Below are 144,179 nucleotides of genomic sequence, written 5' to 3'. Positions count from 1 at the left end.
TACGTCTGCATGATGGTATTTCACTTATCACGCAATGCATGACATGTAGAGGCAAAACAAAGATTTTGACCAGTAACGTCTATTTAAATGCATTTGGAAGTGAATCATTGAACGTCCTGCCATACTTTTCAACAGAGCCATGATGAAACAGCATTGTAGCATTAATTGTAAATATTTTTCCTGTAGGAAATCTGTGCATGATCACGTTCCCTGACCCCTATCTCTTGTGTAGATTTTTTTTCTAATAAAATTAATATTGTAATTTGTGGTTACACCTATTAATCATAAAAAAAAATTGGGTGGGATTAAAAATATTGTCAATATTTTTCCTATGTTTTCTGGTATTTATTAATATTTTTAGCTGGAAATCCATGATTTTTATCATTTAGAAATCCGATATAATTATTTTGTCGCATAGCGACATTTAGCGAGTATATTTTCGTCGCAAATCCAAAAAACGGGTCGCATTTCGATCGATTTTGTATATAACTACCATAGCAACGTTTTATGTCACGATTTTCATCGCTAACGCGAATAATTTTGTCGCTAAGTCGGAATTTTTTGCAGCAAACACAGGAAGTGGTGTATTACTGCTTCCTGTCACATGGGTGTGGTTTTTACTTTCACGTTCTCTTTTCAGCACATTGCTGGTGCATGGGCTGAGTGGAGGAGGTGTATGGTGGTTGCTGTGTTGGAAGTTGGTTTTGGAGAGTGGTGCTGCGTGCTGTGTCCTGTCTGAAGTGTCTGTTTGTACTTTTTGTTGTATTTTATACAGTTTGTGTGTCTACTGTCCTCTGGTTTGTCTGCAGTGTCTGTTAGTTGTATTTGTTGTATTTTACACAGTTTGTGTGTCTAGTGTCCTCTGTTTTGTAGAGTTTATTTAGGGGTTAGTTTGTATTTTTATATAGATAGTTAGTTAAGTGGGTTATTATTTATTAGTTTTAAGTGGGTTACGGGGGTCAGGGAGATGCCTGCTGTTGGGAGGTCAGGGAGGATGAGTGAGGAGGCATTGGGGGGTTTTTATGGCTGATTACATTTTATCTGCCAAATATGATGGAGGTGGGGGGGCGGATCCTGCAGGGGTATGCTGTGGGGGCACGGAATGTGCGCTGGGAGCGTGTGAGGCTCCAAATGGAGCACTACTTTAAGATTGTACGCTCCGTGCACCAGTGGAAGCACCGCTGGCAGGACATGACTGCGTGGGAGGCCGACCTCCTGGATTACACCGGAGTGATGCCAGGCATACAGGATGGTAAGTCCAAAAGCCATTATTTCACTTTAATGTTCAAATGTAATGTAAGTGAGTTACGTGTGTGACATGTGTGTATGGCATGTACATGCTGACTCGTTACTGTGATACTGTGACAAAGTGTTGATGACAATGTCATTTCCCTATGGGCCATATGTATCAAGGCAAAATTAGTTTGCTAATGCAGACATTCGCTGATTTGCGGCGTCAGCTAACCCTTTTTCGCTAAATGGTATTTATGAGACATTTTTTGTGCAAAGTAAGGAATTGCTAAACTTTCCTTTCCTTATTTAGCGATTGCATTTGAGGAATAGCTACTTTAGCAATTCCTTAAATGCAATGTATCAAGGCAAATAACATTCCAAATTGCCATTAAGGATTCACAAATTACCACCTACTTCTAGTTGGTGGTAAGTAGCGAAATATTTGAAATAAGCTTTTTTTAAACATCAAAAGGTGCCATGTGACGCTCATACATGCCCTTAGGGCATGTATGAGCCAATTTGCTAATCGCCGCCTTCCTTGAATCCAACAATTCACTCGACCCCTCACAGTCCGGCTTTCGAGCCAAACACAGCACCGAAACCGCTGCTACAGATGACATCCGAACGCTACTGGACAACGGAGAAACAGTTGCCCTCATCCTACTTGACCTCTCCGCCGCCTTCGACACAGTCTGTCATAACACCCTCATACAACGCCTCAACAATGTCGGAATTCAAGGAAAAGCGTTGGACTGGATCTCCTCGTTCCTCGCAGGAAGAAACCAGAGAGTCTGACTCCCCCCATTCAAATCAGAGGCAACCGAAGTCATCTGCGGCGTACCACAAGGATCATCACTCAGTCCCACCCTCTTGAACGTGTACATGAGTCCCCTCGCAAACATCGCGCGACAACACAACCTCAACATCATCTCCTACGCTGACGACACCCAACTAATCCTCTCCCTCACCAAAAACCCCAACACCGCCAAAACCAATCTACACGAAGGAATGAAAGAAGTATCCGTATGGATGAAGAACAGCCGTTTAAAACTAAACTCGGACAAAACGGAAGTCCTCATCTTAGGATCGTCCCCCTCTGCATGGGACGACTCATGGTGGCCACCAGCACTGGGCACAGCACCCATACCTACAGATCACGCACGGAACCTGGGCGTCATCCTAGACTCCTCCCTCTCGATGACCAAACAAGTCAACGCCGTTTCATCATCATGCTTCAACATCCTACGCATGCTCAAAAAAATCTTCCGCTGGATCCCCACCGAAACAAGAAAGACTGTCACCCACGCACTAGTCACGAGCCGACTAGATTATGGAAACACCCTTTACGCCGGAACCACAGCCAAACTACAGAAAAAACTCAAACGCATCCAAAACGCCTCAGCCAGACTCATACTGGACATCCCCCGTCAAGCTCACATTTCCGGTCACCTGAAAGATCTCCACTGGCTTCCCGTCAACAAGAGAATAACGTTCCGTCTCCTCACCCATGCACACAAGGCCCTCTACGACCTCGGACCCGAATGCCTCAACAAACGACTGTCCTTCTACACACCCACCCGCCAACTTCGTTCATCCAATCAAGCCCTCGCCGCAGTTCCGCGCATCAATAGAGTCACCATGGGAGGAAGATCCTTCTCCTACTTAGCGGCCAAAACCTGGAACTCTCTCCCCACTCACCTCCGCCTTACACAGAACCACCTCTCCTTCAGAAAACAGCTTAAAACCTGGCTATTTGATAAATAATATACCCTCCCTCCCCCAAGCGCCTTGAGACCCTCTGGGTGAGTAGTGCGCTATACAAATTACTGAACTTGAACTTGAACTTATGTGCGCCATATGCGCACACATGTCATTTTCACGGGTGCAGCAGGGTGTTCTTGTGACACCCCTGCACCCTAGAAAATATTCTCAGTTTGCGATTAGCAAATTGCTAATCGCAAATTTCCCATTAATTCCTATGGGCCTCCTGGCACATAGAAATGAATGGGAAGTTTGAGATTAGCAATTTGCTAATCGCAATTTAGGAATGTTAATGGATCGCTAACAATAAGCGATTTCCTACATACTTACCATTTTGCGATTTCAAATTAGCGAATCCTTCTAAATCGCTATTTAGTAATCGCAAAACGGAATGTTGATACATATGTCCCTATGTGATTTGCACATGATTCGCATCAGTTAAGATTAATTTGGACTCCCACTGCCAGGCACATTTTAACAGATTTACAAGCCACTTGGGGTTCTTTAGCGGCGCAGTTGCATTACTTATGTGACAAAGCGGCAGAGCGAAAGTAGCGCCATGGTGCAGGGTATGTACAATATCACAATTCTGGGAGAATCGTCACATTCTAAAGCTATGCACCTTTAGGGTGCGTTCTGGCGCCGGGGAGGGCATTCATACACAGGAACACCTCTGTAAAGTGACAGAGTGAAATATATCAAGTTTCAGTCATTCACTTTCATGGCAATGCTGCATCTTAACTCTGGGCCTGCCTGAAGCAGGCATGAGGATTGACGCAGCATTGACAAGATAGGGCCAACAAGAGCATTGCTGGAGCTGCGCCGCACATGCTTCACAACTCCTGCAATGCACTGCATTTACAACACAGATGCCTGATGCATATGTGCCATTTTAGCAGCATGGTGCGCAGCATGGGAAATGCAGCTCACCATGTGAGTTGCGCCATGGTGCACATTTACTCTTGCCTCCATGCTGATTTGGTGGGATGCACCATTACCTGTAATACTGTCCCTTGGTGTGCTACAGTAGAGTAGGTGTGTGAGTAGTCAATGCTAATGTCCCTATTTGTATAGCTCCATGATTTGACAGTTGGAGTGAGTAGTCACGTTATCATTGAGGTGTGAACACATATTTGCAGTATGCAGACCAGATGTGGGACTGAGGTTTTCTGTGTGTCACTTGCATTCGCATTACTATGTGATGGTGAATGACCACATGCCAGTAAGGGTGGCAAGGCACAGAGGATGTTAGCATTTATGAGCCCATCACGGCTGTAGTCAGTCAAAGAGATGTGAGCAGCGACTGTGTGCAGGATGATGTGTGTGTGTCCAGTATGTGTAACTGTACATATCTGAGCAGTGCCAGTGTGTATGTGACCTATGTGCAGGACAGTACACAGTGTGACAGATGCTCAAATCCATGAGCAGCAGGACTGTATCTACACAGCCCCTGTACATGGGTCATGTGTAGATATATCCTTGCCAGGTGATTATGCTATGTGTGAGTTTGATAGCTCCAGAGTGTTTTACATCCCAAAGGACTGTGTATCAGCCTCTTACTAAATGCATAGTTACCATCATATGCAGTACAACTTACAAATGATGCCTGTGTGGACATGGTGCTTAGAAATGGCATAACCCAACTGTTATGTGCATGTATGACTGTGGTAATGTTATGTTTGGCCACCACTGCATTAGCAAGCCCATGTGTGCATGTTATGTTATGTTATGTTAAATGCGATTTATAAAGCGCACTGACACCGAAGCTTCCTGGCGCTGATAGACAGAACAGAAGAGAGGGGAGCATAGGAGACAGAGTTCTAACCAAGGATGGGGAAAAGGTGGGTTTTTAACATTTTTCTGAAATTCAGGAGGGAAGGGGAGGATTTAATTGGATGGGGAAGGAGGTTCCAAAGCACGGGGGCTAGATAAGAGAGACGACGGCCGCCAAATCTCTTAGTTTTACTCTTGGGAGTAACTAGCAGATCACGGTGAGCTGAGCGGAGATTGCGTGTAGGACAGTGAGGGCGAATGAGGGATTTGAGAAAGGCGGGGCCAGGGCAGTGAAGTGCTTTGAAGGTAAGGCATGCCACCTTAAAGGCGGCCCTTCGATCGACTGGAAACCAATGGAGACTGATGAGCAGGGGCTTGGCTGATTGCCATCTGGGGGTTCCATGAATCAAGCGGGCTGCTTGATTCTGGACAACTTGGAGACGTTGTATCAGGAATAATGGGAGACCGTGATAGATGGCATTGGAAAAATCCAAACGGGAAAGTACCAGTGAAATAACAATTTGGGTAAGTGCTGCCGGGGGGAGAAGGTGACGAACTTTGCGGATCCTCCGAAGTTGGTACATACAGGAGGAGACCTCCGCTCCAACTTGAGCCTTGAGAGAGAGCTCAGTGTCAATGATGACACCCAGACTCTTTACTGTTTTTACTGGGGTAGGGGGGGAGCCAAACTCTGGAGGCCAGAACTGCGGGCCCCAATAGATGTGACTAAGTCCAGGGAGAAGGAGCTCGGTTTTACCGGGGTTCAACTTCAATTGGTTCTGGTTCATCCAGAGTTGGATGTGAATCATGGCTCCATGGAAGGTTTTGATGGCATGTGGTGAGTTGAGGGAGAAGATGATTTGTAAGTCGTCAGCGTAAATATACGTGACGATGTCCCATTTCGAAAGTGACTGAATAAGTGGCCGGAGATATAGATTAAAAAGGAGCGGGGAAAGGGATGAACCTTGGGGAACACCACAAGACGTGGGGATTTTTTTGGCAGTATAGGGACCCAGGCGGACCGCCTGTGTTCTTCCCGTGAGGAAGGATTTGACCCACTCAAGTGCAGCGCCCTGGATGCCTGCCTGCCCGACACGGTGGAGAAGGATGTTATGATCCACCGTGTCGAATGCGGCAGACAAATCCATTAAGACGAGGGCCTGGGGGATCCCCGCGTCCACGTTACTCCTGAGTGTGTCAAGAACTGCCAGGATGACGGCCTCTGTCGAGTGGGCAGGTCTAAAGCCAGCCTGGGTCGGCTCAAGATAGCAGGAAGATTCTATAAAGCTTGACAGGCATCGGGTGACATGAGCCTCCATAAGTTTGGAAAAGTAAGGGAGGAGGGAAATGGGGCGATAATTCGATGGCTCCGCCATATCAGCGCCAGGTTTTTTTAAAAGAGGTACCAGAATAGCCTCCTTGAAGGAGATAGGACAGATGCCGCTGCGGAGAGATCTATTGATTAAGTGTAAGATACTATCTGGTGTGTTAAGACATATGCTCCGCAGTACAGACGGTGGACAGCAGTCGTTTTGGGGAGCCAGATTTCACGCGAGTGGCTAGTTCCGCCAAAGAGGTGGAATCTAGAGCAGGGAAGGAGGTGAAGGTCAAGGGGTTAATAAAGGAATTGTCCAGTGATAACGGTTGGGGGAGTGGGGGAATGGATTTTTTAATTATTAAGATTTTTTCTTGGAAGAAGGAGTTAAAGGTGTCACAGGCTTCCTGAGTGGGAGTCTGAGCTGGGAGGGTTCTGTCGTCTATAGTTAGCTCATTCATGACTCTGAACACTTTCTTAGATTTATCGTCTGCCGAGGAGATCCTGTTGGAAAAGTGTTCCATTTTAGCTGAGCGGATGGCTGCTTTAAAGTCATTGCGTGCGGCCAGATAGTACTGTTTGGCTGAGTCAGAGTAGTCGTGTCTCCAGGTGCGTTCTAGCTGACGTATTTTCAGTTTCCGAGCTTTGAGATCGTCGGAAAACCACCTATGGTAGTTCCGGTGTCTAGTGCAGGGGAATTTGACTAGGGGGGCAAACTGGTCACTGGCCGACTCTAGCCAGGAGGCAATATCTTGTTCTAATCCATCGATGTCATTGGAATCATGAGTAACTGGACAAGAGTCAGCCAGGGCGGTGAGGAAGCCCAGGGAGTCGTATGAGCTCCATTTTCGGGAGAGGCCACCAGCCATCAGGGGGGCAGGAATTTGACCGGCAATTGTGATGGTGGTGTCCACCAAGTGGTGGTCGGACCAGGCACACGGAAGTATGTCTGGTGGGGACAGTGACAAATTGCAGGTCCAGATCTGATCCAAAATATGTCCCTTGATATGAGTGGATTGAGAGACATGTTGAGCGAGATTCAGATTTTTTAGAGTCTCGAAAAACTCGGTGGCATGGGGGCCGGCATTTGTATCGTCGTGCATGCCAATCAAAGTGCACAGAATCATTAGTACAATGTGTGAATCCCCTACAAAGTGATGTAGCATTTCCTGTGACTGAAAAGTTGTTCCTCATGTTTATGTAACGTTTCTAGATGCCATGCAATGACACATATTTTATTTGGTTCACTCACACATGGTTGTCGACCCATCACACAGGGTGACGTGGATCGTTTCAGGGACCCAAAAGCAACTGGTGAGTAATTGTAATTTAAATTGCCATGTGTGATGTAATGGATGTCATTAACTAATGCAACACACAGTAGTTTTGCAATGCTGGTGTGTTCCGCATGTCACTGGGCCACAAGGTGCAGAGTATTGTTATGTTATTATTCAGACAATATGTATAAGAGTGTGGTTAGACGCATATCTATCTAAGTTGTGACTTTGTCCATGAAGGGACAATGCAACAGCTCTGATTTCCTGTGCATGACATCCAGCACAGATTATAGCTAAATAGCCAATGATCCAGGGATCATGCAGGCATTACACTACAGGATTTTCACACATGGCTACATATTATCAAGACCAGCCAGAAGATGTATCCACGCTTCATCTGCAGTACACTGCCACTGAAGCGGACATTGAGGTTTACTAATATGCCCTGGGACATTCCCATATCATGCCAGGTTAAGGTCATGTCATGTGTAAGGTATGAATAGATCACATATCATCCACACAAGGTTTGAAGGTCCTTTTGCAGTGTAAATCAGATGAAACTGTGCCATAGAGGTTCCAGGCAATGTTGCACCACATATTGGGAACAGGCAAGTTTACCAACTTTCACAAGAGAGTTTGTGTTGATAGATGGATAATGGGTGAGGGGGCAGTTCATTACACCGCCAAGGGGCAAGAGAAGTTACCTAGCGTAGCCATGTTGAGAGGGACTAACACAAGACTGGGTCATGAATGTTTTATACCAGGATCTAAGTGGTCTATTTTGCCCATCCCAGTTCTTCTCCTTTATGAGGTCTTTAGGTCCAGGGTTAAACAGGATGTCATGCATGCAACTCTGATTGTTAAACTGCCTTTTCTGCCGCATGATGAGCCTGTGGTGTATTTTCTATGTAGGTGTGGAAGGGGTTATAGGCAACAGGTCGTGAGTCAGTGTGGCTGCCAGATTCTGCAGGGTCTGCTGTTTGACACAACTTTTTAAATGTAGTAATTAAATCTGAGGATTGCTGTAATCGGTGTGGCTGATGGGCAGGCCCTGCAGCAAAGGGTTCCTTGCTTCAATAGGATGGCATTTGAAGTTATTCCATATTTTACACATGACCCGTAGCAGGTGACAATTACCTGGCTGACGAGCTTTGTCCAGGACAGGGCATGTTGTTTTGTTAGTCGTAGGTCTAAGATCACATGTTTGCAAGGGGGACAGGAGCACAGTTCCAGCTGCCACCTTTCATGTGACCAAGATACCTCAGGGCTGCCAAACTGAATGATGTCTGTTTTACTGCTGTTTAGTTTGAGTTTGTTGATGCTCTTCTAGTTACTCATGTAAAACATGCTGTTTGTACAACAGAGACGTGTGTCAGTGTAGCTTGTCCCACACGTACTCAGTTACTGGTTATTGTCGGCATACAATACGCTTAAATGAGCCGTACAATTTCCCGACGTTGCCCAGCAGGCTCAAGTATAGATTGAACAGCATTGGACTTAGGATAGATCCTTAACCCCATGACCAGGACAGCTATGTGATTTTTCAGGTGCATATTGTCAAGGCCTTTATAGCGGGTTTTGCAGCTGTTTCCTGCCGATGTACGCAGCAATATTGTGGAGAACTTTCTTGATATTCTTGACACCTGTTGTTGGTAGGGGTGTCCCGGTCTTCTTCCCATGCATGTAGGCTGAGCTTACATTGAGTTTCCATTGACATATACATACAGCCACACTGGCAACCATGTAAAAGAGTGGCTGTCTTGTCAGTGACTACATGACCTGTACACATTTTCAGATAGACACACATGTCTGCACATGTGCATCGTACAGCAGTAGCAGCAGTGTGTCAAAGGGTCAGATGAGGGTGGTGCTGCCCATGGAGGGGTAGTGCCACACTACTAATGTTAATTGGACTACTTGCACACTCTCAGGATGCACAATGGTGACATGTTATCACTGTCTCATTTGGTGTCTAATTTGTCAGTACATCACACCTGCCATGTACTGTCATGTCACGTTCCAGGGCCTGTATTGTGGAAAGTAGGTCTTGTCAATTATGTGGTCAGGTCACTTTGAGATGTTACAGGATGTCACATGTGTGTTGCCTCCCATGTGGTATGTGATTTGTGCCAAATAATATGATGATAGGCAAATGACCCAGTGTCCTTGTTTTGGGATTATGTAAATACAAGCTCTAGGAAACCCAGGGCTGCTAGTCGCACTGCAATTGGGCAAAAAGCCTCTATAATTTAAACAATATTTTTCACAAGTATTCAAGTTTCAAGTTGACATTTATTTTTCAAAGAAAAGTTATCTTTCTCTTTCATATTATGCGTCAAAATACATTTGTGTGTTTACTTGTTTCACTAAATATTCATAGTCGAAAAACATGAAGCACTTGAAAATATTAACACAACATATTTCCAATGCAGGTGAAATTGTTATAATGGCGGTTCAACAATAATTAAAAATTCAAAAGAACAAAACCCAATGCATTTCGGGTGCTTAATGCACCCTTCTTCAGGGGATTTAGATAATTACAAACAAAATTCAATGGTCCTTGAGTGACTGGTCTCTCAGATTACGGGTTCAACAGGATCTAAAAAGCAACCAACCAAACTCTGGTAAGTGTTTTCATATGTACAAGTTACATTTCACAAAAACGGACTGGAGAGAACACTGAGAAAAGGCAATTTAAAGTCCACGCCACCATAAAACACCCGTGTGTCGTACAACCATCATTGAGTACAAAGTGTGCAAGTCCGAGCAACTTATAGAAGAAAAAGAGTTTGAAAAGAAATATTTACGCTCACAGAAGTTTAGGAGCATGCTCGTGGCAGTGTCATCCTATCAAAGCATACTACGAGTGATTACACCAAGGTTACTATTCTGGTCGTTTTATACCCTTTAGTCCCAGAGATTACCTAAAGAAACATGACAAAAGCAAAAGCGTACGTACGGTCTTGTAAACCAGTTTCCTGCTCCTAGTTACGTATCCAACGAGAAAAACCTCTCTGTCCCAACACCTACATAATGAATAAATACCGATGTATTATTACTGTCTTCCAACCTGCTTTCAGTAAATCACTGCTTTACTCCAACCAAGTGCCCTCTCTTACCGCCACTCGTACATGCCAGTCCACACGCTGTTCGGAAGAATCGCCCTGCTGCTCTCTGAATTCAAATAAGAAATGCCGTGTGAAAATTTTTGTTATGCGGGAGCCACCCTTCCCCAAGTCTTAGATAGTCTCCTCACGCAAACACAAACCTTGTGCCTCCAAAAGCGGCGTCCTGAATGATTTTCCGGTGCGAGTCCGCCCATCCGATCACGTGGTGCGGAACTCGCCCGGTTTTTACTATATTACTAGATACAAACAAGGGACTATCTGAGCGTTTTGGGATTGACATTTCCATTTTTTTTCAGACAACATGAATGCAGAGGAGACACATGCATTCAATGTGGCTAAGGAACGGTGGGTTCACATCCGCAGGGTTAAGAAGGGGTACAGGAACATGAAATGAAAATACGCGGCTGCTCGGAAGGATGGGACCTGGCACTCGATGCCAGAGGCTGTAGGACACACAGACAAAGCTAAGAGCTTCAAGGCTGCTGGCAAGGCTGGCCGAGTCAAGAAATCAAAGACAGTGGTCTCACCTGTTGTTCCCATCCCAACCACTGCAGCAATTCCAAGTACCAGCAGCCAGGGGCCGGCTCAAGCTGCACCCAGCCAGGGAGAAGCCCAGACCACAACACCCCAGGATCTGGGGGCACCCACCACAACGCCGCCAATGGCTGAGACCCAAAACAAGATACTCATTGAGCTGGCCAGGAACAATAACTTGCTCCTCGATCTAAAAAATTAAATGATTACCCTGAACCGGCGGGTGAATGACATTGCAGTGAAACTTTGCATTCCGTAAACCTGGACTTCTTCTGCCCCACACCCCTCTTCTGCCTTCCCTCCTTGTCATTAGTTATTTTGTTGTAGATAGTTGTATAATAGGATTTAGATGTAGATTAGTTTTAGATTAGGTATAGTTAGTTTAGTGTAGTGAGATATTGTTAGGTTAAGATAGTGTTGGGGCTAAGTTTCTTTTCTCTTTGGGTGGGGGGTTGATGTCCTTTTTTAGTTTGTGTAGTAGGGTTTAGTTAGTATTACATGTGTAGTTTAGTTTAATATGTGTGTAGGGATTTTAGATATAGTGTTAGTTTTAGTGTTTAGTGTAGTTTTAGATAGGTTATATTTCATACAATAAATACTTTTGAATTTGTTACTACTTGCATTGGTGTCAGGTAGGTTGCAGAGTGTGGGTCTTCACACATTGTATGCTTCTCAGGTCATCAGAGGTGTGATCCCTGTATGTGTGACTTTGGATGCAACCTGTTACTGGGATGCATGTATAGTGTTAAGTAAACCTTAGCTGTGGTATCTGTTGACTTGCATGGTTGACAGATTACATTGGATTTATTGTGTATGGGCAAAATCTGCTACTTTGTGTTCTGCTATTTTGCACTAAATGGCAAGACAGTCCACAAGTTTGCAAATTTGCTGGCGTACTTGTGGATTTTGTAGCAATTTGAACAAATATGTGCCCACATGTGCCTGTCACTTTGCCAGCACACCATAATGCAACGAGGTCCCTTGAGTGAACTGGCCGTTATAGTGGGGACGGCCGAGAAGATGTTTCATACTGCTAGTGTGTGGTGGAGGTTGCCAAACAGGGAGAGCTTCTATGGGAGTTCACATGCATCTTGTTTAGAAGGGGTCAGAGACCAAGCAGAGCAGCAGGTGAGGAGAATGCAGGCACCTTGTCACAGGAGCTTCACAGGGATGCCGCTTGGGAAAGTAATGGATGCTAATATACATTTGGCTCTGGACCCCAGAATCCTTCAGATGTCCAAGATTGCTCTGCTGCGCGTGTTGGTACATAGCCATTCAGATCCTGCTCAGTGTGTTCATGCGCATGCAGCTGCTGCTGATGGACAATGTCCCATCTCTTACTTAAATGTCCCATACAGGACTATGCTGGCGCTGGGCAGTAGGGTGCAGTGGCATGCAGGTGCTGCACGCTTGGTACATGCACATACCTGTGCCAAGGGGGACAGATGTTTATTGGTGCTGTGTAGGTAGTTATGACTTTACATTTTGACTGCACTGACGGTGGTACCACCTACACAGATATGGAGCATCCAGGCACAAGACTTCATGGTGCAAGAGCATGATCGTGCTGTGCGTTACGGGTATATATGTACTGGGGGCAGGGGGTAACTTGGCACAATATGTGCTCACACCCTGAGGGCCCACAGGCAATTGTGCTAAATAATATATTCACACTGGGAGGGCTCAGGGGCAGTTCTGCAGCACGGGGCTCAGACACACAGGTCTCCCAGGAAGTTTAGCTGCGCCACCCTCTGGTTCCTCACAGCACCCTCTGGTTCACACCTGGCACCATTTTGTTCTTCACACCACCCTCTGGTTCACCTGTGCCACACTCTGGTTCACCACTGCCACCCTCTGGTTCACCACTGCCACCCTCAAGCTCACCACCAACGCAGATTAATTCCTCAACACTGCCAGACATCTCCACTTCCAGATCCACACGGACCCCAACACCACCCTCAGAGGTACACTCATCTCCAGCCCCCCCAGACCACATTGTCAGTTCAGCAAATCCCTCGCCCACCTCGCCTGCAACCATGCACTCACCTCCACAGACTACATCCTCCTCTTGGAGCTGACATTCCAGCTCAGGAACAAGAACAACACCAACTCCAGAACCCTGTCGGCCACACTAGCCAACCTCAGCCTCAGCCAACTCGTCACCCCGCCCACCCACCCACCCTCCCTCCCACGCCGCTGGTCACACGTTGAACACCACCTTCTACACAGGCACCCACGTTACTTTAGTACACAACACCTGTTTCCACAGGACTGTACCGTGCTGCATCCATTCCCCCTTCAATGTACAGTCCACAGACCACCGCACACAACGGGTAACTCACCACTGCTGGAGGAGAGTGACTGTAGACCAGCTAATCACCACCCTTACCCACAGGCCACACAACAACTCCACCAACTCCAACGCTGCAGGCCGCCACCTCAGGCAGTGTATGTACAACTGTGACAACACACTTGTGCCAATCAAGGAACCCTGTAAAACCCACACCAGCAGGCCAGCCGCCACGTTCACCAATGTGCTGGTGTGTATCCTGAGTTGGATGCCGGAAACAGGAGTGGATATTGGTCACTATATGCACTCCAGACAACCACGCAGACCACAAGGATGCCATACACATACATCTTCACCTCTTGTGATTGGCCAAGGGTTGCTCCTTCAAAGCCTAACTGGATGACAACACACACGGGAGCAAGGGTCTCTTCTGCATCGTAAGGGAACTCTCGGACTCCAGCGCCAACACCAACAACATGACTCCCTGAGTAGAACTGTGCAACTCACTAGCCATCTTCTTCCACTGCTAGCTCGCTGATATCCATGACAGCTTCAACACAACACCCACCCAAACTATGCCAGGGCCCGCCTCCCCTGTGTACACCAGCAGCGCATGCCACCTGACCTCCCGGTCCAATGTCAACAGCAACAAGATACACAAGGTTATGTACTCCATCCACTCATGCTCCCTGTCACACCTATTCCCACACCACGTATATAACATGGCAGATGCTGCTATCTGAGCTGACTACAGTACAGCAACATTTCCATGGAGCTTGGAACACAACTAAATCTACACCCTCCTCAACTAGCCGAAGCCAGGCCACAAGGACCTCAAGTGCTTCCCGCATTTCTCCCTGCTCCTGTTTCCAGGGCGGATCACTGGGAATTGCTCAACATGCAACTGGCCCACCACCTGGTAGACAACAACATCCTGTACCCATCCCAGGCCTGAATCATACAAGTCCTCAGCACCCTGCCAGAACTCATGTCCCCCACTGACGACATCATGAGCCAACTGTGCAACAGCAAAACTTCTGCCCTCATCCTCCTGGTGTTGTGTCCCTATGCCAGCATGACCAGGGCTCTCCAGGACTTGTTGTACAGTACTTGAGGGTATGCAATGTAATGACTTGCATGGTACATGAGTGCCACTGTGCCCATCCACCCACTTCCACCTGTTCCTGTTTGACACTCACCCTGGTGTTGTTATGTGACTTCTAGTACAGCAGTATCCTGGCCTGTGACTCCTACAACAGTCTCCTCACTGATGACATTCGCCACCTGCTCCTCCAGCTCATCCAGCTCCTCCTGTGGAGCTGGTCCACCGCCTCCCGTCGCACTTGCTGCCCTTAGGTTCGCTCCAAGTTTCTTTTTTGTTTTGCTCTTCGTATCGTGCCACCGTTTCTTACACTCGTCCACTGTCCTCTTGCGCTCCCCCACGGCATTGACCTTGGTCATGATGTCCTGCCATATATCCCTTTTCCTCGCCATGGTGGCGGTGGAACTCACAAAAAGTTCCTGCTGGTGTCGCGTCACCTCTTAAACCAGTACCTGGTTCTCATCCGGAGTGAACTTTGGGTTCCTCTTCCTCTTGGCCTTTCTCTGGGTCTCAGCCTGGCCTTCCTGGGTGTTGTTTCTGCCCTCTGCACTTGTCCCTGGCAGCTCACCATCATTTTCAGTATTTTCCATAGTTAGCAACGATTTTCGGTTTAGCGGGCATTTTTTCGTCCCGCTAAAGCGTTATATGGTAGCCTTGGGCCTATTGGTTTAGCGATAATTATCGCTGATAGGCCCAACGTGCTTTTTTTCACGTTAGCGTGCGACGGGTTAGCGTCATCACGCTACTTCTATCGCATGCTTTTATCGCATTTCCGGGGAATTATCGCCACCCAGCGGAGTATTGCTAATACCTCGCTACGGCGGCGATATTCCCTTGCGATGTTAGGCGATAAACTTTTTCCCGCTAAATATCGGTTGCGATATTTTTCGCATGTCATTGGTAATACGCCCCTAAGTTATTTCGGAGTTTGAAGTTTCGAACAGGCAGGGCTGCCATCTCGCTCTGCTCTCTGTTCTCAGCTCAAGAGTACAGCAACTTTGCTAGGACGTATGGCTGGCAGATGGTGAAATTCAACTGCAGGGATGTCAGCCTGGGCTCTGCACAAACAATCCAGTGTTGGTGTCAACAACTCAAATTATAGATAGTGGAAACTTCATCCTGGAAACCACATCGCCCCTCCCAACTATCCAAACCATCATCATTTGCATCATCTTTTTTAGGAGTGGGCTGATAAATAATTTGTGGTCATGCAATTGAAACTCCAGGATGTAAATTCTTTATAGTTAAGAGGATTTATTTGGGAAAACCAAACCATCAGTGCACACTTTCACCACACACAAACACCATCACTCATCAGTACACGCTTTCACCACACACAAACAGCACCAGCCATCAGTGCACGCTTTCACCGGACACAGACACCACCAGCTGTCAGTGCAGGCTTCCACCAGGCACACACCAACAGACATAGTACACACTTTCACCAGCCGTCACTGCACGCTTTCAACAGGCAAACACACACCACCAGCCGTCAGTGCACAATTTCACCATTTACACACACACCACCAGACGTCAGTGCACGCTTATAACTATCGCCTTCACTATATCTATCTCCCTAACTCTATCTATCTATCTATTGCCCTCCCTCTATCTATAGCCCTCCCTATATCGCATCACCACGGCATCACTCAGCACCACCACAGCATCACTCAGGGGCACCACAACATCACTATGCTCTACCACAGCATCACTGAACGCCACAGCACCACTTGTCGCCACCACAACATCACTCAGCGCCACCACACCATCAATCTGTACAACCATTCAACAACAACAACTGGTTCAAATATGTTCTCTCAATGTTTCAAGCTTTATTACAAATGTCACAAAAAGATGTTAATATTTCACTTCCTGTTCTTGTATTTTCGTCACAATAAAATACACTGAACATAATCTTCACAAAAGTTATTTACAAAAGTTTAAGCTATTGCCATTATAAATTATAATAACTTTTAAGTATTAAATATTTAAACAAAATAAAAGCCATTGTTATTTGTAATATCAATACATCTAAGTCACGTAAATACAACACATATTGCATTACAAATGCTATAGGTGTCACATTTGCGAAAGTTAAAACTATTGGCATTGTAAATAACAAAGCTATTAATTTCGCTATTTTCAAAACCAACACATAAATAAAAAAAATTGTCATTTACAATACCAATAGCTCAAACTTTCCTAATGCGAGACCTATTGCTTTGCAAATGCTTGTTCACATTGCGTTCTGTGCTGGCATTCTGCATGTGCATGAGATGGCCAGGTACTGTGTCCATCCTCATACCTGCATGCATTTCTATGCAATTATCTGATGCTAATGTACTACATGTCATCTGTATGGCCAATGCTAAACATATCTGTAGAGCTGTGCTGAGTTTGTGCATGCTCCTGTACTGAGTCACAGTGGTACATAACCTAGTGTCACTGAAACTTCGTCTTCTTGTCTCCCATGCCTGCAGCTTAAAGTCCGCCTGCTTAACGCCTTATGGAGGGCAATTGTATGCAAGGTGCGGGCTCTGGGTGTCTCCAACCGACGGCACACAGACTGTCACAAGAGGTGGGACGACATCTGCAGCCTGAGCAAAAACGTGGCAGAGATGATGCTGGGGCTGCTCATTCGGACTGGAAGGTTGGCGCGCAGGAGCATGACATCACTAATGGCCCGCTTCATGGCAGTGACACAGCCGGAGCTGGATGGACGTTTGAGGGCTCATCAGCAGCAAGCTGGGGGTGAGTATTCTGCGAAAGGTGACTTTGGGTGTGAGTGACTGAATGTATCCCAACCCTGAGCCAGTGCAGAGCTCTGTGATGTTTCTAGTGTGATGCAATGGCTTGTAAGTGGCCTCTGTGTTGAGTGCAGCTGTCATGCATTTTCGCTACATGTACTTTCTCATGTGTTTTAATATAATGGCCCTTGACATTGCAAGATGAGATGTGGCCTTATGACATCTGCTGCATTATGGGTGTCACCGGGAAGTGAACAGCAGTGTGCCTCATCTTAGTGTGCTTTCGTCGATGTGTGCAGTGCCTGACTTCGAAATTGTGAGAACTACACATCTGACATCAATGTGCAACGGTCGTTGTGCTTCAAAGCAGAACATGGTCGACATCAGTAGCTCATGGCCATAGTATAACGACATTCTGGAGTCAGTATCTGTGTTGTCCCCTTAAAATGACTCCATATGTACTGAGACAACATGTTGAGATGTACATCTATCTCACCTATAGGCACATATGTATGCTTACAGAAATCAGTATTATGCACACAAATGATGGACGGGAATTCTGGGTATTACCCTTCATTGGCCAGGCTAGCTTGAATCCAGTGGCACAGGGAGCAAGGGGCCCACATCTGGGTATACCCATCCCACTTAGGATAAAAAGTGCTTTGCAAACAAATGGTAGACGGAATGCCGAATAATTCATACATTCCCCCCAGTCAAGAGATATGGGTTCATTCCATCATTCTTTTGGTCACCATGCCACCCCAGTTTAGACCCAGCCATATGCAAATCAGTCTTGACCCTGTGCCTCATGGGAACAGTTCAGACCAAACTGCCAAGCGAGGTCCTCCTTGGACCGGAAAAAGCATCCTGGGACCAGTTTCCAGGTATTACCCTTCATCAGCCAGGCTAGCATGAATCCAGTAGCACAGTGAGCAAGGGACCCACATCTGGGCATACCCACCCCACTTAAAGTGAAATTGTTCTTTTTGCATTTGTCACCCCGAGTGGGACGGGTATGCCCAGACTTGGGTCCCGTGCTCTCCATGCCACTGTAGTCAAGCTATTCTTGCTGATGAGGGCTGAAAGCCCGAAACCGGTCCTAGGATGCTTGTTTCCAGTCCAGTGAGGACCTTGCCTGGCAGTTCCGGCTGGACTGTTCCCATTGGGCTCAGGGTCAAGACTGATTTGCATATGGCTGGGTCCAAACTGGAATGGCATGGTGAGAAAAAAAACAATGGATTTAGGCCCAGATCTCTGTACTGGGGTGAATGTATGACACTGTTCTGCATTCTGTCCGTCAATTGTTCTTTTTACAGAAATCAGTAAGTCAGGTTACAAGGAGGCACAGGCAAGCTATTTGGCTGTGTGAATGTCACATGGGTCATTAATGCCAACTATGCATGTTTCCATGCATCTTCTGAGTTGTGCATTAAGGTTGCACATGCAGACTGCACACAGTGGTGTGCAACATGGGGGTATCATATTCTAGTTGTGTGCTTTGCTGGCATATGATGTTTGTGAGTATAGCACTATACTGAACCTATATCTCTGTCTATTGCAGCACCTACTGAGGGCACAGAAGCACAGGGGACGGACACCAGTGGTGAGGCATCTGGCACGACTGCTACACATGAGCTCACTGACACTGATATGACCAGCGCCTCGGAGAGAGACAGCATTGCCCTTGAAGAATCACGCCCAGAAACACCAACCTTAACATCATCTGACTTCAGCGGTGACTCTTCAATGTTGGCGGGCATAGGGAGGGGGAAATTTGCCTCTTCTTCCATCACACATCCTACAGTGCCCCCCTTCTGGCTACTACCACTAGTGCTGCCCGTGCCCGCAGCACTAAGAAGGGTAGAGTGTCTTTTCCCCCAGGCACCGCTGCCTCTGCCCGTCTCCCCTGCTGCCATCAGTGTTGAGGCGGTGAACCTTTTGTGCCAGCTGTGTGTGGGTCAGACTGCTCTCCTGAAAGCCTTCCAGGATAATGACAAGAAGTTGGTACAGGTAGTTGCCTTCATGGAGGGCATTCATTCTGATGTGGGTGGGCTACACAGAACTGTGTCGTCTGTGTCCTTCACAGTGACAGCAACCATTCAGCTGTCACAGGCTCAGAGTTCAGCCTCAGTCCCTTCAGCAACCACCCTACCAGTGGCTACATCTGACGAGAGTGACCACACACCAACGCCCTCAGGCTCCAAGTACTCAACAAGCAGCACACAACAGCAGCACTCCAAGTGGTCCAGAGCACAGACACCATCCCCAAAACACAAAACAGGCATACAGGAGCACAAAGACAAAAGCCCTTCAGGTGACACTCACGGCCATCAGACCAAGAAGCAGGCCTCAGGCTCATATGCGTCCACCTGCTCTCGAAGACAAACAAACAGTTGCCCTACCTGCTGTGAAGCTGGTGTGTGCAAAGAGTCCACACAAACAGCTCTCTAAGGAAGATTCACCCACAACCTCAACACCCACCCACACCCCTGTAAAGCTAAGACAGGAGTGCAATGTGGAGAGTTCACCTGTTCAACAGGGGATGGAGGGAAAAAGGCAAGGCCAGCCCAAGCATACCACCAGAACCAGCAAATCCCCACAGGGAGAGCCACCTGCACCTGATGCACATTTGGTGGAGAGTGAGGCTGTTGTGCCTGCCCCACTTTCCACTCCTACCAAGACAATTCTTACATATCGAATCCCCAGGAAGTGGAGTGGTAGCCCTTCACATTCATCCTCACACACTGTGTCTCACAGCAGAATGTCTCCGCCTCCTCGTGCCACCACACCACCAGGTCCAAGCAGCCCTCGGGCTCCCAGAGCCACTGATGCCTCCACCTCAGCTGGTCCTCTCTCTCCCAGGTCCACTCCTCCAACTGGCCCGACAATCACCCACCTCCCAGTTCAACTGACAGCCAAGTCTGAGGCAAAGTCCCCCTCCCAAACCCATCTCTCCCACAGCGGTGCCTGGATTGCCCATTTGTATCCTGCGAGCAGTGGTGATTCCCATGGCAGTGTACGGTGTTACCCATTCCCTGTGTAGGTTCTCATGCACACATGTACATACTTTGAACTATGGGCTGGCCAATGGCCTTGCTGTTTGTCACTTTGGATGCCCATTTCCTGTGCAGGTTCTCATGCACACATGTACATACTTTGAACTAGGGACTGGCCAATGGCCTTGCTGTTGTCACTTTGGATGCCCATTCCCTGTGCAGGTTCTCATGCACACATGTACAAACTTTGAACTAGGGACTGGCTAATGGCCTTGCTGTTTTCTACTTTTGATGCCTATCTGGGTAATATGTAATAAAGACAGTTACTCCTGTTGTTTGCTTTGTCAGTGTTATTGCTAAATAAAATGTTTTCTGTATGGGTATGGATGCATGTGACACATGCTCTGTATGCCACTTTAACATTGCCAATTGATTGTTTTACTTTTTCAGAGTTTGCCAGAGGTGACAGGCACTTTAGTTCTTGTTGACTCTGATGCTTCAGGGTGCAATGATGGTTGTTTGTGATGATCTACTGTTATCCTAATCATTCTATGGTTATATTTGCTAAATTTTACCCATGTCATGTTATGAAGCAATACCACAACGGAGGTGACTTCTATCCACAGGATTACTTGCGGGTTGGCCAGAGTCCATCATATCTGTATGATCTTTCTTGATGTGTATACAGCAGTGTTGATGTGTGGTCATCTTGTGTAGGCTTGTCATCCTAGTCACATGGGTACATTTGAAAATGTGAACTTGAGTGGTCATACAGTGTGAATGGGCTGTCATTGTCAGTAGTCTTGATGTGTGTGTGTGCCCCTGCAATTCCCACTGCACACATGTGTGATCAAGGTAATGAGTGCCTGTTTGTTTCAATTGTCTGTCATGTGTTTCAGATTGTGGGCACATGTAGGAGTTGTAGGTTGGGCACTGTGCAGTGTGTCAGTGTGTCCATGCACTCCTGGGGTAGATCTACTTGTTGTTGCTGCCAGTTGTGAGTATGCTAAGTGTGTGACTGCCAAGTCTGTTGTGTTTTGTTGATTTGCCATGTGTCTTGTTACTGTTTGTGCTCAATGTGCAAACCTGCTCAGCAACACTGACATTATTTGTGAGTTTTCTCATGCATTGCTGTCACTTGACCCATTTTTGGCTCCAGTATGGTATGTGGTATGTGGAGTCATGCCATCCCTTACAGGTGCTTCTGATGTCGTCCTCTCCGCGCAGCGGGAACTCGCAGTGGGACGTCGTCGCTTTGCCGGAGTCGTGCCAGAGTCCTGCCCGTCTGCGCCCGTCCGCGCTACGGACGTGCAGGACTCGGCCTAGGCACTGCCAGTCTGGTGTGTGGCTGCCTTCTCAGCCATGTTGGTGTACTCTAACGAAACCCTGCGGGACTTGGGACGACGGACTGTAAGTTGCAGCCTTCCCCCTTTACATCCATTAGCTGGCCCCCACCATTGTGCCGGCTGCCGATGGACTCTGGAATGTTCCACCTCCATTGTATCCATGCACCAGGAGGCGGACGCTTGTAGCAACCACCCTGAGCATGCCCTCCGCATCTTCAGTTTCAAGGCCAGGTCTCTGGTGCTTCACTATCAGGCCGTGTATGACCTGTTACAGGAAGAAAGCCCGGACATCGTGGCTATCACTGAGACTTGGCTGAAAGATGACGATGCGGCCACTATCAATCTGGCATTTCCCTCTGACTTTACGGTCTTTACCCTCAATCGACCAACTAGGGGAGGGGGAATCGCTCTTGCCATTCGATCCAGCTTCACTTGCAGCTGGTCGCCCCTGACCATTGCGGGGTGTGAAAGTGCGGTGTTCAAGATTCTTGTCACCCCACATTTCTCACTCTCAGGGATGGTGGTTTATCGTCCCCTTGGGAGCGAAGCGGCGTTTCGCGCTGCTTTTCCCGATGTGGTTAGCTCCTTGGTGGTAGGTTGTCCCAATTTTTCTATCCTGGGGGACCTTAACCTTCATTTCGATAAACCTAACATCCCCCTGGTTAATGGCATTCTCGCGGATCTGGAGGCCATTCAGCTGACCAACTGGTTCAACAGTCCACTCACATCGGTGGCCACACGCTAGATCCTTTCTTTACCAACTTGCCAGATGCTTCAGTCACCGCCGTCTCACCCCTTTGCTGGACAGACCACTCTTTGGTCGCCATCAGTACCCCCCTGCCGGGAAGGATCACTATCCCCCCTGAAAAACTGGTCGTAAGGCGGCATTGGAGTAAATTACGGTTGGAGGACTTTCACCGTGTCCTTGCTGCAGAGCCATTAGATCCTTTTGTAACTGTTGATTCAGGTTACAATGGGTTCTGCGCTTGGATCTCTAAGGCGCTTGACGCGCTTATCCCTCTTACCGCCTGTAAGATCAGTTCTAGGGATTCTAGTCCGTGGTACGACGGCGCCCTTCGTGCACTCAAGGGTAATTGCAGGCGAGCAGAGAGGGCTTGGCGGAAGGCGTACGATATGGGGAAAAAAGCTATCTATCTCGCCTCCGTCAAATTTTACCATCGGGCTGTTTGCCGAGCTCGGGCAACTTACTATACTGCCGAAGTTGGCAACAGCTCCAATCCCTCAAAAACCATCTTTAAACTGATGAAGGATCTATTAGCTAAACGCCCCGGTGCTCCGACGACTGGCTCCACCGCCCACCGTGAGGCCCTTGCTGTGTTCTTTCAGGACAAGGTCCAAAACATCTATATGACCTTTCCATCTACAGTGCCCCCAGGGGGGTCCCCGACCAACATCTATGGAGATATCGCTTTGCACATGCTCCCCCGTTGACATCTGAAGGGTTTGACATCTTGGCGAAGCAGGTCAAATCTGGGTACCCCGCTGACCCGCTTAGTTCGACTCTTTTCAGAGATCAGTCGTTCGTGGGTCGGACCGTGGTGCACTCCTTGATCAACATCTCGTTGGAGTCTGGCACGGTTCCCCTTAGCTGGAAGCGGGCGGTGGTTTCTCCCATCTTAAAGAAACCCTCACTGGACCCGGATAAGCCCGAAAATTATCGGCCTATCTCTTTGCTCCCTTGGCCTACCAAAGTCCTGGAGGCCCATTTCAACAAAGTTCTTTCGGCCCACCTTACCCAGGCTAACATCTTGGACCCCACCCAGAACGGCTTCCGTTCTGGCCACAGTACGGAGACCGCCCTTCTCTCCATGGCGGAACATCTCCGCACAGTGATGGGTGCGGGGCAGACAGCGGCGCTCGTTTTATTAGATCTGAGCGCCGCGTTTGATACTGTGTCCCATCCCATCCTGTTACATCGCCTGGAGGAGATTGGGCTGGGTGGCACTGCCCTCCAGTGGTTTCGCTCCTTCCTGGACGATCGTTTCTTTAGCGTTGCTTTGCCACCGTTCCAGTCCCAATTCCATCCTCTGAGACAGGGAGTCCCGCAAGGCTCCTCGCTGAGCCCCACGCTGTTTAATCTGTACGTGAGACCGCTGGCTGAGGTCGTCAAGCAATGGGACATGACTATGGTCTCATATGCTGACGACACTCAGCTAGCGGTTACGATCAGCGGGGATGCGGACCGGGACGCCCCTAGGTTTCAGAGTGGCCTTAGGGCGGTGGCAAGCTGGATGAAGAACAACTGTCTCCAGCTCAACACAAAGAAAACAGAGATCATGATCGGTGGCAGGAGGGCGGAACTTTGGGGGGACAAGTGGTGGCCCGATGAACTGGGGCCAGTTCCCCGCCCGGTCACGGAACTAAAGAATTTGGGAGTATGGATGGACCCTGTTCTCAGCTATGTGGGCCATTCGAAGAAAATCGCGGCCTGCTGTTTCGGTATCTTGCGGTCGCTGCGTCCCATTCTGAAGTTCTTTGACCGTGGTACCAGGCAGCTGATAGTCCAGGCCACTGTGCTATCTCGCCTGGACTATGCAAGCTCTCTCCTGGTAGGGACCAACGTGTGTAGAACGCCGCGACGAGAGCCATTGTTGGCTTACCTCGAACGAGCTCCGTCTCTGGCACTCTGAGATCGCTGCACTGGCTGCCCATCAAGTCACGTATTCAGTTTAAAGTGCTTTGTCTGGTGTTTAAGATCTTGAGGGGAGGAGGTCCCCAAATTCTTGAAGATCTATTGTCTTGGTACGTCCCTACCCGTTCTCTGAGATCGGGGGGCCAAGCTCTTGTCGTGATCCCTCGATACAGGCTGTGTCGGGTTGGCGGCCGGTCCTTCCGGGTCAGGGCAGCCGAGCTTTGGAACTCCCTCCCAGTTGAGCTGCGGCTAACAGACAACCTGTTAGCGTTTCGCAAAGCCTTGAAAACCTTTCTTTTTTAAAAAAAATTCCCTTTTGCTTTTATCTGTTGTGTTCTTGGTATTTGTTGCACATTTGCCTGCCATGCACCAGGACGCCCCTTAGCTGGGGCAGCTGTGCGCAATACAAATGTGTGTAACATAACATAACATAACATAACATGTCTACACATTGTGAGTAACTCCTCTATGTGTTTGTGTACTGTACACTCCTCACCTGCCCACTAATGACATACATACCACTTCAATCTCATGTCTTTCACCCCATGGCTTGCCAGTGTTTGAGCCTCTCCACCACTTCATAGTGTGACACTATGCTGTGTGAGGTTGAACTGTGTACGGGACCAATGTGCCACTCAGGACAGTTTCCCAATTAGTTATGTGTTACTTTCTTCTACTGTTGTGCTGTCATGGTTGCTCATGTGCAGTGCATATGTTTGAGCAGCACAGTCCTCTAGTCATGTTGTTTGGCCCTGAGTTTCCCGTAGTTGTGCATCTGTGGGTGATGGTTAAGCAGTATGTGAGTTTGCTGAGGTACTGCTACCCTTCCTGAGTGTGGTGTGGATTTGTGTTGTGGGAGTTCATGGCGTGGCACTCAGATGTGTGTGCTACTGGTTTGGTTGGTGTGCACACACTGCTTTGTGCGGATGCAGTGCTGTCAGTGTATGTTGCCTTGTACTTGCCTGATGTGCTTCCCCCTGATGTCCAACTGAGCTTGCAATGTGATTGATTGGTCTGTGCATCTGTTGTGTTTTTGTTGTGGATGTATGCAGTGTTTGGCATGTGTTGGCTCTTTCTACTGACAGATGCTATGTGTGTGTGATGTTCTATTTGCATGACGTTGTCAGCGAGTAGTTGTTACTGTGTGATATATTCAGATGTGTGTTGCAAGTGTAGTGTGCATTACTTGTGTGTCTGTCACATGCAGCAAGGTGAATTCTTGTTACTGGGGTTGTTTTGAGTGCACATTGGTGGTTTGTCCTATTATTTTTGACCTGTCAATTGTTAGGATTGTGCATGTGCATGCTTGTGGTACACTATGACACCATGTTCAGTTGATGAGTGGTGTGGTGTCTCTGTCTATGTTAGCTGATTGTCCCATTGATCCTAGTTTAGTGTTCATGATTGATTTTTGATGATGCAATTCATGTTTGTGTTGGGGTACGGTGTCTGTGCATTGGCCCTGAGTGACAATATTGTGTGCTCCTGTTCTGTCTAGGGTCATATAGAATTTCCACTGTTTGGCTGCACATGTGTGGGCTTGTGGTACTTCTGTGGATGTTGTTTGTGAGCTTTGTGTTTGGCTATTGTTTTTTTGTCAGCATTGGTTCAGGCATCCCTGAGTGTGAGGTTTGTGGATGGACCACAGGGAGTGTGATTGGTTGTCATTGAACTCACAGGACATCATTTTGACCATTATGAGTGTTTCCCACAGGTGTTCAGTGTTGCAGGTGTGAGGTGGCTAGAGGAGGGGTATGTGTTAAGGTCCTACTTGTGTTGGACAGTCAAGGAGTGTGACAATGGGCCATATGTGTTGTACTGATGACATACACATGTCAATTAAGTTGACACAGATGTGTGAATGGTCACTGTATGACTTCAGACACTTCCTATCATTCCTGTGCCTATGCATGGTTTGCCTTGATGTCTCCCTGAGTTTTGCACAGAGGTCACTTTGGTTTGATTTCACTCACTGTGCCACCCATGTCTGATTTGATGGCCTAAGGGTGGTGTGATATGTTCCTTCTCTTACATGTGATGTACAAATGGTATGTGGCTTGCTCCATGGTTTTCCAGCACTGTCCACTTCACGTTTGGCTAGCCCATTCATTGTCTTCCATTGCTGCTGACCTATGGTATGAGTTTGTGGCTGTGTGTCAGTGTTGGGTGTTTGTGAGTGACTTGACAGGCAGTGTGAACAGTTCAGTGGATGTTCATAGGCAGTGTGAGTCTTCATTTTGTAATCATACTCAGTTTGCTTCACAAATGGAAGATTGGTGTGAGGAGGAGGGTTGTCCAGCCCCTGAGCTTCTGTGCAGGGTGTTCCTCTTCACCCCCACCTTCCCAGTCAATCTCCCTTGTCCTTTGATGTGTGAGGTGCAAGTTCTGGCTACACCTAGCAGATTAATTGTGCAGGGGGAACACACAGCATGTTCCCAAATGGGTGTGGGAAGCATAGTTGGGAAGGGTGAAGGTGGAGCCCTGTGAATCTTGGCAGACTGCACATGCCTGGCGCAGGCCCTGCCTACTACATTGTGCGCAGGTTTTTCCGCGTCTTCACCACTGCGGTGACTTGACCGGGAGATTCTCGTGATTTCACGGTTGATGGGTGACCCGGATGCCGAGGAATGATTTGCTGACAGGTAAGACATGTGTGGGTACACTGGGGGATATGTTCCTGTCCCCACCAGAGTGTCTGATGTGGACAGGAACCGTATGTCAGCACAGGAGTTGTGTGTTTTGGTTGTGTGCTGAGTTGTATATTTGCATACCTGCGGCGTTTTCCGCGACGGTGCATTATTTGCTGGTTGTGGATGAGGTACAGCAGGGGAAAGGCTTGAAGAGCTGGATCCATTGTGTTCAGGACCAGGTGGAGGGGACCAGGAGTCTGGTTTCATGCTCCACTGTCGTGCTTCCGTCTTGTCTGGGTGGGTCGATTCTCCGCTGTGGGGTTATGGGCTGTTTGTGGCATTGTGATTGGTACGGCGGACGGGACGTCATTCTGCGTGGCGGTGTGTCTCTATTGGCTCCCTCCGCCGCTGTGGCGGGCGCAGATTTCTGGCAATTCACGTAACTCCGCGCGGACGGAAAATGGGCTATGTTTGCCCATTGTAATATGGTGGGCGCGAGGACTGCTGCTGTAGTGCGGAAAACCACATTTTCCGCCACCGTCAGCACGTCTGTTGTGCCTCGGTTGTGCCTCCGCCCACCATCCTAATGAGCCCCTATGTTCGAATAACCTTATTCACAATGACAGTATTGTTATGAAATATGTGAAAGAAAAGGCCAGGTCTACATCAAGCTCTGTTAAAACAGAATACGTGTTTGTCAAAAGTGTAAGTTCGTTTAACACCAGTATGTGTAATGATGACTGTCTAAAATAAAATAATTTAAATGTGAATATAGACTCAGCATTTTTTATTCTAACAAAAAGACACACATTTAAAATGTCTTTTAAAAAGATGACAGAAGCAGGTTGAAAAGTTAAAGGTGTTTATTATAAACATTTTTTTAGTATTATGTTGATAGACTTACTAAAGAATAAAAAGAAGAAAACAAATCTGTCAAAAAGTTATCCATTGCAAAACTATGCACACAAACATTGGAACACATATACAGCGATCAAAATTTAGAAGAAACATCAGGCAGTAAGTCATATGTGCGCTTTGGACAGGTTTTAGATTCCGTATGGTGTGCTCCATGAGGGGGATAGCTGGGGAAAGAAAAATGCTGTCTGCGACTGGGGATGGGGACTTTCAAACTTTCAAGCATTCATCTGTGGTCGGCATTACCGACGATCGTCGAAGGAGTGTTGAGTTCCGCTGAAGTGCACAGAAACTGTTCCTAACCTCTAGGGTCGTTCTGAAGGGATGGTGTTTTGGAGTGCGTGAGACCTTTGACTAGGTCGTTAATGTGGGACCTAACAACCGGCTGACCTTTGTAGAGGAATTCACCCCGCTCATTCCACGAGGTCAGGTCTTTAGAAGCTGATATTTTACTTAGTAACATTTGCGCGTCCACTCTATGGGCCCGATGTAGGTAAATCTTTTTTACCACTTCTTAAATACCGATTCATACCGAATCGGTATTTAAGAAGTGGTAAAAAAGAGGAGGGCAGATGTAGGTAATTTAATTTTAATAATTACCGAATCGGAAGGAATCGGTATTTACCGATTCGGTAAATACCGAATCGGTAATGCCCATTGATTCCTATGGGCATTGAAGCCCATAGGAATCAATGGGCATTACCGAATCGGTATTTACCAAATCGGTAAATACCGAATTTTGCAAGGGTGCAGGGGGTGTCACTTTGACACCCTCTGCCACCCCAATTACAGGCATGTGTGCCATGTGGCACACATACATGCCCTAAGGGCATGTCTGTGTGTCACATGGCACAAGTGTGCATGCACAGATGTGCATGCACACCTGGATTCTGTATGTTACCACCCAATAGGATTGGGTGGTAAAATACCGAATCTGGAAGGCCTGTGGCACTGTTTGCAGTGCCACCTAGATGTGAGATTTACCGAATCGGTAAAATTACCGATTCGGTATTTTACAGAATCGGTAAATTTACCGATTAGGTAAATTTACCAATTCTGTAAAAAAGGTCCCCTACATCTCAATGACCCATTTACCGGTCGGTAACGGCCGAATTCGGCCGTTACCGACCGGTAATGGCCACCTACATCGGGCCCTATATCTTTGACTTATATTTTTTTTAAGTTCTTCAACAAAGACATCTGAGGATGGTGATGGTGACTGTAGTGGTGGTTGTTGATCTTGGCGCGTTGCAGGAGCTATTGGAGGCAGTTAAGAGTCAAGTGCATATAGAGTCTGCTTGTTGTTTTCAGTATTCCACTGCTTGTAATATTTTGAAAAGCTTTGAAGAGTGCTAGAGTAAAGACCCGCTTGGTCATGAGGTTTTGAATCAGTACAATTCAAAATGTCTTTAATTTTGGCATCTAGGAGTGTCTCATTATTACGTATATCCCAGGTGTTGCCTGTAGACGGGCCAAACTGCTCCAGCTGCTTGTATGGCACTAAGTACATCTTTTGGGTGTGATCCATTAGTTCCCTCCTGTCACGACTTGCTCCCTGCGTTGTCTTGTCCACCACCAGAGGGTTCAACTGTGGGACTCTCCAGTGTTCTAATAAGCTTCCAGCGTGCCCCCTTCCTGTACATACTGACTTCCAGCCATTTGGACTCTACTTGGAAATGGCCATCCTTTTTTTTTTTTTTTTGACAAGCAAGTCAAGGAAATCAACATATCGAATACATAATTTGAAAAAAATTAATCGAATTCAATTTGATGCAGATACATATTAGAAAAATAAAAACACAAAAAAGTAATAGAAGTAGTTCCTACTCAGGACAAATTGCTAATAATTAATAATATCATAAACAAAGGAGAAAAAAAAAAAAACACATACATGGTTCAAATCATTGCCGACATAGCAAAAAAATTACCCCACGTTTTAATAAACTTAATTTTGGCTTTAGTTCCTCTATTCCTGGCAATAGCTTCTTCCATAGTATGAATTTCATAAACCAATGACCACCATTCAGTTGTATGAGGAGGATTCTGAGAAATCCAGGCCCTTGCTACCACCAGTCTTGCACCAGCCAATGTAATATTTAGCAAATCTTTATAAATAGGACTAACCGGGTATATAGCCAAAAGTACCGCAGCGGCATTTAACGAAAAATTGATCAGTTGATTATGGGTTAAAACATTTTCTATGTCCAACCAAAATTTTGCTAATAATGGGCACAAATAAATCATATGTATAAGGTCAGCTGCCACCAGACCACATTTAGGACATTTAGTACGATCATTGTTGGAATTATTTTGCGCCCATTTTGAAATTTTTAATGGAGTGTAGTACAGTTGACTAATCGTCCTATAAGATTGGAGTTTCAAACTGGAAGACTGGACGGCTTTACTGATATTGACTAAGGCAGCGGAGATATTCTGGGTTGTCACGTTAGATCCTAAGCTGGTAGTCCATTTTAGTGCCAATCTAGGGGCTTCGTCAGAGTTATTTTGGCTGAGACATTTATATTCCAAGCTAATTAGTGATTTTCTATGCACAGAATAGAAACATGTCCATATATCTGAGCTAGTAATTTCTACCAGATTCATTTTGCGTATTAAATAGTCCTTAACTTGAATGTATTTGTATCTAATTTTTTCGGGCAATTTATATAAAAGTTGTAATGTTGGAAATTGTAGAAACCCATCCGTACCATAGAGATCACCTAGTGTCTCAATACCATAATTTGCCCATTCTCGGCCAGTTTTATCTCTAAAAATATCTGGAAGCCCAGGATTATCCCATATTGGCAGCTCTTTGTGAAAAAACGAAGTATTGCACTTAGTCAACATCTGTTTCCATATAAATACTGCATCTCTCGCGGTCTTAAATTTAACCCGTTTGAAATAATTTGGGTCTTGTACTTTGGCCAGGAATTGTTTTGAATAGCCACCTAGCATAAATTGGTGAAAAAAATATTGGTTATTAGTGACAAATAAACTACAAAGCCGGCCTAGAAGAGAAGCAATAAAATAAGCTTTGAAATCCGGGAAGTTTAAACCTCCCTTCTCAGGTGGGAGTTTTAATATTATCATAGACCTACGAGCCTTCTTATAGCCCCAAATGAAACTACTTAAAATGCCGTCTAATTTTTTAAAGAATAAGTTATTAACGCGACAAGGTATAGAACGGAAAAGATATAAAAACTTCGGCAGTATGTTCATTTTGATCAAATTCATACGACCTATGAGATTTAATGGAATCTTGTGCCATTTTTTCAGAAGATTAGTCACTTCTTTTAATAAAGGATCATAATTTAATGAGTTTATATCAGCAATATTAGATGATATCTTTACCCCTAGATATACTGCAAATTGACAAAGTCCTTGCACTGGTAAATTGGCCTTATAGTTCATAATGACTTGTGTTTTATTTATATTTAATTTGTAGCCAGAGATAGATCCAAAGTTTTTAGCTTCTGTCGTGATCCCTGATAGTGCATCCACGACGTTGGTGGTGTAAATAGCTAAGTCATCTGCATATGCAGTAATATTAAGAGATTTACCTTCATGGAAGATCGGGGCAATCTTAGTTTGAGCTTCCAGGGCATTAATAAATGGCTCCATGGAGAGAGCGAAGAGCAGGGGTGATAGCGGACATCCCTGCCGCGTCCCTCGTAGGATTGGAAAAGCTGATGAGAGAGCCCCAGCATAGCTGATTTTGCCATTAGGATCCTTATACAACGCCTGTATGCTTCTCACAAAACGCCCTCTAAAACCAAATTGCCTTAAGACGCCCCACAAATAATCCCACCCCACTCGGTCGAACGCCTTCTCCGCGTCTAAAAGTATCATACCGAGTGGGGTACGATCAGTTGTAGCAACGTCAAGGCAGTAATAGCCATATTAATATGTATAGTGGTGTCTCGCCCAACAACAAAACCATGTTGTTGATCATTTACCAAATGGGGCATAAGGGGAGCTAATCGCATTGCTAAAAGTTTAGAAATGGCCATCCATTACCAATCCTTGCAGTGTTTTGTGGAAACCAGTCTGCTCATGCTGGAAACTCCATTACCTAGAATACCCTGCTCACTGCTTCGTCTCCACCCCTGCAGGCCAAGGATGAGTAGAGGAATTAAGCTCACCTGTGGCTGGCGACTGCTAGCCTGCTCACACCTGATGAATGTGATTACTGTGAGCTCTTTTAAACCCCAGCTCCCTTCAGGCCAAGGTTGGTCATTGTAGCTGTGTTCCAGTGAGACGGATCTAGGTTTCCTGAGCTTTTGAAATTCCTTGATTTCTGAGCTATAGTTAATCCTTATTCTTTGGTTCATGGGCTATAGCCATTCCAGTGCTACCTTGTTTCTTGAACTATAGTTAGTCTTTGCTTTTGTTCCTGGGCTTCAGCTATTTCTTGTTCCTGATTTGCACTGCTTGCATTGCTCTCTTGACTCCTTGTTTCCTGAGCTGTCACTATTCCCTGTTTGCTTGATCTAGCACTGCCTGCAGTGCTACCTTGACTCCTGAAGCTTTAGCTATTATCTGTTCCTGAACGAGCACTGCCTGCAGTGCTACCTTGACTCCTGAGCCTTAGCTCAATTCTTGTTCCTGCCCCTCTACTGCCTTCTTTTTGTCACCATGAACCCCAGTGTGACCCACTGTGTTTGATGTGCGTTCAGGTCGGTTGGCTCCCATATGTTCAGTAAGCACCTGCGCGCCTCCAATAGTAGAGGCACTCCCATGACCGTTCCCACCACTCCATGTATCTCCCTCCAGTAAAACTGGATGAGAGGGCATTCCCAGAAGATATGCAGGAACGTGCCCAGCTGATCACATCGCCTACGACAGTCCCCAATACCTGCCCTTCCCATTTGCACTAGTCTAGGCCCCTTCATGTATATCCTATGCAGGATTTTAAGTTGAACCAGTCGCAGTCTTGCTGGAATGGCTACTACTCTGGGGGATGATACAGCCTCCTGCCAGTCTTAGTCATCCAATTCAATACCGTCTGCTTCCCATTTTTGTTGTAGCAGTGTAAGAGGGTTGTCCATATTATGAATTAATTTGTTATAAATCAGGGAAATAGTCTTTTCTGGGAGGTGCCCATTTAATATCCTACTTTCCAGTGGTGAGGACTCGGGGAGGAGGAACCCGCGCAAGGCATGTCGTATTTGCATGTAGCGGAAATGTTCCGTGTGGGCCAGTTCATGTTGATCCTGGAGAAATGCGAAAGTTTTTATGTCACCCTTCTCCCAAAGGTCTTGAACGCAAGAGTACCAATCATATCCCACTTGTTGAATCCTTTTCTCTGCCATAAGTTTCCAAGCCATGCGGAATCCCATAAGAGGGTGGCCACCGTCAGTTTACACGCCCATCCCAGGGATCTGTTGGCAGCATGCCAGACGGTTATCGAGTGCCCGGTGGGTCAGTCAATGGAGGCTGAGCCGGTCTGGAGTACAATGCCCTATTGTAGTTCTCTCCCGAGAGAAGCCACCTGTCAATTCAATAGACTGGATCATCAGGGGCACCAGAGGTGCCCTGGTTAATGGCCACCAGGTGAGCAGCCCAATAATACTTTTTAATGTAAGGTAGAGCGATGCCTCCATCATACCATTTCAGGGTTAGTTTGCTGAGAGCTATACAGGGAGGTCCATTCCATAATAGCCCTCTCTGGAGTTGGTCAATTTATTTAAAGTAAGTAATGGGGACAACATCAAGTGAGTTTTGCAAAGTGTAGAGGAAGTGGGGGAGAGACATCATTTTAAAAAGTGCGGCCCTCCCGAGGAGGGACAACGGGAGAGTTCTCCAGCTGGCTATGTCTCATTTTAAGCGCTGGAGTGGGGGAAGAAGATTGTTGTTGTACCGGAGCGTGGGGTCTTAGGAGACTTATAACACTACATATTTGAACCCCGATGTACTGACTTGGATTGGGCAGTTACGGGGCAATGCTGGTATTTCCCCCATGGAGGGGATATAGATGGGACTTTGTCCAGTTAATCTTGAACCGGGAATATCTCCCAAACACAGCTAAGATGGCCTGTAAAACAGTTAAAGATTTTTGGGGGTCTGTGAGATAGAGTAATATGTCGTCGGCGTAGAGTGATATCCGGTCTTCCCAGTCTGATGACCTGTGAAATCCACGGATCATCAGATCCCGCCGGATCCAGGCCACCAATGGTTCCAGTGCCAAGGCAAATAAAAGAGGGCAAAGCGGGCAACCCTGATGGGTGCCCCGACTCAAAATGAAGGTGTCCGATTGTTTGTTGTGCCGCATATAAGAGGCCGACCCATCTGACAAAATCAGTGCCAAACCCCAGCTTCTGGAGCAGTGAGAAGAGATAAGGCCATTCGAATATGTCGAACACCATAGTTGCATAAAGGAAGACCAAGACTGCTGGCTCACGTGTGTTGTCCGCCCTGCCAAGAACCCCATGAACGCGGCGCAGGTTCAATGCTGTATTTCGATGTGGGATAAAGCCAGACTGATCAGGGTGAACAAGACTTGGTATGATTTTAACTACGCGGTTGGCTACGACCTTCACAAGGATTTTGGGTTCGGCATTGAGAAGAGAAATAGGTCATTACGAGGTTCAGGCCATTTTAGGTTTGCCGTCTTTGTGAATGAGAACAATGTTAGCTATGAGCTGATTCAGCGGTAATTCCCCTGACTCCCTGCTCTCCTCAAACATGGCTTTAAGGTGGACTGCCATTTGATCCGGGTAGAGTTTGTAGAGCCCTATAGGGATACCATTAGGGCCGGAGGCCTTACCCGATTGGAGTGATCGAATTGCCTGAGCTATTTCATCTTTAGTGAGAAGACTATCCAGTAGTTGCTTATCATTCGAGGAGAGGGTGGGCAGAACAGAGTCTCTCAACAGTTCAGCTGTGTCTTCTTCAGTATAAGATGCCCCCGTGGTATACACTGCCTTAAAATGGGTGGTGAATTGATGAGCTATGTCTTGGGGGTCCACTATGTCAGTATTAGTAGCATCCTGAAGGACTGGGACCGGTCTACTTGCCCATTCCCGTTTATCCAGCCAAGCTAACAGTTTTCCAGCCTTGTCACCCATATCATAAATTCTCATTATTCGTGCTGTCTCTGTAACTAGCATCTTATATTTGTCTTGTTTAAGTCGCAATAGGTGGAGTGTCTTAGGAGTATCCTGCCCCTCCAGTTCCCTCTCAAGTCTATAAATGTCATCTTCAAGGTCGGAAACCGCTTTACGCTGCTCCCGTTTATGACCTGATATTAGGGATAAGGCTACCCCCTGATCATCGTTTTAAAGGCTTCCCAGCTGTCTGTTGCGGCTAGAATACCTTTATGTATTTTGGGGTTACGGAAGTACCAGGGGTTAAGAGGAGCAATTCTGCCCACGCGATTGTGATCCAGAAGTATATGTACCCATAACTGTGAGTGGTTGGAGATGCCCCTCAACAAGTGCTGGACCTCGTGAATGTGTGAGATGTGGGAGCTGGGGACCAAGTTGTAATCGAGGTGGGAGAAGCTGTGGTGGGCTCCAGAATGGAATGTGTAATACTGTGTATCAGGGTTGAACGTACGCCAGGTATCTATTATCCCCATAGCCTCACGGAAGTCAGGTAACCAGCGAGAAGCGGATCCCAAATCAGAAGGGGGAAGTCGGTCCAGCCTCCCAGAGCCTACAGAGTTAAAGTCGCCCCCCAGCACCAAATGCCCCTCTCGAAGAGAGAGAAGGGTAGTACGGAGGTCTTGATACGTGGTGGTTTGGAGGCCCGGTGGAACATAAACAGATAGCAGTGTGAGGACCCGTCCCTCCCAGGACCCAGTGATGCCAACGATAGAGCAAGGTTTCACATATGCAGAAACTTGCTTGTATTCAGCCCTCTCTAAATAACCTTTAACTTATTAATCAACATGTTTTATTTACTAATATTTGCATTATATAGGGAAAGCTTACCTATGTGCTGCAGAAAACGCTGAAACTGTACTACGTATGTGTCCGCCACATTTACGTGGTGTGACGTATTTCTGCTTTGAAGGGAAATCTTTGCGTCTGCGCACTAGTGCCAGAAATGGGCACTTTAAATCTCACATGCTAACGCTTATGTTGCTGCTTGTACTAAGGTTGTTCGTTCTACTTAACTATTAATGCAAAAGTTAAAAATAAAGTAATGGGGTTAGAGTAGAGATAGGTGGTATACAGTGCATTCATTTATTTTTGTATTCTAATGTCTTTCTTTGACTTTGTTACTAGCTCGTATTAGGGGCCTTAAATGAGACGAAAACTCCCTATTGAATAAGCCACGCCTGCGCAACAAATCCCTGAAAGTCATGCAGTCATTGGCATTGAATGGCTGCCAACACCCTTCTTACCTATGATGTTCCTGGGAACCTGCTCTACTGACCTCTAAAGAGGAAGCAAGAAGACTCAAACAAATACAATGTATATGATTTGTATGCCGATATTGTTGGGCGGAATAAAGTCATGGGAAAATACCTTGTGGGTGGAGACTTAATCAATACAAGTCAATTGAAATGATCTCATCTTAGTATGGTGTGATGACCTCTCCTCGTCTTTCCAACCAATCACTGAAGGGGAACGCATAGATTTGCAACATTTAGGGGTGGTACATTGCCCTCAAAATGGTATAACTAAGGTTTAGATAGAGAAATTGTCTGACTTGTCCGAATAGCTGACCTGTCACTGACCCAATGCATGCTATAGGAGATCGAGAGCAGAGGTGCTTATGGAGCACTCCGTCAGAAGAATCGAGGTATTGAGGGAAATTATCGATTACCCAGTCGGAGTACAAATAGGCTTGCTGAGAGATAGGGGTGTGACGCTGGTGTTGCACTTAGAGGAGGTCACATGCCCTGATCTGCACCTGTCTTGTCCCGTGGGCACCTGATTAGTCGGGAGCCTGGCCCTGTTCTTTTTGCCCCAGCTTGTGACCAGAATTGGTCATTGCACCATTCTAGCTAAATATAATCCATGTGGTACGTCCTTGTGCTATTTCCCCTTCTCACCCTTCCCAGGTACCGATGTTTAAAGGTGTTACTGTGATTTCTTACAAACTTTATGTCTTACTGATTATATTCCTGTCTGTAAAATGTATGGTCACGGTATTGTGGCCTTTTCATTTTGAAATCTTTCATAGATAAAGCTTTTAAAACGTTCCCCGAGTCTGTGGTTATTACAGAAAAAAGTAAATGTTTTTAAATATTGCCTGTTTATTCTAACTCCCTTTTCGATCCCTAGGACATATAGCAAAGGTGACAAGGATTGGTAAGTCATGGTTTACAGGTATAAGTCCTAAAAGGACTCAAAGTACTGATAGGTGAATAGATAGCAAAAATCACAGGCAGGACTGCTAGTTCAAAGTGTGAATGTTTTATGGGCCCAGGTGAGTATGGTAAACTGACCTAGTTGTCCTCCGCGCTCTATCAGTATACTTTTCTGGTAGCAGTAGTATGGTTATAGATTAGTTAAAAATAGGTAGTTAGTTGTGCATGGATTGTTGATTATTGATTGTGGATTTTATGTACTAACCAAAATCCACTTGTGTTGTTAAATGTTGTCTGAAATATCCCGGAATAAGGGAAGCAGGTGGTAAATAGAAGCCACGCTGCTGTGAGGTTACTTGCCTTGAGGAATAGCTGCGTAAAGTTAGGTAACACTTAAAGCACTAGTTAAGGTTTAATTTTCTAGTATAAAAGTAAGAGTGATTGGTAGCAAAAGAGTTCACTGGTGAATCTTTGGTCTTATATCACCTAGAAAGGGTAATTCTGAAGGAATAGCAGGTTCTTTTTGCTTAAGTGAAGAGTAAACGGAAGGTTGTTTTACTCGCAGTGCATGAAGAGTGGGCGGAAAAAGGTTTTACTTGTGAACAAAATTATCTTTTCTTTTTAGTCAATCAGGCACAGTCACGAATTTTTCCAAGTTGTCAATTAATGAAATGTATAAATGAATTTTGAAAGAAATTGAATTATCGTATTACCTTGAGAAGTAGGGAGTCAGTTGCGGGGCTGCACTGACGCCATAAAGAGCCGCGCTGGGATTGGTAGAAACAGCGGGTGTGTAGCAGTGAGAAAATTGTAAAAGAGGGGTGAGTGCAGAGAGTGAGATTCACGTCACAGAAAAGCCGCCCAAACATTGGTTAACGCCGCTTGTAAGTATAAACCGCATTGGTCATTAAGAATAAAAGACGCGCTGGTACTAGAGAAATATTTCTGCAAAGTAAACAAACCAAATTAATGGAATTAAATTGACATTTCGTGCAAATTAAATAGCGGTATATGTGGCATTTAGATCCAGCATTTATAGGAAATCGTCCTGATAGAAAATATTTAGGATTTGCTAAAGAACAACAGAATAGAGGAAGACCTTATATCATGTACGAAGAAAAAAGAAAGATGTCGCTTTTCAACAGAATAAATAATTATTTTAAAAAGGACAACGTTATTAAAACCAGAGAAGGAAATATTATTTCACCACCTAATATGCCCCCATCAAACATGATGGTAGAAAGGGGCTACCACAAATGTGTGTGGTTGGAAAACTGTATGGAGTACACTAAGGAAGATGGTATGTTGGCATTTCCAGAACATGGCACCTTTAATGGTCGAATTTTGTATAACTTAAGAAATCGTATGAATAAATTAGATCCCAGACCAAGGTTAACGCAATATGAAGCGCCAGAAGAGTGGGAGACAGAGGCGTTTGAATGAGACAGGTCCAGAAGTGACAGAAATTGGAGCAAATTTTATCCTAGATTTCCGTAAGAAACAAGAGATAAGCAAATGAAAAGATGGAGACAATCTATGCTAGTAGAAGGGTTATATCCTGTTTTTATTACAGAAGAACTGTCAGGAAGTAAAAGTACAGAGAAAACGAGAAATTTAATGACTAGTGATGATTCGGATGATGATTGTTTACATGATTTATTAATGAAAAATCTGTCACCTTACCAAGAAGAAACTCAGAGAGTTACACCTAGTGCTCCGTTCTTGCAACCACCTTTAGTTCCGCAGGTTATACATGAAGCCTCATTAGAAAAAGTACTTCAAGAAAGAGAAAAGGAAGCTTTGAATAAACAGTGTAGTGAATTAATTCAGAAAATCTCTCAGTTAAATACAAGTCTAGAAGCCCTGACAATACCCGTAACAATAGGTCCTATAGTTCCTTTATATGGAGATAAGCAAGCTAATCCTAAAGCTCCCGTTCTGACTTCACCCATAGTACAGCCAAGAAAAGAAACCCTAACAGTTGATGATCAAGCAAGTGAATGCGAGTCAGTAATTTCCTTAATGGATTTACCTATACGAGAACTAGTAAATGACTTGATCAGAAAAATTACTCCTCGATGTTCAAAAGAAGTACTGATTGAGACATCCTCAGGAACTAGACATGCAACTGTGGTAAGTCCAGAAGAATTAGATAGATGGAACCCGAAACATAGAGAAGCCGAAAGCACAGTCAAAGGTATTGGATATATTCAATTTGAGGGTGGAATTAGAAGAAATGGTAGCAGGAAATGTTGGATTGGACAGACTGAACACATTTGATGAAGATGAATTATTGTTTATATGCAGAAGTATTACTCGAAATACGAAAATATACCATGAAAAATTAATGAATTTGGCCTTGGAAATGGGAATTGACATTGGCAAATCAAAGGTGTTACAGAAACCATATAAAGCTGAATTTTCTGACAAAGATTTAGAAAACATGAATGTATCAGGACGTAAATTACAGGTAAAGGAATTGTTGTCATTGCAAAAATGGGGAGATTTAGGCAAATGGAAAGCTAGATGGACAAAGAAGGAGGAAGAGGCACAGGCAAATAAAACCACTTCTGAATATTTACTAACAGAAACTGAAAAAGTTGAAAGGTTGTGTCCGATGAGAGAAGTTCCAGGAGGAGGTTATGTACATGTCCCATGGTCCCGACAGGATATTTTATCAGTTACTAATGATTTCCCAAAGCTCAGAGAAAAACCTGTAGAATGGTACCGACAAGTTGAAAGGTTTGTGAAAGTGTTGAAAGTTCTGTTAAAAGATTTAGATGGTTTATTTGACATTGTTGTTCCAGCTGATTTGCGGAACAAGTGTAAAATTACAGTAGATTGGCCAAATGATGAATACCCTAGGAACCCTAAAACAGGAGCACCATCAGACGATGTCATGAAGAAGTACAATCAGGTGATAACTTACTTAAAGGGGAAAATTCCTCCAAAAGAAACCGATTGGACTAAAATAGACAGAACTACTCAAAATAAAGATGAGTCTGTACATGCATATTATGAACGCCTCTTGCAGGTATTTAAACAGTACATTGGTTTAGAAAACATTGACAATAAGGACATGACACATTTTATTTATCGTTTTTTGACCGGACTAAAACCTGAAATCTCCCAAACGATTAAAGAGCATAAACTGTGTTGGCAAGCAAAGCCTGTGGACCAAATTCTCAAGTATGCAAAATACTGTGAGGATGAAATTGATAATAAGTTAAAGAAGTTATAAGAAAAGGTAATGTGGGCTCAAGTAAAAATGGCAGGACAACAAGAGCTTCAATTAAGTCAGCAGGCAAATAATCAGAAAAGAGGGGAAGGCCAAAGTGAAGGAAGTGGGGGCAAACCAAGACGGAAAATGAGTAAAGAAGAGGCGAAGAAAAAGTTTCCTTGTCAAGGGTGGGGAAAATTGGGGCATAGGAGAAACGATTGTAAATTAATACAGAATAATAATGTCCAAAATCAAAATTTAAATCCACAAACGCAGAATGAGGTGTCAATGATACAGCTGCAACAGGTAATACAGAATCAGTTGCCTCAAGCCCCTATGCCAAATTTTGTGAGTCAACCCAAATACAGTGTGGACATCGGATTTCGGGAGGGAAGTGGTAAGAAAAATACGGTAACACCACAGTTTCTTTTACAGGACACATTTTTTGAAGATGACACATATTGACGGTGCCTGAGAGGGGGGAAGAGGATTGCGTACTTGGCGCATCCTTACCGGTAGATCAGTCAGGTCCTTACATTGAAGGAAAAGTGGAGGGAAATGATGTTACCTTTTTCTTGGACACTGGTGCCACCCGTTCTACTGTAACAACAGCAGACATCCCAAACCTACACCTCTTGGGAGAAGCAATGTAAGTAGTGGGCGTTTCTAATATACAAATTAGGACCCCTGTTACAGAACCTATAGAAGTCTGTATTGGTAACTTTCGAAAAATGCACAAATTCGTAGTATGAGATTCTAGCCCTGTAAACTTGCTAGGAAGGGATCTACTGTGCAAGAGGAACTGCACAATCTTTTGTACACCAAATGGTGTTGAAATTCAGACTCCAGAAGAGGACGGAGTGTACAAAATTATATTAGCCAGACAAGAAGCAGAAGTTAAAAAGATGTGCATAGAAGATTTACCAGGAGAACTGAAAACGTTCGTAAATCCTGATGTATGGGATTTTTCAGGAAAGGAAGTAGGCCTATGGGCAGATGTCGATCCCATAAAAGTCACAGTAAAGGAAGGTGCAGTTTACCCAATATTCGACAGTACAAAATGAGTCCCGAAATAAAAGCAGGTGTTGCTCAAGAAATAGGGTGTTTGGTTGAACAAGGCATTCTAGAGGAAATAATTAAGTATGGGCGAAATTCGCGTGAAATCGAATTCGCAATCCGCCAAATTTAGTTTTTTTGCGTGTTCGCGGGGTTTTTTGCGTGTTCGCGGGGCTTTTTGCGTGTTCGCGGGCCGCTTGCTTGGCGAAGTTACCCATGCGGTCGTGTATGGGCACAGCACCCTCTGGTTCACCACTGCCACCCTCTGGTTCATCACTGCCGCCCTCTGGTTCGCCACTGCCACCCTCTGGTTCACCCCTGACACCCTCTGGTTCACCCCTGCCACCCTCTGGTTCACCACTGCCACCCTCTGGTTCAGCACTGCCACTCTCTGGTTCACCCCTGCCACCCTCTGGTTCAGCACTGTCACCCTCTGGTTCACCACTGCCACCCTCTGGTTCACGACTTCCACCATCTGGTTCATCACAGCATCTCTGGTTCACCGCTGCCACCCTCTGGTTAATCACTGTCACCCTCTGGTTCAGCACTGCCACCCTCTGGTTCACCACTGCCACCCTCTGGTTCACCCCTGCCACCCTATGGTTCACCACTGCCACCCTCTGGTTCATAACAGCACCCTCTGGTTCACCCCTGCCACCCTCTGGTTCACCACTGCCACCCTCTGGTTCATCACAGCACCCTCTGGTTCACCCCTGCCACCCTCTGGTACAGCACTTTTACCCTCTGGTTCACCACTGCCACCCTCTGGTTCATCACAGCATCTCTGGTTAACCACTGCCACCCTCTGGTTCACTACTGTCACCCTCTGGTTCAGCACTGCCACCCTCTGGTTCACCATTGCCACCCTATGGTTCACCACTGCCACCCTCTGGTTCATCACAGCACCCTCTGGTTCACCCCTGCCACCCTCTGGTACAGCACTGTCACCCTCTGGTTCACCACTGCCACCCTCTGGTTCACGACTGCTACCCTCTGGTTCATCACAGCACCTCTGGTTCAGCACTGCCACCCTCTGGTTCACCACTGCCACTCTCTAGTTCAGCACTGCCACCCTCTGGTTCACCCATGCCTCCCTCTGGTTCACCACTGCCACCCTCTGGTTCACCCCTGCCACCATCTGGTTCATCACTGCCACCCTCTGGTTCACCCCTGCCACCCTCTGGTTCAGCACTGCCACCCTCTGGTTCAGCACTGTGATGCAGCGGCAGCACAAAAGATGCGCCATGGTGCTGGGTATAAACAACGGGACGCATCTGAGAGATGCCTCACGTTGTAAAGCCCTGCGCCATAAGGAGGCGTTCCGGCGCAGGGGAGGGCGTTCCTGCGCAGGAACGCCTCCTAAAAGTGGCTGAGTCAAATCTACAAGATTTCACCTAGTCACTTTTAGGCCAATGCTGCGTCAAAACCCTGCGCCTGCTTGAAGCAGGCGCACGGCTTGATGCAGCATTGGGGAGATAGGGCCCCCCAGAGCATTGCTGGAGCTGCTCCAGCAATGCGCTGCTTTTACGGCACAGATGCGTGACGCATCTGTGCCGTTTTTGCCACATGGTGCGCCGCATTGTAAATGCGGCGCACCATGGGTAGCGGAGCTGCGGCGCACAATAACTGGCGCATCCCTGGGGATGCACCAGTTATTGTAAATCTGCCCCTATACATTTAGCCAACGAGGGAGCACTTACTGATTAGACAGTAGAAAGTACTCCAGTTGAGTAGAGGTATTGCACAAAAAGGTGGCATCTTCGTAGACAAACACGCAGGGCGGGATTCATTCTGCCCCCTGTTAGACTCGTTTTTTGTGCCCTTCTGCCCTCTGTTAGACTCATTTTTCCCTTGTTTTTCTGCCCTTCTGCCCTCTGTTAGACTCGTTTTTCCCTTGTTTTTCTGCCCTTCTGCCCCCTGTTAGAATCGTTTTCTGTGCCCTTCTGTCCTCTGTTAGACTCATTTTTCCCTTGTTTTTCTGGCCTTCTGCCCTCTGTTAGACTCGTTTTGTGTGCCCTTCTGCCCTCTGTTATGCCCTTGTTTTTGTGCCCTTCTGCCCTCTGTTAGACTCGTTTTTGTGCCCTTCTGCCCTCTGTTAGACTCGTTTTTGTGCCTTTCTGGCCCGTTAGACTAGTTTTTTGTGCCCTTCTGCCCTCTGTTAGACTCGTTTTTCCCTTGTTTTTATGCCCTTCTGTCCTCTGTTAGACTGTTTTTTTGTGCGCTTCTGCCCTCTGTTAGACTCATTTTTCCCTTGTTTTTCTGCCCTTCTGCCCTTTGTTAGACTGCTTTTTGTGCCTTTCTGCCCTCTGCATCACCACATCATCACTCAGCGCTACCCCAGCATCACTCAGCACCACCACATTATCACTCAGCACCACCACAGCACCACTCAGCGCCACTACAGCATCACTCAGCGCCACCACAGCATCACTCAGCACCACCAAATTATCACTCAGCACCACCACAGCACCACTCAGCACCACCACAGCATCACTCAGCACCACCACAGCATCACTCAGCACCACCACAGCACCAATCAGCACTACCACAGCACCACTCAGCGCCACCACAGCATCACTCAGCACCACCACAGCACCACTCAGTGCCACCACAGCATCACTCAGCACCACCACAGCATCACTCAGCACCACCACATTATCACTCAGCACCACCACAGCACCACTCAGCACCACCACAGCATCACTCAGCACCATCACAGCATCACTCAGCACCACCACAGCATCACTCAGCACCACCCAAGCATCACTCAGCACCATCCCAGTATCACTCAGCACCACCACAGCATCACTCAGCACCACCACAGCACCAATCAGCACCATCACAGCACCACTCAGCGCCAACACAGCATCACTCAGCACCACCACAGCACCACTCAGCACCACCACAGCATCACTCAGCACCACCACAGCATCACTCAGCACCACCAAATTATCCCTCAGCACCACCACATCCTACACTGATGAATAATTCGACTCAAACAGAAGAACAGACTGTTTCAACTGGAGTTTTTTTTTAGCTATTTAATAGCTCTTTTACTTCTTTTGAATAGAAACACGAAAATATTTACATTTTACAGGAAAATATTTACATTTCAAAAAAACAAAAAAACATTAGACACAATCAATTCCAAAAGGATAATATACACACAGTCACTCTATTCAGACATATCACAGTCAATAAAAATAAACCCACTCATGCAAAGCCTGACACACTCGAGGATCCCGGTGTGTCAGTGTGAAGGGAAAGGGAAAAAAAGGAAGTAGAAATTGCTCTGCGAGTCAACACATTGGATTATCAATCAGTGTAGCACGACAAAATATATTCATTACACTTTTCTGTTTTCAGCAAAATTTAAACACAAATATGTACAATATCATGCACTAGAGAGTGAAGAAATGTTTTTAAATCACTCTACGTTTTGAAGTTTCATAACAGAGCAATTACTAAGGTGAGGGCCTACGCGTTTCGAATCCCCGTAGCTCGAAAGGGAGGGATTCTCATCAGGGCCAGCAAATATCTTATTCAAATATGAGACGTGTTTCAGGGGGAGTGAGAGGGAGGATTATCTGTCCGGGAAGACGCAGTGGTCACAGATGAATCAGCGTTGTCTTTAAACATACAGGAAGCCGGGGAGTCTTTTCAAAGCCCAACCATGGGAAGTGAAATTCTGACTGTTTCGCAGAAACCCAGGGACTTAAGTTGAAAATTCACACATTCACAAGCATGTGCGAGTGATCAGTGCTCAGTGGACGCCACCAGCACTCTACAGGCTGGCCCCCATAATTCTTCATCGACTGTGTTTAAGATTCTTCTTCTTCACTGTGAGCAGAAAAAAACCTCCCTAAACGAAACCGGTGAATGTGTGAATTTTCAACTTAAGTCCCTGGGTTTCTGCGAAACAGTCAGAATTTCACTTCCCATGGTCGGGCTTTGAAAAGACTCCCCGGCTTCCTGTATGTTTAAAGACAACGCTGATTCATCTGTGACCACTGCGTCTTCCCGGACAGATAATCCTCCCTCTCACTCCCCCTGAAACACGTCTCATATTTGAATAAGATATTTGCTGGCCCTGATGAGAATCCCTCCCTTTCGAGCTACGGGGATTCGAAACGCGTAAGCCCTCACCTTAGTAATTGCTCTGTTATGAAACTTCAAAACGGAGAGTGATTTAAAAACATTTCTTCACTCTCTAGTGCATGATATTGTACATATTTGTGTTTAAATTTTGCTGAAAACAGAAAAGTGTAATGAATATATTTTGTCGTGCTACACTGATTGATAATCCAATGTGTTGACTCGCAGAGCAATTTCTACTTCCTTTTTTTCCCTTTCCCTTCACACTGACACACCGGGATCCTCGAGTGTGTCAGGCTTTGTATGAGTGGGTTTATTTTGATTGACTGTGATATGTCTGAATAGAGTGACTGTGTGTATATTATTCTTTTGGAATTGATTGTGTCTAATGTTTTTTTGTTTTTTTGAAATGTAAATATTTTCCTGTAAAATGTAAATATTTTCGTGTTTCTATTCAAAAGAAGTAAAAGAGCTATTAAATAGCTAAAAAAACTCCAGTTGAAACAGTCTGTTCTTCTGTTTGAGTCGAATTATTCATCAGTGTAGGCAATATTTTTTGTTATATTGATATAAGTGCTCAGCCTCTCTGATTAGAGTCAGCTCCTGTTTTGTTATTTGACCACAGCATCACTCAGCACCACCACAGCATCACTCAGCACCACCACATTATCACTCAGCACCACCACAGCACCACTCAGCACCACCACAGCATCACTCAGCACCATCACAGCATCACTCAGCACCACCACAGCACCACTCAGCACCACCCCAGCATCACTCAGCACCATCCCAGTATCACTCAGCACCACCACAGCACCACTCAGCATCACCACAGCACCACTCAGCACCACCAAGCGCCACCCCTGCATCAATATGCGCAACCATTCAACAACAACTGGTTCAAATATGTTCTCTCAGTGTTTCAAATTTTATTACAAATGTCACAAAAAGATGTTAATGTTTCACTTCTGTTCTTGGATTTTCGTCACAATAAAATACAGTGAACATGATCTTCACAAAAGTTATTTACAAAAGTTTAAGCTATTGCCATTATAAATTAAAATCACTTTTATTTAAGTATTAATTATTTAAGAAAATTAGAAGCCATTGTAATTTGTAATATAAATACAGCTAAGTCACGTAAATACAAAACATGTTGCATTACAAATGCTATAAGTGTCACATTTGCGAAAGTTACAACTATTGGCATTGTAAATGACAAAGCTATTAATTTAGCTAATTTCAAAACCAACACATAAAATTAAAAAAATTGTCATTTACAAGACCAACAAACTTTCCTAATGCGAGACCTATTGCATTGCAAATGCTTGTTTTTATATCTGTCAGTGCTTCCTGTTGAGGTTTAATTTTCGTGACTGGCGCCTCGTTGCCTACTTGTAACTATTCTCTGACCCTGCTTCAAGGGTCAGAGCAGGGTCAGAGAATAGTTGCAAGTAGGCAACGAGGCGCCAGGAAGCACTTACAGGCTTACAGCAGCAGGTGCCCAAGTTGAAGTTAATTTCTTTGTAACCCTTTTGTAAAAGGTTACAAAAAATTAGCTTCAACTTTTGCACCTGCTGCTGTAACCCTGTAAGTGCTTGGCTGAAAATTCGTCCCCGCTGATTCGCAGATTTTACCGCGATTTTGCGAGATTCGCGGATCGCGAAAATCGTGGAAAATCCGCAAATTCCGCGAGCGGAACGAATTTTCAGATAATGCTTAGAAATAATGAGCAGTCCTTGTATTTCACCTATGATTGGCATGAAGAAACCAAATGGAAAGTACAGGGTGGTCCAAGACCTCCGTAAAATTAATAAAATTGTCGTCCCATGTTGCCCAATAGTACCAAATCCAGCAGTGATTCTATATCAAATACCATGGGGAGCAGGATGGTTCACTGTAATTGATTCATGCCATGCCTTCTTTTCCACCCCCTGCATCCAGATAGCAAATTTTTTTTTTCGTTCAAATTTGACGAGCATGTTTACTTTGGAATCGTGTTCCTCAGGGGTACAAGGAAAGTCCATCCATCTTTAATCAGATTCTGAAAAAGTACCTTGAATTACTGGTGCTGCCCGGACAATATGTCCTGGTGCAGTATTTCGAGGACCTATTACTGGCATTGAGAACAAGAAATGACGGTGTGATTGATTCCATTGCATTGTTGGACCATTTAGCAAAAAGTGGATATAAAGTGTCCCCAGAGAAAGTGCAATACTGTACAACCTCAGTCAAGTATCTGGGACACCAGATAGAAAGAGGGGTCAGAAGAGTGACATCTGAAAGAATCAAAATAATTCAAAACATGAAATCACCCAAATTCAGAAAGAAATCAGAATGTTTCTTGGAGCTGTAGGTTACTGCAGGTAGGGGATTGTGGAATTTGCAGTGCTTGCAAAGCCATTGATTCAAATGACAAAAAAATTAGCAAAAGACCCAGTCAAATGGGATGATGAAAGCATGACTGCCTTTTTAAAATTGCGTAACAGTCTATGTGAAGCTCCAGCATTAGGGATGCCAGATTATTCAAAGGAATTTGCACTGTTTTGTGACACAAGAAACAATTGTGCTCTTTCAGTCTTAACCCAGACCCATGGATTAATGCGACGTCCTGTGGCATAGATCTCTGCAACATTGGATCCAGGGGCCTCAGCACTGCTAGGTTGCTTCAAAGCGGCAGCTGCAACGTGCATGAGACTTGAGCAAAGTGAATCCATCATTATGGGACATCCTGTAATAGTAAATGTTCCACATTCAGTCGGGATTCTGTTAACCAGAACTCGTACTCAGCATTTAACTCCTAGTCGGATGACTAAATATGAAAGAATTATCATTGGTTCAGAAAACGTGACAATAGTGAGGTGCACTGATCTAAATCCAGCAACCTTATTGCCAGATTCTCACTTCGAGGAAGTGAAAGAGGAAGTCGAACATGACTGTATTGACCTAACTGAATTCAGTACTAAACCTTGTGTAGACATACAGGAAGAACCTTTAAAAGACCCAGAGCATGAGTTATTTGTAGATGGCTTGTGTATGCGCCATGAGGAAGGAGGACTAAGCGTTGCTTATGCTGTGTGCACATTATCCAATATAGTCGAAGCATCCTATCTACCAGGAGTCAAATCTGCACAAGTAGCCAAATTGATTGCGTTAATAAAAGTGTGTAAAATTGAGAAAAATTGGAGAGTAACCATTTACACTGATAGTCAGTATGGTTACGGGGTTGTGCATGATTTTGGCCAGCTATGGATGCAAAGGGAGTTCATGACTTCTTCAGGAACCCCTATTAAAAATGGACAGTTAGTAAAAGAATTACTTGAAGCAATTCAATTGCCCAAAGAATTGGCCATGGTCAAGTGCGCTGCTCACCAATCTGGACATGACAAAGTGACAGCTGGTAACCATTATGCTGACCAAGTGGCCCAACATTGTGCCAAATATAAAATGGCAGTAAACAAGAAAATCGAAGCATGTGGAAACAGCTGCCAACTTATACTATTGAGTGGTGTGAATACATGGGAAGAAGTGAAAGATTTACAAGGTGAAGCAGAGCACAAAGAAAGGGAAGACTGGCAGAAAATTGGGTGTCAGATAAGACCTGAAGATGGCATAATAGTCTACCTAGATGGCAGACCAGTACTACCTGATTGTATGCTTGCACCAATGGCCAGAATGTACCATGGGGACACACACTTAGGGAGAGATGCAATGGTGAAGTTATTCAGACGGGACTGTTTCAATGCGAAGTTCAGGAACATAGCAGAGGGTCTTTGCCAGAGATGTCTAACATGTCAGCGATTAAACCCTGGTAAGAAAACTGTAGTGTGTCCTGGGAAAATTGGGAAAGGAGAAGGCCCATTTATCAGACTTCAACTTGACTTCATTCAGTTACCTGCTTGTCGAGGATTAAAGTATATCTTGGTCATTGTCTGCCTATTTTCTAAATGAATGGAAGCATACCCTATCCGCAGGAATGACAGCTTAACTGTAGCCAAACTACTTTTGAGAGAGCTCATTCCTCTGTTTGGTTTTCCAGTAACGATTGAGTCAGACCGAGGAAGACATTTTAATAATGAAATTATTGCTCTGATCTGTGAAGCATTTATAATTGAGCAATGGTTGCACTGTGCATACCGCCCAGAGGCTTCTGGAGTGGTAGAACAATTGAATAGCACAATTAAAGCAAGATTGGGAAAGATGTGTGAATCTATCCAATTAGAATGGCCTGATGCTTTACCTCTTGTCCTGATGGGACTAAGAAGCATTCCAGACAAGAAAACAAGATTGAGTCCCCATGAAATACTCATGGGAAGGGCAATGAGGCAAGCATGTGTGCCAGGACATCAGCTGTTAACTATATCTGATGATTTCGTGTTGGAGTAGTGCAAAGAATTGGCTGACCAAGTGCGTTTTATCTCTCAACAGGTTAGGGAAGACGCTGAAGCCAGACATTCAACTCCAGCACACGATTTTAACCCTGGGGATTGGGTAGTGATAAAAAAATCACACCCAGAAATCTTGCCTAGCACCAAGGTGGGGAGAGCCACATCAAGTGATACTGGTCACCACCACAGCTGTAAAGTGCAAGGGAAGTCCCAACTGGATCCACGCAAGCCACACTAAAACCGAACCTGACGAAGTTGAGGCTGAAGGTTGTGCAGCTGAAGGGTCTCAAGAAGTTGACTAAAAACAACCGAGCACCAGTCAGGATGAATGGATCCCAGTGGATGACATACCTGCAATAGGAGTGAGAACAAGAAGCCAGACATATTTAGATAGTCAGACTGATAGTGAGGATGAGATAGGTATAGAAGCATGTACTCATATTACAGAAATACAAGCTAATGGTAATCGTGAGGAGGACCATATGAGGAAAGAGCAATATACTCAGACCAACGAAACCCCTACCAGAACTCCATTGTCTGAGGAGGGACAGATAGGCACTAGGCAAAACGCACAGGCGGAAGATAATCAAGAATCTGCAAGACCTGTGTAGGACCAGACAAGATTAGCTAAACGGGTTCAGGACATGGAAAAAACTCCAGGCCCAACAAAGTCATATCCTGAATCAGGTCAGATTAGTCTAGCAGAATCTATCCAGGCGGAACTGTCAACAATAATAACCCCCGGACAAGGTCAGTTAGAGAGAATACCTGAAGTTGACGAAAATCAAGTTGTGCCACAACTTTAAAAAAAAAAAAAAAGAAGATTTGAAGAATCAGAAAGCACAGTGCCAGCTAAAAGACTCAGAAAAGGCAATAAATGGCCTGGTTTTGCTAAAAGACTGAAATATGGCCTAGTGACAATAGATGAAGAACCTAAACAGGTGGACAAAGTAACCAGTCCAACTGAACCTTCTACAAGCAATCAAAGAAGGAGAAGTCCACGCCTGAAAAAGCTGAACAATAAATTCAAAGGCCATGAATGGACCTACGTCATCATTGAAGACTTCGAGAATTTGGAAATCAGTGATGAAAGTGATGAAGAATTGATTGCTGATCAAAATATTGAAGAAGTGAGGCCAACTTGAGATAAAATCACAGATATATTCTATGTAATATTCTCAAAGAGGAGTTAAGCCTCCTTAATTAAAATGGCTGACAAAAGAGTTACTGGAAACTCGAAAAGAAGTTGTATATCTGTAGGATATGTATGTGTAGTGTGTTTATAGTACTTGTAGTAAGGGTAGGACTGACAATAGCAATACCTTACTTGATGGCTGCTAAACAGAATGATCTAGTATACACGGAAAGATAGCACACCCCAAACAAGATAGAGTAGACTTAGAAGCACAAGATGAAATAGAATTACATCACGTTAGAAACGAAACTGATATGAATGTATTCGCTAGTCTATTAGTAAATTATGTAGAGACAATGCAAATTAGTGATTGTTATGTCTGTATGAAACTACCTACTTCAGTAGCTGAAGGTGTTACCTACCATCATTTACCCTTGACCTATGGCATTTCCTGTAGCACATTAATTAGCCTGTTTTTATAAAACTGGAAAATTACAGTATTACTATTCTAACATAGATGTCATTTTCCCTGAAATTCCTATACGTAGAAAAATGAATCCTGTCCTTAGTGCTAAAGATGCCCAGTTCTTTGGTGAATTGTTCCTAACAATGAAGGAAATAGATATAGCGAAATGCACAGAAAGACAATTTAACATGTAATTTACACGAAGAAGGAAAGATATGTTTAAATTTAGTAGAGAAAAGGAGGCAGGATTTCCATAGAAAAGCCACTGAAACAAAACCCCAGATACCCAAATGGGCTGAAAGGGAGGAGTTGATGGCAACTGGCAAACCTCATGCTGCTATATCTTTGGACTTTGAAAGGAAGGGGAAAATCTGTCTCCATAGAAAGAAAACTGAGTATAACAATGTATTCATCAGTTCCAGTGAATGTGAACACAAATTCTTCATAATTGGGGGTTGGGGACTAAAAGGGGGAACTGATCCAGTATTTCCTGGAGTCTATTATATTTGTGGAAACAAAGCTTACTTTAAGCTGCCTGATCATTGGTATGGGAATTGCTATTTCGGAATAGTATTCCCAAAGGTATACCATGTAAAAAGAATCATTGGAAGCAATGAACAAAAAAATGAACTAACACAATATAAAAGAGCTAGTTTTGCAGAAATTGTAGGTGATATATTTAGTGCATTAATACCTTCAGTGGGAGTAATTCTGCATACACAAAGAATCTGTAAATTATCTACAGTGGTAGATCGCTTATCGACTGACACTGCTGGAGGATTCTTATTGATCAATACCGAATTGGTTGCGATCAGATCAAAGGTTTTACAAAATCGACTTGCTCTTGACATCCTATTGGTAAAAGAGGGCGGAGTCTGTAGAATGCTGAAAGCACAACATTGTTGCACTTACATACCTGATAAAAGTGTTGAAATTGGAAGGTATGTAAGAAATATTACTCATTTGGAAGAAGAACTGAAACCACTGGAGGTTGATAGTGCATGGAAGATACTAACTGATGGTCTCTCCTCTGTTGGTAATTGGATTTCTAATGTACGTAGAAGTATTGTAGGCAAAGTGCTGATGCCAATAATGGGAATATCACTAATAATATTTGTGATAATGATTTGGTGCATGTGTTGCAGAAATAGAAAAAGATGTACAGTAAATGAGAAAAAGAAGAAAAGAAAATTAGATGAAATTCAAATGGAAGAACTAAAAGAGGACATATATAAGAGAATGAAAGTTTTCCGGAATGAGAGTGGAAAAAGAACTCCTAAAGTAATTGAAGAAATTAAACTGGGAGAATGTTGAAGTTGGCATCTGGTTCCTTAATTTGTGATGATATAAAATATCATCAAAGAGGGAATTGATGGAGCAAGGTTTCACGTATGCAGAAACTTGATTGTATTCAGCCCTCTCGAAATAACCTTCAACTTATTAATCAACATGTTTTGTTTACTAATATTGGCATTTCACTACATTTTTAGTATCTAGGGGAAGCTTACCTATTTGCTTTTACTAACATTAACCCAAGTGTCTTAAAATGGCCGCCGAAAACACGGCAACTGTAGTACGCATGCGTCTGCCACATCTACGTGGTGTGAAGTATTTCTGCTTTGGAGGGAAATCTTTGCTTCTGCACACTAGTGCCAGAAATGGCCGCTTTAAATCTCACATGCAAACGCTTATGCTGCTGCTTGTACTAAGCTTGTTCATTCTGCTTAACTATTAATGCAAACGTTAAAAATAAAGTAATGGGGTTAGAGTAGAGATAGGTGGTATACAGTGCATTCATTTATTTTGTATTCTAATGTGTCTTTCTTTGTCTTTGTTACTAGCTCGTATTATGGGTCTTAAATGAGACGAAAACTCCATATTGAATAAGCCGCACCTGCGCAACAAATCCCTGAAAGTCATGCAGTCATTGGCATTGAATGGCTGCCAACACCCTTCTTACCCACGATGTTCCTCGGAACCTGCTCTACTGACCTCTAAAGAGGAAGCAAGAAGACTCAAACAAAAACAATGTATATAATTTGTATGCCGATATTGTTGGGCGGAATAAAGTCATGGGAAAAGAAATTGTGGCTGGAGACTTAATCAATACAATTGAATTGAAATGATCTCGTCTTAGTATGGTGTGATGACCTCTCCTCCTCTTTCCAACCAATCACTGAAGGGGAAAACATAGATTTACAACATTTAGGGGTGGTACATTGCCCTCGAAATGGTATAATAAGGTAGGTTTAGATAGAAAAATTGTCCGACTTGTCCGAATAGCTGACCTGTCACTGACCCAAAGCATGCTATAGGAGATCGAGAGCAGAAGTGCTGGCGGAGCACTCTGTCAGAAGAATCGAGGTGTTGGGGGAAATTATCGATTACCCAGTCGGGGTACTAATTGGCTTGCTGAGAGATAGGGGTGTGACGCTGATGTTGCACTTAGCAGAGGTCACATGTCCTGATCTGTACCTGTCTTATCCCGTGGGCACCTGATTAGTCGGGAGCCTGGCCCTGGTCTTTTTGCCCCAGGCCGTGACCAGGATTGGTCATTGCACCATTCTAGGTAAATATAATCAATGTGGTACTGGAGAACTGGGCCTTATGGGCCTAGCGGCGCAGGGCACGCCTAATATCTCCGGGTTCACCTGCCTTGTCGGACAGTGACACGAGACACTCTGTTAGGCGTAGAAAATCAGGTTTATTAGCTGCAGCTAAGCACAGTTATCCAAGAAGTACAAAAGTATATTCTTAGGAGACTGCCACTTAATTCCGTGGCGCACAATCTTTTATAACACACATATTTACGACATGTATTCTCAACACATACAAAGCTAACCAATAGGAGAAGTTGGAAAACAAGCTATCGAATGTCCCAAATACGCCCTTCTTTCAGACTCTGTGTGTTACCCCTCCCCACAAGTTAATCAATGCTAGTGCATGTAATTCAATTTGCAGGTGGCAGGACGTATTTGCGTGTTTCAAAGGATAGTTGTGTAATAGGAGAATACAAGGAGAGAATAGCGAAGGCCAGTCAAACAAGATAAAGTAAAGGAAGAATGGTGAGACTCAAACAGTCAACTAAAACAAGGATCAATCAGTCTAGACATGGATTAACAAACTCGGCCAGACCCTGACATCGGTTTCGTAAACAAGGACAGATGGTTACTTTTTAACAGAAGAGACGCATAGCAGCTGAAAAGGCAAAAACACCATGTTCGCCGTGCTGTCTGAGTAAAGGCAACATAAAATGGCGACTGGACACAAAATGGCTGCTGAATACGAAGCGTACTCAAAAATCACAGAACCTCAGACCCTCCTTTTGCCATTACTCAGGCAAAACACAAAGGACTTAAGTTAGTCTGAGTCAATGTCAATGGTCATGAGGTCATTGAGCTTTTGCTGCAACATCATTTTAATGTTCTCTGTTTTCTGTGACACAGGCTTTGGAACACACAAGGTGGCACAAAGACCACAGATGGCGGGGCCACACTACAAATAAAGACAACAAGAGAAAATGATGGCTAAAATCATCCCGAAGAAAGTTAACACTTTCCATCCCCAAGTGGACAGTAGTCCCCAAAACCATCCCATCACAGACCAATCTCCTGTGCCCTGGTGAATAGACTCGGAAATCACATGTAACTTAGAAATGGCTTGTTATACTGTAGGAGCATTATCGGAATATAAATGCAGCAACTAGACCCAATCAATTTACAGACTCCTCCTCTATCTGCAAGGACAATGTCTAAAACCATTCGGTTTTGCAAAGTCATAAGACGATCCGCCTGAAGTTCGGCTGTCAGATTACTCAAGGCTCTGGAAGTTGCATTTATCGTAGCCTCGACAACATGAACTAGCTGTCTAATGTTTCTGCTAATGGCCATTGGGTCCCAAAAAGGAAGAAACCCTTTAATAAAGTCTCCTCCCTCTTGTCCAGCTGTGTCCTTAGAATCAATAACCCCTCTGCCATATATTTTTCTGGGATGACCTGAAGGAGCAGTGTATGTAGGGGGAAGAAGGAAAGCCACACAACACGTTCCTGAAAAATAGTTGGGAAGCCATGTATAGGCTCTATCATGACAGACAAAATATGTACCTTGAGATGGTGCCAACGGTGAAGAAATCAAAGGTGAATAGATGTATGTATGGGAACAAACACTCTTTTCCTGTTTATTCTTCTTATTATGATCATTTATCTGCAGACATAAGTTACCTTTATGAGGTATGGTCCAAATTGGCAAAGATCTTCTTTGTCTAGCCTTATCAGTAAGGCCAGTAACGTAACGAGTCACGTTCCAACCGTCATATGCCCGTGTCTCATCAATGGGAATCTTACCAATTTCAGCAATTTTAGCCATAGTCACTATTCCCTTTATCAAAGAACTATGACTAAAATCTGCTCCACCATTATATGGACCACCAAGAGGATGTCGAAGTTGATTTTGGTATGCATTAGAAAACATAGCCAAATAAGCCCAAGCAGAACCTTCATAAGAAAACGGAAGGACTAAATATGGCATCCCTTTCTCAGCGTTATGGGGCATAAGCCCACAAACCCAACAATCAGTAGTGTTGACTACCAGTTGATGCTGCTGTAACAACTGGATGAATGAATTGTTAAAGTATTCTGTTCTCCTGACTTGCTCATGATCTGGGAGTGTATAGAACTTGTACGAGGAGGTAGTAGGAGAAGAAGGCAAAAGAACAGAAGTTGGAGCAGGTGCTTGCTGCATAGTGTGGACAACCCAACCCACACAAGCTAATAAAATAAATAAACATACTGAAATACATAGTGCTACGCCACATCGACTAAACAATAATTTCTTATACTTAATTTTCATTGCAACTTTCTTATAATTCCATTCCACTTTATTATCCATTCTCTAAGGCGTTGCTCACGGTAATCTTCCTGGATCACTTAGTTGTGGTTATTAGCCGTCCTATGACACTGCAAGTCCTGCAGACCTATGTCACTACTCAGGTCACAGCCTAAGACTTATACCGTGACCCTGCAACTTGATGGATAGTGAAAAGGAAATGTCTTTCACAAAAAAAAAGAAAATAACCAGGAGAGAAAAAAGAAAAGTGTTCAATTGTCTTTAGTCAACCTAGGTCTTAGGTTGTACCGTGTTTTGCCAGGTATCATTTGGTCTCGAAACAAAGTCTCTGCGTTCGTGGTATTCAATCGAAGAGGTGTTGGTACAGCTTCTTGCAACACGTCGTCATCTTCTTTCTCAGAACTTGTCCAGTCCAGACGTGCACTACTGAAAGGTACAAATCGGGGTACTTTTTCACTGTCACCTACACCTTCTCAGACCCACTGGTCATAAGGTAAAGGCAAGGGTACCCTTTTACAGTGCACACCGTGGACCCAGTTTTTCTTCCCAACGACCTTCACAGCTGTACGTGTGACGAGAAGCACCTGTCGCGGGGGTCCCCAACGAGGTTCCAGATTCTTTTTTCTCTGGAAGTTCTTTAAGCAGATAAAATCTCCAGGTTGAATGGAATGACCTGGATCTGAGGAAGCCTCCGGCAAAGCGTTTTGAACCTGTTGATGAATAACACGTAATTTAGTGGTGAGGTCATGCAAGTAATCAACCAACAATGGGTATGGAATGTCAGACTACTTTTTAGGTCGAGGGACTCCCCAAACATTAGATGGGCGCCCAAAAACGACCTCATAAGGACTAAGTCCTAAACAAGAGTGTACAGTTGTTCTCGTAGAGAGAAGTGCCAAAGGTAAAGCATCGGGCCAAGCAAGACCCGTGCTGGCCTGAATCTTTGCTAATTTAAGCTTGAGAGTGCCATTATAGCACTCTACCAAACCCGCTGACTGAGGGTGGTTTGCCGTGTGGAATTTCTGCCTAATACCAAGACCCGCACACACCTTCTGCATAATTAGACCTACAAATTCACTTCCATTGTCACTCCAGACAATGCGCGGCAAACCAAACCTCAGGAAAAATTCCTTCAAGAGAACTTTGGCAGTGGACAAAGCAGTATTATCCTTTAAGGGGTAGGCCTCTATCCATCTGGAACAGGCACAGACCACCACCAGGGCATACTTGAGGTTATTGGAATGTTCCATATGAATGTAATCAATTTGTAATACCTCAAAAGGATACGTAGGAGGAGCAAAATGACCTGCCCGAGTTGGGGTTCCCTTTCCTGGATTATGCAACAAGCAAACGATACAATGCTTTACCACATTTTCCGCACATCTGGGGATACATTCATTCTGCCATACTGGAGCCAAAAGCTTACATATTCTTTTCGCACTGATATGCGCTGGACCATGCGCCATAGTAACTACAGGCAGTACATAAGCATCTGGTAATAACCAACGTTGGTGTTCTGACAATTCCGTCCAACACCCTGTCGCGTTCAACATTCCCGCACTTTCTCTCCACTTACTCAATTCCTTCTCAGTTGCTTCTTTTTGGATCATTTTCACACTTTCTACTGTGTCCTCACACATACCTCCTTCTCAGACCCATCTTGCAGGACCTGCAACATGCATACGACTTGTAACATCTCTCGACGTTTCTTTTGCTACCTTGTCTGCAAACTCATTCCCGCGACCTACATCATCAGTGATTCTTTTATGTGCACTGCATTTCACAATCGCTATCTGAATAGGCAAGGCAAGTGATTCAAGAAGGTCAGTTACCAACTGACCATGCTGTATTTTAGTCCCATGGGAAGTAAAGAATCCTCTTTCCTTCCACAAACGACCAAAACTATGAGCCACGCCAAAGGCGTACTGGCTATCAGTATAAACAGTCACTCTCTTTCCTTTTGCCAACACACATGCTCTCGTCAGTGCAATCAACTCAGCTGCTTGTGCTGAATTCTGTGTAATGCGTGCAGTTTCTACTACTGTATACAAAGTAGTAACAGCGTAAGCTGCCGTCGTTTCGCCATTAGGAAGCTTGAAACAAGACCCATCCACCCATAGAATCCCATCCGGGTCAAAAAGTGGTGTGTCTTTTAAATCTATCCTGCCTTTAGTTTCTTCTTCTGCACGAAGAAAACAATCATGATGTTCTTGTGTATTTTTCTCATCTGAAATAGGTAACAATGTTGCTGGATTTAAAACACTACATCGCTTGATATGTATGTGACTAGCCAAAAGTGTCAACTCATACCCAGACAAGCGAGCACTCGTGAGATGTTGCGTTTTCGTTCTATTCAAGAGAGTATCCACTGCATGTGGTACCATAACAATAAGAGTGTGATCCAGTACCAATCCAGCAGATTGACGAATGGAGATCGCTGCTGCTGCTGCTGCTGTTGCTCTGAGACAACTAGGCAATGCCTTGGCTACTGGATCCAATGTAGCGGAAAAATAGGCACATGGCCTTTGTTTGTCTCCAAATTGTTGCGTTAAAACTGACAATGCACAACCTTCTCTTTCATGCACATAGAGTGTGAAAGGCTTACTATAATCTGGAGTACCCAACACAGGAGCAGAACATAAAGCAGTACGTAAATCAGAAAAACTCTTCTGACATTCATCAGTCCAAGGAAGAGGTTGGGGTGTATCTTTCAGAGTAAGTGCCAACAAAGGTTTAGCCAACAGGGAAAAATTTGGAATCCACTGTCTACAATAAGAGGTAATGCCCAGAAAGGCTCGCACCTCCCTTTGTGTAGATGGTACAGACATTCGTGCAATTGCATGAATACGTTCTGGAGTCAATCGCCTTCCCTCCTTCGACAAGAGATGACCTAAATAGGTAACCTCTTGGCGACAATATTGTAATTTAGAAGGTGACACCTTATGATGTAAATCGAACAAATGACGCAAAAGCAAAACAGTCGCATTCTTACAAACCTCCTCTGAATAGGCAGCCACTAACAGATCATCCACATACTGAATAAGAGTTGCACCTGGAGGCAAAGAAAAAGCATCGAGCTGGGATTTCAAAGCCTGACGATTAATGGAGGGACAATAACCTTGAGGTGCACGTTTAAATCGAAAACTTCGGCCTCCAAGAGAGAAACCAAAGAGATCCCTACTTTCCTCAGCAATAGGAATGCTAAAGAAAGCATTTTTAAGATCAATAACTGAGAACCAAGCAGCCGAAGCAGGTATCATTGTGAGCAAGGCAGTGATATCCGGGACAACAGCAAACTGAGGGACAGCAATTTTGTTGACCTCTTGAAGATCAATCACAAAACGGTATACAGGAGGCTTAGAAGGATCAGTACGTTTAAGAACAGGCAAAACAGGACTATTGCAAACATTTCCTCTCGTTTCTTCAACCACACCCTTCTGAACCAAATCATAAACGATGGCCAACAGAGCTCTTTCACCATCGCTGGAAATTTTATACTGAGGAATGCGTGGTAGCTTAACATCAGGCTTGACAGTAATCACATATGGTGGAATTTTGAGTAAACCAACATCATTCGGACCCGTGGCCCAAAGCGTAGCAGGAAGTGAACGCAATTCAAGTGACAGTTGATCCTTAGAAAAATACATAGGAGAGACCAATTTATCACCCAAAGTAAGATGTACACCAGAGGGAGAACAAAACAACGTTGCATGTAGACGTTTCAATAAATCCAAACCCAACAAATTCTCACCGCAACCAGTCGTTAAAATTAGCGGGGCTGCTAAATCATAAGGACCAATGGAGATAGGTAAAGGACAAGAAACCGGGTTTCGACTGGGGCACCAGAGAATCCTACAGAAACGTTTGTTAAGCCAGACAAAGGTGCCCCAGGGAGTTTGGAGTGAATTATAGAACTTCTCATCGCACCAGTATCCAAAAGAAATGGCTCTGTAACACCCAATGCAACAACGTTAACATAAGGCCCATTCTTATCCACTGGAACTGATACCACTCCCCTGCTTTGTCCATGGCTGTCCTAGCTAGTATGAAAATCCTGATTCTCGCTTTCAGCACAATAATCATCATTGTAATATTGTGCAGACTGAGAATTCTGCTAATCAAAATAATTTATGGTATTCTGAGGGGGAAAGGAACGCTGTCCTTGAGACAATGCACCTCGCCCTCTACCCCTAGGTGCTGACTGAAAACTACCACGGACTCGTGGCCCTGATAGTCCACCAGTACGCTGCAATAAAACCGGACAACTACTCTTGAAATGACCTTCCTCTTTACAATAGGCACATTGATTAGGACTCAACAAAGGTCGCGGAACAAGAGGTGCAGGTTTTTGTAACAATCTTTGAACTTGTGGAGGCTGTTGCAACTGACGCTGAGCAGAATGAGGGGGATAAGCTTGTTGCAAAAGAACCTTCGTCTTCAACTCTTTAGTCTTTTTCTCCATTTTCTCCTTTTCTTCCTTATCCCTATTCTCATAGTACTGAGCCGTAGCTAATATCTGGGCAGACAATGAAACGGCTCAACTACTCTCGGAATCTTTCAATTTATACGATAATTCTGGAAGTAAATTAAAAACAAATTTATCCACAAATATTCGCTGTCCACCCTCCGTACTCATATCTTGACCACTATGGTCAATGAACGTCTCCTCGAAACGAGTAAATAAATCAGAGACACTCTCATCTTTCTTCTGTTTACACGCAGCTAACTTATCCCAGTTAACCCGTAAGGCTGGCATCATCGTTTTCATTGAAGCTATTATTCTACCAGGCAATTCTGTAATCAAATCATCGGGTTTAGCACCACCTACTTGTGCTGCATCTACGGAAGTTACCACCTAAAGCTTGATCGTGGTCTTCCCTACGAATCCTAGCCCACAATGCTTGAGGGACTACATTTCCCATCAGCAAATCAATATCTGCCAAATTCATAACACACGCATCAACAGTCTGGGACAGTTCTTTATAATACCCCGCAGGATTCTTAAGAGGGTCCGGTAAAGACTGTTTAAGCGCCAAGACTTCAGACCGTTTCCAGTGGACATGTACCCATATACGCTGGAAATGAGCAGGGACACCTGGAACATTACCTGCCTGTGGAACCGCATTTCTCCATATTGGAGGAACTTCTCGCATAGGATAGTGTTTTATTTTACGGCGAACCGCAGGATCAGGTTCGAGAGAAGCTTGAGAGAAAAAGGAAGACCTAAAAGTGACAAGTGTTTGGACGGCCTCCTCAAAGTCAGGACCCACAATAAGTCCTTTATCAAATTTAGCCTGTATGTCAAACAAACCCTGAGGAGGTAAATCCAAATCCATATCACCCCATCCTTTAACAAGTATAATACACATAACATTAAAAACATATCTCTGCGTGGGCGCATTCCACTGAAGAAAAGTATCCAGGATATCGCGCACACTATACTGTGGACCACTCATGATCCAATTGTGAGCGAGAGAGTTTAACCTAACTTGTTCATCAGAGTCTGGAATTTGACTACAAGATTGCCTTCGGGACAAACAAGGAGTCAAATTAAGAGACCCAAAGAAAGGTGATAAAAGACCAGAAACAGTATCGACTAATCGTCATCTAGCTGTAGGGGAATCTGACAGTAAAACAGGAGACAGCGTATTAAGCACAGCAGGAGACGGATCAACAGCTGTAAGAGGAACTGACGCTAAAGGAGACTGAGATACAGAAGCCGATGGCAAAGGAGGTGAAAGCGGAATTACTGGAAGAGGCAATAGTGGAAGAACCGGAACAACTGGTTGAACAACAGGCTGCTGAATGACAGGTTGTAATGGGGGTGCATTAGCACCTTGTACATAAGGCGGAGGTAATCTCAACAAATGAGACATTAAGGGATCTTCGTCAAGATCTTTATTCTGTGGGGGAGTAGACAACACCGGATAACATCTATCTATTGCCATACGATGCTGTCTTTCTGAAATTTCAATCATCTGATCAGTCTCATTATTCCTGAGCTGTTGAGCAGCCTGTAAAATCGACATATCTTGCGCTTTCTTATCTCTTTTTGCCTGTTTAATTTCTTTCTGTTTGGCTTCCTTACGCCATAGGCGGAAAGTGTCAAACATTGCCGGCCGGGCTTTTCTCCTAAACAGAATTGCTTCTAGGTTATCTAATATGTAAGGCTCAAAGCTACCATTTTGTGGCCACTGCAGAACCCCATCATTCTTTGTATATCGGATCCATGTTTCATTAAAAATAATAGGGCCAAGACCATGTTTCGAATAGAGCTCATAAGTGGGAGTTCCAACCGGAGGAATTGGACAAGAGTCCTCTAGCCGGGAATCCCTATTACAGTCAAGACAGCAAAACTTTCTAAACTTACTAAGTCCAGGCATTTCGTAACAAACTGGTCTGTTCACAAACTTCAAGGGGTTTAAGGCAATGATCACAGCACAAATGTACTTACCCCTTGGCTTCGACTAATGCAAAAGTCGAATAACAAACACAAAACAAAAGGGTGGGCGCTGCCCACGAATACTTAACTAAGTGTTTTCTCACGCCAACAGATGTCCGTCTAACGTCTCGCGATACCAATCATCATCAGAGGGCAAGGCAGGGCGGCAGTCAGGGCAGCAGTCGTCAGCAGCCGTCAGAAAGGATTAGCCGTGCTGAAAAAGACCTTCGATCCACTTCGACATACAGGGGTCGCTTGACGTGGTTCGCGAATCCTCCAGAATTTTCTTGCGAGGCTCCTCACGACCCTCGGGCTGAACCGCTACCACTGAAGCCGCCCACACGTTGGGCGCCAGTTGGAGAACCGGGCCTTATGGGCCTAGCGGCGCAGGGCACGCCTAATATCTCCGGGTTCACCTGCCTTGTCGGACAGAGACACGAGACACTCTGTTAGGCGTAGAAAATCAGGTTTATTAGCTGCAGCTACGCACAGTTATCCAAGAAGTACAAAAGTATATTCTTAGGAGACTGCCACTTAATTCCGTGGCGCACAATCTTTTATAACACACATATTTACGACATGTATTCTCAACACATACAAAGCCAACCAATAGGAGAAGTTGGAAAACAAGCTATTGAATGTCCCAAATACGCCCTTCTTTCAGACTCTTTGTGTTACCCCTCCCCACAAGTTAATCGATGCTAGTGCATGTAATTCAATTTGCAGGTGGCAGGACGTATTTGCGTGTTTCAAAGGATAGTTGTGTAATAGGAGAATACAAGGAGAAAATAGCGAAGGCCAGTCAAACAAGATAAAGTAAAGGAAGAATGGTGAGACTCAAACAGTCAACTAAAACAAGGATCAATCAGTCTAGACATGGATTAACAAACTCGGCCAGACCCTGACATCGGTTTCGTAAACAAGGACAGAGGGTTACTTTTTACCAAAAGAGACGCATGGCAGCTGGAAAGGCAAAAACACCATGTTCGCCGTGCTGCCTGAGTAAAGGCAACACAAAATGGCGACTGGACACAAAATGGCGGCTGAATACGAAGCGTAGTCGAAAATCACAGAACCTCAGTACGTCCTTGTGCTATTTCCCTTTCTCACCCTTCCCAGGTACCGATGTTTAAAGGTGTTACTGAGATTTCTTACAAACTTTATGTCCTACTGATTTATGTCCTACTATTCCTGTCTGTAAAATTTATGGTCACGGTATTGTGGCCTTTTCATTTTTATTCAAAAAATGTTTCATAGATAAAGCTTTTAAAACTTTCCCAGAGTCTGTTGTTATTACAGAAAAAAGTAAATGTGTTTAAACATTGCCTGTTTATTCTAACTCCCTTTTCGATCCCTAGGACTTATAGCAAAGGTGACAAGGATTGGTAAGTCATGGTTTACAGGTATAAGTCCTAAAATAACTCAAAGTACCCATTAGTGAATAGATAGCAAAAATCACAGGCAGGACTGCTAGTTCAAAGTGTGAATGTTTTATGAGCCCAGGTGAGTATGGTAAACTGAACTAGTTGTCCCTCGCACTCTATCACCAACATATCGACATCTGTCGTCATTCCAGGTGGAGTCTATGCTAAAAGAGGGAACGGGTTCTTTACCATAATGCCCACCCCTCTAGAACCAGACGTGAATCCTGCATGTACCACTAGTTAATATCCACCCCTGCTCATCGCTCTGCAGGATTGACCCATAAGGTGAGTCTCTTGAAGAAGCACGACATCCTGGACCTGTCTCCTAATATATAGAAGGGCAATGCTCTGCTTAACTTTGTCCCCAAGCCCGTTAACGTTCCAACTCAAAATGTTAACGCTTTTATCCCAGTGTGTGTGCATTGATAATGTGGAAAGTCTTTTGTGCATTCGCCGTGTCTGCAGTCATGTGTCAATGAAAAGAACAAACAATAAACAAACCCCTTCAAACCCCCACCACCAACCACCCCCCCCCCCCCTGCTTCCCTGCCCTCTGGACTTTGAACTGCCCATACCATACCGGCAGAGTGCCTGTCGCCCAAATTCAATACTAAGATAACAACTAAAAGTAGAAAAGAGGAGGGATGCCAACACTCCGCCCCTGTCCCCCCAACAGTTCTTTAAATCACTTGTCCCCAATTGAGCTGTCATTAAAGCTTCCCTGATGTGAGGCTGGACATGTCGAGACCCTGTCCAGCTGTAGGGCCACCCTGATCCCTCCACCTAAGTGAGTCGGCACAGAAGGTAACAGTCTCCACTAGTTCTCATCCTCGGTCTTGCAACTCCAGATCACCATCACCGATCCTCCCTCCGGGTCTGCTGTCGACTCAGCTGTCTAGCCAGACCGAAGCCACTGCTGGATTATCGAAGAACCATGCCCGTCCCTCCACTTCAACGCAGAGACAAGCTGGAAACATCATTGAATATTTAAATCCCCTCTCCCTGAGCCTCTTCTTTATGGCCATGAATGTTCAACGCTGTCTTTGCACCAGTTGCGTAAAGTCCGGGAAAAAGGTTATATCAGAGTTCTCATAGTGCAGAGGGGCTGCAGTCGCGCATGCTGCAGAATTGCGTCCCTGTCTCTGAAGTTTAGGACAGGTGCTATGAGCGGGCGCAGAGGTGCGCCAGGCTTGGGTCGTCCGCCCAGGATTCTATGTGCACGCTCAATGTTGAAAAATGTTCCCAGTCACTTAGATTTGAGATAGTTTAGGATGAGGTCCTCTACAAACAGGTCCAGCACTGGCCCTTCCGCTATTTCCGGCACACCTAGCATGCGGACATTGTTGCGGTGTGCACAACCTTCGTAGTCATCCAGCTTGCGCTCGGCCGTCTCACAGGAGGATTTAAGATCTTGTACGTCTCGCTGGAGGTGGGATACATCTTCTATCAGACTGGTCGTCTTTATATCCAAAGTTTTGGCTTTCTCATTCATTTTCGTGAGATCATCCCTAATGAGGTTCACATTGATGATATAGTATCCATTTTATGTTCCAGGGATGATGTGACTCCATTGATGGCTGCCATAACATCTTGCAGTGTCAGGTCCAGGGTGGCGCCCTCAAGTTCCTCCACTGTCTTAGGGGTGTGGCGCAGGTCTGCCGGTGAGCCCTTGGAAAGAGTATACTGATCAAGTTTGTTCGACTGGACTTGTTTAGTGTTGCTGGGACCACGGGCCGGGCCCTTTTCTGCTTCGTTTCTCCCAGCCATCGCGCCCCCAAGCTGCCAAACCTGCTGGCTGCGCCTGTGCCGAACGTCACTTCGTGGGTGTGAAGGGGAGAGGGAAGGGGGGAAAGTCCGCCACTTGAAACTGCCAACCTCCCAAAGGTGCCAAGGTCAAAGGTGTAGGGAATGAGAGGTGAGCAGCCCCTTGAGTATCCGCTGCAGGCTCCCCAGCTGGCGTCTGAGCACTGTCCCCCAGGGAATTGCAGTCTCGGTTGCCACATGGTCCAGGGCAAATGGCATACAGGGATGAGGTGGTCGCGTGGACGAACAGGAGGCGGCTACTGGCAGGAAGGCAAGGGCAACGATGCTTATTCACCGGTACACTACTTCCAATTACTGTGGGTATGTCTCACCAGTGTTAGCATGCATTAGAGGCGGCACAGATGGAACCTCGATCGCGGAGAAGACTCCTCCGTCGGTACTATGCACCACAGCTTCACGGAGATGTATCCAGCCGCTGTGGGCTCACCTGAACCTGTCGGCAGAAAAAGTGCGTCCCTCCAGCTCCAGGGGGTGTCACTTTGGTTAATACTGCAGTGTCGCAGTAGAAGCGCGGTAAGCAGCCTCCATCCCCAGGTCGGGCGGACTGGCAAAACGAAGTCCCTAACCAGCCGGCCCCCAGGAGGGACTCGAGTCGCACACCAGCCGGTGCAGACACTTCTGTGCGGAGCCCAGGGGTATTATGTGGTGGCAACGACACTCCAGCCAGAGGCACCGTGGCTGAGTGCCGTGGAGGGAGCGACCACGCAAGTTGCCCACCGACTGGCGATTTCCGGCCCGAGCGGTCGGCTCCACTCCACATTGCTGCGGCCAGCCTCAATACTCCAGCCCCCGGGGTGGAGCGCACATCCAGGCCCAAAAAGACAGGACCTGTCACTCCGGTTCCGGGCGTCGCTTTAGAGCCCAGAGTTGCAGGGATAAGTATGGGCGAATGTTGCGGATCTGCGGTCTGCAAATTAGCGCGAAATTGCAAACAAAATCCACGAGTGTGTGGATTTTCCCGCGAACTCGCAGATTTTTTTGCGATTTGCATAACTATTACTGGAGTACTTTCTACTGGATAATCCAGTGGCTAAATCAGTTTCATAGTATTACTGTGATAATGTCCCTGCCATTTTAGAGGCAAATGGTTCAAGATGGTATGGGGGTTCTATCCATGGGGTGGCACCTACATTCTCCACAAACTCCTACGTCATGCTCCCTGGCCGGGTAATGTAGAGATGGCTGACCAGACAGGCAGGACAAAGAATTTTCTAGGAAAAATTACTAATTTGCGGTGGCGAATTTTGTGCTTTTCATGGAAGAGACAGAAATTATTTGAACATATGCTCCTCCTGTGCCTTATAAAGACCTCCTCCACCTGCTCACACCAGAGTTACTTTGCTTATTTCTCTTTGAGGCACACGGGCACCTGGAAAGACTAGGTGCAGTCAGGTTAGATAGTCTGAGAGGGCTTCATCCTGATCACAACAAACCACTTTTGGAAGAAGGACGCAGTCTCTGAGAAGACTTCATGGGAGCCCATTGAAAGGGAGCACCAGCACCTCGGATGGCTTCCAGTGTGAGGGCCTGCTCCGCGGCAGCGCTGGCGTGAGGCAGCAGATCGGAAGAGGATCCACGGTGGTAGATCACACATGCTGTTCCTCAGAAGTAGCAGTAGTAAAAGCCAGTCAGAGTGATACTTGGTGCAAGTACCAATGGTCCCTAGATGAACCTGATCCCTGAGACACAGTGCTATAGGACAGAGGGCCCCTGAAGAGGGATATTCAGGTTAAGCCTCGCCATGTGGAGGTTCCAGACCTGCTGCTAGGGTACGCAGCAGGAGACGGACTAGGAATACCGCAGCAAGCGTGTGGAGGCCGGCTCTGGAAGAGGCACGAGGGCTCAAAAGGTTGAAGCAAACCTGAGAGGGTCGGTCTCTGGGCAGCGTGAGTGCTAGATCCACGCCCCTTCCGTACAGACACGAGCCACAGATGGGAGCAGGGAAGTCAAACCAGAGATACCAGAATGACCCCGGCCTAAGGAACATGTGAACACACATTCTGTGCAAAAAGCCCTCAATAAGGCACTGTGGGTAGGCGATTTCTCTGAAATGAGTATCGTCGTTTGCATCAGGAGTGCGCAATGTGAGCTCAGAGTTCCATTTATACTCATTGTATGGAAATGTACCGTATGCAGATATTCCAAAGATCTGGCTAGGATCTGAACCTCACAGACCTTTATTTACATCTTCCGTGCAGAAGATCAGGCCTTTGTCATTCTATGTAAATGTACCTTATGGAGATATTCCAAAAACCTGGCTATGATTTAACCCTCAATGACCTTTATTTACATCTTCAGTGAGTGCGGTCAGGCCATTGTAATTGCATCTAAATGTACCTTATGGAGTTATTCCAAAGACCTGGCCAGGACCTTACCCTCCTGGACCTATGATGGGCATCCTTTATTTACATCTTGTGGGTAAGGGATGCTTGTCTGTCTGACCGGTCACAATGGTTCATATATAAGAAGTTGTTGGAATGTGCTGCCTACGGTGCTGTTAGCTCTCTTGCCTTCCTTCCCAAATAAACAAAATGCTTCCAAACTAAACTCAGTGACAATAATCAGGTTTAAAGTACTTTTCTTTGCACATCTTCAGGGGAGCCAGGGCCTGGGGTGTGCTTTAATCCATTCACTTCCCTCCGTGTAACACAGAATACTGCCCTGAAAGTCTCACCCGCTGCTTGGGCGTGATTACAGAGCTCAAAACTCAAGAATAGACCTCCCTCCTGCCTCATCTCAGTGCAAGCTGCAGAAAAGCCATATCTGTCACGAGAAGTGTCAGCCCCAGGATCTGCAACTAAAACAAAAGATTCTCTCACACCTGCTGTCCACTGTACTCAAAAACAAAAGGTCTGCAATTGATTTTTGCACTGAAATCTTTCTTGCCTCAAATCCAGCACTGTATTCCTACCCACTCTGCTCCAGATGTTTGGCAGTGACGGCATTGCGTCTAGACAGGAATGTCCTTTGAGGTCGTGATACTCCTCAGTAACACAAAACCCATACTTAATATTTATCCAAGAAGACGCCATTGTTTTGTGCGATACCTCCACTCAACTGGAGTACTTTCTACTGGCTAATCAGTAAGTGCTACCTTGTTGGGTAAATGTATAGTGCTTTTCCTACACTACAGCTGCGTAAAGTGCCAGAAGAGTTGTTTCCAGTGACCATGTGTGTGTTACTATGCCATCGCGCCGAAGGGTGCAGGGGTCCCTTGAGTGAGGTGGCCATAACGGATTTTTGGCCCACCGCTCGATTGGGGAACCAAGAAACAGGATGGATGGCAGGATATGAGCGTCGGGAAGACGGTCTCGACGGGGCCGAGGTCTTAAGCAGCCATTTTGGTCAGGCTCTTGGCCACTCCCCGCCTTGTATGTTTGTTAACTCCTCTACTCAACTGGAGTACTTTCTACTGGCTAATCAGTAAGTGCTACCTCGTTGGGTAAATGTATAGTGCTTTTCCTACACTACAGCTGCGTAAAGTGCCAGAAGAGTTGTCTCCAGTGACCATGTGTGTGTTACTATGCTATCGCGCCGAAGGGCGCAGGGGTCCCTTGAGTGAGCTGGCCATAAAAAAAATTTAAAAATCCGCCCGCTCGCAAATTTGCGCATTTTCGGCAATTTTGTGAGATTCGTGGATCGCGAAATTGCCAAAAATCCGCAAATTTCGTGAGCGTAACGGATTTTTGGCCCACCGCTCGGTTGGGGAACCAAGAAACAGGATGGATGGCAGGATATGAGCATTGGGAAGACGGTCTCGACGGGGCCGAGGTCTTAAGCAGCCATCTTGGTCAGGCTCTTGGCCACTCCCCGCCTTGTGTGTCTGTTAATTCCTTTCTGCCAAGTGTGCCTTGTGATTTCCTTCCTTTCCTGTTAAGCACTTTTTCTTGTTAGCTCCTTGTCTATTGTGCTTATGCTTAGTGGCTATTACTGCTTCACTTGTTCCTGTTTGATCACCAGGATCAGTGGGCACAGCTGACTGCCTAGGTGGTGTTTCTTGTTCACTGTGAGTATTGTCTTTGAGTTGCATTTATAACATCACCATAGGTATAAGCTCCACAGACACTGCCTTTGCATGCATATCTTATATGTGGGTATTCGCAGTTAGTATCTGTAACAGCAATTGTGGATGAAGAAACTTACTGTGCTTCAGTCTTTCCGTGTGGAGCTCCTGAGTGCTTTACCCCACATGCCCATTTATTGTTAATGTTGTTTCATATATATGTCTTGCACATTTGTCCTGGGTGTAGTATTTTTTAATGCTAAATTACTTCATAAGTGCCTGTCCTTTCTGGGTCTTAGCCATCTTGTTCACTTGTACAGGCTTCCCCTTTGGTTCCCTTTTCCTCCTTTGTCTTCCTGTGTGATCCTGGGTAGCGTTGTACTATTCTTTCTGTTTACATTTTCTACCTAGTCTCCAGTCCTTGCCCAAGTCCCTGACTGAGCTCCCAACATAGTCCCGGAGAGTTTCTGACACCTCCTAGGAGGCTTGTAATTAACAGCATAACTATGCCCAACAAAGAACCTATAAAACCACCCAACTGCTTTCCCAGTCTCTTCTTAGAAATTAGGAAAGCCCTTTCATTACTAAGCTGCTTGTTAAGGTGATGCTTCTTCAGCACACAGAATTAGCTCTCTGATATAGGGATATTACCTTTTAGGGTGGTTAGGGCGATTTCTGAATTGGCAAACACTTAATCATCCGAAGCTCTGCACAGTATAACCTTTTTTGCTGAGGGCTAGCTGTGACTAGCATTTGTAGGAGGGCTAAATTACGGCATAGATGAGCAATCATGGTCAACACCTTATGTCATAAAGTTTAGAGTCTAAAGGTTTTGAAAGTCTTTTGAACAGTTCTGTTCATAGGCACTGGGTGTGGCTTTAGGTGTGTAAGCGACGTGGAGATCGGGTGGGAAAATACCGGCACCTAGTCTGCAGTCTACTAGAGCACTGGGTTTAAAGTCCATCAGTAAGTAGCCGTGTGGTTTCGTGGTACCGTTGTTAAAGGCTTCCAAGAAAAATTGTGTGTTTCCGGGGTACATCTGTTTAGCCATTATAGATATCTGCTGTTTGTCACTCTGTTTTTAAATAAAACAAGGTATGAGGCATTGAGAGTTAAAGAACAACTGCTCTTACCCTTGTAAAACAAGTTCTGCACGATGTAGAATATGCTTAGATTGTGATGGTGTGAATATTGAGAAACAGCTTTTTCTAGCTCAGGGTGGTCCCCACTTTTGTGCATAAGAGAGTCTACAATCAGCATGTTTACGGAGTCTACAGGTAACAAGGTATTGTTGTTTAGATTACTGGGTATAACTTCTTTAAATTTGACGTGGGATAACTCAAAATAAAGATCTTACCAGCAAGAATAAAGTCAGACAATATTGTTTGGGGTTTAAGATAAAACACTGGGAGCCTTTTGTAATAGCTTCTTCATCAAATAAGTTTTACTGTAATTTGAGGGACCTGCTAAAACACAGGAGAAGGGATGTTGCAATCTGATGGCCATAGTCAGGGATTTGCTGCTCTAATGCCTTTTAACAACCAAACAGTAGGCTTTTGTAGTTTTCAGGCAGGACCCTTTAATCAAACACTACACGCAAGGTTTTATGCAACAGCAGGATTGTACATTCCAGCTGAATTTTGGACCGGACTGTGCCAGGCTGTTTACCAACAGCTATTTTATCATTTTCTCGATCGTTGGAGGTTGAGTATTTGTTCACCCGATCCTTTAGACAGTCAAAATTGCTTTTGACAGTATTTTTTACATTTAAGGTGATGCTTTTGACTTTCACACACACACACTGAATTGTTAGATGTTTTGTAAGAATAGGTATTGGTTCTGGATGAGGTGCACTCAACAATGTACTCATCCTTTTCTAGCTCACTGATCAAATCTTCTGGATAATCATCTAGTGAAGGAACTTCATCTTCTACTATGCTCACAACATTAACAGAGTTTGTGTTGTGATACAAACACCTGTCCTGAAGTTTATCTAACACCCTGTACAGCTCTAAATGAGCGCGAGCAGTTGTGAAACAGGCTATGAAGATGTTTATATTGTTACACATTGTGGGCTACTCTTTTGTGTATTTCCAACACAGAACTGTGGTCTCATCATCAATAAACTCGCAGCTGGACACCTTGTAATATGATGAAAGGTACTTAAACAATTCATCAGGATCTGTGATGATGGTCGTGTTTGACAAGTTTGTATGCTCTGCAAATTTTTCCCAAGGAATTGAGACACAGCTTGTCTAGCTGGCGTCTGGCAGGGTTGACCTCAATGAACTCGGGTCTCAATTTTATAGCCTCCTTAGCTTAGTAATCATAGATGTATTTTTGCGTAGATGCCTCATTAATGCTCCACTCTAGATACCCGGATGCCTCCTGCATGTCTCTGAGAAATAAGTTGATATACACAAAGTGCCAAATTTCTTGAAGTTCACCAAGTCAGTATCCTTTCTCGAAGGCTGCTTGCACCTTGATGCTACACCAGGTCCCTATGAGCATCCTTTGCTTGTCATTGTGTCTACACTCTCTATTCTCTATTCTCTTTACTTTCAGCGCATGTTCGACATAGAGGGAACATTAGCTTACCATCGAGCCTGTGTGGTAGCAAAGGGATGTAAAGCCTCCATTGTGGATAGATTTTTGCAGTTAACTAAACCCAAAGTATTCGCCTAAGGGTTTAAAGACCCTATATATGATGATGGAGCAGCCTAAGGGGTATAACTTCAGTCTGTTCACAAACGTATACAGACTCATGAAATCCTAGTAATATATTTTTTCACTCTTGCCCACAGCCCTGTACAACTGTGTAGAATTCGTACGACCCCCAAATAAGGCATTGTGGGGCTTCAAAAGTTCAAGTAACTCACAACTCTTACTGAAAGAGCCAAATTCCACTTCTGATGTTAACATTTCTATCCAATCATGCTTCTAAAGATATCTCAGAACAAAACCAGAGTTCACAACACATTGAGCCTTCAGCAGAGTATGCCGGTGTAAGTGTTCAAATTTGGCATGCAACAACCTATTAAACGCAAGACATTTGTAATAATGAGGACAACCGCGGTAAAAGTACCCATTGTATTCAAAAGCCGTTGGTACCCCATTAATTACAATGATAGAGCGCACAGGTCACCCGTCTATAAATTTACCAAATACTCACCTAGGCCCATATCCAATTTAAACACAATTTCTTAGATCAGATAACCTGGGCACTAACTATCAGATATTTGTACTTCCTAGGTCCTATACCTTGACTTACTCTCCTGTTCATCGGTACCTGTGAACCTATGGGATCAGGGAGTTTAGCATAATAAGTATGGTAGCAACACGACAATATGCACTCATGTAATAACCACAGACTCGAGGAGTTTTGAAAACCTTTATCTAATCTTCATCAAAAGTCATAAGCCAAGGTTAACAGCGAGCAAGCTATCGATAATCAGAATCACAAACAGCATATAACTATGCAAAAGGTATATTATGCCAACCATTTAGATTTCTAAAGGGAAGGTAAGGACAAGGAACATACTGAAAATGAACTTATAGAAAATCGGACTTGAAATGATATTTTCTAAAGGACGAGAGAGATAAGGGGAATGCTATAAGTCACAGTTTAATCGTTTTCAAAAAGGGTGGGTAAAAAGAGGGAACACAAATTATAACGACGTAACCGAATTTACCACGTAACTATAGGGAAGGAAAGGAAATGGAACACACTAATAATTCAGAGTAAGCCCTTCAGCTTTCCTTAAAGGGAGGGTAAAGAAAAAGATCATCTATTTTTTTTTATGAACAGTACTTAACATCCAACTATAAGGTAGGGGAAAAATGGAACATGCAAATAAAGGCAAGATTCACGATTTAGTAATTTTGTCACAAAGGGAGGGAAAAAAAGGGAACTTATGCAATTAGGACTTTGGCAAACTTCAGGGAAGGTAAGAAATTGATGTACTTGATACTATTTGTTACCCACACAGATTTATATTTACCTAGACGAAGTGAAGACCAACCCTGGCCTCGGATCAGTCAAGGACAGAAACCCCGAAAGTTGCAAACGCCAGTAGGCCAGCAAGTGCGGGTCAGAATCAGGACAGGAAAGCCAGATTTGGATCAGAACCAGACCACCGAAAGTTAAGACCAGCACCCGCAGTTCAGTTGCAACGCATGCGCTACTCCCTCTCTGCAGCTATCAGTCAAAACCCCGAATTGGTTATCGAATTTCCCAGCAAAGTGCTTCACCAGCACTTCAGGTCCCAGAACCCCGATTGGGTCAGCGAGTCTTCTGACAGAGTGCTTCGCAGCACCTCTATTCTCGATCGGCTATTGAGTGCATTGGGTCAGTGACAGGTCAGCTATTCGGACAAGTCGGACAACTTCTCTAGCTAAACCTGGGCTAGTTATACTATTTTCCAGGTTAGAGTACCACCCCCCAATGTTGCAAGTGTAAGGATCCCCAAATTCGATTGGACAAGAGAGGAGGAGAGGTCGACACACCACCTAAATATTTGATACTTCAGCATTGAATATTAATTTTTTAGTTCCCGCCCATCAATTTCTGGTTCACATTACATGGGTGATTCACGTAACAATGGTCACTTTATTAATAAATACATTGTAATACAGCAAGTACATTCTTCGACAAAAGGGAGAGGTCAGTTTCCCATGCGCATCTTGGCTGTGACCGTCTTGGCTGTGTTTCAATGACAAGTGACTTCAGCCCTCCTCTTGTAGAGTGCCATGTGAAAAAGGATTTTCAAAATGGAGTATTCCCGTCCCTCCGGCCCAAAGATTATGATACATGAAAAGTAAAAGGAAACAGTTTTAGAACACAGAATAAATGATTTCACTGTATACCATGAACTTCTACTCTATACCCATTATCTTATTTTTATCTATAGCATTACAATTAGGCAAAACGAACAGCTTGGCATAAGCAGCAGTGCAAGCTTCTTGCATGTGAGAACATATAGCAGCCATCTTAATTCTAGTGCGCAGATGCGAACAGTTTCCCACCAAGATAACGAATACGTCACGTCACGTCACATGGGTATGACTGACGCATGCGCAGTCCAAATTCCCACGTAGCAGTGGCCATTTTAGATGCAAGCGAATTAGTATTAGTAGAACACATAAGCAAACTTCACTCGGACACCCCGTGTTGATGTAAAATGTAAAATTAGTAAAACGAACATGTCGGTTACTTATTAATACTGTTATTCGAGGTTCTTGAATACGAGCAAGTCGCTTTCCGTGCGAATCCTTGCTCCATCAATTCCCTCTTTGATGATATTTTATATCATCACAATTAATGGAACCAAATTCCAACTTCTCACATTTCACCCATTTCAATCCCTTCAAACTTTCTATTCTGCTTTTTCTCAGTATTATTATGAGAATTTTTCATTTTCTTATAGATTTGGTTATTCAGCTCTTCCAATTCGAGCTCTTCAATATTCCTTTTCACTCCTCGCCTATTTACAGAATATTTCTTTTTGTGTTTTCGACATTTGCAGCAAATTATTATTCCGAATACTAATAAACCTATTCCCGCTTTTGGCATCAGTATTTTGCTCACAAGACTTTTACCTAAATTAGAAAACCAACTACCTACGGCGGAGTGACCATCAGTAAGCCTCTTCCATGCACTGTCAACCTCCAGTGGCTTAAGCTCTCTTTCTAGATTTGTAATATTTCTCACATACCCTTTAATTTCAACGCTTTTGTCTGGTATGTAAGTGCAACAATGTTGCGCTTTCAACATTCTGCAGACTCCGCCCTCTTTAGCCAATAACGTGTCAAGAGCAAGTCGATTTTGCAAAACCATTGATCTGATCGCAACCAATTCAGTATTGACCATCAGGAAACCTCCAGCAGTGTCAGTTGATAACTGATCCACTACTGTTGACAATTTGCAGATTCTGTGTGTATTCAGAGCCACTCCCACTGTAGGTATCAATGCACTAAAAATATCACCTACTATTTCACCAACACTTTCTCTTTTACTACGTACTAATTCATTAGTTTTTTCATTACTTCCAGTGATTTTACCCACATGGTATATCTTTGGGAAGACAATATCAAAATAACAGCTTCGTACCAATGGGTGGGCAATTTGAAATAAGCCTTGTTCCCAAATATATATTAAATTCCAGGAAACCCCAACCCCAAATACCTTGTAATTGTGTTTGCATTCACTGGAACCAATGAATATATTGTTATATATTGTTATAGTAACTGGTTCTTTCTCTGTGAAGACAAAGTTTCCCCTTCTTTTCAAAATCCAGCAACATAGCAGCATTAGCCCCACCATTTGAGGTGCTCCCTATGCTTTCGGCCCATTTAGGGATTTTTTTATTCTTGTCATTTGCTTTCATTTGGAAACTCTCTCTTCTCTTCTCTACCATGTTTAGAAATATCTTTTCTTTTTCTTGTAATAAGCATGTCAAATTATTCTTGTGTGCGTCGTCTATGTTTATTTTACCTATAGTTAGAAAATATTCACTCATGTAACGTGCTACATCTCTAGTCATATGCACAGGGTTTAGGTTTCTTCGTACAGGAAGTACAGAAAATATCACATCTAGGTTAGAGTAATAATACTGTAAAGGTCCTCTTCTGTAAAATAAACTGGTTAAAATACTACAGGAAATCCCATAGGTCAGTGGCAGATGGTGGTACGTCACCTCCTCAGCGACCGAGGTAGGCAGCTTCATACAGACATAGCAGTCTTCTATTTCCATTGCTTCTACATAATGTACTAATAGGTTTGCAAATACATTTAAATGAGTTCTGTTTTTAATTCTATTATAGTGCAGTCCTTCCTCATCTGGTGCTTCTAAGTCCATTTTTGTTTGTCTAAGGCTAAGTGCTCTTTCTGGTGTATGTACTCTTTGTGGTGTATTTCTAGTTTGTAGCTCTTCAGTGTCTTTTTGCAATTGATTAGTAGGGTACAGATTTCTGTCTTTTCTCATCATGTAAGGAATAGCTATTTTTAGTCCTATCCAAAGTATAAGTACTATTGCTACACTACACAAACATATTCTACAACATGTTTTTAAACAACCTCGTTTCGGTCTTCCATTAACAGAAGGATCAGCCATTCTGATTTAAAGGAGATTCAACCCCTCTTTGTAACTTTACACAGCCTTTTTTACTCTGTGTGGATTTCAGGTCGGTCTCACTTCTTCGTCTGTCTGGTCAGTAATCAATTTGTCATCACTTTCATCACTTATTTCCAGGTTTTCAAAGTCTTCCAATACAAGATAAGTCCATTCAGGGCGTCGATATTTATTATTCAGTCTTTTTATTCGGGGACTCCTTCTTCTGGTTTGTATCACAGGTGGGTCAGCTTGACTTGAGACTCCATTCACCTGCTCAGGTTCTTCGTTGATTGTCTTTAGTCGCAGTCTCAGTCTTTTGACAAATCTAGGCAACTTGTCTCATTTTTTGAGTCTTTTAACTGGCACTGTGTCTTGGCCCTCTTCGAATGCTCTTTTATTTTCATTCAGTTGTGGCACATTTGCTTCAAGATCGTCTTCTGTGTTTCTCCCTAATTGACTAGGTCCAGGTCTTATGTCAGTTTCTTCCGCCTGGTCACTAAACTGGCCTTGTTCAGGTATATGCTAGATTTGGCTTTGGATTGTTTCGTCTTTTTCTTCCTGAACACAATTGTCTATTCCTGTCTGGTCCTGTTCTTCAAACTTTTGATTTTCTTCCGCTTGAACCTCTGCCCTAATTTCTATCTGTCCCTCTTCTGGCTCAGGAGTTCTCGGTGGAGTGTCGTTTACTTGCTCTTTCCCTATCTGATCCTCCTCAGTATCAGATTTGATTTAGATTTCGATGATCTGAGTATCTCCCTCTACACCTGTCTCGTCCTCACTCTCCCACTGTCTATCTAGATAGGTTTGTCTTCTTGTTCTCACAGGATCTACAGTCAGGTAATTTACTGGGACCCAATCATCTTGACTGGAGCTCAGTTCTTCCTCTACAGCTACTTCGGGATCAAGTTCTCGAGACCCTTCAGCTGCACAACCTTCAGCCTCAGTTTCCTCAGGTTCAGTCACTTTCTTCGTGTGACTGGCATGGATCCAGTGTGGCACTCCTGCACATTTCAGAACGTGCTCCTAATGGCTCATTAGTTGCATCCCCTTCAGGCACACAATTTGAGGTTCCTCAAAATGAGGACTCCACAAGTTTGGTTAAGTTTTATGAATGTTGTCTTTTTATTTGCAATTGTTCATAGTTATTCATAAATGAAATTCATTAATCATTCCATTTTTGTGACATAATTCATTCCTTCATAACATCACAAAACAATTTTATCGGCTCCAATGCATTTCGGGCATTAATTAGCCCTTCCTCAGGAGCATCACTGTAAATATAGAGTACAACCACAGTCAAAGACTACAGTGCAATGAGATAACATGACCATCATGCTTAAATACCATTTGTGTTTTACATGTGTGTCAAAATACACGAAAAAGTGAAGTGCCCGTGAACACGCCGTGTACGTGACAAAATCGTTCGGTGGGTGAGAAAAAACGTAACCCGCGTTAACATTGTGCCTAAATAGTGGAAAGGAGCAGACTTACATATGTTTAATGGATGGCTGCCTCGAGTTTCTGGAAGCGAAAACAAGAATGAAATGTATTACGGCTGCTCGAGATATTCAAAGGTTGTGTGAGGATCGGTAGCCCAAAAGTGTATCACTCACCATGTGAGTCTGTTAAGTCCGAGTTTGTTCTGTATCGGGTTCTCCGGGACGCCCAAACGCATCTCCATGTACTTGAACGGAAACTAATGGCGATTGAAAGCCTTCCGCGTAACGTGGTGCGGGTCCCACAATGAATGTAGAAAAAAGACTTAGCGGTCCAACCTCGGTCAACTCTCGAGCGAAGTTCCAAAAATAATAAAAAATAATAAATATGGTGCAGGATGAAAGTCCCCCTGTACTCATATTTTGTTCAAATGAAATATGAAACGCAAAAAAACGCGCTATCATTGCATAAGGAAAATATATATGGAGAACGGTGTGTGCCTGAGAAGTGCTTCAAACATGTGATGGGGAGCAATGATAATGTGAGAAGCAAACAATAAATGTTGAAAACGAATGTTCAATCCCATCTATAAGCAATCAGTGATGCAGTCAGCAACACAGTCAACACCTTGGTAGACCAAGAATGTGGGCACATGGCCCTGGTTTTAAAACCACTCACACAGGTTATTAACAATATTTACAAAAATTACAAATAACAGGCAAATTCAATGCGGTCGTGGAGACCATTGGGTTTGGTAGAATTTAGTCTTTGTATCCAGAAGTTCTCTCTTTGTAGTAGATGTTTGTTATTGTCTCTTCCCTCCTTTTTCTCAATGCATTCCAGTATGACGAACTTTAGTTGTGAAATGTTATGGTGTTCTTCAACAAAATGATACGCAACTGAAGATTTCATGTTGCGTGTGCGAATGTTTGATTTGTGCTCTGTAATACGTGTTTTTATTTTTATTTCAGTCTTGCCCACGTATACTTTTCCGTACGGGCATTTCAATAAATAGATCACGTTAGATGTGTCACATCTAGCTGTGACTTTCAATTTAATGTTGAAACCCTTCATCGGAGGTGATATAACATTGTCACTTATGATATTGTTACAATTGCCGCAATTGAGGCAAGGTCTTGTACCTTTGTGTTGAATTGCATCTGTTGTCTTTTGTTTGAGTATTTCCCCTATGTTTCTTCCCCTGGTGTGGGCGAATAGTGGTGGTAATGAAAAGATTGCATTAAAGTCTGGTTCAAGATTTAAGATTATCCAATGTTTCCTGATGACCTTCCTAAAACGTGTACTTAGGGTGGAAAACTTAGATACTACTACGACTCTTTTGTTGTCTGCTTTTTGGTGTTCTTTCAATAGATCGGTTCTCCTTTTGTTCGCAGCACGTTCCTTAGCGTCATCAATTGTTTGCTTCGGGTAACCTCTGTTCAAGAATCTAGCGCCCATTTCATCCAGTCTTTGTTCGGCTTTTAGGGGATCTGATGTAATTCTTTTCACGCTTATCATTTGTGAAAACGGAAGATGTTGTTTTAAAGACGTTTGATGGAAACTTGAATGATGTAACATATTATTCCGATCTGTCGGTTTGCGGTCTACGTCTGTTTCCAAACCTTTCTCTGTGAGGGTAACTTCAACATCTAAGAATGTCACTCTTTGCTTTGAAATTTCCCAAGTCAATTGAATAGGTTCATCTAGGCCGTTGAGAGAGGTTAAAGCTGTTTCCAATTTATCTGCCGTGTTCTTCCAAATGATGAAAATATCATCAATGTACCGGACTATTAATTTGATGTTATCATGCCACTCTTTTTGCGAATGAATATGCCGTTCTTCGTACTCCTTCATGAAGATATTGGCATACGCCGGCGCCGCGCAATTGCCCATGGATGTACCCACAAGCTGTTGATACCATTCCTCGTTGTACTTAAAGTAACTTTGGTAAAGGGTGAACAACATGAGTTCCATGAGAAATGTTTGCATCGGTAAGTCTAAGTTGGTATTGACTAAGGCTTGTTCCACTGCTTCAATTCCGGAAGAATGCGGGATCGACGTGTACAGTGACTTGACGTCAGCTGTACATAGAATTAGGTTCTCGTTCTGTTCCATGGTAACTGACTGAAGTTTTAACAAAAAATCAGTTGTGTCCTTTATATATGTTTGCATATTCCTAACTGTAGGTTGCAAATATTTGTCAAGAAATTGACCAATGGGATCATGTAGGCTGCCACGTGTCGAAACGATCGGTCTCATGGGGGGTCTTCCAAGTTTTTAGGAATTTTAAGAATCATGTATAAAACCGGACATTTAGGGTTTTGTTTGATGAGAAAGTTCTGAGTTCTTTCGTTGATTGTGCCAACTTCATAAGCCTTATCGATTATGTTTTTCAATGCCCTTGTGAACCTTATTGTTGGATTGTCATCCAGTTTCATATATGTGTCCGTGTCAGATAGATGTTCCATGACTTTGGTTTCATACATTGATGAATTCATAATCACTAGCGCTCCTCCTTTGTCTGACTTGACACAAGTTATTTTATCGTTGTTTGCCAATTTCTTCAGTGTGTCTATGTCCTTCTGTGTAACGTTTTATTTGTTTTTCCGATTGTAATTTAATTTACTGAGATCCTGTTTCACCAATTTTTCGAATAGGTCTAAGGTTTTGTGACTCACGGGGGCTTGGAACGTGCTGTTAGGTCTCAATCCCATCAATTGATCAGGTTCTGTTTCTTCTTTATTGGGTAAGATGTTGTCAAAAAAGTGCCTTAGTCTCAGCTTTCTCATAAGCTTGAAGAAGCTTACTTCCAGTTCTAACGGGTCAGTGTCAGTAGTGGGAACAAACGAGGTTCCTTTTTGCAGCAACATTTTTTCATCAAGTGATAGGTCATGGTTTGATATGTTGATCACTAATTGTCCTTCACCACTGTTTTCTTTTTCTCCTTGTCTTTCTTTGGTATGGTGGTGCTCCTTGTATTGGGATGCTCTTTTTCTTTTTCTTTTTCCTTTTCCCCTCCTGGGTCTCATTTTTGTGACTGGCCTTCCTCTAATAAAGCACTAGTTGTTGCTGTGGTTATTTGTGATTCCTCAGTTTGCGGTGTTGCTCGTGCTGTTCCCATTGTTTGAGTTCTCCCACTATGAGCTCTATTAGATGTGTCGCTGCCAGATGACGAAGTTTCAGTGTGCTGAGTGTAGGGGCGATTACTCCTACTTTGGGCATAGAACTCTGCCCAAGTGTAAACTTCACCCAGCTTATAATCGAGGGTGTCCATTCTGAATTTCCTGATTTTTCTGTCATTGATTTCACGGGAATGTCTGGCGATTTGGTCATTAATTACTTCCAAGATTTTTGACCAGTCTTCCTCAGACATCATGCTAGTCAGCTCAGTTGACAACTCAACTATTTCCTTGGTTAAATCATCCAAAATACTTGATAGTTCTTCTATAATTAGTAAAATCAAATCCAAGGAACATTTATTTAAAATTGCATACCATTTTTCTTGGAATCTTTTAGAGTTCTTACAAAGCAATGGTTTTAAGGCTATGCGTAAACCCCGGGGAATGCGCTGCGAGCGGTGATATCTTATCAGCGTGCTGGCGTGTAACTTCTGATTGATCTCCCTTTTCGACAAATAGATTAATTGCCTGATACTTTGTTCCTTGGTCCTATGGGTGGTTGACTGTGTGATCTCTTCCTTGATTAAGGCGTATATTTTGGATGCCTCATCATCTTTAAAAGCAAAAGTATCAGCTCTTGCTTCTGTACTCTTAGCAATATCATCATGACATTTTTTCTGTTTCTGTGTTCAATCAGGCGGCGTGCTATCCGGAACGGACACTGACACTGACACTTCGTCATCTGGCAGTGACACATCCAATAGAGCTCATAGTGGGAGAACTCAAACAATGGGAAGAGCACGAGCAACACAGCAAACTGAGGGATCACAAATAACCAAAGCAACAACTAGTGCTTTTTTAGAGGAAGGCCAGTCACAAAAAGGAGACCCAGAAGGGGAAAAGGAAAAAGAAAAAGAGCATCCCAATACAAGGAGCACCACCATACCAAAGAAAGACAAGGAGAAAAAGAAAACAGTGGTGAAGGACAATTAGTGATCAACATATCAAACCATGACCTATCACCTGATGAGAACATTTTGCTGCAAAAAGGACCCTCGTTTGTTCCCACTACTGACACTGACCCCTTAGAACTGGAAGTGAGCTTCTTTAAGCTTTTGAGAAAGCTGAGACTAAGACACTTTTTCGACAAGATCTTACCCAGTAAAGAAGAAACAGAACCTTGATGGGATTGAGAACTAACAGCACGTTCCAAGCCCCCGTGAGTCACAAAACCTTAGACCTATTCGAAAAATTGGTGAAACAGGATCTCAGTAAATTAAATTACAATCGGAAAAACAAAAAAAACGTTACACAGAAGGACATGGACACACTGAAGAAATTGGCAAACAACAACAAAATAACTTGTGTCAAGGCTGACAAAGGAGGAGCGCTAGTGATTATGAATTCCTCAATGTATGAAACCAAAGTCATGGAACATCTATCTGACACGGACACATATATGAAACTGGATGACAATCCAACAATAAGGTACACAAGGGCATTGAAAAACATAATCGATAAGGCTTATGAAGTTGGCACAGTCAACGCAAGAACTCAGAACTTTCTCATCAAACAAAACCCTAAATGTCCGGTTTTCTACATGATTCCTAAAATTCCTAAAAACTTGGAAGACCCCCCCATGAGACCAATCGTTTCGACACGCTGCAGCCTACATGAGCCCATTGGTCAATTTCTTGACAAATATTTGCAACCTACAGTTAGGAATATGCAAACATATATAAAGGACACAACTGATTTTTTGTTAAAACTTCAGTCAGTTACCATGGAACAGAACGAGAACCTAATTCTATGTACAGCTGACGTCAAGTCACTGTACACGTCGATCCCGCATTCTTCCGGAATTGAAGCAGTGGAACAAGCCTTAGTCAATACCACCTTAGACTTACCGATGCCAACATTTCTCATGGAACTCATGTTGTTCACCCTTTACCAAAGTTACTTTAAGTACAACGAGGAATGGTATCAACAGCTTGTGGGTACATCCATGGGCAATTGCGCGGCGCCGGCGTATGCCAATATCTTCATGAAGGAGTACGAAGAACGGCATATTCATTTGCAAAAAGAGTGGCATGATAACATCAAATTAATAGTCCGGTACATTGATGATATTTTCATCATTTGGAAGAACACGGCAGATAAATTGGAAACAGCTTTAACCTCTCTCAACGGCCTAGATGAACGTATTCAATTGACTTGGGAAATTTCAAAGCAAAGAGTGACATTCTTAAATGTTGAAGTTACCGTCACAGAGAAAGGTTTGGAAACAGACATATACCGCAAACCGACAGATCGGAATAATATGTTACATCATTCAAGTTTCTATCAAACGTCTTTAAAACAACATCTTCCGGTTTCACAAATGATAAGAGTGAAAAGAATTACATCAGATCCCCTAAAAGCTGAACAAAGACTGGATGAAATGGGCGTCGGATTCATGAACAGAGGTTACCCGAAGCAAACAATTGATGAAGCTAAGGAACGTGCTGCGAACAAAAGGAGAACCGATCTATTGAAAGAGCACCAAAAAGCAGACAACAAAAGAGTTGTAGTAGTATCTAAGTTTTCCACCCTAAGTACACGTTTTAAGAAGGTCATCAGGAAACATTGGATAATCTTGAATCTTGAACCAGACTTTAATGCAATCTTTTCATTACCACCACTATTCGCCCACACCAGGGGAAGAAACATGGGGGAAATACTCAAACAAAAGACAACAGATGCAATTCAACACAAAGGTACAAGACCTTGCCTCAATTGCGGCAATTGTAACAATATCATAAGTGGTAATGTTATATCACATCCGAGGAAGGGTTTCAACATTAAATTGAAAGTCACAGCTACATGTGACACATCTAACCTGATCTATTTATTGAAATGCCCGTGCGGAAAGGTATACGTGGGCAAGACTGAAAGAAAAATAAAAACACGTATTACAGAGCACAAATGAAACATTCGCACACGCAACAGGAAATCTTCAGTTTCGTATCATTTTGTTGGAAAACACCATAACATTTCACAACTAAAGTTCGTCGTACTGGAATGCATTGAGAAAAAGGAGGGAAGAGACAATAACAAACATCTACTACAAAGAGAGAACTTCTGGATACAAAGACTAAATTCTACCAAACCCAATGGTCTTAACGACCGCATTGAATTTGCCTGTTATCTGTAATTTTTGTAAATATTGTTAATAACCTGTGTGAGTGGTTTTAAAAACAGGGCCATGTGCCCACATTCTTGGTCTACCAAGGTTTTTACTGTGTTGCTGACTGCATCACTGATTGCTTATAGATGGGACTGAACATTTGTTTTCACCATTTATTGTTTGCTTCTCATATTATCATTGCTCCCCATCACATGTTTGAAGCACTTCTCAGGCACACACCGTTCTCCATACATTTTTTCCTAATGCAATGATGGCGCGTTTTTTTTCGCATTTCATATTTCATTTGAACAACATATAAGTACAGGGGGACTTTCATCCTGCACCATATTTATTATTTTTTATTATTTTTGGAACTTCGATCGAGAGTTGACCGAGGTTGGACCGCTAAGTCTTTTTTCTATATTTGTTGTGGGACCCGCACCACGTGACGCAGAAGGCGTTCAATCGCCATTAGTTTCCGTTCATGTACATGAAGACACGTTTGGGCGTCCCAGAGAACCCGATACAGAACAAACTCGGACTTAACAGACTCACATGGTGAGTGATACGCTTTTGGGCTACCGATCCTCACACAACCTTTGTATATCTCGAGCAGCCGTAATAGATTTCATTCTTGTTTTCGCTTCCAGGAACTCGAGGCAGCCATCCATTAAACATATGTAAGTCTGCTCCTTTCCACTATTTAGGCACAACGTTAACACGGGTTATGTTTTTTCTCACCCACCGAACAATTTTGTCACGTACACGGCGTGTTCAAGGACACTTCACTTTTTTGTGTATTTTGACACACTTGTAACACACAAATGGTATTTAAGCATGATGGTCATGTTATCTCATTGCACTGTAGTCTTTGACTGTGGTTGTACTCTATATTTACAGTGATGCTCCCTGAGGAAGGGCTAATTAATGCCCGAAATGCATTGGAGCCGATAAAATTGTTTTGTGATGTTATGAAGGAATGAATTATGTCACAAAAATGGAATGATTAATGAATTTCATTTATGAATAACTATGAACAATTGCAAATAAAAAGACAACATTCATAAAACTTAACCAAACTTGTGGAGTCCTCATTTTGAGGAACCTCAAATTGTGTGCCTGAAGGGGATGCAACTAATGAGCCATTAGGAGCACGTTCTGATTCACTTATATATGACGTCTGAGACGGAAAACACCACCCTTGGAGCACCTCAAAACAAGAATACCTATTGAAATTACCCAACAAAACTATCCACTACTGTTAGACCCGCCTTTCTGGGCACCAGGGCACTCAGGGGTAACTGAGCTCCAATCGCATCAACTGGAGTGTTCCCTCACTGGTGTCCTGGGGCCTCAGTACTAAGGGACCCAAAACTGGATAACCAAGTACTCCTCTCCAGCACTTGACTCTCTCAGGGTAGCGAGACAGAGGAGTCCAAGGCTTACTCAAGGAGGTGAGGTGGGGTTAGACATTCAGAATACAGTGTAAACCGTACCACCAGCTGATAAACTCAATGGCCAGTCAGTGCTTTACTTTTTATAAAAGAAAAGTACTTTAATACACATAAGATAATTATACTACACATAAAACTAGAAGTCTCTACAACCCTCTGGGACAGAGTTCTGACCCCAAACAGTATTATAGCGCCTAGACGCAAGCACTATAAAAACACAGTTAACATGAAAACACACAGTAAGCATTGCACATTACAGATCATGTTACACAGGGCTGCTCTCATTCACTAGAGCCTTGATACCAAACTTTGTATTGAAAGGATATAGTTTCAGCATATGATGTGAAGTCAAATGTTCGTGATCAGCCCCATAACCCCCTACCCAAAGCAACAGAAGTGCCCTCCCATTGTGAGTGAGGACACCGCTCTAGTGGTGTCAGGGATCTGATAACAGGTGCCGGATGTCTTGGCACAGTTTACTGAGGTCCCACTAGTCCAGTAGCCACTGGCTAGCTGTAGGAGGGTAGTGGCTGGACAGAGTGCCAGTTCACCCTGATACCCTCAGAGATCACAAAAAGAAAGGTGGGGGCCTGCTTCACTGGCCTCTACTCCCAGTTACTGCTTGTACAGGCTCCCACAGCTCAAGGGAGGAGCCTAGAGGGGATTTGATCTCACCTTCAAAGACTAGAATCAAGCATCCTCCTCTTTGGCTCTCGTCATGTGCTGCAAGCTTCTTTCCACCACTCTCTGTGATGTGCTGTAAGCTTCCTTTCCACACCTTGGGCGATGTTCCGCAAGCTTCCTTTCCACACCTTGGGCAGCTGTCTGTAATTTCCTTGGTCCAAAGTGAACGCTCCTCCAAGCCTCACAGAAACAGCTGGTCCTTACTGTTGCTGATGCCTTCCTTCCAGACCGCAGTGAACAGAGTCTTATCTCCTGCCTTCACACCGCGGGGTCACGGCTGACTAACTTCAGAGGGCTCTGGTGTGGCCGCTCGTCAGTCATAGACCAGTCTTGAACAACAGCTGACCACTCAGGCCAGACTTTTATCACCTCTGATTGATAGGCTCATCCAATCAGAGGGTCTGCTACTTTTGCATCCTGGATACACCTCCAATCACAAACCATTCACCGCGTGTTCAATGCATGGATAAAGCATGTACCAGGTCCTTTTCTGGTATCAGGCTGTGCATCTCCCTAGAGAGGAATTTTAATTAACCCCAGCCCAGGAGGCCCTGACCAGTGGGGGAGGATTCTCTCCACAAAGTTAGTGCAGCTAAACCCAGATAAGAGCAGAGTGTCCACCCCAGCCCACCAGGCCTTTCCAAGGAAATAGGGAGGGGCACGGGGGGAGCTGGGATGTCCAGCAGAACAGCTTGCATTCCTCACACTGGCTCAAATCACCATTCTTCCCCTGTACACCCACGGGCTCTCAAACACACATTAGTCAGACAAAGGCAACGGGCCCACAGGCATGGCAAACTGCACAGACTTGGTCAGGAGGGTGCCTAGGGACTCACCCCTCCTGACTATAGATGTATTGCTGCCACCACTGTCAGTCTACCACAGCCTAAATAGAGAGGGCAGTAGCCTCTCTCTGAAAAATAGGGGTGCACTAGGCATGCCCCCTCGACCTCAGAGCCAAGCTCTAGGGTCTCAATCCATGTAAACAGGGAGACCCTCACTGGACATGTATGATTGTCATGCTCACTGAGGTAGGGATCTAGAAACTATACAGTAGCTTTGGAGCGACTTGCCTGGAGATTAGCATAAGGCAGGGGAAGCACTCTCTCCAGAGACATGCAGGAGACTTCCCGTCCCAACATATGCCCTCCCCAGATCAGAATCGCCGGTACTTACTTCCCAGTGGGAGAAGACCGATCATCTGATTGGCTAAACCGGCGGGAAAGTCCATCTGCATCACCGTGCTGTAAGCCTGCTTTATGTTCCACAGTAAAATCTAGTCCCTGCAGAGATATGGACCCCCTGAGCAACTTTGGGTTCTCCCCCTTCATTGCCATAAGCCACTTGAGGGGCTTGTGATCTGTCTGAACCACAAACTTTGCACCAAACAAGTAAGGCCTGAATCTTCGAAGGGCCCACACTATGGCATGGCATTCTTTTTCAACTGCAGACCAGTTCTGCTCCCTAGGGAGTAGTCGGCGGCTGATAAAGGCCACCGGATGCTCCCTTCCCTTTTCATTGAGCTGGGCAAGAACTGCCCCAACTCCCTTGTCTGAAGCATCTGTCTGCACAATGAAGGTCTGACTGTAATCAGGGGCCTTCAACACGGTGCATTGCATAGTGCAGTCTTCAATTCATCAAATGCCTTCTGACACTCTTCAGTCCAGATCACCTTCCTGGGCTGCTTCTTAGAGGTCAGGGCTGTCAATGGAGCAACAATGGTCCCATAGTTTGCTACAAAGTTCCGATAGTAACCAGTAAGGCCAAGAAAGGCCCTTACCTGGGTCTGAGTAGTGGGAGTCTCCCAGTCCAGCACCACCTGGACTTTAGCCTCCAGGGGGCGAACCTTCCCATTACCCACCTGATGTCCAAGATAAACAACAGAGGACTGCCCAACTTGACACTTGGTTGCCTTGATGGTCAGCTTGGCCCCCTGCATCCTCACCAACGCCTGCTCCAGGTGTCCCATGTGGTCCTCCCAGGAGGAGCTGTAGACAGCAATGTCATCCAGGTACGCCACACAGAACTCTTCCAGGCCTGCCAATACATGATTGACTAGGCGCTGGAAAGTGGCGGGAGCATTCTTCAATCCAAAAGGCATAACTTTAAATTGGTAGAGGCCCCCTGGGGTTGAAAATGCTGTTTTCTCCTTGGCACCAGGTGTTAATGCAATCTGCCAGTAACCGCTGGTTAGATCAAAAGTACTAAAGTACTTTGCGGCACCCAACCTATCCACCAGCTCATCAGCTCGGGGAATAGGATGGGCATCAGTTTTTGTCACAGTATTTAAACCGCGATAGTCCACACAAAAGCGCAGGTCAGCTGACCCCTGCTTAGGCCCCAACACCACTGGACTGGCCCAGGGACTACTGGAGTGTTCAACAACCCCCAGGTGAAGCATCTTGGCCACCTCAGTCTTGGTGCACTCTTGAACCCGGTCTGACATCCTATATGTCTTGCTCTTAACAGGCAGGGTGTCCCCTGTTTCTATGTCATGCACACAGACCGGTGTCAGCCCAGGGGTAAGTGAAAAGAGATGGCAAAATCTCCCCAGCAGCTCTTTACACTCCACCTGCTGTTCAGGTGTCAGTTCAGAGGCAAGCTTAACTCCATCAACTGAACCATCCTTCTCATCACCTTGCAATAAGTCAGGGAGGGGCTCACTGTCTTCTTCCACCTCTTCAGCCATTGCAAGTAAATAAACCGTGGACTCCCTCCGAAGACACGGCTTCAGCCGATTGACATGGAATACCCTTTTGGGCTCCCGTGCAGCACCTGTGTCAACTAGATAATTGACATCAGAAATCTTCCTAACAACTTTGTAGGGGCCACACCACTTGTCCTCCAGAGCCCGGGGACAAATCGGCATCAGGACCCAAACTTCCCGGCTCTCCTGGTACCCAGTCAGCATAGCCTTCTGGTCATACCACTCCTTCATGAGTTGTTGGCTGGCTCGAAGATTGTTCTTTGCTTTACTCATGAGCTGGGCCATCAGCCTACGGAGGCCCAAGACATAGTCCACCGCATCATGGGTAGGGGACTTAGGGTTGCCTTCCAAGCCCTCCTTGACCAATGTCAAGGGACCTCGGACAGGATGCCCAAAAAGTAGTTCAAAGGGACTGAACCCTACCCCTTTTTGTGGTATCTCCCTGTAAGCAAACAACAGGCATGGCAAGAGGAGATCCCACTTCCTCTTGAGGGGATCAGACAGAGTCCCCATCATGCTCTTTAAGGTCTTATTGAAGCGCTCCACCAAACTGTTGGTTGCGGGATGGCAAGCGGTGGAGAAGTGGTAAGTCACCCCGACCTTTTCCCACATGGCCTTCATATAAGATGAAATGAAGTTGGTTCCCCTATCAGTCATCACCGACTGTGGAAATCCAACCCTGGAAAAGATCCCTAGAAGAGCCCTAGCTACCACCTTAGCAGTAGTGCTCCTCAAAGCCACAGCATCAGGGTACCTGGTGGCATGATCCACCACAACAAGAATGTATTTGTTGCCCGAGGATGATGGAGGGTCAAACGGACCAACTATATCAATCCCCACCCTTTCAAAGGGCACCCCCACAACAGGTAGGGGCACCAAGGGTGCCTTTTTCTGACCACCAGACTTGCCACTGGCCTGACAGACCAGACAGGTTCGGCAAAATGTCTCCACATCCTGACCAACTCCTGGCCAGTAAAACAGAGGTGCTAACCTGTCCTTTGTCTTTTTGATGCCCAAGTGCCCAGCTAGGGGTACTTCATGGGCTAGCTGCAGCAGGAAATTCCTGTGCACCTGAGGAACCACCAACCTTTTGCTGGCTCCTGGCTCTGGGTCAGCAGGCTCACTGTAAAGGAGTCCATCTTCCCATGCCACCTTGTGCTTTCCGACTACTCCAGTAGAGACCTGTTCCTGAGCAGCTTTCCGCAGGCCAACAAGTGTAGGACACTCAGCCTGCGCCTTACAAAACTCCTCACGGGACAGTCCTCCTGCCGCAAGCAGCTCCTGCAGCTCTGGCAGGGACCCAGACTCCAACACCTTATCCGCCTCTGGATACTCACCCTCCTCTCCCACTGGAGCAGGAGGTGCCGACACCAGGACAGGTGCCTTCTCAGAATCTGCCCTTGGTCCTTGTTCTGGCCTGTTCCCCTCTAGTGTCTCTTCCGCTAGAGTTGTCCCCACTTCACTAGGAAGCAGTTTTACAGTCTGTGCCCTAGTGAGCACAGCTGATGAAATCCAGGCCATATAGGCCTCAGAGCCTGGTACTAACCCGGGTTCAACAAGATAATTCCTCAGAAAGCTCCCAGCACCCTGCTTCTCTCGCACCCGACATTGACCATGGCCTTCCTGCCATTCACCTCTAGCAAGAGGGTACTCCATGTCATCACCACTAGCTACAAGTCCATACCCCTTGGAACCAGGAATGATCTCTTCGGGTTTGATATATTTGCGTTCAACCATAGTCCTGTGGGCACCAGTATCCCTCATGGCAGGAACCTTCCTTCCATTGATACTTGCCACACTCATATACCCCGTTGAGTTAGGGTGAATATGCTTAAGGGCTTCTGGGTCAAGTTCCCAGATGTCCCTGGTGACTAAGTTAAACTCACTTGGGCCTCCCTTCATGTCTGCCTCCACTGAAAGCACACTTGCTATCACGGGTGCCACTGGCACCACATCCTTCACTGGGCAGTCTGGCTTTAGAAAGTGTCCCTCTCTGTGGCACTTATAGCATTTAATCCCCTTCGGAGTGAAAGGACCCTTTCCTCCTTTCCCCTTCTGGTACTGACTAGAGGCCCCGATCCCCTTAGACTCTTGTCCTGACTGAGAGCCTTGGGAACCGTTCTGGCCCTTCCCCTCTGGTTTAGGGCCAGCCTGCTGGGAGTTCTTCTCCCCCTTGGGCTTGGAAAGGGGTTGCCGCTGACCCCTGTTCACTCTGTTGGCAAGCCACTTATCTGCGATCACTGCAAGTTTCTCGGGATCCCTCTCAGGAAGGTCAGACAAATACTGTCTGAGTGGAACAGAGCACTCCTCCCGGAGACGCTCTGCAATCATCACCTGATTTAGGGACTGGTAATCATTTGCTCCCATCCCTCTCACCCACTCATTCCAGTCCCTCACTATGTCATGGACCCAATTCTCAAAAGGAACCCCCTCTGCCTTCTTGTTCTCACGGAACCTCTGCAAGTACTGGGCAGGTTTCAACCCAAACCGCCTAATCAAAGCATCCTTCATGCACTCATATGTCAGACTGTCTTTATCAGGCCTCCTTTCAATCACTTCAGTCCCTTCCCGAGGGAGGCGACTCAGTAAAGTCACTGCTTTGGACTGACCATTAAGACCTTGAGCCTTACATGCTAGATGAAAGGCACGCATCCAACTGAGAATATCAGTGCCAGGTATATACATGTGTATCAATTCTTTTGGTACCTTGGTGGTATTTTCCTTTCCCTGGGACTTTGAAGTGGAGGCACCATCCACAGAGCTAGGCCCTCTATCAGCTGCTAACTTGAGCTTCTCTTTCTCTAGGGCTATCCGCTCTTTCTCCAATTCCCTCTCCTTCTATTTCTCTTGTCTCTCCCTTTCTTTCTCCAGCCTCTCCCTTTCCCTCTCCTTCTCCTTCCAAGCCCACTCTTCCTGTCTGACCCTTTGCTGCTCCTCTTCTGCCTGGCGGCCCATCCTTAGCTTCTCCCTTTCAAACTCCCTTGCTTTCTCCTCTGCTAAATTCTTAGCTTCCTGGAGTTTCAGCTGAAGTTTAAGGGTCTCTGCTAGCTCAGTCCCTCCTAAGGAGGCGAATCCTGGGACAGGGAAAAAGGTAGCCCTGGAGATAGGGGGAGGTGAAAGTCTAGGGGCATGTTTAGGGGAATACCTAGGGGAAAACATAGGGGAAAGCCTTGGGGAATGCCTTGGGGCTGGTACAGGAGAAGCCTGCACTGACTGACTTGGCAGGCTTGTGGTAACAGTGCTCTCCAACTGTTGCACAACAGTGACCTCTTGCTCAAAGCATTTTCTCATGTGGCTAATCAAGTGCTCCCTGTCCTTAGACCTTGGGACCTTCCACCCCCTTTCAGCACACATTTGCTTTAATTGCTCCACAGTCAAGTTCTGCAGTTCCAATTCCTCTCCAATGTTATCTGCCATTTTACATATGGCTTACGGATATCTGCTGGAATTATCAACTGGCCTCAGTGTCCACTGAGCCTGAAGTCTAGTGATCCCTCACCGCTTGCCACCAATGTTAGACCCGCCTTCCAGGGCACCTGGGCACTCAGGGGTAACTGCGCTCCAATCGCATCAACTGGAGTGTTCCCTCACTGATGTCCTGGGGCCTCAGTACTAAGGGACCCAAAACTGGATAACCAAGTACTCATCTCCAGCACTTGACTCTCTCAGGGTAGCGAGACAGAGCAGTCGAAGGCTTACTCAAGGAGGTGAGGTGGGGTTAGACATTCAGAATACAGTGTAAACCGTACCACCAGCTGATAAACTCAATGTCCAGTCAGTGCTTTACTTTTTATAAAAGAAAAGTACTTTAATACACATAAGATAATTATACTACACATAAAACTAGGATAAACAGTGACAACCAGAAGTCTCTACAACCCTCTGGGACAGAGTTCTGACCCCAAACAGTATTATAGCGCCTAGACGCCAAGCACTATAAAAACACAGTTAACATGAAAACACACAGTAAGCATTGCACATTACAGATCATGTTACACAGGGCTGCTCTCATTCACTAGAGCCTTGATACCAAACTTTGTATTGAAAGGATATAGTTTCAGCATATGATGTGAAGTCAAATGTTCGTGATCAGCCCCATAACCCCCCACCCAAAGCAACAGAAGTGCCCTCCCATTGTGAGTGAGGACACCGCTCCAGTGGTGTCAGGGATCTGATCACAGGTGCCGGATATCTTGGCACAGTTTACTGGAGTCCCACTAGTCCAGCAGCCACTGGCTAGCTGTAGGAGGGTAGTGGCTGGACAGAGTGTCAGTTCACCCTTATACCCTCAGAGATCACAAAAAGAAAGGTGGGGACCTGCTTCACTGGCCTCTATTCCCAGTTACTGCTTGTACAGGCTCCCACAGCGCAAGGGAGGAGCCTAGAGGGGATTTGATCTCACCTTCAAAGACTAGAATCAAGCATCCTCCTCTCTGGCTCTCGTCATGTGCTGCAAGCTTCTTTCCACCAGCCTCTGTGATGTGCTGTAAGCTTCCTTTCCACACCTTGGGTGATGTGCCGCAAGCTTCCTTTCCACACCTTGGGCAGCTGTCTGTAATTTCCTTGGTCCAAAGCGAACGCTCCTCCAAGCCTCACAGAAACAGCTAGTCCTTAATGTTGCTGATGCCTTCCTTCCAGACCGCAGTGAACAGAGTCTTATCTCCTGCCTTCACACCGCGGGGTCATGGCTGACTAACTTCAGAGGGCTCTGGTGTGGCCGCTCGTCAGTCATAGACCAGTCTTGAACAACAGCTGACCACTCAGGCCAGACTTTTATCACCTCTGATTGATAGGCTCATCCAATCAGAGGGTCTGCTACTTTTGCATCCTGGATACACCTCCAATCACAAACCATTCTCCGCGTGTTCAATGCATGGGTAAAGCGTGTACCAGGTCCTGTTCTGGTATCAGGCTGTGCAACTCCATAGAGAGGAATTTCAATTAACTCCAGCCCAGGAGGCCCTGACCAGTGGGTGAGGATTCTCTCCACAAAGTTAGTGCAGCTAAACCCAGATAAGAGCAGAGTGTCTGTCTATCCCAGCCCACCAGGCCTTTCCAAGGAAATAGGGATGGGCACGGGGGGAGCTGGGATGTCCAGCAGAACAGCTCGAATTCCTCACACTGGCTCAAATCACCATTCTTCCCCTGTACACCCACGGGCTCTCAAACACACATCTGTCAGACAAAGGCAACAGGCACACAGGCATGGCAAACTGCACATACTTGGTCAGGAGGGTGCCTAGGGACTCACCCCTCCTGACTATAGATTTATTGCTGCCACCACTGTCAGTCTACCACAGCCTTAATAGAGAGGGCAGTAGCCACTCTCTGAAAAATAGGGGTGCACTAGGCATGCCCCCTCGACCTCAGAGCCAAGCTCCAGGGTCTCAATTCATGTAAACAGGGAGACCCTCAGTGGACATGTATGATTGTCATGCTCACTGAGGTAGGGATCTAGAAACTATACAGTAGCTTTGGAGCGACTTGCCTGGAGATTAGCATAAGGCAGGGGAAGCACTCTCTTCAGAGACTTGCAGGAGACTTCCCGTCCCAACAACTACCCATAGGCTATGCATCTGTTTCTATCCTTGTACATATATTACTCCTGCACATTTCACAGCTGTGGTGGCAACCAGGATTACTTGTCGTGGTTTTCCCCACCTTGGTGCAAAGCAAGTTTTCCGAGTATGTTTCTTTATCACTACCCAATCACCTGGGTTCAGGTCATGTGCTGGAGTTGCTGGTCTTGCAACAGCGTCTTCCCCAACCTGGTGAGAGATGGAACGCACTTGGTCAGCCAGTTCATTGCAGTATTCTAGTACCAAATCATCAGATATGCTTATCAGTTTGTATCCTGGCACCCATACTTGCCGCATTGCTCTTCCCATCAGATATGCACAGTGCAGTTTTTGCGTAATTTTGAATGCTTCGCAAATTTGATTTATTATTTCACTATGGAAATGCTTTCCTCTGTCTGATTCAATTGTAACTGGAAAACCGTACCAAGGTATAAGTTCTCTAAGTAACAATTTAGCTACAGTGATGCTATCATTCCTGCGTGTGGGGTAGGCGGATCACTGAAAGAATATCGATGGCAAAAATATAGACCTACAAAAATATCGAGTAAAAAATATAGAATGCCAAAATATCGACTTCCTATCTTCAAACAGGTAAGTACAAAAATATCGAATCAAAAATATAGACCTACGGGAGGCGTGGCTTAGCGGGCGTGGATGGCGGACGTGGCTTTCTAGAGCTCCCGCCAGCCCGATCTTTATCCAACCAATTATCCTGGCCCCCGGACCCGAATAGCGGACCGCTTATGGGGCGACTGTGGCTGACGGTGCCCGGAGTCCTCCGGTGCAGAGAGCGGCGCTCCTACACCGCCCAGTGCGGCGGAATCGGCCGCGGTGACTTGCGGCCTAGTCCCAGACGGCAAACCGGGGCCTCAATTTTGGCGCGCCCAGGCCGGAGAGCTCGCGCCTGGGCCGGCGGCACTGTCCCTCTGCCTGAGCCAGGGGCTGCCTGGTGTTGGCGGAGCAACGAGCGGGTCCTTGGCCATCCCTGCTGTGGCGGACGGAGGTAATCAGGGCGCGGCGGACGCCCGTGGGGAGCTGCGGCCTACCTGGACCCAGTGAAGCCGGGGCCTCGAGTTTGGCGGTTCCCGCCTGATGGTGCTGAGGTCCGATATCGGACGGAGCGGAAACATCGTGAGACCTGAGGAGTGGCGGCCCCTGGTGTGTGGCCCTGGTGTGTGGCCGCATCTGATAGCCGAACACGGCGCTGCTGAGCACCCTTGGGCTGCGGACTGGAGACTGGCCAGACTGACCGGCGAGACCTGAGCCCGGGCCTGGCGACGGACGACGAACAGTGAGTGCCTCCCCCGGGCCCCCCCAGAGTGGTGTGATTGACCAGTGGGCGGGAGTGGCCAGCGTGTCCGGATTGACCTCACGCAGTGCTTCTGGGCACTAAACAGGAGCTGTGTAAGGGCCTGAGGCGTCCCTGGGCGATATTGGAAAATCACGAGGCGAGCTTGTACACTCTGGGGCGGTGGACCCTATGGTGAGGAGTGGCCCTGGCGGATCCTGGTCACGCAGACACTCGCCCTGAGGAACCTTGCGCGTGGGCCCCCCCCCCAGTAGCAGATGGCGGCAGTGTATGGAAAAGTGTGTGCCCGCAACAGGGACATCTTACCTGTGAACTATCCTGGGTAGTTGTTGGGGGTGCAGATCGCTCGCCACGAAGATCTGCGACCGCTCCGAGGGCGGCGGCACCGGAGTGGGCCTCAGCCATGACCAGAGGGGGGGGTGGCACTGCTAAGCGGGGGCTCATCGACAAGTTTACGGGACCGAGCGGGGGTCCCGGAGCATCGGGAGGCCAGGGGTCGGGCCAGACAATGCGGCGCTGATGGCGGCGATAACCCAGTCCAGGGATATGTTGGATGCCAAGATTGGAGCGGTTGGAGCGGACGTGACCCTGCTGCGCCAGGACCTGCGCAACGCTGTGGCGCGAATCACGGAGGCCGAGTCTAGGATTTCGGTGGTGGAGGACGATGTTGTGACCCTGAAGCAGAAAATGGCGGCGATGGAAAACATCCAAAAGGGCCTAGCGCTTCGTGTGGAGGATGCTGAAGGGCGGGCGCGCAGAAACGACCTTCGCTTTGTGGGTTTTCCGGAGGGTTGTGAGAAGGGCAACATGGAACAATTCTTTTCCCAGTGGCTGGAGAGTTGGCTCCCCCCCGGATGTCCTATCCCGCTGTTTTGTGATTGAACGCGCCCATCGGGCTCTGATGCAGAAGCCGCCGGCGGGTGAGCGGCCCAGACCGGTGATTGCTAGGATCCTGATCTTTCATGACAGGGACACGATACTGCGGGAAGCAAGGGCCAAAGACTCTCTTCTATTTGAAAGCCAGAGGATCATGATCTTCCCCGACTACACCAGAATTGTACAACAACAGCGGCATTCCTTTCTGGCCGCCAAGGCGAAACTTCGAGGCCTGAAAATTCAATACTCCTTGCTCTACCCGGCCCGCCTACGGGTGGTCTTCCAATCACGGACTCACTTTTTTGATACGCCGGAAGACGTTTTCAAGTGGACTGATGAAACAGTGAGAGTCAGGCCCCATGCTCAACCGGGCCTGAACCCGGGACACTCGAGAGATCCGTCGCAGGAACGGGGGGACCAGAGTGCCCGTGGAAAAGGAACGGGAGGTCTAGATCTCGGAAGCGCTCTACCTCTCGCAGTGCGGCTCAATCTGCTGCGCCTACTGACTCTGATCACTCTGGGAAGGGCAGCTGAGAGACTGGGGGGATCTATGCCGTTCCTCGGAGGCCATGTGCTCAAGCGGAGAGGAGTTTTTCAACTGAGTTCTGCTGTACTGCTGATTGACCACTGAATATGTTGCCACGACTAGTTTGTCTTCCTGACATTGGGTGGGACTGTGGCGTAGGGTTCGGGGTGCCTCAATACAGGGGCTACTTGTCTCCTACGTGAGTGGGAGTTAACTTGGGAGGGGGGGTTTTGGTTCAGTGGGTGATTGGGATCCATTGATATGGTTGGCCTTGGGCGCTCTGTTTTGGGCCCGAGGTTGCCCATGCCGCGACAGATGCTTCAGTGTTCTATGAGGTATTGGGGTGGGGGGTGTGGAGCCGGGGATGGGAAGTTGAAGGGTTTGTGGGGGGGGGCAAGGGAGGGGGGGGTTTGGGTAGGTTGGTTGGGGGTGCGCGCGACCTTTAATGCCTTGTTCTGTGATGTGCTGTGCGCCTGGGCCTGGTGCGGGGTGCGCTGGTATTGGGTCTCGTGGGACTATGGCTGAGGCTTCCACCCCGGGGCTCCCCAGGGAGTCAATACGTATAGTGAGTTGGAATGTTAGAGGGATGCTGGACAAGATCAAGAGGGGGGCGATATTGCGGTGGGGTAAGAGGGAAGCCGCCGATGTCTTGTTGTTACAAGAAACTCACATGATGGGGACGAAAGTGCTGAGCCTGCAGAGGTATGGCTACCAACAAGTTTATCACGCGGGGTTCTCCAGGGGCTCCAGGGGCGTTGCTATCCTGATCCATCGGAGGCTGGCTTACGTGCATGAGAGACAGTGGATTGACCCCCAGGGCCGCTATGTGTTTATTCAGGGGATGGTGGGCACGGAATCGATTGTGTTTGGCTGTGTTTATGCTCCCCCCCTGCAGTGGTCCCTGGCTGAGCGTTTGTTTGTGGTATGGGCTGACATTCCGGATTCCCTGGCGGTCCTGGGGGAAGATTGGAATGATGTAATGGATATGCGTGAGGACCGTCAGAGGATGCAGGGGGCGCTTGCTGCTGCCGTCCCTACTCGGCTGCGTGTCATGGTGGAGGGGCTTGGTTGGGCGGATGTTTGGCGACACATGCATGTCCGGGCCCGCGAATACACTTATGTCTCTGCAGTCCATGGTTCCTTCTCCCGGCTGGATTATGTCTTTGTGCCTTGTAGATTCCTGGATAGAGTACGGGAGGCTACTATCCTGCCTAGGGGACTGTCTGATCACTCCCCGGTGGCCGTGGTGCTTGACCTGCATAGGACGAGGCAGCCATTCCGGTGGAGGATGTCCTCCTGGCACCTTCAGCAAGCCGATTACGTGCAACACATGCGTGGTGCGATTGCTAACTACTGGCGAGAAAATCTGGTGGAAGGCACAGATCCCGTGGTCGTCTGGGAAGCCATGAAACCTACCCTGAGGGGAATTGATATTGCGTGGTGTGCGGCAGCCCGTTGCAGGCGTCGAGAAGCTATAGTAGAGGCGGCGGCCTGGGTGGAGACGCTGGAGCAACGTTGTCAAGGGGAGGAGGACGCAGTGGTGGTGCGGCGGCTTCTGCAGGCGCAGCAGTCCTATGCGTCGGTGTTACTAGACGAGGCTCGGCAGGCGTGGTTAGCCACGCGGAGTAGGGTATATCAGTGGGGAGACAAGTCTTGTACTATGCTCCACAGACTGTGCCAACATACTCTGCAGCCGCTTGCCCTACCTGGGATTACGGATGGAGACGGTGTCACCATTACGGACCCAGCGGCGCTGGCGGCTGGCTTTGCCAGCTATTATGCGGAGCAATATGCGCCACAGGATTGCCTTTCGGCTGAGGCGATTGATAAATTTATCGCTGACCTGCCCCCGAGGGCAGTCTCTACTGAGACCCGGAAAGCGTTGGACCTTCCCCTCACGGCGGAGGAACTGGGTGATGCACTGGGGCAGCTCAATGCGGGGAAGGCACCCGGGCCGAGCGGTTTCCCGTGTGAATTCTATAAAAAGTTCCATCTTCAATTGGGGTCCCATTATAGGATCGCGCTAGAGGCAGCGCGGGAAGTGGGTAGACTGCCGGCTGACTGGCGCCATGCCGAGGTGGTGGTGTTTCGGAAACCTGGTAGGCCCCCTGATCGTCATGACTCGTACCGCCCTATTTCGTTACTTAACATCGAGGCTAAACTGTTGGCTAAGGCATTGGGGAATCGTCTCCTCCCATATGTAGCCGATCTGGTCCACCCGGATCAGGCGGGCTTTATGCCACGTAGAGCGACGCGACACAATATCCGCAGGGCACAGAATGCCGTGGACGCGATAAGGGCCACGGGAGAGCTGGCGGCTCTGCTCTTGGCAGATATAGATAGGGCCTTTGACTCGGTAAGTTGGACCTACTTATTCGCGCTTCTACCTCATCTTAATCTGGGCCCGGTGTTTATATCCTATATCAAACTTCTCTATACTGATATCACAGTGTCTGTGCGTGTTTCTGGAGCGATCTCGGAGAGGTTTGCCATCGGACGGGGTACCCGTCAGGGTTGCCCGCTGTCCCCATATTTATTTGCGTTAATCATGGAGCCTCTCGCCTCTTGGGTGCGCATTGATGCGCAGCTGCGGGGCTTTGTATGGGGAGGGGGCCTTACAGATCGCATCGCCCTCTATGCGGACGACATCCTCTTTTTCCTCACTGACCTAAATAGATCTGGGCCCCGAGTGCTGGAGATAATGCGCATCTTTGGTGAGGTATCGGGCCTTTACCTTAAACCGAGTAAGTCCATCTAATGGGTGCTGGGTGACGGGGCGGACACGGGTTCATGGGCGTCAGCCTTGCGATCTGCGGCCGGGGGCATATTGTATCTAGGAGTGTTCTTGTCTGAGTCGGCGACGGTCTCATGGGAGCGCAACATGTTGCCGGTATGGGAGAGGGTCCAAACGGACATCAAGACTTGGTCCCGAATGCCCCTTACCATCTATGGCAGGTCGGCGATTTTTAAAATGCCGCGCCTTCTCTATCAATTACAGAATCATCCACACCCAATTGCACCACGATGGTTCCGGCAGGTCAATTCCGCCCTGGGTCGCTTTTTGTGGGCGGGGGAGCCGCTAGAGTGGCGCTACGCACGTGCTTTCTGTCCACGTATTGTGGTGGCCTGGCCACGTCGGACATCCTATCGTATTACCAAGCCTCGCATCTGCTGGTATTAAATGATTGGTGGTATGGGGATGGTGGAGACCCGGCATATGCGCTGGAGCGCTCACTGATGGGGAATAACACATTGCATACCATCCTATATTCGGCTGGGTTAGGAAGCGGCTGCCGTCGGCCACGCAAGTGGTATTTGCAGTTTGGAGACAGGCTCTGCGTCGGATGGGTTGGTGGGGGAAGTTGACGGCAGAGACCCCATTGTGGCAGAATGGACGACTCCCTGCGTTGGCCTCGCTTACGGGGTTTGGCGGATGGGACTCTATAGGAATTTCCTCGCTTGGAGACGTCATGTCCGGTGTGACTCTTAAGTCATTTCAAGACTTGCGGGACGAGTTTCACATGCCTAACACTCAATTCTTCAGATACTTACAATTTCGTCACGCATTGGCGCCTAGTCTGGTTGGGTTGGGGTCGCTGCCGGAGTTCAGCCCCGTGGAGGCGAAGGTCTTCATGGGCGATCTTGGGGACAAAAAGGTATCCCGCATATATCAGACGCTGGTCACCCACTGCTCCTCCTCCCTGCTCCCACTGAAAGATGCTTGGAAAAAGGACGTAGGGCCCCTTGATGAGGACGACTGGAGGGAGGCACTGGAGTCCCCACAAGGGACGGCTATTGCGGTGCGACTCAGATTAATCCAATTTAAATACTTGCACAGGGCCTACTATACACGAGAGCGACTGTGCAAGGCGGGTCTAATCGGGTCCCCGGAGTGCCTGCGTTGTGGAGCTGACACGGGTACCCTAATCCATACTGTGTGGTTGTGTGCTGGCTTGACTAGGTTCTGGAATGGTGTGTGGAGTTGTTTGTCGGAAGTGTTGGGTTGGGATCTCCCTCGCACCCATCGTCTGGGTCTCCTTCATGTGTTGGAGGGGGTGGGTGGAAATATTTACAAACCTCATCTCTTGCTGTTAGGCCTGGTGGTGGCCAAGCGGGACTTGGCTCGAGCGTGGAAGAATGAGCGAGCCCCCCCCCCCCCTGAGTGCGTGGAAAGCTGGATTGGACTATTTTATGGGGTTGGAGCGCCCAGTGTTCGAGGCCAGAGGTTGTCCCAGGAAGCATTATAAAATTTGGAAGCGGTAGGCTGACTACAGGGGTTTGACTCTTGATCCACCGGCAGAGCCTGACGACGATCTAGATTTGGGTGATGGTCGCCAGGCCTTGAGTGCGCATGGCACTGGACTGGACTTCCAGATAGCACGTAGAGAGGGCTTGACATGATCGCGTGTACGGGGTTAGGGAGGGATAAGGGGCGGGTAGTGGGGTCTTTGGGTGGCTGTGGGAGTTGGGGATTGGGGAGAAACGTTTCTTTTTTCTTGATTGGGATACAACAATATATATGTGCTGATGATTTCGCAGTGACCTCCTGATTGTGGAGTACTGTGTACCTGCTTCTACCTGATCACTTAATAAAAAATTTGTTGTGGAAAAAAATATATAGACCTACAAAAATTTAGATAGTCAAAATATCGAATTTTTTAAATAGTTAAAAGTAATTTTAAATTTATGAAATATTAAATATAACTAACTTAAACATACTTAACATACTTTAATAACATTAAAATAAATAAATAATTAATATAAATAAAAATATATATTTTTTAAATACATACATATACATATATATTCATATATATACATAACTCTAACAGCCAACATCCTGCACATCTGATTCGGAGCATTCCCTTTGGGGAGATGCTCCGAATCAGGAGGATTTGTAGCTCGGATGCCGAATGTGCGGCTGCACAGGAGGCATGTAGATTACGTTTCTTGGCCAGGGGTTATTCCTCGGAAAATATCAATAAAGCGATCAGGCGCTCCAATTCAGTAAGCAGACAAGAGGCATTGATCTCTAAATCTAGGAACACCAATTTGGAGATTCCTGGGACAGGAGATGGACAAATGAGTTCTCCACGACTCATTTTGACATTTAATCGTCAACATGGGGCTTTACGCAAAATCGTAAATAAAAACTGGAATTTGGTCCGCAGTGACCCAGTAATTGGCCACAAAATAGACACCAAACCCATTTTGACTTTTAGAAAGTCCCCCTCAATGTCCAAAACCTTGGTCAGTAACACTCTGGAACCCAAGATTTCTGCAACCTGGGGAGCACTAAAGAAGGGCTTCAAGACTTGCCCACAATGCAAAGCCTGTCGATGTGGTTCCAACAGGACCCACTTCCAAAGCCCCTTTCAGCAACATCCCACTGCCATCCTTAAATGGCTCAACTGTAAAACTGAGTACGCCATTTATGTGTTGGAGTGTCCGTGTGGACTCCAATATGTGGGCAGCACTAAGCTGCCCGCCCACAAGCGAATACTCCAACACATACGTGCAATAACTGGGCATGATCAGAACTATCCGGTTGCCAGACATTTTCAGGAGAAACATCTAGGCATTCCTGACAAACTCCAATTCTTTTTAATTGATTGTGTCGAGCCATCGAGGAGGGGAGGCGACCGTGAGGCCAAACTCCGCCTCTTCGAGACGAGATACATCTTGGAGCTTAACACCAAGAATCCTAATGGCCTCAATGACAGGGAGGACCTTTATACCTGCCTTTAGGACTTAGGAGTTTGTTTATAAGACCTGTCCGGATAATGTGATATTCGTTGTTCTAGGTTTGTTGTTTCCAAATTTCTGTAATTGTATATATTGATGAATGTATTCCTCTTCAATTTGTAAATATTTTGGTACGAATTTTAACATTAGAGAATTTTCAATCATATTATTTGCACTTTATTGTTATATTTGCACTATTTCTTCATGCACTTTTCTTGGCTGTTCAGACATTTATTGTGACTTGCCCACTTGGGCTTTATTCTGATATCTATTGTCATATGGCTTTGGATTAACGCTGCTAACTCATATACTGAGCTATTTTCTTTTGGGCATAACATGATTATGAGATAATACCCATAGTGTACATAGATGATACTATTTGTCGTGTATATACTTTTGTTGGTTTTTCATCATGTTTTCTTTGCCCTACAAATATGCTCCTTGATCTAGGAAATCCCTTTGCATGATTTCACGGATTGTGCTATTTTCATTGAAAAAATTGCTTTATTTTTTGCATTCTTTGACTATTTGCACGTGGGCAGCGTTTCATTATATAGTATTTTTTCCATGCCTATGATTTATTTGATTGCACTGTCACTTTAAAAGCTTTGCTAACTATGTGTAGTTTGTCATGTGATCAAGCCTCCCTGGAGGCGAAACGCGTCATGGCGGCAGCGCTGGCTTCACGTAATTAAAATCACCTTGCACCCGCACTTCTGGGTCGACTCTTTGTTGCTGGACACTGTTGGCAAACTGTTCTTTTGCCAAAGCGACAACTTTCGGAATATATATATATATATATATACATATACATATACATATATATATATATATATATATATATGTAAATATATATATATATATATATATATATATATATATATATATTTATATATATATATAAATATATGGAAAGAAAGAGTTGCCACTAGGTGAGATGCACTTACAGGTAGGGATTAATGCCATAGCAAGGGCGCGAGCCGCGAACAGAGTCCCTTTCCTGCCAGACGCGTTTCGGGCCAACGCTCTCTTCAGTGGCAGCACATGTGACATGACGGCAAGCTGCAGGCATTCATCAGAGAGGAGGGATGAGGAATTACTGTCCAGTTCAGTTCCCCATGGACAACATTCTGGTAATCAATAAGAAAAGGACACTAGTATCTACAATAACCATTGGTTATCTTTGACAACCCTCATAAACGCTTAAGATTGTAACGATGCGGTGTATTTGTTTCTCCGCCCCTCATCTAGCGTCATGGCATAGTCATTGGGTCGTCAAAAGGATAATATGCCTGCCTCACCCGAGGCAACCTCTGGAGAAAGTAGAAGTGTCCGGAGATATGACGACACCTCCGGAGGGATGATGTCTGAAAACCAAACTGAGAGGGTAAATTTAAAAGAACAGTTATTCACCAAATTAACGGCTTTATTAGAAAAGGTGAATACTGTTAGTAAAATAATTGGGTATATTCGATAATCGAGTTACTGGATTATCATATATGACTTCATAGAAAGGTCGACATGTTTCAGCTCCTGTTGGCCCAGCCGGGTCTAAAGAGCTTTCGTCAGGACAATAACAAAGGGAGGGGTACTTACACAACTTGTGTAGTATTCTTGTACTTACTGGGATTCACATATTCGTTTTCCTGCATATTGGGAACAAGAGCAACAAACATCATACTGTTCACATACAGAAGTAAACTTGGCATATTTTTCTTGTAAAAACACATTCAGTAATTTACAAAGCCTTAAGCAAATATTATAGTAAATAGGTGCTTCTTTTGTGGTTGTGCACGATACTAGGTGCACTCAAGCAAAGGAGAGCAGTGAAGAGGGGGATAATGGGGTTAGGGTCTCGCTCCAAAAGGAAACACTGCAACATGTGCAGAGCGTTATAATGCTTGATCACTGTATTGGCGATGGAATTGTGCAGTGTCAAAGTGCATATTCTATGGTTTTATCTTACCATATCATCTATTTTGCCATAGAATAGAACATTGACAAGGTGCCTGTTCTTTAGTCCGATCCTACCACAATGTCGAGTACACTTTGAGGTCTCTGTCGATGCACAAATATTGCATTGTTGTTAACGGGTTATATGTATGGATATAATTAACCTGGGTCTAATAGAGGGTGGTCAATACATCTCTCAAACGACTTGTGTGGGGTTAACTGTACATTTGATGACTTAAATATAAGTCTCTAGTCCCTTGTGCGTATGGCAACATATATGTATTGAAAAGCCCATAACGAACGTTTTATTTATACCTGGAAGGTCAAAAATAAGAATTATGAATACCTGTAAGCTGGGAGAATTTCTCCTCTTCAGGGCGCAATGAGTCGCTTAAATCATGATTTTAACTGAAGAGGGGGAAATATTAAGAACAACATGTAAATACCTTAGTTAGGCACTCGAACGCTGCTACGGCATGGGCTCGGGAGCACCTTTCTTACCCACGTGGAATCTCAATGCTTCCTGTGCTGACTCTGCCCCTGGAAACAGCAGGCGCGGTCAATTCCTCTCATCTAAAGACTCTACAGTGGACATAGACGAGGTATTTCTACAGGAAAAAAGACTATCGTCATGTTGCAGCACTGAGTTCTAAAAGCTGCCTACGTGGATAAGAAAAGAATGTGCATTAAAGTTAGTTTATCTGGTCGGCATAAAATAAATAAAAGTACTTTATTTTCCCCAGAAGTGCAATTGTATTATATTAACAATCCTTTATGTGGGAAATGAATTAATGGCGGTATTCATAGACCATAGGTAATATTAATAACACCTGGCTAATCGGCACTGAGTCTTACAGGCAAAAAGTCCTGTAGTGGATGGTATTCAGTTCAGGATGTACACCATGTGAAAACTTAGTGAGAAAGGTAGACTACTGTAATTACAGTCACTATTACAGTCTCCATCTCCAGTTGGTATGTGGAAAGTAAACTAGGGACATCTATCGGAACTATGCTATTCTTTTTAATATATGAAACAGGGGGTAAACAGGCTCAAAAAAAGGGACTGTTATTCCTTCTATGGGCTGTGCTACACCTAGCTCGGTAGTTAACAGAGTGAGAGGGTATATGCCCAAAAATGACTAGGTAATGGAACGGTACAGTGCTCTATATAGAAATTAGTGGTTCTGTTGGAAGGAATATATGGGGAATCAGTAAAAATGGTGCCAAGGGATATTATCATTCATTCCCGACACATGTGTATTAAGACGATTCACCCATCTTTGTTCCTTTTCGAACAGACTTTGTTCAGCATTGGTGTTTTTATCATAAAGCATCTCAAGGACGGTCCATCTGAGATCGTCACAAGTATGGCCTGCTTCAACAAAATGAGTGCAAAGTTTCGTTGTATTCTTTTTTAGTCTCACATTGCTTCTGTGCTCACCAATGCGGATTTTAACCTTCCTGCAGGTCATACCTATATATTGCTGTTGGCACGGGCAAGTTATTAGGTATACCACGTGTGTGGAATTGCAGTTGGTGTGCTGACGTTGAGTCCAAAGTAGGTGTTCCGTAAGTTGCAGTGTTTTGGTGTTACTGGGGAATTTACAGACCCCACACATCCCACAGGGGTAATGACCAGTCACTGGGGCCATGTTCACATCTCTGATGATTGTCGGTGGTAACCTTTTCATAGGACGTGTGTGTACCAAAACGTCCCTGATGTTTTTGGTCCTCCTGTTGGCGAATCTTGGCTTGGGCCAATTGTAAGCACCCGATGTGATAATAGGCCAATTTTTCTTTATCAATTTTTGGACCTCATAAGTTGCTGGGCAAAAAGTCGTAATACATGTCAGAAGGTCTTTGACTGGTTCTTTCTCATAAGTCTGTAACAAACAATCTCGTGGTTGATTGTATGCTCTTTTTCTGCACTTGGAAATGACCCGTAGTGTGTAGTCTCTGGCTCGTAATTTATTGCTCAGGATTAGTGCCTGTTGTGCATAGTCACTGTTTTTATGACGGCAAGCTGCAGGCTCCAGTAAATACCCTCAGTAATTATGCACAGGTGTAAAACCTGAAGCAATGCTCTCTGGGACTGGTGGTTCCGTAAAACCCAAGTGGGTCGCCGCCGCCATTCGTATGCAAAAAAGTATTGAAGGGTTTGCCAATGTCCCCGCTAGCACCCCGCAAGTAAAGGCACCTCCTGTACCACAGAAAGCTACCCAAGTAAGGCAGCTGTGGACCCGCAGTTGTTAGCGGTAGTGCATTCCCGCGACCGGGCAGGCCGCCAACAAATGGAAAGAAAGAGTTGCCCCTAGGTGGGATGCACTTACAGGTAGGGATTAATGCCATAGCAAGGGCGCGAGCCGCAAACAGAGTCCCTTTCCTGCCAGACGCGTTTCGGGCCAACGCCCTCTTCAGTGGCAGCACATGTCACATGACGGCAAGCTGCAGGCACCAGTAAATACCCTCAGTAATTATGCACAGGTGTAAAACCTGAAGCAATGCTCTCTGGGACTGGTGGTTCCGTAAAACCCAAGTGGGTCGCCACCGCCATTCGCATGCAAAAAAGTATTAAAGGGTTTGCCAATGTCCCCGCTAGCACCCCGCAAGTAAAGGCACCTCCTGTACCACAGAAAGCTACCCAAGTAAGGCAGCTGTGGACCCGCAGTTGTTAGCGGTAGTGCATTCCCGCGACCGGGCAGGCCGCCAACAAATGGAAAGAAAGAGTTGCCCCTAGGTGGGATGCACTTACAGGTAGGGATTAATGCCATAGCAAGGGCGCGAGCCGCGAACAGAGTCCCTTTCCTGCCAGACGCGTTTCGGGCCAACGCCCTCTTCAGTGGCAGCACATGTGACATGACGGCAACCTGCAGGCACCAGTAAATTCCCTCAGTAATTACGCACAGGTGTAAAACCTGAAGCAATGCTCTCTGGGACTGGTGGTTCCGTAAAACCCAAGTGGGTCGCCGCCGCCATTCGCATGCAAAAAAGTATTAAAGGGTTTGCCAATGTCCCCGCTAGCACCCCGCAAGTAAAGGCACCTCCTGTACCACAGAAAGCTACCCAAGTAAGGCAGCTGTGGACCCGCAGTTGTTAGCGGTAGTGCATTCCCGCGACTGGGCAGGCCGCCAACAAATGGAAAGAAAGAGTTGCCCCTAGGTGGGATGCACTTACAGGTAGGGATTAATGCCATAGCAAGGGCGCGAGCCGCGAACAGAGTCCCTTTCCTGCCAGACGCGTTTCGGGCCAACGCCCTCTTCAGTGGCAGCACATGTGACATGACGGCAAGCTGCAAGCACCAGTAAATACCCTCAGTAATTATGCACAGGTGTAAATCTGAAGCAATGCTCTCTGGGACTGGTGGTTCCGTAAAACCCAAGTGGGTCGCCGCCGCCATTCGCATGCAAAAAAGTATTAAAGGGTTTGCCAATGTCCCCGCTAGCAGCCCGCAAGTAAAGGCACCTCCTGTACCACAGAGAGCTACCAAAGTAAGGCAGCTGTGGACCCGCAGTTGTTAGCGGTAGTGCATTCCCGCGACCGGGCTGGCCGCCAACAAATGGAAAGAAAGAGTTGCCCCTAGGTGGGATGCACTTACAGGTAGGGATTAATGCCATAGCAAGGGCGAGAGACGCGAACAGAGTCTCTTTCCTGCCAGACGCGTTTCGGGCCAACGCCCTCTTCAGTGGCAGCACATGTGACATGACGGCAAGCTGCAGGCACCAGTAAATACCCTCAGTAATTATGCACAGGTGTAAAACCTGAAGCAATGCTCTCTGGGACTGGTGGTTCCGTAAAACCCAAGTGGGTCGCCGCCGCCATTCGCATGCAAAAAAGTATTAAAGGGTTTGCCAATGTCCCCGCTAGCACCCCGCAAGTAAAGGCACCTCCTGTACCACAGAAAGCTACCCAAGTAAGGCAGCTGTGGACCCGCAGTTGTTAGCGGTAGTGCATTCCCGCGACCGGGCAGGCCGCCAACAAATGGAAAGAAAGAGTTGCCCCTAGGTGGGATGCACTTACAGGTTGGGATTAATGCCATAGCAAGGGCGCGAGCCGCGAACAGAGTCCCTTTCCTGCCAGACGCGTTTCGGGCCAACGCCCTCTTCAGTGGCAGCACATGTGACATGACGGCAAGCAGCAGGCAGCAGTAAATACCCTGAGTAATTATGCACAGGTGTAAAACCTGAAGCAATGCTCTCTGGGACTGGTGGTTCCGTAAAACCCAAGTGGGTCGCCGCCGCCATTCGCATGCAAAAAAGTATTAAAGGGTTTGCCAATGTCCCCGCTAGCACCCCGCAAGTAAAGGCACCTCCTGTACCACAGAAAGCTACCCAAGTAAGGCAGCTGTGGACCCGCAGTTGTTAGCTGTGGTGCATTCCCGCGACCGGGCAGGCCGCCAACAAATGGAAAGAAATAGTTGCCCCTAGGTGGGATGCACTTACAGGTAGGGATTAATGCCATAGCAAGGGCGCGAGCCACGAACAGAGTCCCTTTCCTGCCAGACGCGTTTCGGGCCAACGCCCTCTTCAGAAGCAGCACATGTGACATGACGGCAAGCTGCAGGCACCAGTAAATACCCTCAGTAATTATGCACAGGTGTAAAACCTGAAGCAATGCTCTCTGGGACTGGTGGTTCCGTAAAACCCAAGTGGGTCGCCGCCGCCATTAGCATGCAAAAAAGTATTAAAGGGTTTTCCAATGTCCCCGCTAGCACCCCGCAAGTAAAGGCACCTCCTGTACCACAGAAAGCTACCCAAGTAACGCAGCTGTGGACCCGCAGTTGTTAGCGGTAGTGCATTCCCGCGACCGGGCAGGCCGCCAACAAATGGAAAGAAAGAGTTGCCCCTAGGTGGGATGCACTTACAGGTAGGGATTAATGCCATAGCAAGGGCGCGAGCCACGAACAGAGTCCCTTTCCTGCCAGACGCGTTTCGGGCGAACGCCCTCTTCAGTGGCAGCACATGTGACATGACGGCAAGCTGCAGGCACCAGTAAATACCCTCAGTAATTATGCACAGGTGTAAAACCTGAAGCAATGCTCTCTGGGACTGGTGGTTCCGTAAAACCAAAGTGGGTCGCCGCCGCCATTCGCATGCAAAAAAGTATTAGAGGGTTTGCCAATGTCCCCGCTAGCACCCCGCAAGTAAAGGCACCTCCTGTACCACAGAAAGCTACCCAAGTAAGGCAGCTGTGGACCCGCAGTTGTTAGCGGTAGTGCATTCCCGCGACCGGGCAGGCCGCCAACAAATGGAAAGAAAGAGTTGCCCCTAGGTGGGATGCACTTACAGGTTGGGATTAATGCCATAGCAAGGGCGCGAGCCGCGAACAGAGTCCCTTTCCTGCCAGACGCGTTTTGGGCCAACGCCCTCTTCAGTGGCAGCACATGTGACATGACGGCAAGCAGCAGGCACCAGTAAATACCCTGAGTAATTATGCACAGGTGTAAAACCTGAAGCAATGCTCTCTGGGACTGGTGGTTCCGTAAAACCCAAGTGGGTCGCCGCCGCCATTCGCATGCAAAAAAGTATTAAAGGGTTTGCCAATGTCCCCGCTAGCACCCCGCAAGTAAAGGCACCTCCTGTACCACAGAAAGCTACCCAAGTAAGGCAGCTGTGGACCCGCAGTTGTTAGCTGTGGTGCATTCCCGCGACCGGGCAGGCCGCCAACAAATGGAAAGAAAGAGTTGCCCCTAGGTGGGATGCACTTACAGGTAGGGATTAATGCCATAGCAAGGGCGCGAGCCGCGAACAGAGTCCCTTTCCTGCCAGACGCGTTTCGGGCCAACGCCCTCTTCAGTGGCAGCACATGTGACATGACGGCAAGCTGCAGGCACCAGTAAATACCCTCAGTAATTATGCACAGGTGTAAAACCTGAAGCAATGCTCTCTGGGACTGGTGGTTCCGTAAAACCCAAGTGGGTCGCCGCCGCCATTCGCATGCAAAAAAGTATTAAAGGGTTTGCCAATGTCCCCGCTAGCACCCCGCAAGTAAAGGCACCTCCTGTACCACAGAAAGCTACCCAAGTAAGGCAGCTGTGGACCCGCAGTTGTTAGCGGTAGTGCATTCCCGCGACCGGGCAGGCCGCCAACAAATGGAAAGAAAGAGTTGCCCCTAGGTGGGATGCACTTACAGGTAGGGATTAATGCCATAGCAAGGGAGCGAGCCGCGAACAGAGTCCCTTTCCTGCCAGACGCGTTTCGGGCCAACGCCCTCTTCAGTGGCAGCACATATGACATGACGGCAAGCTGCAGGCACCAGTAAATACCCTCAGTAATTATGCACAGGTGTAAAACCTGAAGCAATGCTCTCTGGGACTGGTGGTTCCGTAAAACCCAAGTGGGTCGCCGCTGCCATTCGCATGCAAAAAAGTATTAAAGGGTTTGCCAATGGCCCCGCTAGCACCCCGCAAGTAAAGGCACCTCCTGTACAACAGAAAGCTACCCAAGTAAGGCAGCTGTGGACCCGCAGTTGTTAGCAGTAGTGCATTCCTGCGACCGGGCAGGCCGCCAACAAATGGAAAGAAAGAGTTGCCCCTAGGTTTGATGCACTTGCAGGTAGGGATTAATGCCATAGCAAGGGCGCGAGCCGCGAACAGAGTCCCTTTCCTGCCAGACGCGTTTCGGGCCAACGCCCTCTTCAGTGGCAGCACATGTGACATGACGGCAAGCTGCAGGCACCAGTAAATACCCTCATTAATTATGCACAGGTGTAAAACCTGAAGCAATGCTCTCTGGGACTGGTGGTTCCATAAAATCCAAGTGGGTGGCCGCCGCCATTCGCATGCAAAAAAGTATTAAAGGGTTTGCCAATGTCCCCGCTAGCACCCCGCAAGTAAAGGCACCTCCTGTACCACAGAAAGCTACCCAAGTAAGGCAGCTGTGGACCCGCAGTTGTTAGCGGTAGTGCATTCCCGTGACCGGGCAGGACGCCAACAAATGGAAAGAAAGAGTTGCCCCTAGGTGGGATGCACTTACAGGAGGGATTAATGCCATAGCAAGGGCGCGAGCCGCGAACAGAGTCCCTTTCCTGCCAGACGCGTTTCGGGCCAACGCCCTCTTCAGTGGCAGCAGATGTGACATGACGGCAAGCTGCAGGCACCAGTAAATACCCTCAGTAATTATGCACAGGTGTAAAACCTGAAGCAATGCTCTCTGGGACTGGTGGTTCCGTAAAACCCAAGTGGGTCGCCGCCGCCATTCGCATGCAAAAAAGTATTAAAGGGTTTGCCAATGTCACCGCTAGCACCCCGCAAGTAAAGGCACCTCCTGTACCACAGAAAGCTACCCAAGTAAGGCAGCTGTGGACCCGCAGTTGTTAGCGGTAGTGCATTCCCGCGACCGGGCAGGCCGCCAACAAATGGAAAGAAAGAGTTGCCCCTAGGTGGGATGCACTTACAGGTAGGGATTAATGCCATAGCAAGGGAGCGAGCCGCGAACAGAGTCCCTTTCCTGCCAGACGCGTTTCGGGCCAACGCCCTCTTCAGTGGCAGCACATATGACATGACGGCAAGCTGCAGGCACCAGTAAATACCCTCAGTAATTATGCACAGGTGTAAAACCTGAAGCAATGCTCTCTGGGACTGGTGGTTCCGTAAAACCCAAGTGGGTCGCCGCCGCCATTCGCATGCAAAAAAGTATTAAAGGGTTTGCCAATGTCCCCGCTAGCACCCCGCAAGTAAAGGCACCTCCTGTACAACAGAAAGCTACCCAAGTAAGGCAGCTGTGGACCCGCAGTTGTTAGCAGTAGTGCATTCCTGCGACCGGGCAGGCCGCCAACAAATGGAAAGAAAGAGTTGCCCCTAGGTTTGATGCACTTGCAGGTAGGGATTAATGCCATAGCAAGGGCGCGAGCCGCGAACAGAGTCCCTTTCCTGCCAGACGCGTTTCGGGCCAACGCCCTCTTCAGTGGCAGCACATGTGACATGACGGCAAGCTGCAGGCACCAGTAAATACCCTCATTAATTATGCACACGTGTAAAACCTGAAGCAATGCTCTCTGGGACTGGTGGTTCCATAAAATCCAAGTGGGTGGCCGCCGCCATTCGCATACAAAAAAGTATTAAAGGGTTTGCCAATGTCCCCGCTAGCACCCCGCAAGTAAAGGCACCTCCTGTACCACAGAAAGCTACCCAAGTAAGGCAGCTGTGGACCCGCAGTTGTTAGCGGTAGTGCATTCCCGTGACCGGGCAGGCCGCCAACAAATGGAAAGAAAGAGTTGCCCCTAGGTGGGATGCACTTACAGGTAGGGATTAATGCCATAGCAAGGGCACGAGCCGCGAACAGAGTCCCTTTCCTGCCAGACGCGTTTCGGGCCAACGCCCTCTTCAGTGGCAGCACATGTGACATGACGGCAAGCTGCAGGCACCAGTAAATACCCTCAGTAATTATGCACAGGTGTAAAACCTGAAGCAATGCTCTCTGGGACTGGTGGTTCCGTAAAACCCAAGTGGGTCGCCGCCGCCATTCGCTTGTATATATATACACATATATTACCTACTGGCGATAGCCAGTAGGTGTATATAGTTAGGACCTAGCTACCATAGGAAATCCGCAACATTCTATTGGGAATAACTTTGGCGCCGGTTGAGGAATTTGCGTTTAATTTTCTAAAATTTAGGCCCGCTCTGCTCCGCTTCTTCCCTGGAAGTTTTGGGGGGATTCGTCATGCGGGGGCCGAGAAAAAAGGGGGTCCCAAAACGTGTTTTCCCCATGTTAATTTCCATAGGACGAATAGACAAGGCTACAGCCCGAACCGCTGAATGGAATTACACCAAACTTTGCAAAATTGTAGGGACTGGTACGCAGAAGTAGCTTTTCTATATTTGGTGAAAATTGCTCCAGTGGTTTTTACGAAAATTAACTTAAAAAAAATTTATATATCTATATGCGCGCTTCGAGCGTTTACCGGTACGCGTGCCGGGGAGCGCACCCGGCGCGCCACGGAAGTGCGCGAGCGGAAAGCTGATTGGCTCTCGGGTGTCTGTGAACATTCCAAACGGTTCGGAGAGTCCGCCATCTTGTGTCTCGGTAGGACCGAGACACAAGAGGTGGAAAACAAAAGGGGAAAACTATAAAAGGGGGCAGGGTAGAGACCCCCTTACCCCCTAGGTTTTCTCAGGGGGCCTAGGAGGTCCCCGAAGGGTAAAAAAACAAATATTTTTTTTTGAAAATTTCACGGAGTACGCGCTGGGTGCGAGTCCATGTGCGCTTACAGGTACGCGTACCCTGAGCGTACCACGGGGAAAAGCAAAAAATATATATATTTTTGGGCCTGGGGGGTCCTTGTGGGACCCCCTGAGCAGGCTTCTACCCTGCCCCCTTTGCGTGTTTTGCACCTTTGTTTCACTGCTTTCTTGTGCCTTGGTTCTACTGATTCAGAAAAGGGGGTGGTGATGAACAGAGTGTCTGAATTAAGCAGACCACTCTTACCCAGTCCAAAGATCAGGGCTTGATCCATCACCGTTATTTAGCTCACTGCCCCATCCCAGCTCAGAACCTGGCTATATGCAAATTAGTCTGTCCCTGGCCCAGTGCATCATGGGAACAGGGCAGACCAAACTACCAAGCCAATTCTTCACCAGAAAGGAGACAAGCTTCCGGGGACCGGTTTCTGCCATTTCAGGCGTCGTCGGCCCGGCTTGCTTGAATCCTGATGGAGCAGTGAGCAAGGGACTCATGTCTGAGTATACCCTGCCACACCTATAGTGGCCAAAAACGATTCAGAAAAGGGGGTGGTGATGAACAGAGTGTCTGAATTAAGCAGACCACTCTTACCCAGTCCAAAGATCAGGGCTTGATCCATCACCGTTATTTAGCTCACTGCCCCATCCCAGCTCAGAACCTGGCTATATGCAAATTAGTCTGTCCCTGGCCCAGTGCATCATGGGAACAGGGCAGACCAAACTACCAAGCCAATTCTTCACCAGAAAGGAGACAAGCTTCCGGGGACCGGTTTCTGCCATTTCAGGCGTCGTCGGCCCGGCTTGCTTGAATCCTGATGGAGCAGTGAGCAAGGGACTCATGTCTGAGTATACCCTGCCACACCTATAGTGGCCAAAAACGATTCAGAAAAGGGGGTGGTGATGAACAGAGTGTCTGAATTAAGCAGACCACTCTTACCCAGTCCAAAGATCAGGGCTTGATCCATCACCATTATTTAGCTCACTGCCCCATCCCAGCTCAGAACCTGGCTATATGCAAATTAGTCTGTCCCTGGCCCAGTGCATCATGGGAACAGGGCAGACCAAACTACCAAGCCAATTCTTCACCAGAAAGGAGACAAGCTTCCGGGGACCGGTTTCTGCCATTTTAGGCGTCGTCGGCCCGGCTTGCTTGAATCCTGATGGAGCAGTGAGCAAGGGACTCATGTCTGAGTATACCCTGCCACACCTATAGTGGCCAAAAACAATTCAGAAAAGGGGGTGGTGATGAACAGAGTGTCTGAATTAAGGAGACCACTCTTACCCAGTCCAAAGATCAGGGCTTGATCCATCACCGTTATTTAGCTCACTGCCCCATCCCAGCTCAGAACCTGGCTATATGCAAATTAGTCTGTCCCTGGCCCAGTGCATCATGGGAACAGGGCAGACCAAACTACCAAGCCAATTCTTCACCAGAAAGGAGACAAGCTTCCGGGGACCGGTTTCTGCCATTTCAGGCGTCGTCGGCCCGGCTTGGTTGAATCCTGATGGAGCAGTGAGCAAGGGACTCATGTCTGAGTATACCCTGCCACACCTATAGTGGCCAAAAATGATTCAGAAAAGGGGGTGGTGCAGTGAGCTAAAAAACGGTGATGGATCAAGCCCTGATCTTTGGACTGGGTAAGAGTGGTCTGCTTAATTCAGACACTCAGTTCATCACCACCCCCTTTTCTGAATCATTTTGTCCACCATAAGCGTGGAAGGGTATACTCAGATGTGAGTCCCTTGCTCATTGCACCATCAGGATTCAAGCAAGCCGGGCCGACGACGGCTGAAATGCCAGAAACCGGTCCCCGGAAGCTTGTTTCCTTCCCAGTATAAGAATTGGCTTGGTAGTTTGGTTTGCCCTGTTCCCATCATGCACTGGGACAGGAACAGACTAATTTGCATGTAGCCAGGTTCTGAGCTGGGATGGTGCAGTGAGCTAAAAAACGGTGATGGATCAAGCCCTGATCTTTGGACTGGGTAAGAGTGGTCTGCTTAATTCAGACACTCTGTTCAAACGAAACGCGTCGGACTATGAAAGTCAGGTGTTTAAGATTAACTCTGCCTACGCACTACCGTACCAATAAAAAGCTGATGGGGTAAAAGCTTCTTACTTTGCGTGCCGCTCATTTGTTGGACATCACCCTTGGAGCTAAATATATATATATATATATATATTCGAAAATCCACACCAAAGTCCTGTGTTAGGACGATATGAATCACGGACACAAGCGGCGTATTTTTTCTCAAAAACTTCTTTTATTCAGCGTTTCTTGGCAGTAGAAACAATGTATCACTCGACGCGTTTCGGGGCTCCTCCCCTTGATCACATATATGTGTGTATATATATATATATATATATATATATATATATGAACATAGTATTAATAAAAAATATACAATATATTTACCATACGATAGCAAGAGGGTTAAATTTACTATTCCCACTCCAGTGAGTGCAACAGTAGGGAAAGCGTTGGATAGCGTAGGGGTAAAAATTACTATTCCCACTCCAACGAGTGCAACAGTAGGAAAGGCGTTGGATAGCGGGAGGGTAAAAATGACTATTCCCACTCCAGAGAGTGCAACAGTAGGGAAAGCGTTGGATAGCGTAGGGTTGAAAAATTACTATTCCCACCCCAGTGAGTGCAACAGTAGGGAAAGCGTTGGATAGCGGGAGGGTAAAAATTACTATTCCCACTCCAGAAAGTGCAACAGTAGGGAAAGAGTTGGATAGCGTAGGGGTAAAAATTACTATTCCAACTCCAGTGAGTGCAACAGTAGGGAAAACGTTGGATAGCGTAGGCATAAAATTTACTATCCCCTCTCCAGTGAGTGTAACAGTAGGGAAAGCATTTGATAACCGGAAGGTAAAAATTACTATTCCCACTCCAAAGAGTGCAACAGTAGGGAAAGCGTTGGATAGCGTAGAGGTAAAAATTACTATTCCCACTCCCGAGAGTGCAACAGTAGGGAAATCGTTGGATAGCGCAAGGGTAAAAATTACTATTCCCACTCCAGAGAATGCAACAGTAGGGTAAGTGTTGGATAGCATAGGGGTAAAAATTACTATTTCCACTCCAGAGAGTGCAACAGTAGGGAAAAGGTTGGATGGCGTAGGAGTAAAAATTACTATTCCCACTCCAGAGAGTGCAACAGTAGGGTAAGCGTTGGATAGCGTAGAGGTAAAAATTACTATTCCCACTCCAGTGAGTGCAACAGTAGGGAAAGCGTTGGATAGCGTTGGGGTAAAAATGACTATTCCCTCTCCAGAGAGTGCAACAGTAAGGTAAGCGTTGGATAGCGTAGAGGTAAAAATTACTATTCCCACTCCAGTGAGTGCAACAGTAGGGAAAGCGTTGGCTAGCGTAGGGGTAAAAATGACTATTCTCACTCCAGAGAGTGCAACAGTAAGGTAAACGTTGGATAGCGTAGAGGTAAAAATTACTATTCCCACTCCAGTGAGTGCAACAGTAGGGAAAACGTTGGATAGCGTGAGGGTAAAAATGACTATTCCCACTCCAGAGAGTGCAACAGTAGGGAAGGCGTTAGATAGCGTAGGAGTAAAAATTACTATTCCCACTCCAGAGATTGCAACAGTAGGGTAAGCGTTGGATAGCGTAGGGGAAAAAATTACTATTCCCACTCCAGTGAGTGCAACAGTAGGGAAAGCATTTGATACCCGGAAGGTAATAATTACTATTCCCACTCCAAAGAGTGCAACAGTAGGGAAAGCGTTGGATAGCGTAGAGGTAAAAATTACTATTCCCACTCCCAAGAGTGCAACAGTAGGGAAATCGTTGGATAGCGCAGAGGTAAAAATTACTATTCCCACTCCAGAGAATGCAACAGTAGGGTAAGTGTTGGATAGCAATGGGGTAAAAATTACTATACCCACTCCAGAGAGTGCAACAGTAGGGTAAGCGTTGGATAGCGTAGAGGTAAAAATTACTATTCCCACTCCAATAAGTGCAACAGTAGGGAAAGCGTTGGATAGCGTAGGGGTAAAAATGACTATTCCCTCTCCAGAGAGTGCAACAATAAGGTAAGCGTTGGATAGCGTAGAGGTAAAAATTACTATTCCCACTCCAGTGAGTGCAACAGTAGGGAAAGCGTTGGATAGCGTAGGGATAAAAATGACTATTCCCACTCCAGAGAGTGCAACAATAAGGTAAGCGTTGGATAGCGTAGAGGTCAAAAATACTATTCCCACTCCAGTGAGTGCAACAGTAGGGAAAACGTTGGATAGCGTAAGGGTAAAAATGACTATTCCCACTCCAGAGAGTGCAACAGTAGGGAAAGCGTTAGATAGCGTAGGAGTAAAAATTACTATTCCCCCTCATGAGATTGCAACAGTAGGGTAAGCGTTGGATAGCGTAGGGGAAAAATTACTATTCCCACTCCAGTGAGTGCAACAGTAGGGAAAGCATTTGATACCCGGTAGGTAAAAATTACTATTCCCACTCCAAAGAGTGCAACAGTAGGGAAGGCGTTGGATAGCGTAGAGGTAAACATTACTATTCCCACTCCCGAGAGTGCAACAGTAGGGTAAGTGTTGGATAGCATAGGGGTAAAAATTACTAGACCCACTCCAGAGAGTGCAACAGTAAGGTAAGCGTTGGATAGCGTAGAGGTAAATATTACTATTCCCACTCCAGTGAGTGCAACTGTAGGGAAAACATTGGATAGCGTAAGGGTAGAAATGACTATTCCCACTCCAGAGAGTGCAACAGTAGGGAAAGCGTTAGATAGCGTAGGAGTAAAAATTACTATTCCCACTCCAGAGATTGCAACAGTAGGGTAAGCGTTGGATAGCGTAGGGGAAAAATTACTATTCCCACTCCAGTGAGTGCAACAGTAGGGAAAGCATTTGATACCCGGAAGGTAAAAATTACTATTCCCACTCCAAAGAGTGCAACAGTAGGGAAAGCGTTGGATAGCGTAGAGGTAAAAATTACTATTCCCACTCCAGAGAGTGCAACAGTAGGGAAATCGTTGGATAGCGCAGGGGTAAAAATTACTATTCCCACTCCAGAGAATGCAACAGTAGGGTAAGTGTTGGATAGCATAGGGGTAAAAATTACTAGACCCACTCCAGAGAGTGCAACAGTAGGGAAAAGGTTGGATGGCGTAGGGGTAAAAATGACTATTCCCTCTCCAGAGAGTGCAACAATAAGGTAAGCGTTGGATAGCGTAGAGGTAAAAATTACTATTCCCACTCCAGTGAGTGCAACAGTAGGGAAAGCGTTGGCTAGCGTTGGGGTAAAAATGACTATTCCCACTCCAGAGAGTGCAACAGTAAGGTAAACGTTGGATAGCGTAGAGGTAAAAATTACTATTCCCACTCCAGTGAGTGCAACAGTAGGGAAAACGTTGGATAGTGTAAGGGTAAAAATGACTATTCCCACTCCAGAGAGTGCAACAGTAGGGAAAGCGTTAGATAGCGTAGGAGTAAAAATTACTATTCCCACTCCAGAGATTGCAACAGTAGGGTAAGCGTTTGATAGCGTAGGGGAAAAATTACTATTCCCACTCCAGTGAGTGCAACAGTAGGGAAAGCGTTGGATAGCAGAAAGGTAAAAATTACTATTCCCACTCCAAATAGAGCAATAGTAGGGAAAGTAAATACTTCATAAATAATTAAAAATAAATTAAATATTAATACCAATTACAAATTATTTAAAATTAATTTCCAATTTAAGATATTATAATAATTATTCAATTAAAAATAATAAAATGTATTTAATTACTAAAAAATAATTACCTATTAATACAAAATATTTACCAATAACAATAAATTATTTAAAAAAAAAAAATTAACAATTAATTCAAAATAAATACCAATTTATATATTAACATTTTTAAATAATTACAATTAAATGATTTCACACCCAATTCCCATATAAACCCACAACCCACTACAAAAATTAAATAAATAAAATTAAAAGAATTATCAATTAATCAATTAATAAAAATGAATTACCAATTATATATTAATTCAATACCAATAAAAAAATTAAATAACAATTAATTGTAAATAAGTAGCAATAAATAATTTAACATATTTATTTAATTATAATTAAATTACTTCCCACCCTATTCCCCTATAAACCCACAACCCGCTCCAGAAAATAAATAAATAAAATTAACATAATTATCAATTAATCAATTTAAAAAATGTAATTACCAATTATAATTTCATTAATTACCAATTAAAAATTGATTAACAATTATTTTTAAATAAATACCAATAAATAAATTAAAATACTTAATTAATTATAATTAAATTACTTCCCACCCTATTCCCCTATAAACCCACAACCCGCTACAGAAAATAAATGAATAAAATTAACATAATTATCAATTAATAAAAATTAATTACCAATTATATTTTAATTAATTGCCAATTGAAAATTAATTAACAATTAATTGTATATAAATACCAATAAATTAAAATATTTAATTAATTATAATTAATTACTTCCCACCCTATTCCCCTATAAACCCACAACCCGCTCCAGAATTATATTACACAAAAATTAAATAACATAAATGTACTTACTTACTTACCTAAAATTCGATATTTTTGTTGTCTATAGTCTGTCACTCGATATTTTTGTTGTCTATATTCTGTCCATTCGATATTCTGTCCATTCTATATTTTTGAATCGATATTATTGTCATTCTATTCGATATATTTGTAGTCTATATTCTTTCTTATCTATATTCTGTCTACTCGATATTTTAAATTCGATATGAAGCTACCTCGATATTTTTGTGGTCGATATTATGTCTGTATACCGGCGAAGGCTTCCACCCATTTTTAAAAGAGGCAGACAATGACAAGTATGTACTTCATGCCTCGACAAGGGGGTAACTGAATGAAATCAAGTTGTAACCGAATAAAAGGGCCCTCTGCCTTTCCAATTTTCCCTGGCAACACTACTGTTTTCTTTCCTGGGTTAAATTGTTGACAAACCAGACACCTCTGGCAGAGTGCCTCTGCTATGTTTCTGAATCTCGGGTTGAACCATGCCTGTCTAAATATGCGTATCATAGCATCTCTTCCCAAATGTGTGTCTCCATGTATCAACCTAGCCATATGAGCAAGCAGACAGTCTGGTAACACAGGCATACCATCAAGGTAAACAATGACACCATCTTCAACCCTTCTCTGACAACCAAATTTCCTCCAATTTTCCTTCTCTTTTGGCTCTGCTGTGTCCTGTAAATCTCTCACTTCTTCCCATGTGTTTATTCCTTCTAGCATCATAAGATGGCAGCTGTTTCCGTTCACCTCATCGTTTTTATTAACAGCCATATTGTACCCCTCACAATGTTGAGCTAACTGGTCAGCATATCGATTACCTGCTGTCACTTTGTCGTGGCCAGATTTGTGAGCAGCGCACTTGACCACAGCCAATTCTTTTGGTAACTGGATTGCTTCCAGTAAATCTTGTACATATTTTCCATTTCTGATAGGAGTACCCGAAGAAGTCAGAAACTCCCTTTGCATCCATAATTGGCCAAAGTCATGCACAACTCCGTAACCATACTGGCTGTCAGTATATATGGTTACTTTCCAATTCTTTCCAAATTTACAGGCTCTTGCCAATGCAACTAATTCAGCTACCTGTGCAGATTTGACTCCAGGTAAATAGGATGCTTCAACTGGACCTCCCAAAGTACACACCGAGTAAGCAGCGCTTAGGCCTCCTTCTTCATGTCTCATACAAGAGCCATCTCATATTCTGCATTAGTTAGGGGCTCTTCTCTTATGTCTGGTCTTGGTTTTGTACTATACTCGGCCAGATCAATGCAATCATGTTCAACTTCTCCCTTTACTTCTGCTGAGAGTGAATTTGGTAGTAGTGTAGCTGGGTTCAAGATATTACATCTGGCAATGGTTACGTTTCCTGCACCTACAAGGATTCTCTCATACTTAGTCAGCCGACTAGGTGTGAGATACTGGGTTTTTGTTCTTGTCAGCAAAATTACAACTGCAAGTGGAACATACACAGTCACAGGATGTCCCATAATAATGGATTCACTCTGCTCAAGACTCATGCATGTTGCAGCTACTGCTTTCAGGCATCCAGGTAATGCAGCTGCCACTGGGTCCAATGTGGAAGAAAAATATGCCACTGGACGTCTTGTTAAGCCATGAATTTGGGTCAGGACTAAGAGTGCACGATTGTCCCGTGTGTCACAAAACAGCGCAAACTCCTTTGAATAGTCAGGCATTCCCAATGCAGGAGCTGTACACAAACATTCTCGTAATTTTACAAAAGCAGTCATGCTTTCGTCATCCCACTCCACTGGGTCCTTAGCTCCTTTCTTTGTCATCTTAATCAATGGTCTTGATAGGACTGCAAATCCCACAATCCACTGCCTGCAGTATCCTACAACTCCAAGAAACATTCTGATTTCTTTCTGGGTGTTGGGCAGCTCCATGTTTCGAATTATTCTAATTTTCTCTGTGGTAACTTTCCTGACACCTCTCTCTATCTGGTGCCCCAGATATTTTACTGATGAGGTACAGAACTGTAATTTTTCTGGTGACACTTTATATCCTCCTTCACCTAAATGGTTTAGTAATGCAATGGTGTCCACAACACAGTCTTTCCGACTTTTAGACGCCACCAAGAGGTCGTCTATGTTTTGTACCAGGACTGACTTTCCGGGCAATATCAAAGATTCAAGGCATTTTTTCAGAATTTGATTAAAAATCGAGGGACTCTCTGTGTACCCCTGAGGAACACGATTCCAGACGTAGACATGACTGTCGAATTCAAATGAGAAAATAAATTTGCTGTCTGGATGTAATGGAATCGAAAAAATGCATGACACAAGTCAATGACAGTAAACCATCCAGCATTCCACGGTATTTGGTATAAAATCACTGCAGGATTTGGCACAACTGGACAGCAAGGAACAACAATTTTATTAACCTTGCGGAGGTCTTTTACGACCCTGTATTTACCACTCTGTTTCTTTATGCCAATTATGGGAGAGTTACAAGGACTGCTCAACACTTCCTGCAAAATGCCTGCTTCCAGCAAACGTTTTATTTCAATAGCAACCCCTGCTTTCACTTCTGCACTCATTTTATACTGTCGAGTATTTGGGTAAACTGCATCTTCTTTTATTGTTATTTTAATTGGGTCAACAGTTGCCATTAATCCTACGTCTTTTCCCGTAAAATCCCATACCTCCGGCTTTACTGTCTGTTGGAGTTCTTCTGGTAAGTCTTGTATTGTCAGCCTTTTAATTTCTGTCTCCTGTTTCGCTAACATTAATTTATACAGTCCGTCTTCGTCTGGGGTTTGAATTACAACGCCATTTGGAGTGCAAAAGATGGTACAATTAATTTTGCACAACAAATCTCGTCCTAACAAGTTCACAGGACTTGAATCACAGACAACAAATCTATGCATTTCTTTAAAATTACCTATTCTGACATCCATGGGTTCTGTAACTGGGGAACTAATCTGTTTATTAGAAACACCCACTACTTGGATTGCTTCTCCCGAGAGGGGTAGGTTTGGAACGTCCACTGTTCTCACAATAGAACAGGTAGCACCAGTGTCCAACAGAAAGGTGACATCATTTCCTTCAACCTTTCCTTCAATGTATGGTCCTGACTGGTCCACCGGCAAGGAGGCGCCAAGCACGCACTACTCGTCCTCCCCCCTAAGGCACCGTCAGTAAGGTTCGTCACAGAGGAATGTGTCGTTTAACAGAAATTGTGCAGTTGCTGTATCTCTTCTCTCCCTTCCTTCCCAATTTGTGGTATCTACACTCTGTTGTGCTTTGCTCCTATAATTTGGCATAGGTGCATGAGGCAACTGATTCTGCTTTACCTGCTGCTGGGTCTTCCGTGGCACCTCATTCTGCGTCTGTAGATTTAAATCATTAATTTGCACATTACCACTCTGAACAGCCTTACACTCGTCCTTCCAGTGTCCCAACTTTCCACACCCGTGGCAGGGGAACTTCTTCTTTGCCTCTTCTCTACTCATTTTTCCCCTCGGCTTTCCCCCATTTCCGGTTCCCTGACTCTGGCTTCTCGTTTTATGTTTAACTGCTGTTCTTGGTGCTCTGCTAACTTTACCTGTACCCACATGACCTTTTCTTTCAACTCTTTTCGTATATTTTCTAGCTCATCTTCACAGCACTTAGCATATTTAAAGACTTCGTCAATTGGTTTAGCCTGCCAGCAAATTTTATTGTCTTTGATCCACTGCGAAATCTCAGGCCTTAACCCTAACACGAATCGATAAATGAAATGGGTCATGTCTTTCATTTCGATATTGTCCAGTCCACTGTACGTCTTAAAAACCTGTAACAGACGTTCATAGTATGAATGTACAGTTTCATCTCAGTTCTGAGTGGTTCTAACTATCCTAGTCCAGTCAGTCTCCTTTGCAGGCACCTTTCCTTTCAGGTACAGCATCACCTGATTATATTTTTTCATCACATCTTTGGAAGGTGCCCCTGTCTTTGGGTCTCTGGGGTGTTCTTCAGTAGGCCAATCAACAGCAATTTTACATTCTGTCCACAAATCTACGGGGACTACAATGTCAAAAAATCCGTCTAGATCTTTCAGAAGACATTTTGAAACTTTCACGAATCTTTCGACCTGCCTGTACCACTCTACTGGTTTTTCGCACAGTTTTGGGAAATCATTTGTAAAGGATACAATATCCGGTCGGGACCATGGCACATGTACATAACCTCCACCTGGTACTTCTCGCATGGGACATAATTTTTCCACCTTTTCTGCTTCTTTTAAGACATATTCTGAAGTCATTTGTCTTGATCGAACCTCTTCTATTTTTCTTTGCCCACCTGGCTTTCTACTTTTCTAATTCTCCCAATTTTTGTAACAGGTTTAATAATTCTCTTATCTGCACTTTTCTTGCTGACACATTCATGTTTTCTAAATCTTTGTCAGAGAATTCTGCTCAATATGGCTTTTGCAATACTTTAGATTTACCAATGTCAATTCCCATGCTGTTTGCAGTGTCCATTAATTTTTCATGAAACACCTTTGTGTTACGGGTAATACTTTTACAGATGAATAATAATTCATCTTCACTAAGAATGTTCAGTCTGTCCAGTCCCACATTCCCAGCCATCAATTCCTTCAATTCGATCCTTAACTTATATATATCTAATGGCTTTGGCTGGGTTTTTGGTCTCTCTATTTCTCGGATCCATCTGTCTATTTCTTCAGGAGTCACTACCGTGGCACTTCTTGTACCAGAAGATGTCTCTATCTGGACTTCTCTTGAATTTAAAGGAGTGTTCTTTCTCATTGAACTGCCGTCTGGTTCCCTTATTGGTAAGTCCATTAAGGAGATTACGGACTCACATTCACTTGCCTCGTCGTCTATTATCAGGGGTTCTTTTCTTGGCTGTACCACTGATGTAGCTATAACTGGAGCTTTTGGACTAACTTGCTTATCCCCGTACAAAGGAACAACTGGGCCAATAGTTACTGGGATTGTCAAAGCTTCAGGATTTGTGTTTAATTGGGAAATTTTCTGAATTAATTCACTTCTCTGTTTGATTAAAACCTCTGTCCTGTAGTACCTTTTCAATGGTGGTTTTGTGTATTATTTGCGGTATCAAGGGTGGGTTTAAACCCGGAGCACTTGGATTTACCATACCTGGTCCCTCATTATAAGGAGGTTTTAAAAATGGGTTTCTCGGATTTACTGTTCTGGGTTCCTCATTATAAGGTGGTGGATTCTTCATTAATAAATCCTCCAAATAATCATCGTCTGAATCACCACTGGTCATTAAATGTTTTGTTTTCTCAGTCCTCTTACCTCCCTTGGGCTCTCCTAATGTTAGTACAGGGTATAGCCCTTCTACTAACATGTTCTGTATCCACTGTTTCATTTTTTTTTTAATCTCTGGATTCTCTCTGTACTTTTGGATAGAATTTACTTAACCCTTTGTCAATTCTGGGCCTGTCTCGCTCAAAAGCTTCTATTTCCCATTCCTCTAAAGCCTCATATTGAGTTAATCTAGGTCTGGGATGTAAATCATTCATTCGAGTCCTCAGGTTGAACAAAATTCTTCCATTAGATGTACCTTCTAAGGGAAATGCAAAAATTCCATCATCTTTAGTATATTCCACCCAGTTCTCCAACCATACACAAGAGTGGTAGCCTCTATCAAACATCATAAATGATGCGGGAGTGTTTGGTGGTGGAATGATAACCCCTTCTCTAGTTTTAATGGGCTTGTCTTTCTTAAGGTAGTTCTGTACTCTGTCTACAATTGTCATTTTCCTCTTACTTCCGTACATAATGTTAGGTCTGCCTCTTATCGTCTGATCCCTAGCAAATCCTTGGTATCTTGAATCAGGTCGAATCTCTGGATGACTTGGATACCACATACATTTTGCAAATTTGAAGATCACTTGACTTTGTTTACCAATTACTTCCAATACTAGTGCGTCTTCTAATTTTCCGGTAACCAACCAACAATGAGGTTTCAAATAATTTCAACCAATGAGTGGGCGGCCTTTCTCGTGAGAAGAGTTCCCACGCTCCTGTGCTCACCCCTCCTTTACAATGCTATCTCCGCTAGACGCCCGCTGTCTCGACCAATAGCGCGGTACTGAGTGACGTCAGCGCAGCTCCGCAACCGACTCCCTCCTTCACAAGGTAATCAAAAACTCAATCTTTAATTTAAAGTGCAAGTGCTTTGTTTGAATTTACAACATGAAACATTCGCCACTGTACCCGAGTGACTAGAAAGGAAAGATTTATTTCACTGCAAGTAAATCCCTTCCGTATAATTTTCATATACTGCGGATAGATCTCTTCTGCCTACCCTTCACACAAGCATTAGAGAACCTGCTACTCCTTCGGACTCATCCACTCAGGGATATATACTAAGGCCAAAGTTTCACCAGCGAACCCCTTTGCTATCAATCAAGCTCAGACGAACCTGCTACTCCTTCCGTGTGACCCTTACTAGGTGATATCACAATAGAAGTTTTGCCAGTGAACTCTTTGCTATCATTTATTCATCCATTCATACGGAAAACCCTAAATAGTGCTTCCAGTTCTGCCTAACCATGCACTAACTTCCTCGAGCCACTGACCTCACTGCGATGTGGCTTCCCTTTACCACCCGCTATTCTGCCCCCGGGGATTCTAGACAAACATATAACAAACAGTCACTAACGGGTTTGGTTAATACATAAATCAACACAATATAAAAATCATTAACATTTTCAAAACACTTCAGAACCTTTCATATTTGAATAAACATTTTACATTTGATCGATCAATACTTTTATTTAGCAGCAATTTAATTTCCTTTTTTAGCAGCAAAATTACCTACCTACCTATCTCAACTAATCCCTAAACATGCCTCTGCTACCAGGAAAATATACTGATAGAGCGCACAGGTCACCCGTCTATAAATTTACCACATACTCACCTAGGCCCATATCCAATTTAAACCCAATTTCTTAGATCAGATAACCTGGGCACTAACTATCAGATATTTGTACTTCCTTGGTCCTATACCTTGACTTACTCTCCTGGTCATCGGTACCTGTGAACCTATGGGATCAGGGAGTTTAGCATAATAAGTATGGTAGCAACACATCAATATGCACTCATGTAATAACCACAGACTCGAGGAGTTTTGAAAACCTTTATCTAATCGTCATCAAAACTCATAAGCCAAGGTTAACAGCGAGCAAGCTATCGATAATCAGAATCACAAACAGCATATAACTATGCAAAAGATATATTATGCCAACCATTTAGATTTCTAAAGGGAAGGTAAGGACAAGGAACATACTGAAAATGAACTTATAGAAAATCGGACTTGAAATTATATTTTCTAAAGGACGAGAGAGATAAGGGGCATGCTATAAGTCACAGTTTAATCGTTTTCAAAAAGGGTGGGTAAAAAGAGGGAACACAAATTATAACGACGTAACTGAATTTACCATGTAACTATAGGGAAGGTAAGAAAATGGAACACACTAATAATTCAGAGTAAGCACTTCAGCTTTCCTTAAAGGGAGGGTAAAGAAAAAGATCATCTATTTTTTTATGAACAGTACTTAACATCCAACTATAAGGTAGGGGAAAAATGGAACATGCAAATAAAGGCAAGATTCACGATTTAGTAATTTTGTCACAAAGGGAGGGAAAAAAAGGGAACTTATGCAATTAAGACTTTAGCAAACTTCAGGGAAGGTAAGAAATTGATGTACTTGATACTATTTGTTACCCACACAGATTTACATTTACCTAGACGAAGTGAAGACCAACCCTGGCCTCGGATCAGTCAAGGACAGAAACCCTGAAAGTTGCAAACGCCAGTAGGCCAGCAAGTGCAGGTCAGAATCAGGACAGGAAAGCCAGATTTGGATCAGAACCGGACCACCGAAAGTTAAGACCAGCACCCGCAGTTCAGTTGCAACGCCTGCGCTACTCCCTCTCTGCAGCTATCAGTCAAAACCCCGATTGGGTTATCGAATTTCCTTGCAAAGTGCTTCGCCAGCACTTCAGTTCCCAGAACCCCGATTAGGTCAGTGAGTCTTCTGACAGAGTGCTTCGCAGCACCTCTGTTCTCGATCGGATATTGAGTGCGTTGGATCAGTGACAGGTCAGCTATTCGGACAAGTCGGACAACTTCTCTAGCTAAACCTAGGCTAGTCATACTATTTTCCAGGTCAGTGTACCACCCCCCAATGTTGCAAGTGTAAGGATCCCCAATTTCGATTGTACAAGAGAGGAGGAGAGGTCGACACACCACCTAAATATTTGATACTTTTTTTTTTTTTTTTTTTTTTTTTATAAACCTTTATTTGAGTATGCAATAAAATACAAGGATGGGCCTACAACCACACGGGCCAGCCGCTAAAGAGGAGAAAATACACAATATACACTTCCGTAGCGGTAACGATCAATCGTCAATGCAATACTCCATATAATATACAGAACAAAAACAGATTTTGTTTTATAAAAAAGAACAGACACACAAAAAAGGCGAAAGTGTATTACTGAAGGTCAGCCCAAAGGACGGGAGGGGACAGCAACAAAAATGGAATCAAAGCTATAAGCTCCAAAGAGCCCGGATGGGGGGGGGGGACGGGGCACGAAGGAGAAAAAGAAGGGGGGGGGGGGAGCCGGAAAACCAGCACAACCCCTATATGCAAGGTTCCAAGAACGCTCGCCTAAGGAGACCGGGAAAGCTCAATGTCATCCACAAGGGGAGGAGTACAGATGGCACCACGATATTCATTCCATTGACCCCACACCCTAGTCCATGCCCTGGGTCTGCCCCTAGCCACGTAGACAGTCTTCTCACGGAACATAGACCAATCCATGTTGTCTTCCCATTTCGATAGTTCAGGGGGCTTGGAGGCCCCCCAAAGTTGAGCAATATCTCGCTTCGCAACCATATAACCCAGGGTGGCCCACCTAGTCTGGGCCACCGAGCAGTCAGTGGGCTCCCAAACATTCAAAAGACAACGACGAGGTTCCGGACACAAGGACACCCCTGTCACCACAGCCATAACCTCAAGCACAGCCGTCCAGTAAGCAACCACCATCGGGCATTCCCAAAGAATATGTAGGAAAGTCGCACTCAAACCACATCCACGCTTACACAACCCATCGGAAGAAAAACCCATCACAAGCAAACGAGGTCCCGTAACATACACCCGATGAAGGATCTTCAATTGGACCAAACGGAGACGAGCCGGGATAGCCACCTCTTTAGGAGAAGAGAGGGCCGACTGCCAATCCTCGTCATCAAGCTCCAAACCATCACGAACCCACGCCTCCCGAAGTCGGACCAACAGATCAGTCCGATTATTAATCAGTTTCTTATAAATCAGGGAGATAGTGCTGTCAGGAAGATGTCCGTCAAGGACACGGTCTTCAAGGGGGGAAGAATCAGGCGGAATCTCACCAGGAGCAAATACAGCGGTCAAGGCGTGCCTAACCTGTAGGTATCGAAAGAATTCCCGACCACTCAAGCCATATTCAGCCTGGAGGGCCTGAAACGTTCGCACAGAGCCCTTGGAATACACATCTCCCACTTTAGAAATTCCAATCATGTCCCAGCGATCGAAACCCTTAGTAGACCAAAGACCGCCCAGACGTTCGGAAGCATAAAGCGGCGTGGCTAACGTCAAGCGATCCTCCCAGCCCAGGCTCCGAGTCGCGGCCCGCCACACCGCCAAAGCAATCGACGTAGGACCCACAAGATGGCGCCCAGCAGGGCGAGAGTAAAGCACTCTGTTAAAGTCACCTCCCGAAAGCTGAAGTCTATCCATCTCAAACGCCGGATTACTACCCGGCGAGAACATGATGTGGTTGATAGCGGACAAGTGTGAGGCCCAATAATACCTCTTAATATCGGGGAGTGCAATGCCACCGTCATACCAAGGAATGGAAAGCTTAGCAAGAGCAATACGCGGGCGTCCATCCCAGACAAGTTGTCTCTGAAGGGTCTCAATCTCCCGAAAATAGGACTGAGGGACAGGATCATAATAATTCTGGAGAGCGTAAAGAAACCTCGGTAACGACATCATCTTAAACAGGGCTGCCCGACCAAGGGGAGACAAGGGAAGCCTGCGCCAACGAGCAACGTCCAAACGCAGTCGAAGCAACGGAGGAAGGAGATTACGATCAAAGCGAAGAGACGAGTCCAGAGTAACGAAAACTCCCAAGTATTTGAAACCATCCCGGGCCACCTGAAGAGGGAGCCTGCTCGGTAATGGAGGCAAGACACCAGACAAAACATACACACAGGACTTGGTCCAATTGATTACGAGGCCCGAGTTAGCACCAAAGGACACAAGAACGTCAAATAAAACAGATAAAGACTTACGAGGGGAGGTAAGATACAAGAGGATATCGTCCGCATAGAGCGAGACTCGGTCCTCGAAGTCCGGGGCCCAGCGGATCCCTTTAAGGGACGGTTCCCAGCGGAGCCAGGCCGCCAACGGCTCAAGGGCGAGCGCAAACAGTAGCGGGGACAAGGGGCAACCCTGGCGGGTGCCCCTGCCCAGGGGGAAGGGAGCAGACACCCTACCATTCACAACAACCTGCGCCAAAGGTTCCGCATACAATAACTTAATCCAGCTAATAAACTCGCACCCGAAACCGAATTTCTCAAGAGTCGCCCATAAATAAGGCCACTCCACAGTATCAAAGGCCATGGAGGCATCCAAGGACGCCAAAATGGCCGGTTCAGTCAGTAGCCCCGCCCTCGCTATCACGCCGTGAAGACGACGTAGATTCAAAGCAGTGTTGCGATGCGGGATAAAACCAGATTGATCCGGATGAACTAAGTCCCCAAGAACCGATAGGAGTCGGGTCGCCAAAAGTTTCGCCAGAACCTTGGGTTCAACATTTAACAGGGAGATGGGTCTATATGAGGAACAAAGGTCGCGAGGTTTACCGTCTTTAGGGATGACGACTATCGTCGCCAAACGCTGATCATAGGGAAGGAGGTTACGCTCACGTGACTCCAAAAACATATCGCGGAGATATGGCGCCATTTTATCGGGTCGCAACTTGTACAACTCAATAGGCAAACCATTTGGACCCAACGCCTTGCCCGAACGGAGCGAACGAATGGCAGTAGCTATTTCATCAACCGTAAAGGGGGAGTCCAAAGCGAAACGGTCCAAATCAGAGACACAGGGCAATGCAATATCACGCAAAAGGAGGCGAGAGTCAGCCACATCCCTCACAGACACAGGAGCATACACAACACGGAAATGTTCCGCAAAACGATCTACAATGGCGATCGGATCAATCACATTCTCACCACTCGCAGACTGAATCACAGGCACCACACGATTAGCTCTTTCTTTCTTGTCCAACCACGCCAGGAGTTTACCCGCCTTATCACCAACATCATACAATCTGCCTTGTTGCTCACGAAACATCACTTTTGCAGCGTCCGTAACTAGGGATTTATATGCAAACTGTTTTAGACCCAGGGCATGAAGTTTCTCAGGCGTGACACCAGATCCCAACTCGTCCTCCAAGGCAGAAATTTCCCCCTCGAGGTCCACTACCTCCCTCTTCCCGGCTTTCTTAGCTTCAACAATCAAAGAAAGGGCCTGTCCACGAATCACAGTTTTGAAGGCTTCCCACAGGGACACCGCCGAAGGGACCGACCCCTCGTTTTCCAGGAAATAAGCATCTATGGACTTGAGCAAGAGGGCACGAGTCTCAGGGGAGGAGAGATACCATGGGTTAATGGGAGCCACTCGGCCCACTGCCTCTATCCCAACCTCAAAACGAAGCCAGAGCGGCGAGTGGTCAGAGATGCCCCTTGGCAAATGTATAATCTCACGGACCGCCGACGACTGGGCAGCGGGCATCAGGAAGTAATCTAGCCGAGATAGGCTACCATGGGCACCAGAGTGAAAAGTGTATTGAAGCTGAGTAGGATGTAACAATCGCCAGCAGTCCACAAGGCCAAAAGTATCCAAGAACCCACCCAACCAACGCTGGGCATGCGGGGTATCCCTGGGGGGATGGCGATCGTGAAGGCCAGAAAGCACTGAATTAAAGTCACCGGCAAGAAAGAGTACACTATCAGGAAGGTCCAACAAGACACGGCCTAAATCAGTGAAAGTAGCAGTTTGCAAGCCTGGGGGGACATAAACATTAAAGAGGGACAGGGTGCGTCCCTCATATCTACCCACCAGAACAATATATCTCCCACGATCATCCCGAATCACCTCATCTATCGCCAGAGGGAGGGAGTTACGAACAAGGATACCCACACCCCTGGATCCTGAAGTAAACCCCGAGTGTGCCACAAGGCTGTAGCCCCATCTATTCATTGCATTACATACATTCCCAATCAAATGGGTCTCTTGCAGGAAAACAATGTCCGGTGACAAACGTCTTATATATTTCAACACCACACTGCGCTTGATGCGATCTCCCAGGCCATTAACGTTCCAGGAAACAAATTTCAACCCCCTACCCCCCATCCCACCCACCCGAGCCAGGACCCCCCATCCAAGAGCTAGACATCAGAAACATCAGTAAAGACAGAAGCAATTCGCCTTGAAAACAACACACAAAAAAATAAGAACTTCCCATTCCCCCTCCCCCAAGCTGAAAGGAAACACCCCCCACCCTGCACCCCTGCAAAAAGCTAAAGAGCCACCCCAACCTGCAGTGTGCCTGTCGCCCCATAACCCCTAGTCTACACAAAGACCCCGGAGGAGGAAAGGTCTCCGTTCCACCCGCCCCCAGACTACAGTAAGAGCAAGAATCAACACACAAAAAATAAATAATCACATTGCAGAGGTACGCCGGCCACCACTCCTGGGAACGTATTCAAAACGAGACATCAGAGTCAAACAATCAGATCTCCACACCACCTTCGGCACCACCAGGGTGAGCGGCAGACTCAGTCTCCGGAGGACGGTCAGGCAAGGAGTCCAGCCAGTCATTAACAGCATCCGGTCTATCAAAGAACAGAGTACGCTCATTATACTCGACACGAAGTCTGGTGGGGAAAAGCATAGCATAGCGTAGACCCCGATCTCGAAGACGTTTCTTAGCACCACGAAACTCCATCCGTTGTCTTTGAACCTGTTGGGAGAAGTCCGGGTAGAAGTTCACTGTGGCATTCTCGAAGGCCACCGGGCCCTTCACCCGTGAGGCCTGCAGGATAGCGTCCCGATCCCTATAATGAAACAGTTTAGCCACAATAGGCCTTGGCGGAGCACCCGGCTTAACTTTGCCCCCCGGGACACGATGTGCGCGTTCAACCGTGAAAAATTTGGTAAGCCCGGAGGGGGCAAGATGGTTTAAAATCAGACCCTCAACCAGGAGATCAACAGAGTGGGGTTCAGGGTTTTCCGGTACACCAACCAGGCGAACATTGCAGCGACGTGCCCTGTTTTCAAAATCCTCCAGGCGTCGGGTCATGAAGTCGTTCACCCGACGAAGATTCCCAACCTCTGTCTGGAGCTCCGAGACGTCTTTCGTGAGGCTAGATGATTTAATATCCAATGACTGCACCCTCTCATTCGTCTTGCCGAGATCAGCACGAATCAGATTCACCTCAATGGCCACGGTGTCAAGTTTGTGGGCCAAGGCCTCGTACTGAAGGCCGGTGGATTCCCTCACTCCCGAGATGGCGCCCATAATATCCTGTAGGGAAGGCTCCGCCGACTCTTCCAAAATTCGTTCAGACGCCGTACTGTGGCCAGGTAGGGCAGCTCCGGGGGACCCCTTAGATTGAGTATAACGGTCCATGACGTTCGTCTGAACCGGCGCTCCGCGCAGAGGTGTTTTCGTCTTGCGCGTTTCTCTGTCCCCTCTGCCCGCCATTTTGAAGATGCGTCACGGGACAAGCCACCAGGGTCGACGGGCCAAACACCCAAAACTCAGGATCAAAAGTACACCAAAAAGAAGGGCTCAACTCGGGAGGAGGCCACCAAACCAGCAAATAGACAAGAGGAAAGCCCCGTGTCCGAACTGTCTCCAAGTCTCAGCCAAGCGCGATACGCACACTCGTGGCACAGGTCGAGACAGAATCGAAACCGAAACTCAGGAAGGGGGTCTCACAAGGCCAGATCTCCTGCCGTTGTTGTTCAATTCCAGGACGGCCACAGATCTGCACCCCGTCCCGGGCGCACCTCAAGGGCGGAGCCCAAAAGTTCAGACCACCGTAGCTCAGGAGTACGAGATCCAAAGCAAATTCCGAAAAGTGCCAGGGTAATCAGCCAAACGTCCTCTACTTGAATTCTTACAAGAAATCAGGATCTAGTCAGGATAAATCGCCGGGAGCGGCGAGGGTCCGGAGAGCGCTGTGCTCAAGCGGCCATCACGGATGCCCGCCAAGCTCCTCCTCTCTCAATATTTGATACTTCAGCATTGAATATTAATTTTTACGTTCCCGCCCATCAATTTCTGGTTCAAATTACATGGTTGATTCACGTAACAATGGTCGCTTTATTAATAAATACATTGTAATACAGCAGGTACATTCTGGCTTCTTCGACCAAGGGGAGAGGTCAGTTTCCCATGCGCATCTTGGCTGTGACCGTCTTGGCTGGGTTTCAATGACAAGTGACTTCAGCCCTCCTTTTGTAGAGTACCGTGTGCAAATGGATTTTCAAAATGGAGTATTCCGGTCCCTCCGGCCCAAAGATTATGACACATGAAAAGTAAAAGGAAACAGTTTTAGAACACAGAATAAATGATTTCACTGTATACCATGAACTTCTACTCTATACCCATTACCTTATTTTTATCTATAGCATTACAATTAGGCAAAACGAACAGCTTGGCAAAAGCAGCAGTGCAAGCTTCTTGCATGTGAGAACATAAAGCAGCCATCTTAATTCTAGTGCGCAGATGCGAACAGTTTCCTACCAAGACAACGAATTCGTCACGTCACATGGGTGTGGCAGACACATGCGCAGTCCAAATTCCCACGTAGCAGAGGCCATTTTAGATGCAAGCGAATTAATATTAGTAGAACACATAAGCAAGCTTCACTCCGACACCCCGTGTTGATGTAAAATGCAAAATTAGTAAAACGAACATGTTGGTTACTTATTAATACTGTTATTCGAGGTTCTTGAATACGAGCAAGTCACTTTCCGTGCGAATCCTTGCTCCATCAACAACATACCCATCTAGATAATAAGCCTCCAAATGGTATTCACCATCCAGCAAGTCGCTCTGAATGAATATGGTTTCAGAGACGTACATGAGCCATTGGATAGATGGGGTGGAATATTGCTTCTGTTTACCATTGTAGAGGTCAGACAGTACTAGAGCTATGCTTTCAGGTTTTAAAAACATATGTTTGTAGACAGACATACGCATGGATGCCAGTGTAATGTGTTGAAAAGGGTTGATGTATTCTATGGATGTTGTCATCTTGGTTGTGTTGGGTTTTGAAACCCTTTCTTGTTTACTCATCTCTACTGCAACGTCTCTAAAGAGATTGCAAGATTTTCGTAAGATCATTACGTCTGGCTGATAGTACACTTTCAACTCGGTTTGAAAATGACACTCATTTTCGCAGTTTTCACCATACCACGTTGAAAGCTCTCTTTCTCCACAGTTATCATATACTCAATACCATAGCTGTCGGTCGGAGGTATAGAGGCCTCGTAGTTCTGATTCGCACAGTTGTTAAAAAATTGGGGGAAATAACCTTTACACTCTGGAACAACAAAGGCTTTTGGCAACTTGCTCAATTTCATGGGCAGAAAATTCAGGTATCTATGAACCTAATTTGTAAAGGCACAGCCGTTAACAGAATCAGTTTGGAGCATTGAGTGAAGAGTTCCACAGGCATCTTTTCATGAATCATATTTTGCAAAATAAAGAATGAGTGATGAGCTTTTGAGTTGTGAGCCCTCAGGGTGCATGTTTTGAATTTTGACTGCATGACAATGTTGAGGAACTAAATTGTTCACACATAAACGGCCTTCCAACTCCCAGTTGACATCGAAAGTTAGATGATGAGCATAAATATTGGTAGGCTGGTGCACACCTGTCTCTTGGGTACACTCTATATCGAACACTATGTAGCCTTCTGTTTTGGTTTGGGCCTCCCTTTAACCATATAACACACATGTTCTGTTCCCACCTGGTAAGACGCCCTACACATCGGGGACATTTCATGCCTTTACAAACATGATTGATAGCTACATAGCGCCCAGATTCCCTACAGTCTATTTTAAGGATGCACTAAACAAACCGGTTGTGTATCCTCAAGCAGTTGTGCAAGCAACAAAATAGATTACATGCGCGGCATCTCACCTTCTGATTGGCGATGACGATGCAACTGTCCCTTTGACACATTTTACAGTGCATTTCATAATGGTGAGTTGACTGTGTGTTGTAAATATGGTAGTAATGGGCACAAACGTGCTTGGCCCCTAGAAAACCCTTCAGGTTCAAGATGCCATAAAACTGATTTTCTTGATGGAGAACATTAATAGTCTTGTTTTTCAGACGCTCTCCAGTTGTAAAGTACTTCCAAGAACCGTTGTGGTAAAGAACTTTCACCACAAAGGAAAAATAGTTCTCAAAAATCCCTAAGTTGCCATACCCAACCAGTATGTTGTATGGTATATCAAGAGATGCATGCACTTCAGCCACTCTAGACATAATAAACGAGCTGGGAGTGCTACGATCCAGCAGTAATCTGGTGATGCTAGCCGCCAGACACGTGTTGGACATTCCGTTGTTAAAGTTGAGCAACCAACGTTGTTTCTTTCCAATGATTTTACTGTGCAAGTTGCTCTTTAAAGGTCTGGGAACACCCCCTCATGGCCCCAACTACGAGAGCGATGACTCTGAAGGTCCCATATGCTACTATTTCTGCCTTACTCTGTAAAAGATTGGAGAGGTTTTTTAGAAAATGAACTCCGTCAAACACATCGAGTGCCATGCCGTTCGACTGGTGAACAAGGAATACTTCATGTCTTGTCCATGGAAGCATAGTTGAAACAAATCATTTGGCCCCCACATCATGTAGCAACCACTCTATGAGCATTTGTATGTCCTGGTGAATAGCTAAAACGCCTTGACAGAGAAATGAATGCACTCTAGGTTAACAAACCTAAATTCCTCGAAATGCTCTGCAGCACTAAATCTAGCTACAGTGCACCCGTACCTACTGACACTCTCTAAAAGCACAGGTACGGAATCCTCAGATTGGGGGAGTGTGTTGGATGGCGAGCTCTCCTGCGATTCTTTTTTGGGGAGGATAACTCTGGTTCTGAGCAGTCATATTTTTAAGTCTCCTTGTATCAAAGATTCTGGCTTTCTTTAATTCACTTATGAAAAGCCTGTACAGCTTGGCGCAATTAGCACACTTTTGTTAATTACCGGCTACCCACATTTAGACAGCCTCCCTTAGCCTGTTTGAACGGGAGACAGCCATGACAACGTGGGCTTTACATCGCGCTGCCATTACGACGCTGCCATCACAACGCAAGTCGTTACAACGACTTGCGCTGGATGGCGCTAGATACTAAGGATTAGTAGATTTTCTATTCCAACACCTTCCCTACTGTTGCGTAGGCTGGAGTTGGAATAGTAAATCATACTATTCCAAAATCCAGCGCCTACAGCGAAAGTCGTTGTAATGACATGCATTGCAATAGATGCGTCGTAATGGCAGCGCGGTGTAAAAGCCCGCGTTGTCATGACGTACATCCGTTTGAACTAGCTTGGGAGTATTTGTTGAACATACCTTCACCGATTCCCTGACTACAGACCCAGGAACAAGACCTTTGGGATGTTCAGTGTATCCAGGCTTTTTCAACTTCATCCCGTGAATGCCTGAAACAGCTTGAGCTCCAGAGTTCTCTCCTAAATTCATGTTTTGGGGTCTAACATGAGCTGATTTGTATGGTGGTGTCAATGTATTTGGAATTTTGAGGCCTTGGTTGAGGGGTTCTAGCTGTTTTTTGTTCTTGACAACTCGTAAGAACTGATGGGCTTCAGTAAACATATCTTGGATCTTTTTTTTATATTTTGGCCTATGGGTAGCTTTATTAATAAAAAGGGAAACCGTCGCTCTTTAGGGAGCGCCGTAGGCCTAGTCATGATCGTATAACCCCAAAGTCTGCAGCAGTCACAAGGTTGTAACACCTCTCTTCTACTCCTTTCCATCCTCTGAATTATCTCCCTCTGGCCATCCCTCAAGAGACTGTTCTCATTTCCTGCCTTCCCCAGTTTTAAGGTCTTAGAGTTCAGCTTGGATTTTAGTTTTCTGACAGCCTGTTGTATGTCTTTGATGTCACTAGTACAGTTTTTTGGTCTAAAACCCCAAATTCGAGGGCATTAGCTGTGGCAATTGGGGTGGGGTTTAAATTACTACGTAGCACACCTAATTCAGTTCTCTGGTTACCATCAGGAGCCCCATTCTGAAGGTCAGGCCTTTGGGGATAAAAAAACAGGGTCCCAATGCAAGCACCCGGGTGCTCCAGAGGCCGGCTCCCTGCTAGATGCTGCTTCAAAGCTCTGATTCCACTCCAACCTATACTACTGTCGGGGTATGTTGAGGTGGGTGATGGTAGATTTACACAAGATAAGGGGGCTGGTGGGATCCTACACTTCTGGAGGTGTAACAGGTGACATCGGATATGGGAAACTTTTATGCTGGTCAGAATAGCTCAGGGTCGCAGAAGTATAGGAGGTGCAAGAATTAGTTACTGATGATTGAAGCAGGTCGGGGTCTACACTACAAGGTTCACTGTGTACAAGAAGTCGTATACATGAAGAATATGTGTCCTGCTCTGACTGATCGCTTTCAAGATTGTAAATAATCTAAATGTGAATGATCAATAAACAAACAGTACAGTTGAATTTTCCTCTCCCTTTCAAATCATGAAAATGTTGTCTATAACCTGGTCCACGTCACCATATGGTTATCTACCCCTTCCATTTGGGTGGACACCTGTTCCTCTCACCCAGGTGTCCAACAAGCTGGCACTAGAGCGGAGACCATACCAAGACCTAATTTATTGCATCCAAAGAAGAGAACTACAGATGATAAGCAAGACCAGGTCAGATTCATTACTACGTATTCGAATCAGGATTTTAAAGTTAGAAAGATCTTAAATAAGAACTTGCACATTTTACAGACTGATCAGGTTTTGGATAAATAACTACATGAGACACTACAAATAACATTCAGAAGAAGCAGACCACTTAAAGATGATCTAAGTCACAATGCAATCACATTGAAAATGGCCCCCCAACAGACATACATAAATAGAACAGGTTTCTTGTGCTGCATGAGGTGCAAGGCTTGTATAAACTGCTCCAATTGCACCACAATCAAGGTCCCTAATAGCAATAGGGAATTTGAGATTAGCGGGAACTTTGACTGCACTACAGTTGTCTGTATCTATTGCCTCATCTGCCTTTGTGGGAAGTACTACATTGGTAGCACGATCCATAAGGCCAACAAGAGGGTGTTAGAACATAAGAGAGCCATAAGAAAAAATTATGAGCATTACCCAGTGGCCCGACATTTTAAAGAGAAATATTTACAGATTGACAAACTTTTATCAGTTGTGGTATTAGACTCTATAGGTATACAACAGAAAGGAGGTGACAGGGAATGGAAACTAAGGATTTTAGAATCCAAATACATCATTGACTTTCAGACACTTGCACCTGTAGGACTTAATTCCAGCAAAGAATTAGCAGTACATATTGCCATTTTGACTATAATATAACCCGATTAGTCAATGTGGGATATCAAACCATAACCATTTAAGATTTTATCTGCTATTGAGAGATAACAAAGATTATGTACTCTCTCTCTCTCTCTCCCTTTTATAACACTGTATTTTAGTCTCTTTCCATTCTTTTACATCAATTATAGGCACTGTTTTATCACTGTGGGGTTTAGAGCTGATGAACTGCATTTTAATATTAATAGTAATATGTAGATTTTTATGCATTTTTCTCAAAAGTATGATTTATTTTCCTTCACTAGGTTTTGGGCACATGAGTAGATATGGAAAGTAGAGAGAGGAGTAATGTTCCAGTTTGAGGGCGAAGAACACATTAGTGAGTTCAGTTTTGCAACAAATATTATAAGCCTAGCCCACTTGGGCGAGACACTGTTTGTACCGTTGTTCTTATTATGTAAAAATATTCAGTGTATTTTGAAAGTGAATACACTTAATACAAATTGTATAAAACTAATTTAGTTGCTAATACAGCCCATTCAGGCGAAATATGTATTATGATCTAATGCCCTAAAAAACGGGAATGATGTATATATATTTTTGCTATTCTTGACTGGTGCCATCGTAGATTACATGCGAGTCGGGTGATTATATGCCTATCAATAGTTATAAATGTGATTTGGATCAAATATTCTATTCAGTATATGTGAGCCTTCTAATAGAATTGAGCAAATCAACTTAGTTGTGTTGTTTTGTCCAGAACAGACTTAAAAGTAATATGCGTATTAAGATGGTGCCCACCACTTACAACTCTCCTGATATCACACACGTTTTCAGACAGTCAATTATTGTCATTATTTTGTGTATGTAGTGAGTTCTGTCGGCTCTAGTACCACACTGTGAGAAAGGCGAAAGCCGAAACGCATTGATGAGGAGGGACAAAGCTTAATAACTTATTTCAGAAGCTCAGAGTGTCCTGGTCATCTCTGCACCAGGGGCAGTGTTTTGTGTATGTATATGTTCTGTTGCTTCGCTCTGTGCTGGGCACTGGGGCTGGGACTCCAGGATTGCAGCAGCCAGCCACCTTTGTGGCCAGCCAACGTCACCCCCTTTGAAGTCCATTGTGGCACCCAGTGAGCAACGTGAGGTGAGTGTCGTCTACAACTATCCCAGAAACCCTCTAAGCAATTTTAGCAATCATAACTCTTAAGAGTAGCTCCTGAGCCACCACAATGGGAAAGCACACCGTCTTACCACCTAACCGTACCACTACTAGCAGCAATAATAGCATGCTTGAAAGGGTGGTCAATATAGTATCTGGTGAAATTGAACTCATGGAGCGCTGTTTGTCATTGGGCAGCGAGGGTCGATTGAACACTCCTGAGCACAGAGGTGCACCAATAAACCACATACATGAACTTGGTCCTGCCATTGTACTGCCCACACAACTGTCTGATGGGATTAGCAACCATGAAAACCCACTTGCAAATGGGAGCATAAGCGGGTTGATATAGCCGATTCACAACCAGACACAGATATTCTAGCATCACTGTCAGCGGGAATCCCAGCAGTTAAACGGAAAAGGAAGAGTGGGAAGCCTATTTTCTCCAAAAGGAAACAACCGCCCCAAAACTTTTTTTTTTGCAATTTTATATAGCGCGAACTAGACCCAAAGATATTGGAGTGCTTTTCATGAGTTCCAGTTACATTATACAAGAACATATTATCTTTTGAATCACAGGATGTTGAGCCGCTGGAACTTGCTTCCTGAACTTCAAAGTCAGCAGCTCTAGCTGTTATGCCACAATTTTCTCTCTCAAGGCATTTACAATATTATATACAACAAATCCATAACTGTTCCTTATTTATCGTATACAATTAGCAACCGTTGACAAAGCTGATAGTCCTGGCTTGTTGTAGGTGTAATATTACTTGTTGTGTCATTACAGTGAGGAAGAATCCACCAGCGAAGCAGTCGAAGGTCAAATAAACCCTACATTTATTGTACTTAATGCAGGAGCCCAAATCCCACAGATCCAGCCTCCAGAGCATCCAAACCACAAATGATAAAGTGAAGGTTGGATTCGATGGAGAAGGAAATTCAGAGCATGAGCTAGAAGAAAGCGAACACCTTACAAAAGTAAACCTTACATGAGACTCTATTGAGACACAAAAAAGTATGAACATTAATAAAGGACTTTGAGTATAAGCTCTACGCTACCACTGAATCCTCTTTCTCTTTATAATAAATTAACCGAAAAGTTTAAATGCATGTAAAAATCCTTAAGCTTCACGGGCATCGAGGCATTGCAAGAGACACTAGTATCTTTGACTGATTCAAAATCACTATCAGGCTCATCATGATGACAGTCAAGACTTTCGCTTGAAATAGCAGAGGAAGTGGACTCAGTGAAATCCAAGTCTGTACATGACCCTGAATTAGGAACTAAAGAAGTAGGTTTAGATCCCTCAGAGAAATGTTTATTGCCTTCTAAGACTAATCCGTCCATGTTGTCCTGACAGTTGAGCTTACCAATTTTATGAGCCAGTTCAGGAGTCAAAATGCCTAGAGCCCTATATCTCCACCAACCTCTGCCATTCAGTAAACTGAACCACTTGAAACTTTGGAAAGTTCAAAAGGAACTTGTATGTGATGGGACTACATCTAGCCCCAAAAAACCAGTCACACAGGTTCATGCCGCCCCTGGCGTGCATGTTTTCACCAAATTTTTTTACCATTTCTTATGATGTTCCAACTTTTCTCCATTATTTTTTAACTTCTCGTAAAACGTTATATTCACTCTTTAATCCAAATCCACTAAACCGGATAAAATGCCCATTTTCAATTTTCTACTATTCAGACTGTGCCCATCCAGGCCTCTTGTAAGAATATGAGAGATGCAAAGTTCATCGCAAGCAGTCTTTATTTCATGTGTAAACCCAATGCATTTCGGGCAGCTTGGTGCCCTTCTTCGGGGGTCACTACAATTGATAATAACAGAATAATTGTTAGCACTATTGTTATGCAGATGTACATTACAACAAAATTCCCTTAACATTATGCATTTTCTAACGTTGCCTGTCTGCACTTTACATCTTATCTTTCCCCTCTCACTTATATACTGTGTGTATTGCACGCAAATCCCTCCTTCTCCTTTTCTAACCTTACCCCTCCGTCCTAATCCACCTCTAAACACTTCCCAGATGGTCCCAGACTTCCACCCTTCCTTCACCATAAACCTCCTCAAACCCTCTAT

This window comes from Lissotriton helveticus, chromosome 6, assembly GCF_964261635.1.
Source record: "Lissotriton helveticus chromosome 6, aLisHel1.1, whole genome shotgun sequence".
NCBI classification, from domain to species: domain Eukaryota; kingdom Metazoa; phylum Chordata; class Amphibia; order Caudata; family Salamandridae; genus Lissotriton; species Lissotriton helveticus.
The sequence above is the reverse complement of the archived record's forward strand: the minus strand, read 5'-3'. Positions refer to the sequence as shown.